Source organism: Alligator mississippiensis, chromosome 5, assembly GCF_030867095.1.
Source record: "Alligator mississippiensis isolate rAllMis1 chromosome 5, rAllMis1, whole genome shotgun sequence".
NCBI lineage: Eukaryota > Metazoa > Chordata > Crocodylia > Alligatoridae > Alligator > Alligator mississippiensis.
The window spans coordinates 186,555,485-186,699,663 of NC_081828.1; the positions used below are offsets into that span (position 1 = coordinate 186,555,485).

The following is a 144,179-nucleotide window of genomic DNA, read 5'->3' on the forward strand; positions in this document are numbered from 1 at the left end:
GGCACCCCCCGGCTCCCCGCCCCAGGCAGCACCGCCGGGCACCGCGCTGGACTCAGCCCCGTCCCCCGATGCCTGCGCGCGGGCCCGGGCAGCGCAGGTCCCGCGTAGCCCGCGCTGCGGGGCCGCTCCTCGCCTCGCCCTGCCGCCGGACGCTGCACAAGGGCCCGCTCGGGGCCGCAGCCGGCACTTGCGCGGGGACGCGGGGCTGCAGCCGCTGCGCCCAGGCGGATTCAGGTTCAGCGGCACGAGCGCCGGGACACAAGAGGGAGCAGCGGCTGCGCCGGGCGCGCACATCCCCGCGCCTCGGCCCGGCGCTCACCTCCGCGAGCGGCTGCTCCTCGCACCCCTCGGCGCGGGCAGGCCCAGGTCCCAGGCAAGACTCGGCCCCGCCGGGTCCAGTCCAAAGCCGCTAGGTTTCGTGGCCTTGGCAGGGGCAGCAAATCCGGGCTACCAGGGGAAGGCGGGCTTGGGGGAGACCGGCTTTCCTCGGGCCAGGGCCCGGAGCCTGCTTTCCAAGGGCTGCGCTGCGCTGCGCCTCCCCCCGCGGCGCTCTGTGCTGCCCCGGGCCGGCTGGGCCGCGCGGGGCCGAGGTGGGTGCTGCCAGCCGCGGGCGCGGGGACCAAGGGGGTTGCGGTATCCGGGCCGGGAAGGGGCTCTGGCCGCGCTGCTGCCTTCCAGCGCCGTGCGGAGATCCTCAGCCCCCTCCACACTTCACCCCCGGGTCCTGCACGAGGGATAACGCCAGCTACCCCGCGTGTGAGGGCGCGGGCAGGTCCGGCACTACACGCGTGCCCTGGCTAGCGGCCTTACGGCAGGGATCCGGCTGGGGCAGTGCTGGCGGCAGCTCCTGTCGGCCCCCCGGGGACACCCCGGGGTGCGGCTCACGAGAGGTGCGGACAGCTGCACTGCGGGGCGGCGTGGGGAGGGCAGACGGCCGGCAGCTGTCCGCTCCTCGCACTTGACTGCAGGGTTCAGCCAAGAAAGAGCAAGTTCACTCCACACGCCCCGGCCCCGCAGAGCTTCTCGCCGGGCGCTGTGTGTAGGAAGGAAGGGCCGGGGAAGAAACACAAAATAAGCAAACATGACATGTCTCCCAAGCGCTCAAGAATGTACTAATACATCGGTAAGGCCCAGTCTTAAGGAGGCCGAGCATCTCCAAGGGGCCCCGATCCCATACCCGCTGAAGTCAACGGGAGAGGTTTGACTGAAGTCGGTGAAGGATCAAACCCTTGGATTTCAAGGGCCTGGAGCACTCGGAAAACTTTTCAGAGGGTGCTAAAGCACCTCGCAGGATCTGCCCCCTAGTGTATGTGTGTGTGCGCGGATGTGATTGTTGTAGGGCTTAGGGCACAGCCCCATGGCTAGCAGAAATTCCCAGCAGCCCCGAGCTTCTAGTTAGGCACAAGATAACCAGGGTTGAGGGGGGTGGGGTGGTGAGCCCCCCATAAGAGACTAGAGCCCCCTCCCCCCCCAAGATCTGAAAATCATAAGGGGGGGGCGGGTTTCCTCCGATGTGACTGCTCCTTCCAATAAACTGGTTTAATTGTTTTTGCAGACCCCCACTCTCCTCCAAGAGTCAAAGTATAATTAATTCCAACCCTGAAGATGGCCATACTTTCCTCCTGTGCTTGGGCATTTACAAGTACATTAACCTACTCAGATTCCAATTTTGAAAGGTCCTCTTCCTTACATCTGTTTCCCCAAGTCTACATAGTTTTCAATGTTTCTCCCTGTCCCCCCAAGAGGAAAACAAGCAAACCTTTACAGTGAAAGCTTAAAAAATAATAAATTCCAGGAATGTAACAGTCATCAGAAACATCCAACAGCAAACTTGCCTACTTGGTTTTAGTTCAACATGCAAGGATCCTACTCCTATAAACATTAATAGAGATATTGAACTGGTGTTAACAGAAACAGGATAAGTCTTTTATTCGGACAGGGAAACAGTGGTTTTATGTATCTAAAATACTTTTACAAATATAGATTTGAAATTTATGAAAAATTCCTTGCCCTTTCAACCACTTTTTAAACTGACCTCTTAACCCCTTCATCCTGGATTGACAGAGTAATTTGAAACAGAAACAAACAATGTAATCTAGCAGAATAATTTGTGTTGCTTCTGTAAATCAGATATTTATGTTTGCGCTTTCTCTTGCTGACAAGTCCTAAAGAATCACTGTTATTCTGAGTTTTTATCTTTGAGATTCATGTCTTTTCTACTCATTAAGAATGTGTCCAGAGATTACAAAGTCAATAGTATCCAAATACCAGACTGTGAGAAAAGTCTTCTTGAGTACATAAAATCAACTCCAGTACATGTCATACAATGGAAGGTAAAGATGTTCTTAGCTACCCAATTTTATCACTGTTAAACAAGACATAGAAAAAATATCCTTGCAAATTTTACTTATGAATGTCTTATCCCTGCTTATGCAAACTTTTAAATGCTGACAAATATTCTCTTTCACTATACTTACTACTGCAAATTTATCTAATGATCTAGTTTATTTAAATATAATGTCCATAATGCAGAGCTTTAATGCTTTTGAAATCAAAAAATCTTCTCATATATCTATTCCTTTGGTGTATTCTTGTTCAATATAGATATTTACTATCTTATTGTTAGATTAAAGCATAATTGTTAGAACATTATTGCTTCTTCATTTTCCAAATATCAAAATATTAGTCTCTGAGAGCAGTTACATTATTCATCTGACTGAAGTCCAAGCTGCCAAACCAATGCAGCACTGGTCACACTGACTTTACAGTTATCTTAATGCGGTAGTGCCCAAGCAGTTCTTTTGGCCCCATTGGCCAGATGAGTGGTGTGGGATTGGCTTATCGGCCAGATCCATTCTGTGGGCCCAATCCTGCACACTATATTGCAGATGTGGCCCCAGCCCCAGCACTATGCTGGATCAGGCCTGCCACCCCAGTCCCAGCCCTGGCATGCCACATTAGGGCCCTCTGCTCCAGCCTTGTCCCTATGTGTACCTAATTGGATCCCTACTGCCCTAGCCCCAACCCTGTGCATGCAGGATCAGTCCTGCATCTCCAGTCCTAGCCTCAGATCCAGCCCCATGTGCATTGGACTGGGCCCTGCTGTCTTGGTCCCAACTCCCTGTATGCTAGTGGAATCTAGTTATCTGGCCTGTGGGGCTTGGAAATCTAGCAGTGGGGGAATGGTAGCAGCATTAATTGCCAACACTCCCCTCACCAAATTTCCAGACCTATGGGAAGCCCTGAGGGCTGGATCACATGACTCTGTGGGCTGGGGGTTGAGCACCCCTGTCTTCATGGGTCATTCTCTAGAAAAAATTACTTAGTGACGACAATTAATTTAAATTTCTGGATATGGCCCTATGGATCTTACTCACGCAGAATAGTCCTATAAAAGAGAGAGATCCCTGAAACATGAATGAAAGTCCATCACTAATTATGAATGATGTGGAATACTGGCTTTTGAAGCCTGGATAGGTTGTTACCAAGTACCATTCTTGCTAGGAGGGTCTACTTTGCTGACAGAATGCATGAACTATGTGCAGTGTTTATGGTGCTGAAAGGTAACAAGTGGGTGGAGATCAATACAAAAGGACTGAATCGTGCACCACCAAAACCAATAGAAACTTTGTAGTGGCTGTGGAATCAGGCACACAGAGCATGGCTCCACAGATAGAAAAGGGTGAACTAGTGATAAAAAAAGAATAAATATGTGATTGTCTATGTGTGTGTCTGCCTAAAATTACCTGTCTTTTCTCTTGAAGAGTCAACCCGAATTGGAAATCATCCTAATTTTAGAACTATTAATTTGCAGAAAAATGTGCAGAACATTCTAAAATATACATTTTAATGAAAAACATGTTTCATGCTGTAGATCATGATGATTTTAATTTTGCATCTGTACAATAGGAATGCTTCCAATTACATATGATGAAATTATAGTTAAGCTTTAGATACTATTGAAGTCAACAGTTTTTTCACGGTAATTCCTTGGTGCAACATCTTTTTTTGTTTTGATGTATCAATTTACTTTCATAACAGAAACAAGAGATTTCAAATAGGCTATTTCTTGGTAATAGCTGTCTTTCTGGCATAGTTATATTTCCTTTTTTTGTGATTGATGCTTTGTAGCTGAGATAATTTAATAGTTCTGAAATTTCTCCTTAAATTGTTTAATGTTGTTATTCACTATACTGTACATTCAATTATGCAGTGCTCTTCATCTTACTGTACAATAGTTAAGAGATAAATTAGTCATTACTCTAAAAACTGGAATACAGTCACTGGTGGGGCAGAACTTTTAAGCTGTAACCAAGCACAGCAACACTGCAAAATGAGTGTTTATTAATTATTTGATTGCATTATACAAGAGGTCAGACTCCACTGTAATAATTATAATAATTTTTCCTGATTTTTCAACGCCTAAATTTTAAACCAGTCTTTATAGTCAAATAAAGCACTTGTGCTTATTTATGAAAGGCAGTGCTTAATTACATTGAAAACCACTTGTATTTTTAATTAGACTTCAACTGTAAAATTGGGGGATTGAAATGACTTTTGCTCCCTGAACTTTAGGGACTGCAATAGTAAATAAAAGAAAAATGCATTTGAGACAGAGGCTTTTTTATCTAATTTTGCTAAAAGTTACCAAATTTAGTCAGGGCAAAAATGTACTTGTTAAAGAACTACTTTTTAAAACCTGAAGAGTTAGTTTTTCAGATCTCAGAAAGTTACAAATCACGTTCTTCGCTTTGGATGTCTTACTGTGAATTCTTCCAAATATGTCAGCCGTCAGTAATCAGTTTTGCTCTTGTGTTCTTATAAAATCCTACACATGATTTTTCCATTGTGCATTAAAGCCATGTATAATTACAACTACTCTCACGTACAGCAATGGCTGTCAGTGCCACCAAAGTAGTTGTTATCAATTTCATCACTTTGGAGAACATCTGACATTCAGTTTGGCTGAGTGAAGAGAAGTATTTATGAACGGGCTTCAAACATTCTTTCTATTAAGATGACACTTTACTTGCAATTAATAAAGGTTAATAATCAGTTGGTCATGAATGAAATTGAAACCATAAACCCAAGACGTATCTTGAAATTACATTTCTATTATGTCTGCAGTTGTTATGGACGTGTAAAGATTTTTGGGAAGTTTTGGAGTCTCTTCAAATTTTGGCTGAATATTGGCCACCATAAATCAATTCCTTCCAGTAGATGTACTTATGCAACTCCTTTGATGAATCTAGGTGTCCCCTATTTACATTTTCTTGGGAACTTTTTCATCCTTGGAAGCTCAGGCTTTTTGACATTCTCCAATTTTAAACTTTTCTAGTAGATTAGCTACCAGAATAAAGTAGAAGTTTTCATTGTATTGGATAGACTAAATTGTCTTTATTATAAGAGATGTTTGCTGAAAAAGTTACTGTTACTGAAATATCCACCTCCTACAGACAGGCTGTGGTTAACACTTTAGCTTCCTGCAGTACCAAAGAGAAAGTTAAACTTTTCATCTGAGCTGCTATATCCCAATTCAGCTGATCTATATCAAGATCTTCTGCTGCATCATTTACAACCTCGCAAGTTTCCCAGTGCACAAGTAAGCTCTCAGAAATGGATGCCAATGCATCTGCATTGAGGGTCCATCTTGTTGGACAGATACAGGTGCCTAGTAATGTACTTAAAACCCCATATTTTATGCCCAGAAATATGGCATTTTGTTAATCTGATTTTCAAATTAATGTTGCCTTTTTGTAAGCAAAAGCAGGAGTATCTGTTAGTACCTTTTCATAAGGTACTGTGAAATGTAAAGTATGTTCATAGCAAAATGTAGTTGCTGTTGGTGGTTACTTTCGCTACAGATTGACTGCTGTGCCTGGCCATGTCAACACCACATGTTTACTGTGCAGTACCTCATTACTGCTGTGCAATAGCTCATTCATACTGCACAGTAGCATTGTAGGGTATGAACTGTGATGTGATGCTACAGCGCAGTCGTAACAAGCTACTGCGCAGATAGCGTCTCCTCGAAGCCATGCAGGGATGCTACTGCCGGTTACTGCGCAGTTATTTAGTACTTGGTTATGCAAGTACTAAATGACTGCACAGTAACAACTGTGCAGTCAGTATCTCATGTAAACACAGCCCCTGATACTAACCTTTACCTATTAGTGATCTTCATAGTATATCTGCAATAGCTGTCAATGCTTACATTTCAATGTTCTATTATAGCTCCACTTATTGATATGATTACGTCTGGTAAGTAAAAGCTACATTGCATAATCCAACGTGTAATTTATGAATATCCATGTCACCAAGATATCATGGTCACAAAAACACTTACTCTATTTTTGGAGAAGCTGTTTTTTTCATTTATCATAATTATCATAATATTTCAATTATCATCATTATCCAAAATTTTACTCAGAAATATTTTTCACAATTTTAAGAGGTATATTTTCCATTATTTCATTTTATATAGCTGGATTTGTGATTTTTTTTCTATGTAAGGGCACATTTTCAATGTGTTCATGGCAGTGGCCTTGAAGTATAGTGTTGTCCGGCAAAACAACATTTTCTTCTATCTTGCTTTTGAATGTCACCATGGTTCTTGTAGTTTTTGAAGCACATCAAATGTTCTGTGGTGATAAGCAGCAACTTTGTGACTTTCAAAATTTGTCTGAAGCCTTTTCCCAAGTAAACAATAATAATCTTGTGGAAGTTTCACTTGCTGAGTAAAAATACTTTGTTCCTTGAAGCAGTACAGCAACAGAAGCAAAGTGTCTACATATGCTATCACTAGCTCCATCATAATGGGACCGCTGAAAAGCATCAAAGCAGCATGAGTAGAACAGCTTTGGAAGACTAGCCTTGTTTTTCAGTTATACTTAGGGAAAAACTTAGTCATGGTTGATGATGTGCCTTAGAAATGCTGGTAGAATCAAAATTGACATTTGGATCCTGTACAAGGTAATGGTGGACACCACTCAGTATTACAACCAGCAGACTGTAGTTCCTCAATTATTAAATAGCCACATTTAAATTATTTAATTTTAGTACCTTGAAAAATGTCCATTTTGTTTTTGTACCTCATTCAGTCACTACTCAGTAAGAATGGCTTCTGACTGAAGAATTCAATACATACACATATATTCTATGGGAAACTGAAATATGTAGCTTGCCTTTTGGTTTTACATATTCTTGGTATTAGTATTAGTATTGGTATTCTTTGTAGAACAATGTAGATTGTGGAAGAATGAAGAAAGGGAACAGCCTGCATCTGATTTGTTGATTACACTTGGGAATGACTATTTTTATGTTTTGCTTATGTAACTCTTTGACTTCTCTCTTACTTAGACAAAGAAAAGGCTAAAAAGTAAGATGGCAGTGGGAGGCCTGCTAGCCCCCAAGCATGATGGAACGGTGTCAGAGATTGAAAAGAGATGGCCAAAGAATCATGGCTCTGTGCTATCTATCTCCCCAATCCTCACACCCCCCGCCCCTTTGTAATAACAGCGCATAGAATTTGTGTATGAATGGAGGAAGAAAGAAGAAAAGACCAGTCATAAGGCTTTGGGAGTCAGTCCCAGGTGAGAAGCAGCAGGAGAGACCTGTCATTGGTCCCATGAGATAGAGGGGATCAGAAGTCCTTCTGTAGAGGTAGAGGAGGAGGCTCCATAGTCTCTCAAAATGTCCTATGCCTCTTTTTTAAATTCCATTTAGTTGTGTCTCACTGAGGTTCACAATTATTTCTTTGCATTTAAACATTATCTGTTGAGTGTGCTAAGTGGACTCAAATGTCACTTCATGCACGTTTAACAGTTTTACAAATAGCATCCAGGCCCACTATTCAGAAAGTTTTGCCTCTAATGTGATATGTAAGGCATTATGCTTGTTTCTCAGTGAGGAAATTCCCTCTTTGGCAAAAGCAATTTCTAAAGTTGGCAGAGTTGCATAGAAAAATGGGTGTTTACTAATAAATAATGTTACTAACTGATCAATAATGTTACCGATGCTATGGAGACCATCAGTTTCCTGCTTCATCAGTATCTAAGAAATGTCTGTACTTGCTAGACAGTCTGTGATCAAGTTCAAACAGACATGAAACTAATTCTCTTTTCTGAGTGAAATTTTTGGACTCCTTGCTGGTGCATGCTGTTTCAGTTTGCTCTAACCGGCATTTCATCTCTGTCGTATGTAGCACACAGAGAATTACTTGCAACTACAGAGGAATGCACACCCACATACACGCACATGCACCTACCAACTTACCCCATTACCCAGTGCAAAATGTCTGTACACAAGGATTCCTCAAAGGTTCTTGATCTTATGCTCAGGGATAATTGACTTCATTCCCTCTGGGATAATGATTTCTGAATTTAAGAACTAGGGATATTGAGCTCAGTTCCTCCAGGAGGAAGAGAAATTGTTCTCTGGGTCAAACCTGATTGAGAGTCACCACCAAAAAGGAAGCCAGATTCAAGCCTGCACAGATTCAAGTCCTCTTGAATACAGCAGTTCTTAGTTTCAGTCTGGCACTTACTTTACCCTCAGTCATGAGGAAAATCCTTATGGATAGTGATACTGCAAATCATGCTATAGAGATCATTAGCCATGAAGAAAGAAGTTAGTTATTTGACTGTTTAGCATCAGTTCATAGGCCTAATACATGGTAGTATGTGAAATGGGAAGCGACAGTTTTGAGTTACTACCTCCAGGGTACATAGTAATAACTTGCTCAATGGTATTACTTCAGTAAATAACACAGAATAGCTAATGCCAACCCAAACGACAAAGGAGACAGGAGGTTTTCAGTGACAGGACTAGAAGGCTCTGAGAACAATGAGCACGCTCATGTAAGTACTTTGCAGATCCTATAAAGTAATGTTCCCCAGGCAAGTTGGCAACATTACTGACTTGGAAGACTATAAAAGACTTGCAATGCCACTTCTACACAATTGACCTGACAAGATTAACTTCCAAAAACATATGTAGGTTTTCTCTGCACTTATGAGCATCAAAGATGGAAATGGTGTGGAGTTATGAAAACATAATGAAAAAGCAGAACATTGCCAAATGTAAATGTTTTAATCAGTTTTTTTGTTTGTCTACTATAACCCAAACAAACAAATGACTGATTTATCTTCACAAAAGGTAAGGGTGGTATCTAGTTTCAGTTTCCATATTATCAATGAGATATATGCATACTGTGGCTTTGGTCCAACAAAGCATTTAAACATGTGCTTAAGTTTAGACAAGTGAAGTTTCTGGATTTCAGTGGTGTTACCATATTTACCCAAATCCAAGATGACTTCTAATTTAAGATGACCCCTCCAAATAGTTAGATTCTAGACAATGGAAAATAATATTATATCTGTGATTTATAATTTTCCATGTTTAGAATCCAATTTTTGGAAAACTGTCTTAAATTCATCCCACCTCAACCAGTGTAGCAGGGAAAGCAGAAGCAAGGGGGGTGGGTGGTGGTGGCGCAGGTGGCAAGGGAGTCAAGTGACCTGATCCGTCCCGTTTCTCCCTAGCACCTTGGCCCCAGCACTTGTCCCTTCTGCCACCTCCCCCCCCGGCTCCAGCTCTGGCCTATGCCCACCCAGACAGCAGTGGTTGTGGTGGTGACAGCTCCAACCACTGCTGCCTGCCTGGTCAGGGCCTGGAGCCACACTGTGTTCCTTGTCCCCAGCTGCAGTGGACTAGAGCAAGAGCCACAAGAGTGATGGGGGGAGGAGGGGGAGGGCAGGAGTTGGGAAGGTGGTGTGGGGGCAGAAGCAGCTGCAAGGGGCAAAGAAGTGGTGGAGTTTGGCAGTGGCTGTGGCTCCAACTCCTATCCTGAGCCTAGGGTTGGGGTCAGAGCTGGAACCACAGCAGCTGCCTGCCACCCTGCTTTTTACTGAAATCCAAGACAAGGGGCTTTCTCTCCTATGTTGACTGGGGTAAAAACTTTGTCTTAGATTTGATAAAATACAGTACTGACTTGTATACCATTAGGCACATACTTAAGTGCTTTACTAGATAAAGGACCCTGAGATTTCATTAAACAAACTGTTAAATTAGATAATAAATATAATTCATAATTCTCCTAATGCTTATAAAAGAATTAATGAATAGTGTTTTGCCTTTCATCAGACTGTTGCATTACTTTTAAAATATCACATATTCACACTTGTCTGATAAAAAAGTGTGCTCATAAAAACTCTATGTAAGCCTTTCAGGTATATCTTTTCAGAAAAGTATGGATGGAATTAAATACAGGGTTCTTACATATTAAGAATCCTGTACTCATAAATGTTACTGAAAATGTACCACTGACTATTGGATAATGGGATAAACTGGATTTCAGATTCATGCCATATCAAAGATAGAATATAGAGATAAAAAGGATCACACTGAACCATAAGCTATGCAGCTAGAAATACATAACGAAATAACAAAGTACATTATTTCCCCCCCCAAATTTTGTACTCACCATCTTCATACAAATTGTACATTTCTGTTCCAATTGTAATCTGAACATCTGTAACCCCTCCTTTCTTTTCTTTTCTCTCTGTAGATGATTGGGAAGGTATCTGTGGCTAGTAGGGGAACATTTTCTGGTTAAGGCTGGGCATAAGCTGATTAAGTTGATTCGATCCAATTCAATTTATTAAGGATTCTGGCTGAAAGCCATGCTCCCAAAAACAACATAACATAGCAACATAACAGACATATAGGCATAATATAAATTTAAACAAAATTAACAGAAATGCAAATATAATAATAAAACAGGGCCAATCATTATAAAAGCATTATTCCTACTCCTAGAATTAACATAACCAATACAAATATGGTGATAAATCAGATCATGAATCTATAAAAATGTTATGCATAGTCCACAATTAACACAGTAAAAAACAAATATAGTGATAAAGTTTATCGGTCATATCAACAATAAAGGTTGTTTAGCTCTGATTGCTTCAGCCTTGTAAGCAAAAACTGCAAGACAGTTTACTAAATATGGATCTGTTTGCTCGAGGAACCATATTAATTTCTCTCTATTTGAAAAGTATGCCAATTTCTGCAAGAATGGTGATAAATACTTTCTCCTTCATTCGTTATATAGAGGGCATTCTAAAACATAATGAATAGTATCTTCCAAAACTCCTAGACAGACTGGGTAACATCTTTTAGCCCTTGGAATAGAAAGTCTACGACCAGCCAAAACAGCTGTGGGCATCTGCTTGGTCCTAAGTCTAGTCAAAGAGGTTTGCCATTTATTGTTGAGATGCAGCTGTAAATACCTTTCGCCACTCCCCTCCCTCCCCCCCCCATCTAATTTCCAAAGAATATATAGAGAGGCAATGCGAGTAGTCCTAGCCACTGCAAAATCATTCTCTCTGGCAACATCTCTGGACCTCTGGAAAACCCGGACCTTTTCTATGGGGGAGAAGAGTCTTTCATTGTCTTTGACATAGTGTCCCATCCTGGAAAATGCAAAAGTGCGGGGAGAAAAGCTAGCCAGGGAGATTGAAGAGAAGGGGGATTACTGATGTCTTCTATATAGCATAATTTGAGCAAGCAAGACGGTAGAAGAGGCAGGATTTTAAACCAAAATCCTGCCATTCTAATAACAATATTAGTTAAAATGGAATCTAATCCCGTCTCTAATCTCAAGAAGGACGCGGGAGTTGAAGACCTAGAAGAGCCCTAAGAAACTTATTCTGAGGTATGTCTACATCATTACTGGTGGCATAGCCCCATACATAAGCGTCATACAGGTTCTGGGACGCAACTTTGGCTTTATATGTTAATATGAGAGCTTGGACTGATTGTCCTGCTGTGGTCTCATAACATTTCTTTATAGCCACTGCTGATTGGGCTGCCTTAGTTTTAACCAACTGAATGTGGTGTTTCCATGATGGAAAAGCTGTAAACATCACACCCAGGTACCTACAGGTTTTAACAACTTTGAATTTGATTCTCTCCATATTCCATGGGTATTTCATCAAATGGCTTCCCCAAAAAATTATTTTGGATTTAGCATAATTTAACTTTAAGTTATTTTGTACACAAAGCTGCTCAAAAGTTGTAATTGATCTATGTAATCCGATGGGAGTTCTTGACAGTATGATGGTGTCATCTGTGTACCTTAAAATAGGGATCGGAGTTGCTAGTAATTTTGGGGAATGAAAATGAGAATCCTGCATGTTTCCAATAATGTCATTCATATAAAGTTTAAATAGCAAGGGGGCCAAAATATATCCTTGTCTAGCTCCTTTTTGTATCTGAAATTTCTGTGTAAGTGTGCCCTCTCAGGCCCCACCTAACTTGGGGCCATGTATCTTTATGATATTCTATCAGCATATGTAAAAGAGAAGGGTCAACCCCATAATTTAACAATTTTTCCCGAAGTTTACTTCTATCTATACCATCAAAAGCTCTTGATAGATCAAGAAATGCAACGTACAATGCTGATTTGTGCATTTGCATATATTTGCATCTGAAAAACCAAAGGATAAATATGATACCAATAGTGGAATATCCATCCCTAAATCCAGTCTGATGTTCATATAATATGTTTTCACCTTTTACCCATGCTATGAGATGGTATAACAAGTGGTGCCCAAAGATTTTAGCTGAGACATCTATTACATTTATTATATTATTTGATTTGGTAGAATAGATATAATTCTATGGAAGAACAGATCGTTCACAATCTCTGTATGAATGTGATTAAGGTGTTTATATTTTCATATACAGCTTTCTGAGAGAAAGCTATGTGATAGATGGATAACATTCAGACTTTTTTTTTTTACTTATTGCTAATCTTTTCTTTTTCTTTTAAAAAATTGTGTAAGTAAATTGAATGTTTAGATGGAGGGCTAGAGTTGTTCTTATAACCTTGATGTGTATTTCTTGAATTCCATATAACAACTCTAACAAAATGTTTGGTATTACTTTTTCATTTTTTTTAAAAGGCATCAACAAAGTTTTATTTTCATTACACTTCAATACTATGCTGGTCCCAGGCTCTTAATATATTCCATTTCACTCTGTTTAACTACATCTATTTTACTGTCATCTTAAATTGTAATGTCTAAATATCTGTCATCCAGAAGTCTAATCAACAAACCCATGGAACTGACAAAAACATTTGCCAAAAAATAGTTACTGTGGTCCCAAATTAAGTGCGTGATTCCTATCTAGTTTAGTCAGAGCTGACCCTTATCAGGCTCATACAGTTCTTATTTCATACTGTTTATGACAGTTATATCAATTCATACTCAGAAGGCAATATCTCCAATCATAAAAGCTTAGAATTGTTTGTAAATAATACCTTATAGTTAAAACAGAATCTTGTATTTATTATCAAATGCATACAACAACAATGCAATATAAGAGTAACCCTATTACACAGTCACTATTTAACACTGAAAATTGTAAAAATCCCTGCATTCATGTAAAAGTAAACAGCACTTGTAAAGGACTATTAGCATGCAAATCAGTACAGAGAATTTTCAGATATGTACAATAAAGCATTGGCAGCTATTAAAAAAAATCAGCAGCTCAATCTTTCATTGTACAAATCATAGCTTTTGATTCTTACATAAAATCTGATTCCATACTTCTCAAAACTGTCAAAAATTGTACTATGCACATTAATCACAGAAACATTTAGAACATAATTTACATTTAGTGAAAAATTAGGTTGCATACCAAACGTGAGGGCACATATAAACCACCTCTATCCATCTTCATTTCGCTTGAACCAGTTTCAGTACACAGAGGAACAGCAACCTGCAAGTAACATATCAACTACGAATTAAACATGTTTAAAACAGTCTTTGCTCAAGACCCTATATACTGGCATATAAGTAAGTAACATTAATACAATACTGAAATGGTGTATGTCTTATTCATCTGATTACATAGGGATTACATAGAATAATGACACAGACAACAGATATATTTAAAAAATATGTAGTTTCATATATGGTTGAATTAAAACAACTCTTTTATAACTAGGAGAATGGAATATATCCAGAGCTGGATTTGGTGTGACCTTACTCAATAAAAAGTATGGATTAATACAAAAATATGTAAATGCAACATTAATATTTTAATTTAATTTAATCATTATCAAGACATTCTAAATTTGTTTCTGTAGCGAATGGACATTTTCTGCAGCAAATATTCTGCTTTTATGCATTAAAAGTCTGTTCTGCAAGGCACTCAAATACATGCTTAAATTTAAGCAAAGGGGTAGTTCCCTTGATGATAGTTTTCCTTTGCAGGTATAATCAGAATTAGAATAATAAAATCATAGAACATTAGGATTAGAAGGGACCTCAGGAGGTCATCTAGTGCAACCCTTTGTTCAAAGCAGGACCATCCCCAACCATATCATCACAGCCAGGCCTTTGTCTCCCCAGGTCTTAAATTGTCTATCTATCTGGGTCTTAAAATGCTATATCACTTCTTGCCTGACCTCTCAATCTGGACTGATTTTACTGACTTTCCTTTTGAACTATAAGTTAGGGGAATGTATGGGTATTTTATGACTTCACTCATTTCCTTGGAGCCAACTGAGTGTGGATGTGTATCTTTATTCCTTAGGATAGGCATCTGCAGTTAAAATAAGTTAGATCCAACAGAAGTACTCTTTGACACAGTCTTTGAATTGGAAGCATTCAACTGCAGGTTTTATAGACTTCTTTTGTTATGTCAAGTTCTATTGTGCAGGTGATAAAAGTCTAGTAGATAGGAGAACTGTGGCCCACTACAGCTGTGACCAACCTGAAGCAAAAAGCCATCAAAACACTGCCCTGACATCAAAATGCAAGCACCTCTGCTAATAAAAGTTGTTTTTTTCCTGGATAAACTCAACTGCCAAGTAATAAATATGTTTAATAAACTCTCAAGTTCTATTTTACCAAAATTTCCACCTTAGATGCTTTTCCAAATAGAATGTATCTATTCAATTAGAGTTACATTGTAAGAATACAATTTGTCTTGAATATAGGGCAGTAAGTATTTGTGCCAGGGCAGGAGTGGACCCAGGATTGAACTGTGACTCTTCTGAAATTTAGAGAATTAAGATTTAATTTAAGACTCAAAGGACTCATAAGATTTAACCTCTCAGTCCTTCTTTGATCCAGAGGCGAAATTATCTGTGCCACTACCTAACTTAGATTATTTCCTTCTTAAGACATCTCAGCTGTGATGGCAGCTGTTTTGGAGGAGAAGGAAAGGCCAGAATTAAAACTTTTCTCACTCTGTCATCCCACCCACTTCTGTAAGAAGTTAATGGAGACTTAATGGCTCCTTGAAGACTGCTGCTCCTTAACGTGTTGTGACACAATGCAAATAACTCACTGAGCAAAGAAGCTCCTTACCACCCCGTTCTTTCCTATATGGGTACATTGGGCAAACTACAGTCATGCTCTTAGTTCTCAGATTAATTGAAGATTTTAAAATGGCATTATTTGTGGTGCACAAGACACTATGATCTTTGCCTAACCTTGCTTCCCAACAAGAGCACCCATCCCTGAATTTCACCTACAGTTATGTATATAATTAGTGTAAGCAACACAGGATTGTGAACGTGCAGATAAATATACACTATATTTCAAGCACTGCCTCATAAATTTTATACTGCTTACTTTCAAATTCGTTTGATGTTATGCTGTATTTAAAAAGTTGAAAGAATTTCCAACCCTCCCATCCTCTCCCAAACCACTAAAAGGAACAAAACAATTGCCTAGTTGTCTTTACATACTGTTTGACTGAAGGTTGCATGGTTAAATGATGCTGACTGACGCTGTAGAGATTGCCTAAGAAACATCTCATTCTTAATGGCATGGAGGCTAAAAAAAAAGGGACAATGTGTTAATTCAAAACATAAATATGCAGAGATTATAAAATGTAGTGATTTAATATATTTTTGAATAATTACAATGAATTAATTTAAAAATATTGTTATTGATTTTCAAAATATTAACTAGGAAAAATTTGAAGTAAAGTAACCTTTTTCTGACATAAGAAACTGGTTGCTACTTAATCTAGAGTTAAGCTGTACACAAAACAAAGACCTTACGAGAGCCTGAACTTCTGGATTGTTTAAAAACATGGATTATAATTCCATGGCCACTGACTGGTTACTTGAATTATATATTTTGTAGGACTATTAAGATTAAAGCTTGAGTTTTAAGACATGTTCTTTAAAATCCCACTTAAATCGGTGAGCACTCAGCACAACTCAGGTCTTCAGTTCAACTCTTTTCTTTTAAATTACATATTAAAACTCTATTCTTTTAAATTTTGACCAGGAGTTCAAAAATACTGCAGCTAAGCTTCTCTCATTTAAGAGAACTGAGCAATCCCCTGTATTTGTTGTCCTTCAGTGACTTCCTCCTCATCTCTGGACTCAGTTCAAAACTATTATTTCTCCTTTTCAAAAGTTGCTTGTCCTCTCTAATCTCATATCCATTGACTTTTTAGCTAATTTACTCAAATTACAAACAGATATTTCATTTGTCCTGGGAGGGAAATATTTTATGCTGGGACAAAGTTCAATCTTTCAGACATATGTCTGTTATTCAAGGACAACCCCCCAAAAGCATTCTTGGAATAAGAAGTGCTAACAGCATGTACCACAACATTGTGAAGTGTGTCTGAACAGTTGTCCTGGGATTGCATAATTAAATCAAAGGCAAAAAAGCAGCAGCGTATGTAGCTGCTCACTAAACCCTGATTGGAAGGGCGATGTGTATATGTGCCAATCCTGGGACAAACACAGGCACAACTTAACCCAAGACAAATACAACATCTAGTTCCTCTAATTTTTTCTCTCTTGACCTTCTTTCTCAAATCATTATGTAACCACTTCTCAGTGGTTCTGCATTCCAAAATTTCCATTTTGTTTTAGACTACAAATGACAGACTAAGAATGGTTTTGTGTTTTATATTAAAGGTATAATGATGAATAAAAGTATAAATATAGTAACTCTTTTTTCTAGTATCTTAAGTTTTTTTCTTTTATGAGACAAGACAACAATTAAAAAAGAACATTTGATGATGAAATACATCTTATTTTACTGATATGGCCTATTATAGACTTTAAGGAACACAAATGAAAACAATAGAGAAAGGAAAGAAAAAAAACTAGGCTGAAAGCAGCAACAAAAAGCTTCTGTGCATCCTATATTATTGAAGAAATAAACTACCGCATTTACTTGAATCTAAGACTACAATGAATTTATGATGACTCCCCAGTAATTAGACTGTATACATGGAAAAAGTATACATTTCTTATAATTTTCTGTGTATAAATCTAATTATTGGAGAGTCATCTTTAATTTATCTCCCCATTGCTGCAGTGGGGTAGGCAGTGAGGGGCGGGGAGGTGTCAAGCATCTTGTCCCCTCCTTATGCCTCCCCCCGCTTTACACTTCTGCCTCCTGCCTGCCCTCCCAGTTTCAGGCCCCTCCTTCCCTCATTGCTCCCCCTCCATACCCCTTCCCACCTAGCCTCTGCCTCCCCTCTCTTCTCTTTCCCTGCAGTCTCTGCTTCCCACACCCCCTGCTCCTTCTCCCAGCCTGGCTGGAACCCAAGGGGCCTCTTACATTTGTTTCTACTCAATTAAGTGAGTCTGCTGGAGTGTTCTAATCAGAACGCTCCAACATGCTGTGGCATCTCATGTATTCAATGTCTCTACATTTCAAAATGGCTTGTTGAACAAGTTTTAGTTAAAGCACCCCTGCTGTGATTTTGAAATTTGGGATGCAGAATACATGAGATGCTGCAGGTGTTTTAATTAGAGAGACTTCTGAGAGCTGCTCTAATTAAAATGTCCCTCCTCCCCACTCTAGAGCCCTCCTCCCCACCCCAGAGCACATGTACAGATGCCCCAAGAGTTTCCCTAACCTCTTGGTTAGGGCACTTTCTTGGGAAGTGGGTTTTAATACTCTTAAAATGAGGAGGGCCTAGACCCCACGTCTCCTACTTCCCAAATTAGTACACTAGCTATTAGGATATCAGACAAAAGGCAGACACTTCCACTTCCTGCTCCTCCTCTGCTACTGAGTGGCAGGCATGGTCCCAGTGACTTTAGGTACCTCCCCAACTGATTCAGGTTACAAAAGCACTTAGGCAGGAATTAGTCCCATTGCCAACTGATCTGGATCACTTCTGAGTATGTGCAGTTGCCCAAGTATAGGCACTTAGGGTTGTTTCCAGGACAAAATGGAGTCAATAATTAATCTAGGCACATGGGCAGTTTTGCAGCTGCTGGAGTGGGGTTGATCTTAATCATTTTTGTGGCTTGTTCATCAATATTCTGTTTAAATCCTACTTATGTGCCCACAAGGCCAATCTGGTCTGGCATCCATGGCACTGATACTGTAATCTAGTAGAACTGAAAAATCTTTGAGGAATGGAACACTTTCACAGCTTTGTAATACAGCTCTTCACCTGTTTGAAATCTATTGAATTTTAACTTCAGTGTTCTAACACTCTATCTTAGCAGTGAAAACTGCCAGCTAATTTCTCAAAGTCCAGCTCAGTGCTGTACTTCAAACAGCTGTAAGGATTTTCTGTTTTTTTTGCAAGGACTGTGTGCTACAGAAAAACAATCTTTTGAGATCTAAACATCCTAAAACGGTTCAAATTTTAGAGTAAAAGAGGAGAACTTTATAATATTTTTCATTCTTCCTTCTGCATTTTCCTTCCTTCCTTCTGGTATTTATCAGTTTCTCCCTTTGATTGTAAACTCTTGGGACTTGGGATTGTATCCTTAAATCAAAGGGATAAATGCTATTTATATTTAGACACATCTATTCCACTACTTAAGAACTAGTGTGTTAAGGTGATTGGAAAGGAGTACTAATTTGGTTGGAATCTTAGGAAACAAGCTTCAGCCAAACTGTTAGTCTGAGGGAGGGCTGTTCAAATGGTGGCTTGTGAGTTGCATGTAACTCATGAGGGTTTACATTGCAGCAGATAACTTTAGAATTATGAACTTTAAAAAAAAAATGAAAACTTTGGAGATCTTCAGGCAGAATCTCAGAAGTGCTAAAATATTTTAACTATTTTAGAAATCAGGCCTAATCAGCTCTGGGCTATTGCAACCGGCCAGTTCTGAAGTCTGATTAGATTATTAGTAGCAGGAGAAATGTAAATAACCTTTCATCTATTGTGAAAACTGGATTAAGTGGAGAGATCTATAAGAACAGCTTTGTTAAATGAGGAAATTAAACAAGATATGTAGGGCTAATTTGACGACCTTTTGCTAATACCCATAAAACCACAAACAGAATTCTGAATGGGGATGGAGTAGAAAGAATCAAGTAAGCAATATACTACAGTCTGACTGTCTCAGTAGTCTTAACCTTTTCTGAATGTACACCAACTGATTTTTAATGAATGTTAAGAATTATATATTTAGATGGGTTTTTAATTGGCTTTTATTACTCGCAAAAAGTTTTGCTTCAAGTTTTTTTTCCCCTTTCCTTCTCAGGATATAGAGTCTTCAGTCCCAAAATCACCAGTCAGAATCTTGCCCCAAGTCACTAGTGTCTGAAAAAACCATTCTCTCTGATAACTATTTGGTGGCTTAATCAAAATAAAGTGTTGATCCAATGATAGTTTCTAATGATGTAAAATTGTCCTCATCTCAAAAACCAGCATCACACTTAATGCTATCTGGCTTCTTGCATGGCATTCCTAGCAAATGGGTAAGGAAGTCTGTATTGCTATGTTGCTTGTGTCTGTAAATTAAACAGGTTTTCAGTTTCTAGTATTACGCTGGCACTTTTCATAAGCATGAAAGTCACAAAATTGAAAAAGAATAAGAAAACTGATAAGACTTAATATACCATTTATTTGATGGAAAAAAGTTAAAAAGCAACTACAAGTACAAATATGATAGATATTAATATTCCCCAAATACTTGCAGATACTTCATCCATTATAGGAATTAATTTGGCCACAAGAGGGCTCCCATATTTTACAGTTAAATGCAACAGAAACAGAAGCATTATAAAGAATAATTATAATTTATAAAATTAGCAACATTGTGAAACTAAAACAAAACGTGCTTTCCAGGAAGTCACATTTCCATGGGAAACAAAATAACGTAAGGTTTCACTGTGTGCAATACCTCAGTAAACTCAGAAGAAACTGAGGCAAAACAAGACGTGTCCTATAATCTGGCTATACAGGTGTCCATAAACAGAACATTTAATCAAACCAAAATTGTCTTTACAGTCTGAAAATAATTAGATTTAGATTAAAAGAAAACACATTTACTTTCAACACATTTAGATGCAATTTACTTGACTTTAATTGCCTCTGGTAGTTAGCTATATTATCCAGGCAGTAAGTGAAATTCGTCTTCAAGTCAAATTTAAGATAGCACTCTTCTCTCTTTAACATGGCTTGCGTTATTAAAGAAAGACTTTAAAATGTTGGTAATACTGCCTTTATATCACCATTCTCGCAGGATTTGTGACTTTGGGGCAATGCCCCTATACAGACTGCCCGTGCTGGGGAAGCTAGAATTTTTCAACTCCCAGGGCCAGGCCAGGGAGTTCCCAGCTCTTGGTTCAAGGCTCTAAATTGTGGCTCCACAGCAGGGAGCTTGGACATCTAAGAGCCCTGGTTAGTTGGATTCCCAGGCTACGTAATCCACAACCAAGACATTCTGGTGTGGCTGGCTGCCTAAGAATTGCAAATATGGAAGAATCCCTGGTCCTGGGGCAGCGCACACTGTGGGGCTACAATTGAGTCAAAGACTTTTGGATCCTGTCCCTGGACTTCCAATTTCTAAATCCCAGCTCCATAGGAGGAATCCTAGAGGCCTTGAGAGCCCAGTTAAAGGGTTCCTGGTTCCCAGGTTCCCTGCTGGAGACTGAGAATCTAGTTTTGATTTCCGGTGTGACTCTCTGGGCGTTCAGATTCCTGGCTTCATGGCAGTGGGTCTGTTGAAAGTTTCTGGGTTAAGGTTAGAGGGGAGAGCAACAAGGGTGATGTCATAGTGGGTATCTGCCATAGATCAACAGACCAGTAGGATGAGGTAGATAAGGCTTTCTTCAGACAACTAGCAAAAGTTTCTAGATTATAGGCCCTGCTTCTCATGCGGGACTTCAATTACCCTGACATCTTCTGGGAGGGCAATGCAGCAGTGGGCAGGCAATCTAGAAAGTTTTTGGAGAGTGTTGGAGACAACTTCCTGGTGCAAGTGTTGGAGAGACCAGCTAGGGGCCATGTTCTTCTTGACCTGCTGCTCACAAACAGGGAAAAAATGGTGGGGTATGTAGAAGCAGATGACAAGTTGGGAAGCAGTGGCCACGAGATGACTGAGTTCAGGATCCTGACTAAAGGAAAAAAGGAGAGCAGCATAGTATGGACCCTGGAATTCAGAAAAGTTGACTTTGACTCCCTCATGGAACTGATGGGTAAGATCCTCTGGGAGACCAGTCTGAGGGGGAAAGGAGTCCAGGTGAGCTGGCTGTAGTTTAAAGCAACCTTACTGAGGGTGCAGGAACAAACCAGCCCAATGTGCAGGAAGAAGAGCAACTATGGCAGGTGGCCAGCTTGGCTTAGCAGAGAACTCTTCTGTGAGCTGAACCACAAAAGGGAAGCTTACAAGAAGTGGAAACCTGGACAGATGACTAGGGAGGAGTATAAGAATATTGCTTGGGCATGCTGGGATAAAATCAGGGAGTGTTTATACTCATAATAAGGAGGAGGTGCTTTAATTAGAGTGGCTCTAAGAGCTGCCATAATTAAAATGCGCAGAGTGTCACATATACCAGCGTCCCCACACTGAAAAATGGCAGCAGGGTGCTTTAACTAAAGCTCATCAAATGAGAAGAATGAACCAAGTCTGCTTCAATGTGCTGTAATTACAGCGCATCAGAGCAGCCTCACTGCACGTGTATAGGTGCCCAGAAAGACCAAAGCGGAACTGGAGTTACAAGGGACATGAAAGGTAACAAGAAGGGTTTCTATAAGTATATCAGCAACAAGAGGAAGATTATGGAAAGTGTGGGTCCCTTACTGAATGGGGGAGGCAGTCTAGTGACAGATGATGAGGAAAAGGCTGAAGTACTCAATGCCTTTTTTACCTCTGTCTTCACAGGCAAGGTCAGCTCCCAGACTATTGCACGGGGCAGCACAGTTTTGGGTGGAGGTGAGCAGCCCTCAGTGGTGAAATAACAGGTTCAGGACTATTTAGAAAATCTGAATGTGTACAAGTCCATGGGGCTGGATGCAATGCTCCCAAGGGTGCTGGGGAAATTGGCTGATGTCACTGTAGGGATGCTGGCCATTGTCTTTGAAAACTCGTGGCGATTGGGGGAAGTCCTGGACAATGGGTAAATATAGTACCCATCTTGAAGAAAGGGAAGAAGGAGGATCCAGTGAACTAGTCAGCCTCAGCTCAGTCCCTGGAAAAATCATGGAGCAGGTTCTTAAGGAATCCATTTTTAAGCAACTGGAGGAGAAGAAAGTGATCAGGAACAGTCAACATGAATTCACCGCAGCAAGTCATGCCTGACCAACCTGATTGCCTTCCATGATGAGAAGACTGGCTCTGGGGAAAGCAGTGGATGTGATATACTTCGACTTTAGCAAGGTTTCTGATACCATCTCCCACAGCATTCTTGCAAGCAAGTTAAGGAAATATGGGTTGGATGAATGGACTGTAAGGTGGATAAAAAACTGGCAGATTGTCAGGCTCAACAGGTAGTGGTTAATGGCTCAAGGTGTATTTGGCAGCCTAGTGGAGTGCCCCAGGGGCCAGCCCTGGGGCCAGTTTTACTCAATATCTACATTAATGATCTGGAAGATGGGATGGAGTACACCCTCAGCAAGTTCACATATGACACCAAGCTGTGGGGGAGTAGTAAATATGCTGGAGGGTAGGGCTAGGATTCAGAGTGACCTTGACAAATTGGAGGACTGGGTCAAAAGAAATCTCATGAGGTTCAGCAAGGACAAGTTCTAAGTCCTACATTTAGGATGGAATAATCCCATGTACTTTAAGAAGGCCTTTGACACGGTTTCTCACCACATTCTCTTAAAAAAACTTGGTGACTGTGGCATTGATGACTACATAGTCAGATGGGTGGCAAATTGGCTAGATGACTGCACCCAGAAAGCAGTGGTGGATGGGTCATTTTCGACCTGGAGGGATGTGGGCAGTGGAGTCCCCCAGGTCTCCGTCCTGGGGCCTGTACTGTTCAATATCTTTATCAGCGATCTGGATGTGGGTGTGGAATGCATGCTGTTCAAATTCACTGATGACACCAAGTTGTGGGGCGAAGTGGGCACGATGGAGGGGAGGGACAGAATCCAGCTAGATCTAGACAAATTACAGAGGTGGGCAGATGAGAATAGGATGGAATTCAGTGCAGACAAGTGCAAGGTGCTGCATCTAGGGAGAAGGAACCAGCAACACATCTATAGGCTGGGGAACACCTTCCTTGTCAACACAGTGGCAGAAAGGGATCTTGGAGTCATTGTTGACTCCAGGATGAACATAAGCCACCCATGCGAGGAAGTGGTCAGTAAGGCTAACCGCAACTTGTTATGCATCTACAGATGCATCACAAGCAGGTCCAGGGAGGTGATCCTTCCCCTCTATGCAGCATTGATCAGGACACAGTTGGAGTACTGTGTCCAGTTCTGGGTGCCGCACTTCAAGAGGGATGTAGCTAGCATTGAGAGGGTCCAGAGGAGGGCCACTCACATGGTCAAGGGGCAGCGGGGTAGGCCCTACAAAGAGAGACTAAAGGGCCTGAACCTATTCAGCCTCCACAAGAGAAGGCTGAGAGGGGATCTGGTGGCCATTTACAAACTCACCAGGGGGGACCAGCGAGAATTGGGGGAGGCTCTGTTCCCCCAGGCACCACCCAGGGTTACTAGGAATAACGTCCACAAATTGTTAGAGAGAAGGTTCATGCTGGACATCAGAAGACATTACTTTATAGTTAGGGCTGCCAGGCTCTGGAATGGGCTCCCAACCGAGGTGGTACTTTCTCCTACCTTGGGGTCTTTAAGAGGAGGCTGGACAGATATTTTGCTGGGGTAATATGACCCCGGTACCTGTTCCTGCCTGAGCAGGGGGTCGGACCTGATGATCTGTTTAGGTCCCTTCTGACCCTAAGTACTAAGATACTATGATGTATCCCTACAAGCTTGGGACTAACTGGTTAAGCAGCAGCTCTGCAGAAAAGGACCTGGGGGTTATAGTGGACAATAAGCTGAAGGTGAGTCAACAGTGTGCCCTTGTTACCAAGAAGGAAAACAGAATACTGGGCTTCATTAGTAGAAGTGTTGCCACCATAGGTGATGCATAGGAGGAGCATGGGGGGACATGTGTCCCCCCAAGACTGGCCCACAACGGCCAGTGCCCCCCCGAGATTGTGGGGGTGCCGAGAGAAGTGCCGGTGGGACTTCTGGGTTTGCCACTGGTACTTCCACTGGCAGTGGTGATCGGCTGCTGGGGGACCTCCCACCCCAGTTGGTGATCAGCCGCTGGTGCCCCCCAGTATCAGGAGGCACCAGTTGCCCATGGTTGCCAGCAGATCGAGAGAAGTAATTATTTCCCTCTATTCTGCACTGTTGAAGCCACATCTGGAGTACTGTGTCCAGTTTTGGGCCCCCCACTATAGAAAGGATGTGGACAAGTTGGAGAGAGTCTAGCAGAGGGCAATGAAATGGTTAGGGGGCAGGGGCACATGACTTATGAGAAGAGGCAGAAGGGACTGGGTTTATTTAGTCTTCAGAAGAGAAGACTGAGGGGGGATTTGATAGCAGCCTTTAACTACCTGAAGAGTGGTTTCAAAAAGGATGGAGATAGTCTGTTCACAGAAGTAGCAGATAACAGAACAAGGAGCAAAGGTCTCAGGTTTCATCAGGGGAAGTTTAAGTTGGATATTAGGAAAAGCCTTCTCAGCAGGAGGGTGGTAAAGCACTGGAACAGGTTATCTAGAGAGGTGGTAGAATCTCATTCCTTGGAGGTTTTTAAGACCCAGCTCGACAAAGCCCTGTCTGGAATGATCTAGTGGGGGATGGTCCTGCTTTGCGCAGGGGGTTGGACTAAATGACCACCTGAGGTCCCTTCCAACCCTAATTTTCTATGATATAATTAGAGATCAGATTAATCTTTTGAATGATATTTACATCCCTAGTCCATAAGTCATGAAAATATAGCCAGGCAAAAACCTTTAAGGTGTTAGATATCAGAGGAGGAGGCATTTTCCATGTTTAACCCCAATGCTGAGTGGATAGGGCATATGCTCAGGAAGTGGGAGACATGACTTTCCAGCACAGTGTTATAACCACCAAACCACATTAGACACTACCCAGTCTCTTCTCCAGCCCTTTTTTTGAAGCTGAGCCAACGCACCTTGCATTTAATAGTCATTGGCTAAAATGGATACAGAGCAATGCAGAGATGAAACTTCTACCATATTAGGAACCAGAAAGTCCCTGATTTACACATGTGCATCCACAATGGGTCCATATATACACCTTGCCAGTGTGTAACTTATTGTGCATGATCAGAGTATGTGGGCATGTTTACATACCAACATCACAGGGTTAACAGAATTTCAACTTGTGCATAGGTGCCAAAAACACTTGTGGCCAGAAAAATGCCATCTGGGCACCAAAGAGAAACAGAAATATAACCTAAGATCCTGTAATATCCTTAATAATGTAATATGGTAGACAGTGGTAAATAAAGCATATCTTAATGACAATGATTTTAGAAACAGATTATTATTATTATTATTATTATTATATCTCCATGTTTCCTCAACTGTCTTGATTAATATTAAACTCATCATAAAAATTTGCCTGCCTGTAAAGAGGGCTGGGAAATTACAACCAGGTCAGCATTATGCTATCCAAACAGTTACTTATTTCTTTTTATTCAGATTCTGTTCATTTCAAGACCACTCCATGCAAGGCAAATGTTTGGGTAAGCATATTAAATAATAATTTGCTATACTGAAATAGATATACCTTTATTTTTTAACTTACAGTGTAGGCAAAATTAAGAACTATTTTATTAATATGATCAATGCTGTAGTACTATACCTTTTCTTTAGAATTTCAAATTTCTTTGCCCAACTTCGGTTGACATGTTCAACTTCCTTTTTAAGACTGAAATGCAAAAGGAGAGAAAGAGAAAGAAAATAAAAGGAAAAAAAGTTAAAATATGTGCAGAATTCCTAAATGAGTATGTCTGAAAAGTTCTGACCAATACCTTTCTATGTGTTGCCTCTCTCGACCTTCAGACTTTCTCAGCTTCTCAATTTCAGCAAGCAATGCTCTCTTTTCATCTTCCTTTTCAACTATCTTTTCAATATATTACAAAAAATAAATGAAAGTATTATTCATTTTGTATGTATAATATGAAAAAAACAAGTATAAAATTTTGTTCTTGGTATCAGTTTTCCTATTTTTGGTTAGGCAGAAGGCAGGGCAGTGTGGCACCTTATAGACCCTAAATATCTACAGACACCTTACAGACTGTGTCTATAACCTTGGGCTCACGTAGATAACTACCTCTCTCTATTTTTGGTTGTTAGGGTCAGAAAATAAAGTGTTTCAGGAAATTAGTCGCAAGATACAAAATCTTCTAACTCTGTAAGTCAGTAGTTCAGAGTTATCCCTGGTCTGGAGTACCCAAGAATAATTAATGTTTGACAGCTGTTTGGTGGCCTGTACTGTATAATAGAGATCACAGAACAAACAAGAATATTTTAATCTTATCCTATATGTCATATTTATTGATCATCCTTGACTGTGAGGGATCCGCACCATCAATGTGTCATATTTGCCAGATTCTGATTCCACTGATATCAAAATGGTAAAGTACCTATTGCCTTGAAAGGAAGAAAGATCAAGACCCAAAATCTTAAATTCTTCAGGGGAAGGATGGTGTTGTCCAGTCACAAATGTATGGTCTAGTAATAGAGTACAGAACTGACTTAATGATTTTTAACTCTACTACTGATTCTGTGTGAGCTTGATTCTTAAATTCACTCTGTTTCATTTTTTCCATCTGTAAAATAGGGATCATAATACTTCTCTTAGAGGTATATTGTAGACTTTGGGTGCTTGTACATGCAACGAGGCTTAGTTCTTCCTAAGCTGAAACGATGGGTATTTAAAAGGTGAGTTCTTAATTGTGTTGTTTAAAAACCCACTGATTCAATTTAGGGACTTCCGTGATGTCACGTAGTGTCACAGGGTGTCACAGCTCCCCCATAAGCTCACTCACCTCCCCACTTTTGCCTCCCCCAGGCTCCACCAGAAAAAAAAAGAAATGGTGAGGGGCCAGATCCATTCCCCCCCCAGCCTATCTGTCTCTTCTGCAGTGGTGGGAGTGAGCTGCCAGTGGGCTGAGCGGTCCCTGAGCTGTGGGGGATCCTGGTCCTTCCCTCTGTGGCGGTGGTACCCCCCAGGTGGCACCAGTCCACTAGAACCCAGCCTAGGTGGTCCTGAAGGACGCTGCTACTGTGGAGGAGTGCACCGAGCCTCGCGCAGCGCAAGGGCTGTGTGACCTGGCAGCAGCTTGTGCAGGCAGGCTCCACTGAGGAATAAAAAAAAAGTGGTGAGGAGCCTGAGATATATATATATATATTTTTCCTCCCAAAGCCTGCCTGCCCGCCTGAGCTGTGCAGGGCCCGGTGCTTCACTCTGTGGCAGTGGCGCCCCCTGGGCACTACCCACCCACTAGCAGTCCACCCAGGTGGTCCTGGGGGATGCTGCAGCTATGGAGGGAAGCACCGGGCTCTGTGCAGCTCAGACAGGCAGGCAGGCTCTGGGAGAAAAAAAAAAGAAAAAAGATCAGGCCCCTTGCCACTCTCCCTCCCCCCCACAGTGAAGGCTGCGTGCACAAGATGCCACCGGGTCGCACAGCCCCTGAGCTGCACAGGGTTTGGTACCCTCCGGGGTAGTGGTACCCCCTGGGACCACCCGGGCTGGGTGCTAGCGAGTGAGTACTGTCTGGGGGGTGCCACTGCCATGGAGGGAAGGACCAGGTTCCTTGCAGCTCCAGGACCACTTGGCCCAACAGCAGCTTGTTGCCCCCACCACAAGAAAGGCAGGTAGGCTACAACACCATCCCCACCGCCTTCCTGCTGCTTGGGCCTGCCTGGGAACAAGCTGGCTTGCCCCTGGGGCAGAGCAGCAAGGTGGCAGAAAGGTGGCTTGTGTGCTAGCAGTGGGAGAAGGTGGCAGGGACAGTGCATGGGCACTGAAAGTCGGCTAAGCCTGAGCTTCCCTGAGCACGATGGCTTATAGTGCTCTGTGCACTGTTGCACTTTGTTACGTAGCAAACTAAAATACCTTGGATGGGTTTCTCCTTTCTACATAACAAAGTCATTTAAAGAGAAATACGCCACCAAACGTGTACATTGTTATAAAATTAAAGCGGAATATGCCACCAAACGTGTAAATAGCAATGCCATTAAAGCAGTGCAAAAGGGCAATTGAGGCGCTTTAAAGGCCAATTTTGTCGCATGTACAAGCACCCTTTGTATTTAAAGTATTGAAAGATCCTTGGATGAAAGTGGCCACCAAAACGCAAAATGTTATTATTATAGCAGCTGAAAGCTTAAATAGACAATCATTCTGTTTGGTCCGTAGACTGGTATCAAAGAACTGGACATGACAATCCAATGTTTACAGAGAATTTGTTGGATTACAATAATAAAAACTCTACCTTTTCACTAGGAGTCTTCTTTGGTTTCTTGCTTATGAGCCCCTTTTGAGATTCTCCTTTTTGTGGTTCTCTCTTTTGCAGTTCTTTTTTCTCAAGAGACATTATATTTTCACGTTCACTTCTCACTACTTCCTTCAGCTGTTTTGTGTCTTTTTCTTCTACTTGCAATGCTGCAGTCTGAGAAGTAAAGAATCTGACGTGAATATACACACTATAGAGACCAGCTTTACTTGCACGGTATCACAGCAACTGCTACAGCTACTGAATGACATACAAAAAGCTAGAACTCTTGGTTCCAAACTGGAAAATGGCAAGAAAACTGTCCTTTTCTGCAAGCTTTCAGGATCTACGTCCCTTCGTCAGGCTCTGGGAAGAGTGTAGATGGTACAAGATGGTAAAAAGTTCCCATAGGTAGGAAATAAACTTCATTTTTGCACAGAGGGAGCTGAAGATGGAAGTCTGTCCCTCTGGGTCCAGCTACTGAACGTGCATTCATATATTCATTGTACTCTATGCATTTATAGTATATTCTCAGGTAAACAAAACACTAGTTTTAAAATCATTAAATGATATACCTAAATTAAAATAACTCTAACCTGTTCTTCCCCACTTTTTGCAAAAATTTATCTATATTACAATATTTATGTCTGTAAATTAATATTATATTAATACAGTGACAGTCCAGCTTAACAAAGACCAAATGGTTTTATGAAAATGCATACATACAAATCCCAGGAGACAATTCATTTCTGTTATACCACTGCAAAAGTCTATATACCTATACAAGAGATGAATCTAGTCCACCAGGTGTATTATCTGACCTGTTTAAATTGAACTTTCAGCTACCATTTGCATATTATACTGATGTGGAGAGGGAACGTTTCCCTTTCAGCATCAGGCTATTATTTTGTTTTGTCAGCTGCTGATACATTCCACTTTCTCTGGAATACACATAGTGGTATCTATGTGGTTAGTTCACTGACAGATATAAACACTAGAAAGATAAAGAATAGATAGTGAAGATAAATTGCAATATCAGGTTCTTTTTAAATAAAGAAAAACAGTTTAATGAAAATATTGTAAAAAATTGCAAATGAAATTAACTGTAAAGATTAATTATAAAATGACTGATCAACAATTGTAGGCTCTGCCTGCATTGGCTTTTTACTTGCGCAAACCTCAGCCTCACTGCAGCTAAACTAAGAGTAAATGAAGAATCTGTAAAAGAAAAAGAAAAAGAATCAGGTCTGCTCTAATCAGAAACATACTGGACCAGGTCTTGAGCTTTGCTGTATTGGAGGAAAGTGGCTTTAAAGCCAAGGGATTTGGCCGCCAACAGATTTCTCTTATTTAGGTGAATTCTCTTGCACTAATCCTCTTTCTGTCAGCAACAACGAACATGGCTGGATAAAAAAGGAGATGGCTATAGACTCTCTACTTGATAAAGGAAACTGTTAGGACCTTAACTAGTGGAACGTTCCCTGTGGAGAAGCAGTGGACACCACACCCTGGCAGCCATAAAAATGGTTGAATGGCTATCGCTGTGCCACCTTATCTAATCTTGGGAGAGGAAAGTCAAGATTTTCATGCAAAGTCATGGAGTCTGTTTTTAAGAAACTTTTGATATTTTAAGTCACTTAGATTTCACACATTTCTTTTTTTTAAACTTCCTTTCTTAAATAAATCTATTCACTCCACTTCCATAATATAATTTACAACCACCTGCCCCAGGTGTTAATCTGTATTCCTTCTACCTTTGGTGCTTTCTTTCTCCTGATCTTATTGCTTCTACCAAAATCTCTTCACATCTATGCCTCACAGACACCCTTCTGGCCAAAGAGTGGAACAAACCTCTCTGAAGTGTGTGAAAGTCAATCGTAAACTGATTAAAAGTATAACTTTTGATTGATATGTGAAAATCCCTCCTTATCCGTAGTTAAGTTGATTAGGGAAGTAGTCATGGTCAATACACTTTGACCAGAAAGAATTAAGAAAAAATTTCACTAACACTAGATACATGATTGACAATTGTTCCAAGAAGCAGCCACCACTTGATGTAACCACACAATCCTATTGTCTTGTCTTTCTATTTTGTTCTTCTAAAATTCCCAAATGTATCATTTCTACTAATTACTTTTAGTCCCATATGTCATTAATGAAAAATTATGTACACAAACAAACAAACAGATAAATGTCATGACCTCCTTAGGTTAAAGTTAACAAAGAAGTTTCTGCCTCCTATTGATCTATTCAACTCAACCCTGGTCAGTAGCATAACTAGGAGTGGGCTAAAGGGCCACCCACCCTAGATGCTAAGCTAGGATGGGCACCTGAATTGCCTCCCACCCACCTGGAGTCCATGTCCTGGCAGCAAGAGCAGCCCCATGGCTCACCCATGCCAGGAACTCCAAAACAATTGCTGGTGGCTGCTGCTGCTTTAAGAGCAACAGCCAGGGTGGGCACAGCACATGGCAATGGCAGCTGCAGCTCAGTCAGGGACTGATTTGGAGCTCCCAGTATGTGTAAACCATGGGGCTGCTATTGTTGTCAGGGCACCCCCTGCCTCTCAGAACAAGTGCGTACCCCCTGCTCTCCCACAGGGTTTGCCTAGGGCTCCATCTCTACTTATTCTGACTCTAACACTGACTAGATGTTTGATAGCTTTTTTAATCACAGAATCATAATAGGGTTGGAAGGGATGTACAGGAGGAGGTCATCTATTTCAAACCCCAACTCAAGGCAGGAGCATGCCTGACTAAACCTTCTCAGTCAAGCGTTTGTCTAACCTGCACTCAAAAATGTCCAAGGATGGAGATTCCTCTCTGGGTAGTCTATTCAAATATTTAACCACCCTTGCAGTGAGAAAGTTCTTCCTAATATTCAACATACATTTCTCTTTCTGCAATTTAAAACTGTTGTTCTTCGTCTGGTACACTGCACCCTACCACTGAAAACAGTCTATCTCCATCCTCCATATAGCCGCCATTTAGGTATTTGAAGACAGTTATCAAATCCCCACTCAGTCATTTCTTCTCCAAACTAAATAATCTTATTTTTTTTCAGCTTGCTCTCAGAAGTCACATTTTCCAGGCCCATGATTATGCTTGTTCCTGTATATTGGACTTTGTCCACATTTTTCTTGAAGTGCTAAATACAGCAGGAAAATCACTTCTCTTTATTTACTAGTGATGATCCTGTTAACAGTGCCCAAAATGCTACTGGCCTTTTTTTGCAACACGAACACACTGTTGGCTCATATTCAGTTTATAGTCCATGATGACTACTGGGTTGTTTTCTGCAGGTCATCCAGACTGTATTTGTTCATAGATTCATAGATGTTAGGGTCGGAAGGGACCTCAATAGATCTTCGAGTCCGACCCCCTGCATAGGCAGGAAAGAGTGCTGGGTCTAGATGACCCCAGCTAGATGCATATCCAACCTCCTCTTGAAGATCCCCAGGGTAGGGGAGAGCACCACCTCCCTTGGGAGCCCGTTCCAGACCTTGGCCACTCTAATTGTGAAGTTCTTCCTAATGTCTAGTCTAAATCTGCTCTCTACTAGCTTGTGGCCATTATTTCTTGTAACCCCCAGGGGCGCCTTGGTGAATAAAACCTCACCAATTCCCTTCTGTGCCCCCGTGATGAACTTATAGGCAGCCACAAGGTCGCCTCTCAACCTTCTCTTGCGGAGGCTGAAAAGGTCCAGTTTCTCTAGTCTCTCCTCATTAGGCTTGGTCTGCAAGCCCTTAACCATATGAGTGGCCCTTCTCTGGACCCTCTCCAGGTTATCCACATCCCTCTTGAAGTGCGGTGCCCAGAATTGCACGCAGTACTCCAACTGCGGTCTGACCAGTGCCCGATAGAGGGGAAGTATCACCTCTTTGGATCTATTCGTCATGCATCTGCTGATGCATGATAAAATGCCATTAGCTTTTCTGATGGCTTCATCACACTGCCGACTCATGTTCATCTTGGAGTCCACTAGGACTCCAAGATCCCTTTCCACTTCCGTGCCACCCAGCAGGTCATTTCCTAGGCAGTAGGTATGCTGGACATTTTTCCTCCCTAGGTGCAGCACTTTGCATTTCTCCTTGTTGAATTGCATTCTGTTGTTTTCTGCCCATATGTCCAACCTGTGCAGGTCTGCTTGCAGCTGTTCCCTGCCCTCCGGCATGTCCACTTCTCCCCATAGCTTTGTGTCATCTGCAAACTTGGACAGAGTACACTTCACTCCCTCGTCCAAGTCACTGATGAAGACATTGAAGAGTATCGGTCCAAGGACCGAGCCCTGTGGGACCCCACTGCCCACACCCTTCCAGGTCGAAACCGACCCATCCACCACGACTCTCTGGGTACAACCCTCTAGCCAATTTGCCACCCACCGGACTGTGTAGTCATCCAAGTCACAGCCTCTTAACTTGTTCACCAGTATGGGGTGGGATACCGTATCGAAGGCCTTCCTGAAGTCTAAGTATATGACGTCAACCCCTACTCCTGCGTCCAGGCGTTTTGTAACCTGGTCATAAAAAGAGACTAGTCAGGCACGATCTGCCTGCTATGAACCCATGCTGGTTTCCCCTCAGTATCATTTTTCCTGCCGGGCTCTCGCAAATGTGAGCCTTGATAATTTTTTCAAAGACTTTGCCAAGGATGGAAGTGAGACTGACTGGCCTATAGTTGCCCGGGTCCTACTTCCTCCCCTTCTTGAAAATGGGGACCACATTGGCCTTTTCCAGTCCTCCGGGACTTGGCCCGTGTGCCACGAGCGTTCAAATATTCCTGCCAGTGGCTGTGTAATGATGTCGGCCAGTGCCTTCAGTACCCTTGGATGGAGTTAATCCGGGCCTGCCGACTTAAAGGCATCCAGTTCTTCCAAGTGACTCTGCACCATCTCAGGGTCTACGCATGGTAGTCTGTTGCCTTGCTGCTGCCTCTCTTATTATTTGTGTATGTGATCATTCTGTCCCAAGTGCAAGACTTTGTAATCCTCCATGCTGAATTCCATCCAGTCAATTTTGGACCATTCGTAATCCTCCAACTTGGTGCCATTTGCTAAGTAGGCACTCAATCTCATCATCCAAATCATTAATGAAGATATTAAACAATACCAGGACAGACCAACTTGCCTTCTTCTTTCTACCCAGTGTAAGTGAGGCAAAAGTCTTACGTGCCTACAATTTTGTTTTATATTAAATATTATTATATTAAATATTTTTCAAATGAGGGAACATCCCTTACTGAGGGAACATCCTTTAACCATAAGCTATTTGAAGGTTCTCTACTGAGAGCAATCAACAACAGTACTTGGTACAGGTGCATGGTCTCTAGACTGCCTAGACACACAACCATCTGTCATGATAGCATGGTGCCTCTTCGCAAATGGGTCGGATTCTTGCCTGAGGGCATCAGGTTCCAGACAGTGTTAGTTTAGATGAACAGTTTGGATAACACTACAAGGGCCATCTGTTCTACAGAAATCCTTTCTGTCTCAACAATGAAGTATTGGCAGCACATAACTCAATATATTTGTCTATTTATGAGTCTTTATGCAGTAGGATTTGTTAAGGGCATGTTACTTCACACTTGTATAGAAGAGTTAGCAGAAATACCATATTTTATTCAAATAATTTTATTTAACAGGCTATTGAATTATTACAGATAAAAATCAGTTCAGTATTTAGCAGAGGAAATAATTCATTGCAGATTAGATAAACATGGTCAAAAAAACTCTGCATCTCAGGCAATATATAAAGACATTGAATCTTCCTTTAAAGCTTTCTAAGGAAGTCTATCATCTCCTGGAAATGGAATTATTTATCCTACAGATCAAGATTACAAAATGTAACTACAGAGAGAGAATCTAGACTATCAAGAACCAAAAAAATCCCTCCTGTTCTTTACCACAATGCACACCAACTTCCTCCTTTGCAACAACAACGATCCTATTTTTAGGAAAGTGGATTTATACATTTTGGGCATGTCTACATGTGACACTACACTGCTACAGCAATGTGCTACGGCGACATAGCATCCACGGGTGTCTACATGTGACCAGTAGCTACTTCGCTGTACCGGTGCACTTTCCCATTGTGGCGCGCTCCTCCACTATAGTGTGCCACAATGGCAAAGTATCTGCTAAAAATAACCATGCACCAACCATGGTTACTACACCATGCTTTAGTACTTCCAAAAGAAAGTACTAAAGCACAGAGCAGTAATATTGCCATAGGGCAACATGTAGATGTGCCCTTCAATTATGTAACTACTAATAAAAACTTTTAACAACTAAAATATGGCCCATGGGCAGATCCAGGATGTTGAAATGGGGGGAATATGGAGGCAGTGACTGATAATGCAGGAGTGACTGCACCTTCAATCCTATCTTCCCCCTTCTTCGAATGAGCAGACCATGCCATAGGAGCAGCAGCTGGAGACTTTTTAAAGTTCTTGAGTCAGGTAAGAATCCCCCCTACCTCGCTGCCCACTCTTCACACCTCCTTATTTCCTCTCTGTTCAGCAGCACATCTCCTCTCTCTTCTCTCCTATTCGCCCCCTCACCTGCCCACCACTGCTGTGGTCCCTGCTATTTCCATCTGCCAAAGGGGCAGGACAGAGCTCCAGAGCCATTCTTGCCCTGCTGCATCCAGGCTATGTAAGAAGCTGGGCTCAACGACAGCAACAGGCAGCACAGGCACTGACTTCATGGGTGCTCTGAAGCTCAAGCACTCACTGAAAATTTAGCAGGTGCTCAGCACCCATGGAGCTGTTTGCAGATGTTTAAAAACAAAAAAAAGTGCTTTACTGGAAGAAGCAGTGCATGACTTCAACCAAGCTCTGCAGCACCTGTAAAGATCAGGCACTTCAGCAGGGCTTTTTGGCACTTTTAACTAAACCTTATTCAATCAGCTATTAGATAAAAGTGACAAAAAAAACTCCACTAAAACGCCTGATCTTTACAGATGCTGCAAAGCTGGGTAGCAGTAACTTGTTACCTCTTCTGGGAATGCACAGGGCTTGGCATGGGAACACACTGAGTTAAAAGTAAAGTGCTGTTTCATTATTTATTTATGTTTATGCCTGCAAGCACCCACCAGCAAGAAAAAAAAAGTTGGCGTCTATGGCAGGCAGGTTCTTCTTCCCTAGGCAGGGGGAACAGGCAGGGAGGAAGAATGTACCCACTGCCGCTGCTGTCCCCAGATGAGCCTGGCTCTTCATGCAGCCAAGCTGGAGTAGAAAACGAGTGGCTCTGGAGTGCCTATCCATCACCAGAGCAGACGGAGACAGTGGGGACAGTGACAGCAGTAGGTGTGGGAGGGGAAGAGATGTGCTGCTGAGCCTGGAAGGGAAGGAGGGGGAATTCTTTACCTGCCCAAGGGCCTTAAAAAGTCTCCAGCTTCTGTTTCTATGGCATGGTCTGAAAAGAGCATACAACCATGCCAATGTACTCTCTCTGGATATTCCTCTAGTGTGACCAAAGGTATTATATAGTTTTGTAGTTGACTGTGATTTCCCACAGAGACATATACACACACAACTATTCCTCTCTATAGCAGCAGTAAAACTAGCTTTTAGGCATTTGGTGTCATTACCAGAAAGAGAAAGGCAGTTAATTGAGTTAGAATGAAGTTGGGCAGAAGGCAGGGCAGGGTGACACCTTAGAGACTAACTGATTCAGGGAGACATAAACTTCCATAGGCAACAACTGACTTTGTCAGATGCATACTTCTGAATACTTCAGATGATGAACTAGGGTGTCACCGATGAATACTTAAACCTCTCTGAACCAGTTAGTCTCTAAGACGCCACTCTGTCTTGCCTCGTGCCTGAGTTACCTGAAAAGAGGTGGGAAAAAACAGAGAGAAGAAAGGCCATGCAGACATCCAAGTTTTTTTGTAGCCCAAAAAGAAGGAATTAAATACTTGGCTCCTTTTCCTCCATTCTGCCCTGAATGGACAAAATACCACAAAATATTCCATAAGATAAAATCTTTTATTGGCAAAAAAGACTAATGAAATTGGTCTTTCCATATACAATTAAATGTGCGCAATAATGCTACTCTTCTTTCATATATTTCTAATTGTCTTTGCTAGGACCTGATTTTGAGTAAAACTAATTTGCCTATACAGTATCACTGTAACACAGGAATCCTATTATTTTCAATATCTTCTTCCATAACAAAGCAGATTTTCTTGTGTAAATATTATTCCTATATATACACACATCTTTAGAAAATCTATTAAATGAACACAGGTGTCCAGAGCTTGTTCTCCCTAGAATAAATTACTCAACCAAATTTCAGCCATAGTGTTAACACTGGACAAAATATCAGCTAACATTTTGTGTGTGTTTAACACTGATAGTAGATTGTTTCCTTTAAGTTTACTGAATGTACTACAGTATATGCCCGTCATTTCACCTAAAAATTAATAGAAAATCCCAGCTACTGTTGTTTACTGTTTTTTAAACCATAGGCAGATTACATCTTGAGTAAACTTGAATTTTGCTTATCACAAATTGAACTACCCTCAATCAAGACTACCTGGCTGAGGGTAGTTCAACTTCTGAGAAGCATAATTCTTTCTTGAACTCCAGTGCTGGATGTATACTAATTTAGGAATGCACAAATAGGCACCTCTGATCTCTGATGGCAGTGAGTAGGGGACAGTGAGCTAGATTAGCCTTTTTTTCTGTCTGATGGGCTTGCTTAGTGAAATGAGGGGACTGTATTTATGCCTGGGTCTTGTGTTGGAGGTTAGGGAGATGAAGGTTCTTGTACTCTCCCCTCTTTTATATATGCAGATAGGATCAGGTAAAAATACAGCCCTAATAGCTTAAATTTTCAATTCAGTACATTAAATACTGATGTCCTTGCTCTGTTTTGAATCACAACAGAAAGAACGAGGGGCTACAAGCATTGGATTTTAAGTTATCACAAAGAGAACAGTGTGAAAGATAATAGAAACATTAAGGAATTATAAATATTATGGATGGGATCATAGGAAAGTAGAGCAGGAAGGGATCTCATAAGGTCATCTAGTTCAGCCCCCCACACTCAAGGCAGAATCATCTCTGACTAAACAATCCTGGCCATCCAACTAGAATTATCCATCCAACCTGATCTTGAAATTTTCTGGGGATGGAGATTCCACAATTTCTCTAAGTGGCCCGTTCTAGTGCTTGACCACCCTCACAGTCAGAAAGTTCCTCCTAGTCTTTGACCTAAATTTCATCTATGCTGATTGAGTTAATTTCTCCTAGTCCTGCACCCTATAGCCACACAGATAAGCCCATCTCCATTCTTTGTAACTGCCCTGCAGGTATTTGAAGACTGTTATCAAATCCCCCTCAGTCTTCTCCAGACTAAATTCTGGAATAATTCTGGAAATGCAGCAAATAGAAGAAAAGGTGGAATAGCAATACAATGTCAAAAACAGGATATAGTCAGGCACAATAGAACAGTAAAGCAATAAAGGTTGCAAGTAGAATGAATAAATAAGAGATTATTTCTAAAATCCATTGCAGACAGACAAATCTGAGCAAAGGAGGTGTGTTTAATGAAGAGAGGCCTCAGAGTACTAATGTGGTGACTACAATAATCAGACCTCCAATTATCCTGATATTGGCTGGATGTTCAGAGAGGATAGCAACTTGTCTATGATTCCAAAGTTAATACCTTTTTAATAGAAAAATTTTGAGCAACTAAACTTAGAGACCTGTGAGGAAATGCTAAAAGAAAGAAGGGAAAAGAAACAGTTCAGGGGAACAGTGACTACACAGAATTACATGAATGAAACTGAAATGCTTGTTTTTAAGGTTTCAATTTTAATAACATGTGCTGTTTTATAATCTCATCCTTCAACTCATTAGCATCACCTGTTACTTCATAAGTGAGGTTTATGATAAGTGGAATATGTAAATAGATAAAAAGAATTGAGTTAATTTTTAGTACCCCTCCCTTCCATAGCCACTGATCTTCTTTTTTAGAGCCTGAAGTTCTGCCCTTCCTCAGATACACCAGTTTTATACTAGAAAAGTTTTGCTAGCCTTCCATGAACAAATTTCCCAAATTAAATAAGCTGGACCATAAAAAGCACTTTTATACTGGTCATCTGCATCAACTCTTGAGCTTTTGCCAATATAGCAAATGTCACAGAAGTCATATCTCTAAATTATATTATTCTACTGGAAAAACATTTCCTGATGTAGACCTAGTTTCCAATGCTTTCATCATCATTATTATGTCACTATGGCATTATCTATTCAATGAAATCTTGGTCATTAGCGTAATTATGGCATTATCTATTTAGGCAGAAGATCTGTACTCCCCTCCTCAAAATACAACGTGGTGAGGTGCGCAAAACATCCTTCCCTGTTTACACAAAGAGGAGAGATATGTAGAGATATCCCCCTGTGGGAGGACTCATAGACTGTACTACACCTGATACTTTTAGTGTAGGTGCAAAGGGTTCAAAGGGTCTTACCCAAATTCACAGCAGAAACAAAGTTTTCACTGACATTTAACCCTCCATGATTTCAGTGGGAGTTTTGTCAGTCTAAAAAGGCTGCTCTTTAGATCTTTTTTTGGATTTTGTTTGGAGATTGGAAACTATGTTTTAAAACTGGTGTGAAGGACAGCCTATTATTACCTCCTGTGCTTTGCAATTAGGGCTCATACCTTCTGTTAGAGAAAGGGACCTTTTTAATAGTCCATCCTTAGAAATTAATGGAACAAGAAAGTTCTCAAAGAGCCATGTGGGAGACTCTCGATACACTATAGGACCATTTTCTTGATGATTTATCATTCTCTTTTGCTCTTCATTTCTGAAGAGGTGGATCCGCAGCATCATTTTCATTCTCCCAGGTCACCCTAGCTTGTGGATGACCAGTGGTAAATGAAGAGGAAAGATGGCTATAGCACCAATCCTAGGTAGCTTGTGGCCAAAGCATAAAGATTTTTTAGACCATTCTGCTAAGGCAGAGAAAAAACGTGATTTTCCTTCACTATCAAATCCACAAAATCTCAGACAGCAAGATAATTCTGTTAGTCTGGTAAATCTGATAGCTGATCAGAATATTTCCTGATGTGAGGAAATTGCCTGTTGTTTTGTGGACTGGCTCGATCATATTTAAGTAGGGTTGTCTGTTTCTGTTTTGACAGATCAAGGATGAGGGAACCCAACCTTGTTAAAGTAATGATATTCACTGATATACTGGAAATGTTGAGAGTTTATCCAATAAGTGATGTTTTGGATCAGTGTCCTTTTAGACTGATAAACACCATTGGAAAAAATAACCAGCCTTGTAGAGATTGTAAGGCATTGTGTAAAGCAGGTTGTCTATTACTTTGAAGGAAACATTAGTGCACCCTTTGCTGAAGAATTTGTTCTTTGCTAATATAACCTAAATATTATCTGTAAATATCATATCTTTCCTTCTTGGATGACACTGTGGAGAAAGTTGTGGCATAATACAACTCATAGGGCATGTCTACATGAGCACTTTAATGTGCATTAGCCTATTTTAATGTGCATTAAAGTGTCACTAAAAATGTGCAATTAATGCATGTTAAAGTCACCTAATGCGCATTAAACATCACTTAAAAACTATGCTCTTTAGTTAATGTGCTTTAAGACAGGCTAATGTGCCTTTTGCTAGTACCTCACAACAAAGAGTATTTTTACACATGCTCTGGGAGTTGGTAAGGTTGGGGAGGGCTTTAATTAGGACGGCTCCAAAAGCCACCCTAATTAAAGCCCCTGGAGCGTCTTGTATATCATCATCTCTGCACTTCAAAACAGTGGCAGGGGCACTTTATTTAAAGCTTGTTAAACAAGATTTAGTTAAAGCGCCCCTGCCACCATTTTGAAGCACTGGGACTCTGGTACACACAACATGGAGGCTGGCTGGAACGTGGTAATTACCACTTTTCAGCAGACTCGGTTAATCAAGTCTGCTCCAACGTGCAGCACATTGGAACAGCCCCCCAACTTGTGTATAGGCACCCGGAGGTACTAGATTTAATGTGCATTAACTAAAATGTATTAATGCACATGTAGACATGCCCACAAGTATCCAAATGATTTTGACCTCCCTTGCTTCTTAGTTTGGCTCGCAGACTTGGTTGTGGTAAGAAAACTGCTTTGGATAATGAGTTCCTAGAAACAGATAAAGATCACTTGTCTATGCTACTATTATTAATTATTTTTGATGCTGGTGATCCTGAGGCTTTTTTGACTATTCTGTATATCCTACCAGGAGTGGATAGGGCAAGACTTCAGTGGTTTCATTCTTTTCTTTTGGAAAGATCTGAACAGCTTGTCGTCTCTTTTCCTTAGGAATTCGCAAGTGTGGGGTCCTGTAGAATGACAGACTGTACCATTCAGGCTGTTGAGAGGAGCTGTTAAGGGACACTGGTTTAAATATTGTCAGCGTGTAGATTATACCCAGTGTCCAAGTTGTATGAGAGGGAAACTGCAGTTTAGTACTCCAGTCAATGTCTAGATGAAACTGGGACATGGACAAGAGTGATCTAGGTGAACAACCCAGACAAGATAGGAGCAATAATCAGAGAAGATGGCAAATGTAATATCAGGCCCTCTAACTAAAGGCACATGCCCCTCTTGACTTGCTTGAATTTGCAACTTTGTAGTGATTTTAGACCCTAAGATGTTGTTTGACAATTCTATTGCAGCAATAATCTGGCTAAGAGCTGTCACAATTACAGGGCTATCTGCATCTTCCACACAATTCAGGCCTCTCTCTGAGTTCACCTTCTCAGCTATTAGGCTTCATGCTTTTTTTTTTTCTTGGGTTATTTCCCCATTCTCAAACTAGAATTTTGGTTACAGTACACTGTGAATCCATTGTCAATACTTCACTAGGCCCAATTAAGATCTGCACAGTGAACAGAAAGCTTTCTTAAACCAGTGTAATTCTTCATTCTAACAACAGAATAAAAGCATGAGGCTAAAAACAAGATTTTAAATGTAAACAGTTTATATAGATGTCTATCATACATAATGGCTTATTAGCCCCTTATGCTGGAAACTTAGGCCTAACTCCTTCAGACTCTCTATTTGTGTATGTGTGTGTACCCATCTGTTATTTACTGTCTATTGGTCCATTGATGGAGTATAAGATAGTAATTATGACTTATTAAAAAACCAACAAATAAATTGTCTGGGACCAACCTATCTGGTGGGTCATATGTCAAATAGTCACAGATGTGGTCAGTAAGGGTACTTTGCCTTCCTTCTTGCATCTTCTTTAGTCTAAAATAGTCCAAATTTGGTGACCTTATGAGTACACTACAAAAGACATTTGTTTGATAGGATTTTTAAAGAGGGCTCAGAGTAGTCTTCTTGACTGACTGAAATGTGGAAAGGCAATTTTGTAGGTGGCAGGTTAACTGAATTCCTGTTGAAATTACCATTCTGATGCTGCTGCTGGTGTTTCAACATGTGAAATAGTGCACTATAGCAGCCGGAGGCATGGACAAGTGTCTTAATTAGTATTATCTTTCAAATGTAAACAGCAATACTTGAACAACAGTATTCTGCTACTGCAGCTCTTTTCTTATGTGTTATATAGTGCTGCCTATCATTTCTTTGAGTTATAATTAAGGACAGTAAACACCAAACTCCTAAGCAAACACCAAACTGCTAACAATATTCTGTATCACATATTTTAAAACAAACACATACTACTTTGAAACAGTTTATATATTTTAAATAACTGGTAGAATTTGTATCCTTCCTTTCAGACATGCTTCAGATTTAGTTTATCTCATCAGCATGTGTGCTGTTCCCACCACATGCCATGGATTGCCAAATGTAAGTATGATTAATAAGAAATGTCAAATAACTGTTGTAAGAAATACAAGTTCAAAAAGGCAGGGTGATTAATACATTGATTTAGATATTAACTTCTAAGTACTTGCTTGCCGTCTGATAATATTTGAAGCTTCAGGAAGATCAAGGATTAAAGCAACTTTTAGTTAAACAAAACGTCTGTCAATTCTAAACTCCGTCTTTCTTTAGAAAGGATACAACAAAAACAAACCCTGTATTCTAAAGTATTTTAAAGTATTTTCAGTATTGAACACAATGCTCTGAAAAAGTTAATGATTGTTTTATTAATTCAGCCATTTTTTCCTAAAAATAAATGTAAATAGAAATATTATTCACTTTTATTCCAAAAGCCAAACCTTTATTATACAGCAGAAACTGGTGACTGGTACAGAAGATGCACTAAAATCATATTTGCCTCTAATGCATTCAGAAATCTTGTATTACACTGTTTACCTATTTATAGTTAGGTTAAATAATTCAAATAAGTAATCTGTTCAAGTTACAGAGGCATAATTGCTAACTATTGAAACACTATATTTTAGAGCAACATTTACATATATGTAATTCAAAAATCATTCCTAGACTAGCATATAAAAGATATTTTTCACCTAATTTCCTCCTATTTATAGCTAGATGTAAAGAAAGCCTTAATGTCAGGCACAGCCTTGTGATAGTGGGCAAGACTTATGTAAGTGGCACCACACTTCCTTTCTCACTAATATCACGCAGCCATAAGTACTTAAGATGTATCTATATTTTTCACACTGCATGTCCCCCTATTATAGTTAGGGCTCTACCAAATTCACGACAGAAGTGGCATGAACTGCAGCTCCTTTAGTCTTGCAGGTTCCCCGAAGCATGCTCCCTGCCACTGACTGGTAGAGGGGCCCTGCTTGCAGCTCACTCCTGATCAGCAGGGAAGTGAAAACTGCAGTTTTAAACATGGCACTGTTTTTGCCTCCCCACTGGTCAGCAGCAAGCAGTGGGGCTGCCAGGGCCCCTCAGCCAATCAGCAGAGGGGAGGCAAAAGTGGTGCCAAATTTAAACCGTGGTTTTCGCTTCCCTGCTGATCAGGAGCAAACTGAAGGTGGGGCCCCTCCACCAATCAGCGGCAGGGGAGCACATGGGGGCACCTGCAAGATTAAAGGAGCTGCAGTGCACACCACTTTCACTGTGAATTCAGTAGAGCCCTAATTATAGAATTCAAATGCTACCTCATGAAAAGACTAAGAAAAACTAAGAAAGCTGGACTAAAACTAAATTCAGATCACCTATTCATTTCACACCCATAAGGCTGCTTTTGGTCTTAAAGTGTCTGGGTTCTGTATCATCCAGTAAGGGACATAATCTTCTTCACATTTTGTTTTACACTGTTTCTGTGTTAACCACTGCTATCTGTGGAGAAGTAAGCATGGGGTGGGGGATGAGGGTCTAGGACAGCAATGTTTTCATTGTTTATACGACTGATAATGTACAACATTTCAAAAAAAGGTAATCTGTGCCAACACGTAGACTGCTGCATTGAGGGCTGCCATATTTCACCTGGACAAAACTCAGCTATGCTTACTTGGTAGCTCCTCCTCCCAGTCTTTGACTCCTATAGTTCACTATACTCCTTCCAACCAGATGAAATGACAAAGAATGGTCAGCCTATACCAGGCTTGTCCAACATACAGCCTGTGGGCCACCATGCGGCCCGCCAAGCCGTTTTCTGTGGCCTGAGGTCCCTTGCTCAGGACAGGCGGGTGAGGGAGGGGAGGGGAGCTGCTCACCCCCATGGGGCTGGGCTCGTATGATCTCCCACATCACGTGAGCTGGGTCCCGCTGCCGCACCGAGGGCTGGGCAGTGTGGGGCTGCCCCGGCTGCACCGGACAGGACAAGCTGAGGACAGCACCCGCTTTTACTTGTCTCTGGCTTGGCCCCTTGCCCCTGGCGTCCCGCCTGCCTCCCAGGACCCACTGGGCTCATCGGCCATGGGGTGGGAATGGGGTGCAGTGCCTGGCACAGGCAGTTGGCAGGGCAGCCCCGGGGGGTCATAGATTCATAGATTGTAGAGTTGGAAGGGACCACAATGGATCATTGTGTCCGACCCCTTGCCCCGGCAGGAAAGAGGACCGAGGTCAGATGACCCCAGCCAGGTGACTATCCAGCCTCCTCTTGAAGACCTCCAAACTAGGTGATAGCACCATCTCTCTTGGAAGCCCATTCCAGATCCTGGCCACCCTTACTGTGAAAAATTTCTTCCTAATATCTAACTTAAATCCACTCGCAACTAGTTTACACCCATTATTCCTAGTCACGCCCTGGGGCACCTTAGTAAACAGCGCTTCCTCTATTCCCCATTGACCTCCCCTAATAAATTTACAGGCAGCCACAAGATCTCCCCTCAGCCGTCTCTTGTGAAGGCTGAAGAGATTCAGCTCTCTCAACCTCCCCCCGTAGGGTCTATCACGAAGGCCACTAATCATGTGAGTGGCCCTCCTCTGGACCCTCTCGAGATTCCCCGTGTCCCTCTTGAAGTGCGGCGCCCAAAACTGGACACAGTACTCCAACTGGCCTGACCAGTGCTGCATAGAGGGGGAGCATCACCTCCTTTGTTCTATGAGTCATGCACCTGCTAATGCACGACAAGGTGCGATTGGCCTTGTTGATGGCCTCATTACACTGCCGGCTCATGTTCATCTTGAAGTCAATTATAACTCCAAGATCCCTCTCTGCCTCCGAGCTGCTGAGGACACTCCCTAACCTATAGGTGTGCTGGGGGTTCCTCCTTCCCAGGTGGAGTACCTTACATTTATCTTTATTAAATTGCATCTTATTTCTCTCTGCCCATTGATCCAACCTGGCCAGGTCAGCCTGAATCTGCTCCCTGCCCTCCGGTGTACTAACTCTGCCCTCGACAGGCGGGGTTCTGGCGTGACCTCTGCGGGGTGAGGCAGTGGGAGCCGGTGTCCACCAGCCCCCGCACTCTGGGCTCGCAGCGCTGAGGCCACCGGGGCTGCATGTGCGGGCAGCCAGGCACCATGGTGAGAAGGGCCGTGTGGGTGGGCGAGCAAGGGGCTGCGGTACAGAAGCCACCTCGCTCCGGCCCGCCTCGGCCAGCGCTGGCTTGTGGGGCTGCGCTGCTCGGGGGCAGCCTGGGGTGGGGAGGGGTGATTGTTGCTCCCTGAGGCTGGGCCAGGCGATGCTCTCCTGCTGCGGTGGCTGCTTGTGCCCTCCCGGGGGCCATTTGCCTTCGCTGCAGGGAAGCGCGGAGGAGCAGAGTGGCCCACATTCCCTCGAGGCCTTCCCCCGCCAGGAGCTGCCCTGGGCAGACCAGGCCTGAGACCCTGAGAAGCTGGGAACTGGCTTTGCTCCCACAGTTCCGCCATCTCCCATTTCACACGTTGGCTGGGCCCCAGCCATGCCTGCCCGAGCATTGCCAAGACTTCAGGCAGTGGTGTTGCTGGTGTGGGCAAGGTCTGGGGAAGCAGTGGTATAGGTGGTCCCTTGGCCTGAGTGAGAGCACCGGCTACATCGGTTTGGTCACATATTTTAACACTGCTGTCAAATATCTTCTGGGGCTGCCTTCAAACAGTGGTTGTAGTAGGCAGAAGTGGGGCCCCAGCTGTTGGGATGGCTGGTCCAGGACATCATTTGCTGTAGTTTGTCACTAGCTGAGCACAGGTGGGGGTTTATGCCAGCTTTGCCTTATTTCAGGCTTGTCCAACATATGGCTCGCAGGGTGATAAAATATGAATATGGCTCGCCGGTCCACTGTGTGATAAAAAGTTCATGATCTGGCCCCATATTCAAAAAGGTTGGACACCCCTGGCCTATACAAAGGATTAGTGAATGGAAGATGAAGATTGTGCCATGTCATCTAGAAACACATGGATAAAAATCAGAAAATGACACTATCTTAGTTATTAGTGAAGATAGGGAAATTAACTGCTTACTAAATTAGAACCACATAGAATGAGGAGAGACCATCCACCATGTGGCAAGCAAATTACAGGTACTGTGTAAATAGCGCATTCATAATATAAGGTAATAACTTTTTACCTTACCTATGTAATAAAGATGAGTTACATACCTTTGTCTCTGTACTAGTTACTTTAATTTCCACTTCAGTTTCAATGTCTTCCTTTGCTTCTTTGAATTGCTAAAGTTAACAGCAAGAAAGTTGAACAAAAACTGCTATTTTTCCATGTATTTCCTACCCAACAAGCAAGAGTGGGAGACTGGAAATCAAATTTGTCTCCTTCCCAGTAGAGATGAACATTAGATTATGTCAATACTTTTATAATTTCCTATAACTTGTTGCAATGCTTTTTTGCATCATTTCCAAAACAAAAGAATTCTACTTTTGAGGTTACTTCATGTTACTAAGCTAAACAACAGTATTACTTATTTCTTTTGTATATTTCCTACCGGGTTGTATGGTATGGTGCTATGAGAAAAATATGGCTATAAAACAAGTCTATATTAATTTATAATAGAAGTTCCACCAGGTGCTACAGAACCACAGCACAAAGGCAATCAGAGTATGTATCCTTTTTATCGTTCCTTTAGGGACTAAAGGCCAAAGAGTCAGTTTTAGGCACCTATGAATCCTGTAAGTTTGGTATCAAATGTACTAAACTCAATGCTAAACTGAAGAGAAGTAAAGAAAGAGACTGAGATCAATTGTAAAAGCCTTTTGTCAAGGTTGAAGAGCTATACAATGATTCTGATTCCTGTTCACTACTATATATACTTTTCCATGGACTGAGACCTTGTAGCAGTGGAGAGGCTTGTGTGTCCCAATGATCCATAGAGCTATGTCACCTGGAGTCTCACACTCTTGGCAAGATCACCCATGGTGAACAGGCCTGAGGGGAGGTTCCAGACAAACCACAGGCTCAGCTCTGTGGGGCTGAGGAGCCTCCCACCACTGAGCTGTGCTTGCCAGGGCTGCATTCCGAGTGGCGCCACCACTGGCTCTCCCACTGCCTTCCGCTGCTAGGCTGAGCTCTGTGGGGCTGGCAGAGCCACTTGGAGTGCACCCCTGGCTCTCCCTCACCTCCATGGAGCTGAGTCTGGTGGCAGGAGGCAGGGGAGAGCCACTGACTGGCGTTGCACTCGGAGCCAGGGCTGCACTTGGAGCATCTCCACCACTGGCTTTCCCGCCACCTCTTGCCACTGGGCTGAGCTCCATTGGGCTGGAGCTACTCAAAGTGTGGAGCTACTCAAAGTGTCCCCCCGGGCTGCCCTGTGGCGCTATCCACTGCCCTGTGTTTGGGTGAGCTAAGCGCCGTTAGCCCTAAGATTCCGCCACCTGTGGCCCTCAGCTTATTTTAGCCTTATTTTAGCCCCCTTTCATTCCTTTTCAGAAGTTCACAGAATCCCAGTTTCAAATCACTGAGACATCTCAAATTCAGAAAAGATATGGAGGGAGGCTGTCAGGCTAAAAAAAGTTTAGAATTGTTGATCCAGTTGGTGCCATTTCACGATGGCAGGGGCAGGACCTCACCCTGCTATGCCCTGCTCTTTCCACTGTCTGCCCCTCTCAAACCTTCGTCTATGCTGCAGGGAACTAGGGCAGCCTCTGCTACTGAAGCTACTCCTGCAGGATTTCATATGCCCAGTGACCAGCCCCACAGCCCCTCCTGCCACTCCTGGAAGTGTGGGAGGAGTGCAGGGGATGAACCAGGTTAAAAAGTGCCATTCTGTCCGTACATCTGTCTGCCTGCTTGCAGCAGAGTGCATTGCTGGGAGCCTGGGGGTAATAAGGGGCAAGAACAGGGGCTGCCTGGAGTTGAGGAAGGGCTGGGGAAGGTGGCAGCAGTCTGTAGAGGAGCAGCCACAAGTAGCTCAGGCAGACTCAGGGTGCTGGACAGGGGAGGAGAGCATATACTCCCCCACCCAGGGGGATCATGCAGCACACCCTTCGGGAATTACTGCTCTAGGCTGTATCTTAGAGGCACAATTTAGTTCTTACTGGGTGTGTCTACACATGCACCTTAATGCATAGTACACTATTTTACTGTGTATTGAAGTGTCATGTAAAAAACCATGACATTATGCTAATGCACAGTAAAACAGTCTACTGTGCATGACGTGTCACTAAAAAAGCATGCAAATGTACTACTGCGCATTAATGCACATTAATTTAGTAGCTCACATTGGAGGGCATTCAAACATGTACCTCTGTCTGCTTGATCGAAACAGACTTGATTAATTGAGTCTGCAGAGCATGCGAGCTAATGCACCCAGTGCTGCTTTACATACATTTGTATAAATGGCAAAATGCACATCAGCATGCAGAAAATGGTGGTGGTGCGCTTTTGAACTAAAACACTTTCGATGTGTTTTAGTTTAAGAGCGTACCACCGCCATTTGCTGCACAATGACAAGTATTTCACCATTTTTCAAATGTACCTGATGCAGCATTGAGGACTTTTAAAAGCCCCCAGTGCTGCACTGCATGCATGTATACAAATGCCCAGAGGTACTAAATTTAATGCACATTAGAAAAGACACATAAATGCATGTGTAGACATTAATGCATGTTTAGATTCATACACTGGGTACATCTACACATGCAATTAATGCACCTAAAATTTCTTTGCAGAAAGTTCAGGCTTATTAAAGTGCTAGCATGTCTACACATGTGCAGCTGCTAGGAACAAACTGCACCTGACAGAAGCAGCCCAGTCTAGTGTCCCTGCCAAGTGGGGATGGCTCTCTTAGCCACATGGGGATCGAGTTCTGACCTGATCTCCACATGGCTGGGACACAAATTCCAGCTGCTGGGACAGCTCTCCCAGCCACATGGGGATCAAGATGGGTCCCAATTCCCACGTGGCAGGGAGACAGCTGACCTTGGAGCTGGCACAGGTCCCACCTCCCCACATCAGGGCTTAGCCAGGCAGCAGTGGATCCCTGCTGTCTGGGCTGACCAGAAGCAAATTGCTGCCAGTCAGTGCCTGCATGTATGCTACTGCACAGTAGCTAATGTGTCTTTAATCTAGTACCTCTTTTTCTTGGTACTAGCAAACAGTGCATTAACCTAATTTACTGTGCAGTAAGTCCCGTGCACATATAGGTGGTGATGATTTACTGCGTATTAAAATAATCTAATGTACAGTAAAGTATCTCATGTAGATGTGCCTACTGGGTGATTTTACATGAGACATTTACTGCAAAGTAAACTAATTAGCTCTGCAGTCAAATTTCAGCCTCTACACATGTGGCCCTATTAGGCCACAGTAAACTAATAAACGTTGCCATAGGTTAGTACTTGTCATCACAAGTACTATCCTGTGGTGGCGTTATTTAATGTGCTGTGATGCATGCATAAATGCTGACACAAGTGCCCGGGGCACAAGGATGCTTCAATGCATGGGCTGCCTGCTGACTAGCCCCACACTGGAGCAGCCTCATGCCCCAGCCAGCCCCTCCATAGCACATTGAGGTGGGTCAGAGCAGCCCCAGGCTGGTAGGCTGACACCTGTGCCCCTGCCAACTGGGCCTGCTCCAACCTGACTCAACATGTTGAGGTCCCAGGCACACATGTAAACACAGCACCCGGAAGCAATAAACTTCAAATTGTACTGGAGTTTACTGAACCATGCTAGTTGCATGGGTAGATGTGCCCACTGGGTGAATTAGTGCTACTTGCCCTATGTGCTTTCAAAAAAAAAAAATCAAATCCTGTAGTTTACTTTGGAACTTTATATAAACTTGAATTTTTCAATTCCCTCATGCTGCATCTTGTTTTAAATTACAGTAAATTCAAGAAAGATGAACTGCCTTTGACATGAAAGTGCCTATAAAAGAAGAGAGATAAGGCAGACAATGCTTCAAGTGCGGTTCTGCACTGAAAAGTGTCTTAGTAAAACTGATATCCTTAAACTTTGTGTTTACTTTCCCTGACAGATTTCTGTAGTCAATAAACTCAATTTACAAGTAAAAATCCTGTTCCAACTGCAGCCCACCTACCTAAACCTGACTGGAAAGTCAACCTGAGTTTTTCCTTGTCATACATCTTCTGTGATAAATTGTTTGATGGGGCCAAATCAGGCATTAATGACTCCTTCTGGGACTTCCAATCCTGTCTGTACAAATTCACCGGTTGGGATTTTTCAAAGCAAGTATGAATCTGCATTTTATGGCAACACAATTGCTTTTGAAAGATCAGACTCTATACACAGATGTAGAGACATAACTTTAAAATGTGGTTCCCTAACATTGGACTTAATATATTTATAATCCCTAACTCTCATATAATCTTATTTATGTTTTTAATCTTATTTATTAATCTTTTTTAATCTTATTTATAATTTTACAATCTTATTTATATTTTAAGTTAAAAAAGAGAAAAAAGAAATAAATGTAAAAAGCATTTTCAAGACAAAAGTTTTTGTTGACACTATAGGCCTTTAAGTTAATTTATTCTTTGTTTTCTTTATTTACAAACTGGTTTCAAGAAGACTTCCTGGATAATCTTGAAATTTTGTTTTTTTGTAGCTTTGTAAATACCCAATCCTGCAACACTTACTTAGGCAAAGGTCCTACTGAAGTCAAAGATTGAGTAAAAACCACAAGATTTGGCCCATTGTCAAGAGAGCCCAAGACACATGGGGCTGAGATTAACAAAACACAGTAACTAAAGCAGCTATGACTTGGCACAAAGTTTGACAAGCTGCAAAAAAGCAAATGTTTAAATAAGTGAAGTGGTACTGATTTTCTATTCACAACCTTTTCTCTTCTAAAACAGTATCATATTCTTTTCCGACACATTTAGATTGCAAGTCAAGCTGTGTTTTATTTTTTATTATAATAAACCCAGCCAGTTTACTGTAACAAAGACATACTAGTGGTGACCAGTGTGAAAGCAGTGCGAGATCAAGCTGGAAAAAAAGTCAAACGATAAAATAAAGGACCAGCCATCTGGAAAGTTCTTGAATCATGTAAAAAGAAAATAAAAGGCAGTGTTCTTATGAGACTAAGACAGAATACAAAAATATTTAAGAGAGGGCTCTCTCTATCCTAAGACACTTATAATCACTGGTACGAAATCTTTCCAAATAATCTTAAATTTGTTAAATGTTTTCTAAGTGCTTCCATTATATATACAAAATAATAAGTTCTTTAAAAAGGCTGTTAGCAGCATTTTTGTGTATATTTCTTCCATAAGATCTCCACAAGATACAGCAAAATTAAAAGACTTTTTTTTTTATTCTTTCTTTACTTCTGGACAAGAAACATCCTGAAGTTTTTTTCTTCTCTCCTCCCCTCAAAAAATCAGTACCTTCAGCTATATATACTCAACACTTGAATTATACATGCTTAAAACAGCAAATTGAATTTTAATCTATTTTTATGAAATTTGCAATACATTTTGATTTCTAAAAATAATAAAAGCACAAGAAGCTTACCAGACTCTTAACTAGTAATTTCTCATTTTGAAGTTCCTTCTTCATTTCTTCATGAGCTGTAATTAACTAAAAATGAACATATAAAAATGAACGTTGCATTTTAGATTAACAAACAGTCTTCTAACATTCTTTTGAAATAGTGGGCACCTATACATGAGAAGCAAAGCTGTTCCAATGTGTTGTAATTACAGCACATTGGAGCAGGCTCGATTAACCAAGTCTGGTGGAGCATGGTAATTACCGCACTCCAACTGACTCCACCATCTCACGTATCAGTGTCTGTGCACCTAAAGATGGCAGCGGGAGCACTTCAACTACAGCTCATCAAACAAGTTTTAGATAAAGTGACCTGCTGCCATTTTTTAGTATGGGGATGCTGATATACAAAATGCTCCGGGCACTTTAATTAGAGCAGCTCATGGAGGTGCTCTAATTAAAGTGCTCCCCCCACCACTCCCAGAGCATGTACCTAAACACCCGTAGTTTTTCTAAGAAAACACAGTATGTAAAATATAACGGATGATGGCTAGGCATCAGTCTCGAAGCATGTGTGGTAGGTGCAAAAGAGGTGACAAACACTGATTATACAACTTAGACAGCAAATGTACACTTCAGTTTTGTACTGAACACACAATGAATATGCATGCACAACACACACAACTGGGTCTCAGGATAGCTGTATGTAAAAATACAGCTGTCTCTGGACAACTGCATTCTTAAACAAATCCTGTGGTCGAAGAAAGAGATGCAGAACACAGTGCAACTAATCCTGCTTCATTGCTTGGTTTCAGGAATCTGTCCAGGAAAACTGTCACCTATGCAGGATACAGCACAACCATGTAAGAAACCCCTAGTGCAGAGGGAGTATTGGAAATGCAAACTACAGTCAAAACATAAAAAGAGAAATAAAGTGTTGGGAAATCAACCATAAGGGAACTATAAAAAGTTGTCAGGAGCAGTTCCATGGCCACTCTGTGGTGTTGTGGGGAGAACAGAATACATTTTCTTTCTTCTTTGACCTTTGAAGGCCTCTTCAGTATGCAACTTGTTTATTTAGGCTGTGTACTTTGAAGATATTTTCCCTCTATTATCTACAAAATCAACATGGGAAATTCAGTTTAATGTAAAATGTATGCCTCATTTGCAATCACCCCTAAAATAATAGTTGTAAAAGATAGATCTAAGATTATACTCTCAGGAAAGATCTGATCTCAAAATGGACAATGGAAAAGGCAACCAAGGGAAGCTGTGGAATCTTCTTCACTGGCAGTTTTCAAGAGGCTGGATAAGTATCTGTCATCTGTCTGGGATAATTTAGGGAACATGAATCCTGTGTCTGTACAGGGGATTGAGATAGATGACCACTGAAGTCCCTTTCAACCCTGTGATTTTATATTATAAACCATTTTGTCATACATGTCTACCTGAGGACCTGAGTCTAAACCCAAATCATTCTTGTAGGAACTTCCATTTAGGCAGTACACCACCTAATTTTCAGGTGCCTGGAGAGCAATCCAAACTGACAGGTTTAGATGTCTAGGATCGTCATACAGAGAACAGGGAGAACTGAGTACTTCCAAAGGAGAACTGCCCATAGGCAATGCTAGGCATAGCATTTGTCTGTACTCCCCATTCTCTTGAGTTATTTAATGCCTCCACCTATTTGGGATCTAGAGAAGCAGGGTCTCACACCCCCAGCATCACTGACTCAATGTGAAGCATGGTACCCACAGCGAGTGGTGGTGGTATGGCAACGGGTACCTTTGCATAATGTCCTAATGGTTAAAAGACTTGCCTAGGAAGCAGGAGAGGACTCAAACCTCCCAGGAAAGTACATTAACCACTAGTCCAGTGGTTTTCAAACACTTCGGGTTGCATATCCCTTTACCTGGAAAATAATGCCATTCATACCCCCAATACCCAACACATATCTGCATGTTCATTTCTCAGGAAAAACATTAACATGGACACCAACACACAGTACTCCTATTACTGCATGTTGACCAATCAGAAGCTCCACTTTCATTATTAAAATCTAGTGGCATACACATTGGAAAAATGCTACATACTCCCAGGGGAATGTGCATCCCAGCTAGAAAACCACTGCACCAGGCTATAGGATACCCATCCTGTTGAAGGCCAGTGGGCATCTAGGAATGCAAGATTCATAACTTCTGAAAGAGAGAAAAGAAGAGAGCCTGACTGTACCCCAGTGATGAGTAGATCCTGCCAGAGGGAGGAGTCCTGAGTAGTGTTCCTTGCTCACTGGACCATTTATGTATTTCACATTAGACAGCCATTGCTTTTTTTTTTTTTTTTTAAACCGAAATAACCTCAGGAATAACCCTAACAGTAGGAACTTAACCCTAGGATTCAACTTTCTCGGAGAAGTTCCCTCATCACTGTGATTTGCCTTTCTGGCCCCCTGAATTCTACACTCATGACTGTCCAGCTGCCCCGCTTCTGCTTGCAGTCAGGGCATTTTTCTGAGAGGTGGGAGATATGCATTTGAATCCCCTTAAGCAGAGGAGGAATCTCTGACTTCCTGTGGAAATCTTCTAACTCTGGGCTACTTTGCAAAAGGTATATCTCTATCCCTACTGTCCTGCTTTCCTCATCAAAATTCTTCTGTGAGAGGGCATCTCACAGACTGGAGACCTAGACAGACTTATATGACTCCTAGCTTCAATCTGGATAAGCATGAAATTTAGGCAGGAATTAGGTACCTAGTTGCTTGAGCTGGATTGTTTATAAAGATGCTCAGAAGCTAAAGTTTAGGCACCTAAGAAACTTTTAAGGCACAACTAGGGGCACCCAGCAATCCTAATTAGTGTGCAACTGCTAGAATAGCATTGATCTGGATCGTGTTTTGCATTAGGCACCTAGGGCATTTGTACACAACACGGGGGTTTAATTCTCTCTAAATTGAAGTGGTAGTTTTTTAAAATCACTGCTTCAATTTAGGGCGAAGTAAACCCTCGTGTCATGTGTAACCATGTCCACCCAATCCTCACCTGCCTCTCCAGTGAAAAGGAGAGGAGAGCAAGCTGCTGGCGGGCAGAATGGTCCCTGAGCTGCAAGGGGTAGTTGGGAGAATGGTGCTTCACTTCGCAGCAGTGGTGGGTCACTCCCAGGCAGCACCCGCCCACAGGCACCCGACTCGGGCAGTCCTGGAGGGCACTGCAGCCACAGAGGGAAGCACCAAGCCCCTGTGCAGCTCAGGCAGGCAGGCAGGCTCCTGGGCGGGGGAGGGGAAAGATCAGTCTCACTCCATTTTTTTTTTTCCCCTTCTGTGGAGCCTGCCTTCCCAGGCTGCTGCCAGGCTGCCTGCATGGGCTGTCTGCATAGCCTGAGCCACACAGAGTCCGGTGCTTCCCTCCATGACTGTAGGGTAGGAAACTAAAAACTCTTTGGAGGTGTTTTACTTTGCAGTGCCCCAAAGTCATTTGCTGCATCCCAAAGTCATTTAAGATACATTATGCCACTGAACGTGCTACAGTGGCTGGAATTAACTTGTAATACATTGCCGAATGTGCAAACAGCAATGCCATTAAAGTGGTGCAAAGGGCATTTAACCTGCTTTAAACCCGCTTTAAAATGTCATCTCAAATGCCCCTAGGGGCAAGTCCTCCGGGGGGAAGGGAAAGCAAAGGTTTAATTAGAGTGGCACCAAGAGCTTCTCTAATTAAGCACCACTGCATCTCCTGTATCAGCATCCCCACACTTAAAAATGGCAGCAGGGCTGCTTGAACTAAAGCTTGTTCAACGAACTTTAGTTCATGTGCCCCTGCTGCTATTTTTAAGCATGGGGACTCTGATAGATGAGACACAGGAGGCTGCTGAAGCGCTGGTGTAAAGATACCCCTAAATTCCAACTGCACCACATTTAAGTACTTATGGGAATGATTTGAATCTGGCCTCAGTCCATGCGAACCTGAATTTAAAAATCAACTCATTTTAAGTTATCCTAGCAGAAAATTATTCTAACTGGGCACCAAACAGAAGCAATTTTCTCAATGGAATAGTTTTTTAAAAGTTCCCTGAGGAAGCTACCAATCAATGTTTCTTTAAAAGCATACAAGTGTTTTTCCTACTAAAGGGAAATTTTTGATATAAATCCTAACGATTTGATAAACAAGTTAAACAACCTCAGCACCATTTCAGTCCTGAAGTTAGGCTGAGAAAAGATTAAGGAAGAACCTGTAATCTATTATGTTTACATGGATCTGGGCTGGAATGCTACTTTCCTCTGAGCATCTAAATGGCAGTTTTCTAGCCATGTAAGTGGCATTTTTGCCAAGGTCATACAGGTTGCAATTCTATTTCCCCTACACTGAGGATGCATGGACAGACACATATATAGACTGAGCATGCAGAGCTGGCTACACGCTTTCCAAATAACTGTGTAGTCAGTGTGTAGCATGCATATTTGAGTGTAAATCCCAGGAAAGGCCTGGGGGACTACTCACCCATGTTTTAGCCTGAACAGCTGAGTGGCTAGGGCACTAGTTCAGGAAGCTGGAGGATCTAATTCTCCCTTTATCAAGATAAGATTTGAACGTGCATCACTCCAATATTTCGGCACAATTCCAATTACCACATTATCCAGTACCCCAGAAGCTGACCCCCTGGGCAGCCAAGAGAGAGACATAAATGAAAGGAAGAAAACAAAGTAAGCAGTGTATGGTTCAGTGAGATAGATGCTGGCTTAGAAGAGCAAAGGCCTGGGTTCTAGCCTGGGCCTATGCTCACAAAGGGGCAAAAACTGCCCTATTGCACTGATCTCCATTCATTTTATTCATTGACTAGTAAATGCAAGAAGCAGTGATCCAGCTTCCAATGGAACACTGGAAAAGGGGCTAGATAATATCTAATCTATGGTTCCAGGAGAAGCACCCTAACCATTCAGCTATTGGGGCTAAAACACAGGAGGATCACCCTCCTTTATCCTAAGTCTAACACCTGCTAATCCCAGGTTGCTGGCCAGCTATATTTCCATGACTTAGATACAGGTGCATATCGAGAATGGCCATGTGTACATAACTACATAGCTGTGTGGCCAGTGTGCAGAGTATTGAAAATGCTCATTCTACATGTACACACTTAAGTATCCACGCTGCATGTGTATTAGAATTGTGTTCTATGAGCACATGGCAAAAATGTCACTTGCGCAGCAAAAAGCACCGTCTAGATACACAAAGAGAATTATACCCACAGTCCCCAAACCATAAATTAAGTAATGTGTGTGAGGGGGTGCAAGGTGGGCAGTAGGATGGGAGGCTGCAGTCTGCAAGTTACTGCTACTGTCTTTAAGTTGAGCTAGTAGCCGTGGGAGGGGCTGCAATGCCAGGAATAAGCTACAGAAAGGGAAAAATTAGAATGAATGTCAGAAAAAATATTATTTTCAATCAGGGACATTAGGCCAGGGGCAGGCAATTATTTTGGGCGGAGGGCCACTTACTGAGTTCTGGCAAGCTGTCGAGGGCCGCATGGGTAGCCTCAGCCCTTGACAGGTGCCCTGCCCTTGGTAGCCATCTTGGGAAGTCCCGTCCCTAAACTCTGACCTTTGCTACCGAAAGTCCCTCCCCTTGCCCCTGGAAGTACTCCTTTGGGGAAGACGGTTTCCCATCTTAGGGGGAAAAAAAACAAATTACATACTAAAAATCAAACACCCATAATAATATATTTTAATTTAATTAAATTTTTTTTTTCCCCTGATTTGTTTGAGTTTGTGCTGTATATGCAGAAGTGATTGCATATGGGGGTCTGTGGTGATGTGTGTGTGTGAGTATGGATGTGGGTATGGGAGCCACGTAGTGCAGAGTGGCTGACTGGCGGGCTGGCAGGAATGTGGGGAAAGTGGCGAGGGGGAGAGGAGGGAAGGGGAGTGGAAGAGAGTGCGAGTGCGGGGCCTGCATCAATGTCCCAGGGCCAGTGCCAGCAGGGCCCAGAGTGGGGCAGTAGGAGCGTGGGGTGTGGGCTGGCAGGGGTCTGTAGAGCCAGGCTGGGCTGAACCAGCAGGGAGAAGGGGGAGCTGACCCAGCTCCATAGAGCCCCTGCTGGCCAGGACCCCGTGCTCCTGTTGCCTGCTCTGGGCCCCACCAGCACTGGCCCCAGGACACCAGCGAAGACCCTGCGCTCCCACCTGGCTGCCGCTGGCTCCCATGTGCCTGCTCACTCCCAGTGCCCCTGCCCCAGGCCCATGGTACACATGGGGACAGGTGCGCAGCCCCGACCCCGCACACTGCCTGTCTAGACTGAGCAGCAGTGGTGGGGATGATGCTCAGCATGGGGGCAAAAGCGGTCCCCTCCTCCATGTGGCTGGTGCCGTACACTGCAGCCACTCACAGCTCGCATGGGGCTGTTCTGTCTCTCTGCCACATTACCGCCGCCCCGTGGCGCAGTGGTGGCAATGAAGAGCAGGGACAGGCAGCCCCATGCAGGCTCCAAGTGGCCACAGCAGGGGGTGCTGGCCATGGGGAGGGGGGGAAACCATTTTTTCCCCACGCTGAGCACCAGTCCGTTCCCCATGGCTGCCACTAGCCTGGGCACCATCTCAGCTCTGGGTTTGCCTGTTGGGTCTGAGCTGCAGCAGCAGCAGCTGGGCACAAACTGCTGCTCAGTGCTAAGGAAAGTGGCCCCTCTGCTTGCTGCCGCTGGGCAGTGCTTTCTGTGGCTGCCAGTCTGCAGCTTGCGCCTCGCTAGGCTGCAGCACAGCTGCTTCACCACCGCCTCTGTTGCCCTGTGACTGTTCCACATGGCCACTCCTGCCACGCTGGGCACCACAGAGGTGGTGGTGAAGCAGCTGTGTTGCAGCCTACCACGGTGCAAGCTCCAGGCAGGCAGCTGCAGCAAACACTGCCTGGCAGCGGTGAGCAGGGGAGTTGCTTTCCTTCCTGTTGAGCAGCAGTTTGTGCCCAGCTGCTGTTGCCACGACTCAGCACCAAAGGGCGAGCCTGGAGCTGGCGCGGGGCCTAGGCTAGCAGTGGTGGTGGGGAACAAATTGGTCCTCAGTGTTGGGGAGAAGTGGCTGCGCCTGCACCCCATGGCCAGCTCCCCGTGATGTAGCCGATTGGAACCCACGTGGGACTGCCTGTTTCTGCTCTCCATAGCCACCACTACCCCACGGGGTGGCAGTGACGCGGCAGAGGCAGGACAGCCCTGGAAGGGCTAAGCAGGGTGGGGCTGGGCAGGCCCTGCTGTTGCAGGAGCTGGCTGTGGCTTCCCCTGGGTCCTACTGCCCCTGCCTCCTGTCATCTTTGACAGGAGCCAGCAGATAAATATTAATTTTCTAAATTTTCTAGGGGCCCCACACACTGGATAGAATGGCCTGGTGGGCCAGATCTGGCCACTGGGCCGTATTTTGCCCCTGCGTTAGGCTATGGAATATATGCAAAGAGATGTGACAAAGGCCATATTGCTCAGGACTTTTGAAAATTAAAACTAGACTGACGATAGAGTGTAAGTTTCTTAGGACAGGGATTGTGTTTTCTATGTCACTTAGTACAACAGAGCACCAATCTCAATTTGGCCTTTGCATAGTTCTACTACTGAAGTATGCTAGAAAATTTACTATAGGAAACAACTCTCCTTTGTGACATTGATGCAATGGATAGACTGATTCAAGTTTTCCATTTCTAATTTCAGATTAATTTATAGGATTTCAATAGTTTGCTAATATTTTTAATACTTAGCTTTCCAATACCTCTCTCTTCCAATGCCTTTCTTTCCCCTTTACAAAGGGGAGGCACAGAAAATAATTACCCTGAAGTTGCAAGGAAAGTTCACAAAAGGGATGGTTTTAGAATCCAAGTCTCACAGTTCCCATTCCTGTGCTTCAGTCAGAACAATAAACCTTTTTCATATGTGGTGAAAACAAATTGTTAATAGGAAAATCTTTATTGTGAAAAGGATGACTACTTTCTACAGATTTCACTACAAATATGAAAATACTGCAGTGAGGGCAATACTTACTATACTTATGTTCTTAAAGATTATATATGAGACACAGTATTCTTTCTATAGTGAAAGACTAGGCAAATAACTTCTTATTTTAGAAAGAGAATAATGAAACAAGTAAAAGAAAATATAGCTATTTGAGCCAATAAGTATGCTATCTAGACCAGTGGCGGGCAAAATACTTTTTATCTGCCCCTTAGTGCCTGTCAAAGATGACAAGCAGCCAGTGGCAGCAGGACCTAGCATGAGCCTGTGGCTGAGCCGCAAGGCCAGCCTGGCTCCACCCTGCCGCCATCCTCCTCCCACCCTCAACCCCAAACCAGAAGCCTCTGTGGCTTCTGGCCTCGCCTCCCTGGAGCAGCTGCTTCCTCCCCCCTCCATCTGAGTGAAAAGTAAGGTAAGATTGAACAGAGGGAGGCGGGGGGAATTGCTGGAACAGCCCAGTGGCCGGGAGCCCTGTGGTGCTTTCTGGGTCAGGCTGGAATCGGGGGATGGGGGGGAAGGAAGCTGCTGCAGTGGGGGGGGGTGGGCACAGGGAGCAGCGTGGGCAGGGGCAGGGGCTGCGGGAAGTGGTGGGGGCCATGGGAAGCAGTGCTGCAAGCGGCAGGGGCCACAGGGAGTGGTGAGAGCATGTGCCACTCAGCTGCTTCTCCTCATTGGTGCTGACCCAGCTGGGCCCATCTTGTCCGGAGCAGCATGCAGTGAAGCAGAGGCTGGGCCAACTTTGCTGCATGCCGCTCGGGACAGAATGGGATAGGCCCAGCCGGGTCAGCACCGGCGAGGAGAAGAGGAGGCTCAGCCAACTGAATTGAGTGCCGCTCAGGACCAGCCTGGCCCTTACCTCCGCCACCTGTCCCAGCCAGTCCCAAGTGGCAGACAGCTCAACCACCGCTTCTTCTCACGGGTGCCCTCGTGGCTGGACCCAGTGTGTCCTGAGTGGCATACGGGGAAGCAGCAGGTAGGCTGGCTTTGCTGCGTGCAGGTCTGGTCAGGATGAGCCCGGCCGAGTCAGCACCAGCGAAGAGAAGTGGTTGCTGAGCCTCATGCTGCTTAGGACCAGCTCAGTCACGGCTTCCCTTCTAAGGTGCTGGCCTGGTCTGGCCTGAGAGGTACGAGGCAAAGCCGTGGCTCCCACTTACCTCTGCTGGCCTGTCCTGGCCAATCCCAAGTGTCACACGGCTCAGCCACTGCTTCTCCTTGCCAGGGGCAACTCGGCTGGGCCTGTCGCATCCTTTGCTGTGTGCCGCTTGGGACAGGACGGCCTGGCTGGGTTGGCATTGGTGACGAGAAGCAGTGGCTGAGCCAGTTGAGCCACGTGCCGCTTCCTCGCACCGCTCGGGACAGGATGGGACGGGCCCAGCTGGGTTGGCACCAGAGAGGCAAAGCTGTGTCTGAGCCTGTGCTGAGCAGCATGTGAGGAAGTGGCACATGGCTCAGCTGGCTCAGCCGCTGCTTCTCCTCACCGGTGCTGACTTGACTGGGCCCATCCCATCCCGAGTGGCATGCAGCAAAGCCAGACCAGCTGCTGCTTCCCTGAGTGCCGCTCAGGATGCAACGGCCCTGGCCAAGTCGGCATCGAGAAGCGGCAGCTGAGCCATGTGCTGCTTGGATCCGGCTGGGACAGGCCGGCAGAGGTAAGTGTGCAGTTTTGCGCAGCTGTTCCCAGAGCCCCGGGGGCTCCTGCCACAGCCTGGGGGACTCCATCCCACTCGCTCTCTGCCCAGCATGCACAGAGGCCAAGCTGGGAGCCCCCTAAGCCCGGTGGCCTGCCCCTGCCAGGCAGCATCCTCTCACAGGCAGGGCAGCTGTGCCCCATCCCTTGGAGCTGTGTGGACCAGGCCAGGCTCCACCTTGGGTGCTGCTGGGGGCCCAGCTGCAGCCCAAGTCTGCAGAGCTCTGGGGCAGTCCCCACCCACCTCTGGGTCCCCCTCTCTTCTGGCTGCCACCTTCCCAAGGGCCTGGCCGGGCCAGCCTACCTACGGTGCCTCCCCCTGTGCCTGCTTCTCCCCATGCTTCTCTCCCTCTCTCCCTCTTTCCTTCTCCCTCTGCCTCTCTCTCCTTCCTTCACTCTCTCTTCTTTCTTCCCTCTCTCTTCCCTCACTCTTCCCTCTCTCTTCTTTCATCTCTCTCTCATCCCTCTCTCCTCTCTTCCCTCTCTCTTCCCTCTCCTAATCTCTCTTCTCCCTCTACAAAGTTTTATTTATTCTCACTAGGTTTAGAATTTTTAGAAAACCTGGTATTTACCATAAAAAGAAACATTTATGATTATTAACTATATTAATATGCAGTGCATCCTGCCATATACCCTCTGCCCCAGTTTTGGTTTTTTGGCATGTCAGCACTCCAGCACCTTACAAGGTAGACATTGTAGTTTTTTCGGCACTCCAGCCAAAAACTGTTGCCTACCCCTGACATAGACCATGTGTCAGAGTGTAACTTCCAGTTCCAAGGCCATACTACCCCCTCCCAAAAGGAGTACTTCTGGGGGCAAAAGGCAGGGTTTCGGGGGCGGGACTTCCAACCACAAGATGGCAACCAGGGGGTGGGGCAACTGTCAAGGGGTGGGCCTACCCATGCAGCCCTTGACAACTCACCAAAATTCGTGAAGCAGTCCTCCAGCCAAAATAATTGCCCACCCTGATTTAGACAAGTCTCACTATTTTCCCACCTGCTACTGAGGTAGGTTTTTTAGCATACCTTCCTAATGTTGAAAAGTACAAACTTGCTATAGTTTTGTTGAACTATTGTCTTGTATTGATATACCAAGAATAACACTACCAAAAGTACAACAGCTATATAAATAAAACATGGGTTATCAAGAATAGGATTTTTCTTCTCTTTAGTTGCATCCAAATTTGACTCTTCCTACTCACTCTCTAAACATTTACTGACACCCTTCTTTTTAATGAAAACAGCTCACTTCACTCCAATATAATATGTTGGGGTTCAGCAGTGAGAAAGCTTTCAACTCATTTGTATTAAAATGCAACAAGAATACTGGTGATAGAACACGATAAAGTTAAACTGATTCATTATATTCTAAGGAAAGAACGAATACTAGCTCATTGATAAGCAATAATGAGTTCCATAAACCTGCAAACAACTCAAGTGGTATAGTCTACTTTTTCAGTTTTCTAACATTACTTGGATGACACTCTGTCAAAAACCAAAGCCTATGCTTAGAGAGTTATTCATCAATATTAAAAAGTACAGTACCTTTATAACAGTTTTCTCATCATTTTCCATTTTTAATTGCATATCTCGAACTTTCGTATCTGAAAGTAAAGGGGGAGAAAGGCAGACCATGAAATTACATGCCTAGGTCGATGTATTCATATCGTGTGCTTCAGGTCAGTCTATGAGCCCACTGGAATGCACACTAGATGAAAATCCTGGCAGAACTGTGACCTTCACAACCGCCCTTGACATTCACAGCCTTCTTCCTGCTGTTCAGCCGGCTGGTCAGATAGAGATTAAGAAGTAAGTTCAAGAGCCAAGTGTGACTGAGTGCCCACAGCTTTTCATTAATACTAATTCTAGACATCCTTGCTGTTAGTCACAGCCAGTACAAAGTACTTTAGCAGGTGGTTCTTTATTTCTCAAACAAAACTATCAGAAGATAAGAAGCACCATTTGATCAGATAATAAGCAGAAATAAGGAATATTGTTTATGTTAAATTCATCATTCTACCACAAAAGGTACCACTGTGCTTAATCTCTTTGGACATACAGAAGTCAGAAGCCAACTTTACTGCACTAATTCTGTTGTAATGTCATAGATTTTTAGTTTTCCACAAGAATGGTCTAGCACTGGTGCTACGCAAGAACTAACTTAAAAGTAAAGATTATAGTTATACTCTGTATTGATTATCTGAACTTGTTAGTGTGCACATAACCACATTTCCACACACATTTCAGAGCAGTCAAAACAAATTTATTAGTTTTAATAATATATGTATTATTAAAACTAAAAATATATGCGCTGGAAACAATGGTAGTAACTTAAAAAGAAACTGCTTCTTCTAAGAGACTTTTACACAAAAATAAAACTACTATTTTTCAAGAAAGCATATGTTAACACAGGTACATGCAAAACTATTCTATGCAGAGTACATTTTCCTCATGTTAAGACAATTAGATTGAGACTAGCAGTAAGTTACACCATTTACAAATGTTTAGATACATATTTTCAAATTTCAGTAAGTTTACAAACTACAGTATATTAGTATTATGATTGATAATCTCCAGGTATATTACTAACCCACATTAAAAGTCTCAAAATCCATTAAGAAACATCCCTTTATATTTAAAGTATGTAAATATATGTATTAATTTAAGAATAAATATATACACATTTCCCTGTAAATATATAAAAGTTTAGAACCATTAAAAATATAAAGCAAGCAAATGGAGAGTCAAAGAATAGCTTGCCAGGACATTTTACCAATTGGCTTTGCATTTCAATGTTAACAAAATTTAATACATATCATACTTTAATTTGTCTAATAACTCATAAGTTTACCTAATTTTTTATTTTCTTTTTCACTCAGTTTCAGAGAATTTTCAAGATGCAAAATCATATCATACAGTCTAGAAACCTCTTGCTTGAAATCCTCATTTTCTTTTTCAAGCATTTTTTTTTCCTGGTCATCATCTTCAAAGATAATCTGAAAGATTAAGAAGCTCTGTGTTTCTAAACAAGCAATTAAGGATTTAAATATGCTTCACAAGTATAATATTATATAAACACAGTATCATATAAATTCTGAATTCTATTACAAAGTTATGAATACCAAAAAGTCAAGAGACTAAATAGGATCCTGCTAGAAAAAAAGAATGCAGTACATTATACACAAAGACCATAACACATGGGGACATTTTATTGACAGGAATAATGCATATCATACTGTTTGTGTGCCCTCATCATTCAGGTCAATTTATTATGGAGGCTGTGTCCAGGAAGGCAGCTGGGGCCTATCCACCCACACTTCCCTCTGTGTTTATGAAGCGCTGTCCGTAACTAGGCAGGCAGGAGAGACTGTGGACAGGCAACACCAGGGGGTTGCAAAGTGCATGGCTAAGGAGGGGGGCTTGTTGCCTTTGTGCCATTTCTCAGTGACAGTGCTGCCAGTGTCATGAGGAGCACATCACATGTCAAAGTGGTGAAGTTTTCAGGCTGGGAGCCGCATGGAGTCCATCAGGCCTTCTGATATCAACACAGTTGGTTTTCTACTTGGTGTCGGAGCCACCCAGAGGCAATTCATATTCTGAACATTAACATGGCTTTGCATGCCTGTCACACATAGACCGTGCAGGGGTTTAATGCTATTGAAGACTACGGTTTAAATCTCTATGCAAACAGTGATTACCTTGTAAGAAGGTTCCAGGATAACATACAACAAAAGACTTTAAAGTTATAGTTTTAGTAAAGCAAACTCATTTACATTTTTATTATGCGTGTCCTTTGTTTAAATCTTGCCACGTCCATTATGGAAAAGACTTCTTATGCAACTGAAGCTTATTGGGACAGCTACTCTTTTTTTCTTGTCTGCTTCAAAGCTATTGAAAACATTTGAATATATTGTCTTATGGCTGTCTAGATTTTACTGCCACATATTTCTTTTAAAATTATAGAAAAGCTTTCAGAAATGTTATAGAAATACCAGAATATGAAACTAAATTCTGAAAGCTTTTAAACTATATGTATAAAAAAACCCAAAAAACAAAAAATCCCAAAGCACAGGATAATAAGTTCTTTATTTATTGAAGGAAATGTAAGTTATTATATTTCTGTTATTCAGAAACAATCATCTAAAAGAGGAAGTTCTTTGTCATTTACCTGATGATGATAAGCAAAAATCTGGTGTCAAAAACTTTTGAAATAAAACTCTTGTGCTTTTTTAAGACATGTCTACCAGAAATGAGAACTAGATTTGTGACTAATATTTAGTCCTTTCCTCATAAAACACACAGTCTCTTTGGCGCTCAAAATTTTAGGAATAAACGATCAAAGTTCTAGCCAGAAAATTCTGAATGATTCTATGGGAAAATCATGTAGTTAGATTGTATAGAGTTTTAAAAATTCACCCCGGTATTAATTTGTGACCCCACTTTGTTTTCTATTAAAAAGTGGCTATTTATATAAGAGTTGAACATTATAAATAAAATTATGTTAAATTTGTCTGATAGATTTTCAAGATGTATATATATCCTGAATGACTGGTATTTCACAGCAAATTATTTTTAAAAAGGTTTTGTTCTAACTAATGATATTGAATTATTCTTACCAGTTAATAAGTACACTGGAATTAATTCAGTACTATTACCAAAACACTGGAAATTGTATTGGAAGTCTCTAACAAACTGCAGGGGGGTTGTTCATAAAACAGCAAATCCAATATTTGAGTGATTAGTTAGCATTCTCCTCTGACACTGCCCAACTCTAAACCATTACAAAACAAATTTACAATTTCAAAAGACCTTTTAAATAACTGTTACGGACCTTAATAGGCTTAGGCATTAGTCCTTTGCCCTGGCAGAATTTGAGCATCAACAGCTGATTACATGAGGAGCTGCCATTATCATAAAGAAAAAAACCCTAGAAACTGTTTAATTAATCATGTGAATTGAAGTTAAAATATTTTAAGGTGATGGCTTATGATCTATGTACAGTCTTTTTTCATTCATTGTTTTAGATAAGTAATTTGGAAAAATATAGGAGAATTATTATTTTACTCAAAGATCAATTTATAGTTTGTGCTGGTTAGGTGGCTAACCTTTAGCTCTAGCTCCACCATCTGTTAAAAACAAGAACTGCAAATAATTATCTATTCAGTCTCCTGCTGCAATGAGGACACTCATTAGCAAAATGAACAAAGGGACAGTTTTCTGCAGCTACAGTCATCTGTTACACTTTGAGTGGCAGGTTTTGTGGCAGTGTTCTCTCTACCATCTGCCCACTGCAATAGTGTTTGGCTGGCTTAAACTTTAAACTGAATCACGCAAGCAAAAAGAGCAAGAAAGTGGAAGGCAATTATAACATGATTAAATATTGCTTAAACTCTCTATATATACAATTTCTGTTCTGTTTCATCCAGTCAATGATTTCCCTAATAATAAAATAAGTTTTAAGAAAACAACGCATAGAACTTTTTCTTTATTTTAAAGACTATAAATATACTGTTGCTAAAGGATCTGAACTGCAGACCCCTTTGAGTAAATTTCTAATGGAATTGAAGAAACAAACAGACCACATCATTTTGGACTATGACATACAATTAGGTTAGACTCACTCACCCTTAATCAAACTGAATAGTGCCCTAGTCTGAATAGTTCTTCTGAGTAAGGGTAGAAGAATATATATTCCTGTAGCTGAATATATAAAGCTATATTCTTTTTATAGATATACCAGTGTGAGAAACAATTAAAGTGCATTTTTAAGATCAGTTGTAATTATTTATGTAGACATACTGCAATTAAATGTCATGTAAAATAAAAACAACATCAATCATAGTACCAAAGGCTAACATTTTAAAATCTTGTAACTATATAATATAAAGATGGGCAAGTTTGTTCCCTTTTGTGTATATTGCATGGTTAACCTGAGAGGAAAAATCATTTTTTGAAAGCTGCCATTCAAATTATTATGCACCTTTCCCCGTTCAAGCTATAATTCAGGTACTTGACTCTTATTTATACCACAAGAGGGTGCACTTGTACAAGATGTAATCTTGGAAAGCAAACACTTATTTAAAAACATAAACTTGAGTTAGCATTGATTACGAGAAAAAGACCCTTTCACTTGTAATCATACTTTCAGCCTTTTGACACTCCAGTGGTGTGTTTACAATTTTAGTTTTTACAATTACTATATTTAGATACTTAATGTATTTATAGAGTTTAAAGCCAGAAGGAACCATAAGGACATACATGACCTCCTGCATATCACAGACCATTACATTTCACTCAGTTTCCATAATACAGAGCCAAATAATGTTTGTTTGACTTTCCTAATTCTTTTCCTTTTTCATTCTTTTTGTCTTCTCGAAACCCTAAAATGGGTAAAAGCTCCAGAGGATCCCAGCAGGAAGGCTGAACTTACACTCTAACTGGAGGGGGGCACCTGTCCTGAATTGGATGACAGGAACTGCATGCTTGCAGAATGATAAGAACTGAATAAACAGAGGTGGGCCCAGTATACCTGAGGAAAGTGTTTTATAGAGCACACAATGTATTTGTTTTTGCTTTAGAAAGAGTGAAGAAAGGGATTTGGGGAGGGGCCCATAGAGCTGGGCCAGCTTCGTGTCCAGCTGCACGTGTCCTCACCAGCCCCGTGTCCAGACCCCTCACAGGCTGATTTGCCCCAGGCCCCACAATCTGAAACGGTCGTCTCTATAGACATGCAATCATTTTTTTGACAAACTAAATTCAACTCATCCTGACACTCTTCTGTTATGAGATTGCACTTTTAAAATCTGTTACCATGAGACATTTTTACAGCCAGCAAGTCACTTTGTGGCTCTTTTCTGTGCCCTCTCCAAATTTTCAACATCCTATTTTAGGTGCTAACACCAGGATTTGATGCAGCATTCCACTCTCACCAGTGTTGTGTATGGACATAGAGCGAGTTTACAAATCCCCATTCTCTTCTGCTCATTCATTCAAGGATTGCACTCTGAATTCATGCTGAGTTTCTTGTCCACTCAACCCCATAATCTCTGTCAGTCACTGCTTTCCTGGTCCCATCTAGAAGGTATAGGGTGAGTTAACCAAGCAATTCAAAATGTTCTGTAAGACTACTGTGTCTTGGAGATAGTGCCCTTTGCATCATTTACAAATGTTATCTGCTAGATCAGCAGTTCTCAACCCAAAAGTGGGTCATAAGAATACATGAAAGTGTTGAGAACAATCTTTAAAAATGGATTGTCCTTTAAAGGAGAAACCGTGGCTTTTCCCTTGAAGGCTGGCAGAGTTTCAGCCTGGAAGAGGCTGCTTGGGGCCCCCATGCCTCCCTCTCCAGCCCCACACACTGTGGGGCTGGGGCCTGGGGCTGGGGCACAGTGGGTCAGGAGTGAGGGGCACTGGGTTGGGACTGGCCATCGATGTTTACCAGTGGGTCCTGGTACAAAAAAGGTTGAGAACCACTGTGCTAGATTACTGATTAAAATATTGAATAGTGTTTGACTTTGCATCAATCTCTGCAGAATCCCTGAAAAACAGCTATATTTAATGAAGATTCATGATTGCTGATTACTTTTTGAGATCTGTCACTCTGCCAGTTTTGAAATCATTTAATTTTTGACTTATTGATATTGTAAATATCAGGCCCAGGAAGGAATAGGACCCCTGCTAAATGGGCAGAAACAATTGGTGACAGACAGGGGGGGACAAGGCTGAACTCCTCAATGAGTTCTTTGCCTCAGTGTTCCTAAGTGAGGGGCACGACAAGTCTCTCACTGGGGTTGTAGAGAGGCAGCAGCAAGGCGCCAGACTTCCATGTGTAGACCCTGAAATGGTGCAGAGTCATTTGGAAGAACTGGATGCCTTTAAGTCGGCAGGCCCGGATGAGCTCCATCCAAGGGTGCTGAAGGCACTGGCCGACATCATTGCAGAGCCACTGGCGGGAATATTTGAAAGCTCGTGGTGCACAGGCCAAGTCCCGGAGGACTGGAAAAGGGCCAACGCGGTCCCCATTTTCAAAACGGGGAGGAAGGAGGATCCGGGCAACTATAAACCTGTCAATCTCACCTCCATCCTTGGCAAAGTCTTTGAAAAAATTATCAAGACTCAAATTTGTGAGAGCCCGGCAGGACAAATTATGCTGAAGGGAAATCAGCACGGGTTCGTGGCAGGCAGATCATGCCTGACCAATCTAGTTTCTTTTTATGACCAGGTTATGAAACGCCTGGACACAGGAGGAGGGGTGGATGTTGTATACTTAGACTTCAGGAAGGCCTTCGATACAGTATCCCACCCCATACTGGTGAACAAGTTAAGAGGCTGTGACTTGGATGACTACACAGTCCGGTGGGTGGCGAATTGGCTGGAGGGTCGCACCCAGAGAGTCGTGGTGGATGGATCGGTTTCGACCTGGAAGGATGTGGGCAGTGGGGTCCCGCAGGGCTCGGTCCTTGGACCGATACTCTTTAATGTCTTCATCAGTGACTTGGACGAGGGAGTGAAATGTACTCTGTCCAAGTTTGCAGATGACACAAAGCTATGGGGAGATGTGGACACGCCGGAGGGCAGGGAACAGCTGTAAGCAGATCTGGACAGTTTGGACAAGTGGGCAGAAAACAACAGAATGCAGTTCAACAAGGAGAAATGCAAAGTGCTGCACCTAGGGAGGAAGAATGTCCAGCACACCTACAGCCTAGGGAATGACCTGCTGGGTGTCACGGAAGTGGAAAGGGATCTTGGAGTCCTAGTGGACTCCAAGATGAACATGAGTCAGCAGTGTGACGAAGCCATCAAAAAAGCCAATGGCACTTTATCGTGCATCAGCAGATGCATGACGAATAGGTCCAAGCAGGTGATACTTCCCCTCTATCGGGCGCTGGTCAGACCTCAGTTGGAGTACTGCGTGCAATTCTGGGCGCCGCAATTCAAGAGGGATGCGGATAACCTGGAGAGGGTTCAGAGAAGGGCCACTTGTATGGTTAAGGGCCTGCAGACCAAGCCCTACGAGGAGAGACTAGAGAAACTGGATCTTTTCAGCCTCCGCAAGAGAAGGTTGAGAGGCGACCTTGTGGCTGCCTATAAGTTCATCACGGGGGCACAGAAGGGAATTGGTGAGTATTTATTCACCAAGGCGCCCCCAGGGGTTACAAGAAATAATGGCCACAAGCTAGCAGAGAGCAGATTTAGATTGGACATTAGGAGGAACTTCTTCACAGTTCGAGTGGCCAAGGTCTGGAACGGGCTCCCAAGGGAGGTGGTGCTCTCCCCTACCCTGGGGGTCTTCAAGAGGAGGTTAGATGAGCATCTAGCTGTGGTCATCTAGACCCAGCACTCTTTCCTGCTTATGCAGGGGGTCGGACTCGATGATCTATTGAGGTCCCTTCCGACCCTAACATCTATGAATGAATCTATGAATAAAATATTACATTTTTTAATGAGACCACCAGAAAATACTATGGAAAACACCTTACACAAATATAATGCAGATGCATTTATAAACCAACGTATCTCCTCGAAGAATGAAAGTAGATTTGTTGCATAATATTTTTTTGCTTATCGCATGTGGACTGGCATCAATTTTATTTTTACCCCAGTTAAATTATCAATTTTTCAATTATTTGGCCTGTTATTGATGTTAGACTATTTGGCCTGTTGTTACCCAAGTCATCTTGCTGCTTCTTTTTGAATACTGGCATAATCACCCAGTATTCTGGAATTTCCTTCCTTGTCTAATACTTATTACCAAGGCAGAGCTTTGCTCAGCTAGCCCTTTAGGACTCCTGAGCCCAATATATTTGAGTCTCCTAATTTAAAATTGTTCATCTCTAGCAGATGTTTAATATTCTTGGTTTCTAAAGGACTGGATAGTACTTCATGCGGGTGATATAAGCACATGATGCAGCCTGATTATATCATAGAGGTTGATGATCCTTCTGGTTCTTTCCAGCTTTGTGATTCTATCATAAATCCTGCTTAATACCAGGTACAGAATAGAAATTTTGATAGATCACTTCACTTTTTCCTACATCATTTTACTATCTTCACTAGCAATGGGTCTTTACTTGTGTTAGGAATTCTTTTGCTCCCAGTACACTTTAAATCTCTTCGTATTGTCCTTGACCCTGACTGCTATAGATTTTCTCTGATGTCATTAACTTTACTTTTCAGTTTTTGACAATTTATAACTTCCGATGTATAGTGGCTGCTATCTATTTAATTATTGTATTTCTATTTCCAGTTTTCACACGATCTTTTAACTATGTGGGCTTTTAGCCAAAGTTGCCTTCTTTCTTGGATGTAGGCCCACGTTATTTTGCTGAAGAGCTTGCCTTTTTTCCACATTTTTTGAAATTTTCCTTCACAATCAAGCTTGCTCAGTTTTCCGCAACTTTGTGAATTTAGCTCTTTTAAGGTATTATGTACCTTTATTCAGGTGGAAATTGTTCTTTGTTTGCTCTGTAATCAGACTACAATCACTGCTCCATAGGCAATCACTACTTTCCAGCCCCACGATGAATTATGAGGTGCAAAATAGTGTTACTACATGTTGGGTTCAATACCTTGTGAGTTAGAAAACGATCATCTGAATTTTTTAGAAATTCTAATGATAATTTATGACTGATTGCATGAAACATCCAATGTGTACCTCACAAGTTCAAGTTTTACTTAACACTACAGTCTATCTTTCCCTATATTTCAAAAAAGTGCATAAGAAGCAACTCATCATGTTTGCCAGTTTGATAGAGTTGATAACAGACCCCACCACAGTGCTTGGCAAGGGCCGGGTGAGGTGGAACCAGGAGAGCCCCAGGGGGCAGAGGGGAAACCTGGAAAAGGATGGGTGGAATTTTTACCTTTCAGTCCTCCAGGTCCCTGCTGGCCTAAAGTATGACTGCTCCAAAGTTAGCTAGCACTAACACTGATCAACATTTGTACATCTCAGTGTAACGTGTAACAAAGCCCTTTGGTACACCTGAATAACTGGGCAGGACTTATTTGGTCAATGGCAGTTCCAGGCTTAGGAGACAGGCTGTATACACATACCTTTTGTGTCCCTTTCCCTGAATTCTTTTCCTTTTTGTCTACATATGGCATTGTCACTGACAACTGCTTACCTAATTAGGATGGTTGAAGAACCTTGTTTAGCATGCATTATCAGGTTCTAAAAGACATTAATCTAGCCATCTGATTTAATCTAAGATTTCTAATACTGGTTTTACGATAACTATAGAATTTTGCAACCTGAATCAAATAGCAATGATTCATCTGAGGCATCTCTTGAGGATAATTCACTAAGCAGAATTTCTAAGCATGCAAATCACTGTCTGCTGTCAATTGATGTTGAATGTGTGCCTGAATTCACAGGAACAAATAGAACCCACATTCACAGAATTTTTTCTAAAAGGTCTCCTAAATTTACTAAGCAGCGTAACATATGAATTCTCACAATAACAAGCTTATATTGGTTATAACTTTAGTATTAAACTCAGAGGGTGTGTCCAGACAAGCACGGTTTTGCGGTATATGGTGCCACAAGCATGTTTGCAGCACCACATGCTACACAGTCCAATGTTCTCCATGCTGCAAGGGCACACTGCCCAAGCATGCGCTGCACTGGGTTTTTTTCTGTGGGTTTTTTTGACCTGTGGATATCCAGGGGTCAAAAAAAAAAAAATTGGAAAAAAACCCAGAGCAACACATGCTCAGCCAGAGTACACTGCTGCAAAGCAGAGTCTGGCCATCTGGAGTCACACTCTGCTGCCAGCCAAGATCTGCGTGGCAGAATTGCTGTGACTGCAGCCCCAGGAGGCCCCTAGGACCCCAGGTAAGGCTGCAGGGGCCAGCCTAGTGCCGGCCCTAGCCTCCCTTACCCCACCCGGGGCAACTTGCTATGTGCCGAAGTATGGGGGTTCCCCAGGACAAGGAGTGGCTGCACAAGGCGTGCCGCCACTACTTGCCCCCAGGGTACCAAATGTCCACGCACATCTGGATGTGTCTAGAGGGTTTTTATGTAAATTAGTCTGAGATTGGCAGATATATTCTTCAGATTTATTTAAACCTTTTATTGTACCTCCCAGCAAGTATATTTTATGAAGCATCACAAAATGTAAATAGGATAGGTATTGCATTTGTTCACATATGAGGTTCTATATGACCCTCCTTTGGAGTATTTAGGACAGGTCGGCAACCCCCAGCCTGCATGCCAGAGCATGGCACATGAGGCCATTTTGCTCAGCATGCCACAGCCGGCCAGGGCTCCTGGCAGCTGTCGCTAGCCACAGAGCCTCGGTTGCTTACAGCAGGTGGCCAGGAAGCTGCAAGCCCTATGACAAGCAGTTCAGGCTCCGTGGCAGGCAGCAGCTGCCCATAGCCCAGGACAGTGGTGGCAGACAGTTGGGAGGTTGGAAACAGTTACACTGGATTCCAAAGCCCAGGCCAGGCACTGTGGCGGCAGTGGCTGCAAGCATGTCTCCGGCCCCTTCCCCACTGTCCACCTGGAGGAGCCCATGCAGCCACCACTAACACCACAGAGCCAGTGCCAGGGCTCCAGACACTGGTGCAGCTGTTTGCACCCTTCCAACTGCTACTCCCATGCCCTGGCATGTCTGCATGCCCTAGCAGGGACCGCTACATGGGTGGGCTGCACTGTGCTCCTCTCCACTTCTTAGAGCCAGCTCTCCATCCCATCCCAAAGGGGTGTGGGTTGGGGGTGGAGTTTAGATTTGAATGCAGGGCACGGTGGGGGGGGTGGTAGCCGCTGAGGTTCTAACCCTGCCTGCTGCTTGCACTGGTCACTGCTGCTGCTGCCCAGCCTCTCTGGCTCGTCCTGGCTCGTCCTGCAGGGGCTGTAAGGGGAGCAGCTAGGCTGGGTCGCACTATAATTAGACTGGGGGGTGGGGGGTCAGGTCCATAGGGTGCCAACTGGCACTGTGGTGGCTGGGCTGGGTGGAAAGCTGCCCTCTCCCCCAACCCCATCCTCCTTGGGAGGCACGTGTAGTTGCTGCTGTCATGGAGCCGGTGCTCCGGACAATGGTGCAGCTGTTTGCATCCTGCACACTGCCTGCTGCAGCTGCCCAGAGCCCAGCTGTGGCAGGCAGCCAGAAAGCTGCAAACAGCTGCACCAGGGTCAGGAGCCCTGGCCAGGCTATGTGACAGCAGCTGCACACACACCTCTAGGTGGACAGCTGGGGCACTGGACACTGGCGTAAGTTTGCAGCCTGAATACTTCCTACAGCAAGCAGCTCAGGCTCTGTAGCTGGCAGCAGCTGCACACATACCTCGGGACACACGGCAGGGAAAGGTCTGGGGCAGCGCAACCCTGGTTGCTCCCACACCGTGTGCCCAGAGGTGTATTTGCACCCACTACCAGCAATGAGGAATGGGCCCCTTGCAGCTCTCCTTCTGTTTGCTCCTGGTACGTCAAGATGAAGTGTGGGTCAAGGTTGGGGTGTTTTTGGCACTCCAGCCAAAAACATTGCTGACCCCTGATTTAGGAACTCCCCAACCACTTAAAAAGTGGGACTAGTAGCTAAAGTGTACTGACAAGCATTTTCATACAAAATTACCTTTTCTCCTTTGTTAGGGCAAATCTTCTCCAGAACTTACTGCATTTTATATGGTAAATTCTTTAAACTTGTGCACTAAACAAATAAATGACTTAAATTGATGCATAGGACTGTCTTTCTCCAAACTCCATCTCCAGACCCATTCTGTCACAACTCTGACATCAAGTCATCAAATGTAAGATGATTAGGGCACAAGGGCAATTAGGGAAAGATAACACTTCACTATTTGAGTAAAAAAGGCACAAATATGCCTGCCAAGGTCCTACACAAATGTTCTGTTTCTTCACCCACTCTACCCGTTGTATGTTGTTCATCTTTTACAAGATCTATTGAACAAAAACAATGTTTTCCTATCTTGTTGTACAAGGCCTAGCAAAATGAAAGTCCCACTCCTGACTGGAATTTACTTTTACATTATAAATATTGTAATTTCTTAGTGGTCTTTTTTGTAGTTTTCAACATAGTACAATTGTTCCTTAACAATTGTAACTAGTTAATTTACATTTGCAATAAATACATTTTAATGCTGAAAATGGCTTTCCTTTTCTTCTGATGACTTTGCCCAAATAATGATTACACTATTTATTTATTTTTAATACAGAAGTTAATGAATACAAATTCAAAGGATGCACCTCAAGTTTAATGTCAGACTTGCATTACTGAAGAGTTGGTTTTAATCATTGTTATAATTGTGAAGCAGAGTCTATTTCGGTTGCTGTTACTTAACAGGACCATCAGACCAAGCAGACAAGTTAGAAGAAGAGTAGGTACTCACAAAAGGTAGGTTAATTTCTCTCTCGGGTGAATTAACATTTAGAATAAACAAGCAAAATTGACAAACTTGCATTACAGTTTTAAAAAGGCTACACAGAAAAGAATAGGGTATAATTGTCAATTTTTGGCTGAATCCTCAGCTGGTATCAAATGGTGTAGCTTCAGATACACGTGGACATTGAAATACACTGATTTATACTAGCTAAGATTCTAGCACTCTGAATGCAAGGATAGCTTTGAATTTTTCCATGTTCCTGTCAAACTTCGTTTACCCTTATATGGACAATACTACAAGAAGTGATGTAATCAAGTAATATTTTTAAAAAACCTACCATTTTTACACATTCATGTTCTTGATATTCTTGTAATTCTGCTTCTAAATATTGAATTTTAGAGTCTCGTTCCAAGAGTTTATTCATTAAAACCTGCATGTGTTCTGCTATTGAGGAGTCTGCATCTTCATTTATGAAGTAATGTTTCTGTTAGAAGAAAAGATATTTAATGAGACTCATTTAAAGATACAACAGTTTTTCTTAAATTTTTGTAGTCTTGAGTTTATGTAACTCAAGACACTATAATTTTTCATAAAATTACATTTATTTTCATTAGAACATTTAACTACACTTCAAATAACAGAACAAAATTAAAATTTAGAAAATACTATACAGTATTACATGATGTTGAAACATAACATAAAGCAAAAAAATCCCCGAATATGGACAACTGTACGTTTGATGTATACTAAGTGTATATTTATCAAGAAACACTCATGAAATGGGAAGTGCTATATATGCAAAACATAGACTATTAACATTGCTGAAAGAATTTTAACTTGCATTCCTGACCTTTATTTTGCTTTTACAACTTTTTGATTGCATTAGTAGAGTTTTTTCCCCATTAAATTAAGGAAGTGGAAAGAGATAGAAATCTTCCTCGTAGCTTGTTTTAGGAGTAAAATACAACAAAAAATGTATTTAAACAAATGGTTATGAAAAACAAACAGGACATTGTTATTAAAAAGGAAACTATTTGTACATTATCAGATTTTGGTTCGTATTATAGACAGAGGGATAATCCACTTTTGTTTCCTGAAGCAGTTTAAAATATGTAGCAACTAATTAAAAGTTTTTTCCTCATTTAATACAGATTATTTGTTCTAAAAGATATTATATTTTAGTTCTAAGTATGGCTCAAGTGTAAGAGTCAGCGTTCAGATTTCAATAGTTCAGAAAAGGAGTGGTCTGTCTCTTTATGTGGCATGTGGTAAATGGGGAAAGGAGCAGGGAGAACAGTGCAGATACAGTAGCAAGCAGAAAGTGGAGCAGCAGATATGTCAGGGAGCACAGGGCAGGGAGCAGAAAGCAGGGCAGATTAGACAGGGAAAAAGGATTGGAGTGGCACTCAGGGAGAATGCAGGGCTTAGCTTGTGGCATACCTGCCAAAAAGATTGGCTCCCACTGGTTTAGAATACCATTTTAAGTCAATACAAAGTTTAAATGCTTCTAAGGTTTCTCAGTGAAGTTATAACAGAGTTTATTTCTGACAGGCAAGTTTTGGATCCAGAGAAAGTTTCAAAGATCAGGCTTTTTCTCCACATATCCCTCCAGAAGATGCAGATGAAAGGACAAAGCTAAGCTTCGGAAGTTTTAAGAATGTCCATAATTACTTGGGGGAGGGGTTAAAACCACACAGGCTAGGTACAAACATTCAGGGAGGTTAGATTGTGTTAAAAATGGCCACCCAATCTAATTTAGTACTGTCGGGTAGTCACTGGGTACGGGCGTGTGCCTCTATGTCCTGCTGACATCCACTGGTCCCCTCAGGGTGGCTGCAACCCTTTTGGTCAGTCTAGGTGCGGTCCTACGCTCTTTCTTCCCGCCTCCTACAACTTTGATGATAAAGAGATGTTAATGAAAGGGAGGTGGTGACTACCCACCTCCACCTGGACCGACCGCCGGGTTTCGCCCCAGTTCCTGAAGCCTCCGGAAAAGGGATGACTAAATGAGCAGTCCGAAGCAATTCCTTTCTTTCCTTTTTTATTTTTATTTTTTTCTCCTTTTAGAAAGCCGTAGAAGTTTGGTCCAGGGTAACTGGGGTTCTAGGCACCCCCTCGAGGCTCATTGGTGGTTTCCCCTCTGCTCGGGGCTTTCCCTGTGCTTTCTTGCTAATTGCGGCCGCGCTTGGCTTAACTGAGGGTGCGTGACCGCTTAATGAGGAGGGAATCCCTAATGAAAGTAAGCAGCGGGAGGGATGGTCTTCCCTGTCCTTCTTTTCCTGGCCTGTCTTGGCTTCCCCGCTCCTGGATCCGGCCGTGGAGCCACCCAGGGAACCCGATCCTCTTCCCTCCATTCGGGAAGCTCCTGCTCTTGGTCAGAGTATTCTCACTGCTGCCACCTCCGGCTTACTTTGCATCCCGTGGCAACTGGTCCGCGGTTTCAAACAAATGGAAGAGCGAAAAAAAGAAAAAAAAAAAAAAAGGAGCTGACAGCTCGGGAGCATCTGCCTCTCCGTCTTCTCCTGGGTCTTTCCTGTCCTTATCTTCCTCCTTCCACCCTCCTCTTCACTCCCACAGCAAGGGTGTCACTGCCTCTTCAGAGCCCGACCAGATGCTTACCCTGCCCTCAGAGCATTCTCCTTGTGTCTCTGGCTCCCAGGCTTCCTTTTCCTTTACCGTCTTCTTCTCTGTTCCCCTGGCTCTGTTCCCAGTCCCCGGATATTGACCTGGTTGCGGATTTGCACCAATCCGCTTCACCTGCCGAGGTGGTAAAGCTGGGCAGGGGCGGATGGGGTGCTCCCACCGCAGTGTGGATGCCCTGATCCTGTGAGGTCCGTGCCCCTGGTTGGGGATGAGTTCCAGGTGAGTATCCTTTGGATCCTCACAAGTGCACCCAGGTGCAGACCTTGCACTGTTAGGTAGATAGATCTAAGTGCGAACTGTACAGAAGTTCAGGACAGCTATATCAGTCAAAAAATGGCTGAACAGATCTGCACTTCAGGAGGGATGTGGACAACTTGGAGCGGGTCCAGAGGAGCACCACTCGTATGATCAGGGGCCAGCAGGGCAGGCCCTACGAGGAGAGGCTAAGGGACCTGAACCTGTTCAGCCTCCACAACAGAAGGCTGAGGGAGGATCTAGTGGCCTGTTACAAACTAATCAGAGGGGACCAGCAGGCATTGGGGGAGTCCCTGTTCCCCTGAGCACTACCAGGAGTGACTAGAAATAACGGTCACAAGTTGGCAGAGGGTAGATTCAGACTAGACATCAGGAGGCGCTACTTCACAGTCAGGGCAGCTAGGATCTGGAACCAACTTCCAAGTGAAGCAGTGCTGGCTCATACCCTAGGGGTCTTTAAGAGGAGGTTAGACGAACACCTTGTTGGGGTCGTTTGACTCCAGTACTTTTTCCTGCCATGGCAGGGGGTCGGACTTGATGATCTGCTCAGGTCCCTTCCAACCGTACCAACTATGAAACTATAAGTAACCCTATCCCCAAGGCAGACTAACATGAATGGCACGTGCTCCCGATGGCTGTGGAGGCATGGCTGCACTGGTGGTGGCAGGAGCGCGGTGGTGGCAGTGGAAGCCCAGTGGCAGGGAACTCCCGCAGATGCCGCCGGCACTGTCGGCAGCGAGGGCGGGGTGAGCACTGACCATGGGTCAGCGACCACCCACAGGAACCACTGGCAGTGTCAGCAGAAGCCAGGGGCAATCATGAACCGCCCACAGACTGGTGGCAGGGTGGCAATCTGCAAGAGCCCCGCAGGCACTGCTGACAGTGTTGGCAGCACCTTTTTGCAGGGGGTGCACCAGCATGCGCAGGGGGTGCACGTGTCCCCGCATACACCCCCTACGCATCATCCCTGCAGACTAATATAGATTGGGTTGGCCATTTTTAGACTGATCCTGAATTCCTGAACAGTTCCAGTAGAGCCCCAGACCTGAGAAAGCCCATCCACTGGCCCCAGCTCTGAGGCTGCACTTTTCTTTCTTCCTGACTGGCACTGGGTTAATTTTAGCCCCTCTTCCACCCCCAGATGGACAATGCCCCCTGCTCCTGTGGGCCAGCCAGCCTCCCTTGAGCCCTGCAAACCCCCCCATCCTGCTAGCTGCTCCTGGTGCTGGTTTTACTGGTGTTCATCAGTGCCAGGAGCCCAGCAAGTAAGTCGAGGTGGGGCAGGCAGGATGGTGGCGTTGGTTCAGTGGGGGTGCGAGTGTGGTCAGGGGGCAGGGGAGAAATCAGGGGCATAAAAGTAGTCCCCGGTTTTGTGGGGTAGGGAAGAGAACCCCCATCCTTTCAAGACTCGCTGCAGACTCTGTGAGCTCCCTTGTTTCATAGATTTCATAGACATTAGGGCTGGAAGGGACCTCGGAAGATCATTGAGTCCAGCCCCCTACCCAAGGGGCAGGAAGTCAGCTGGGGTCACAGGATCCCAGCAAGATAAATGTCCAACTGACTCTTAAAGGAGTCCAGAGTAGGTGCTTGCACCACCTCTGGCGGCAGTCTGTTCCAGGCCTTGGGGGCTTGGACAGTAAAGAAGTTCTTCCTTATGTCCAGCCTGAATGGTCTTGGAAGAGTTTCTGACCGTTTGACCTTGTCATTCCATGGGGCACTCTGGTGAACAGGTGTTCCCCCAGATCCTGATGTACACCCCTTATATACTTATAGGCAGCCACCAGGTCCCCCCTGAGCCTGCGCTTTTTCAGTCTGAAGAGTCCCATAGGTCTCAGCCTCTCATCATAAAGCCTGTTTTCCTGCTCTCTGATCATGCGTGGGGCTCTCCTCTGGACTCTCTCAAGCTTCTCCACATCCTTTTTAAATTGTGGAGCCCAGAGTTGGATGCAGTACTCCAGCTGCGGCCTCACCAAGGCCGAGTACAGCGGGAGGATGACATCCTGAGATTTGCTAGTAAAGCATCTATGGATGCAAGCCAGTTTTGCTCGCTTTGCTGGCTGCAATGTCACATTGGTGGCTCATATTCATCTTGTGGTCAATCATGACCCCCAAGTCCCTTTGGTGTGTGATCCCACCGAAACATCCCAGACCTCATCAACGCACACACAAATGATGTGTACCTTCCCCCTGATCCATCCCACAGACTCCGCTAGCCCCCCCCAAACCCCAAATGCCTCCTCCAACCTCCCCACAGATGTCACTTGCCCCACCAATTCCACCCTCGGGGTGCTGCCTGTCCCCCTCCGATTCCCCTGATCCCTCCCATGGACCTCACTTGCCACCCTGATCCTCCCAGTAGTCCCAGCCTGCCCCCCAATCCCTTCTGAAGATTCTGCCTGCCCCACCAATTCTCCCGATTCTCCCCACAGATGCCATTTTTTCCCTGATCTCCACTGTAGTCCCTGTCTGCCCCAATTCCCTTGACCCCCAGACGCTGCTTGCCCCCCCATCCCACTTGCTCCCACAATCACCCCAACCCCCTCCTCCCCCCACACACTAGCTGTCCCCATCCTGACTTAATTTAGATGGGGTGGCCATTTTTAACTTGGTCTAACCTCCCCCTAACCTACCAGAATGTCTGTTCACACCAAGAATAAATATATGCAAACACATATCTAACTGAGTAAATCAAAAGTATATTTTGTATTTAAAAAATAATGTCAATGTAAAACATTAAAAACCAACACAAGAAGATAAGTGAAACCTCTGTCTAGCTTGTAAAATAAAAGACTGAATTTCTACAGAAAAGTTAATTAGGTCAAGGAAGGAGTTCAGAGTATTTGAACTATTGGAGAGAACAAGAACAATAGGATGTCCTAAACTTTGCTACAAAGACACATGCAAGAGAGATATGAAGGTATTTGGAATCAATCCTGACCAATGGAAAGCCTTGAAGCAACAAGTGGCATCGTCTCCACCACAGCATCAAAGTCCATGACAGAAACTGGCTCCAACAGCTGGAAGAGAAAAGAGCCCACAGGAAGCAAGCAGCTCTCGAACTACACAACCATGACATATGCATTTGTAACCACTGCCACAGATTATGCCAATCTTGGATTGGACTATTCAGTCACATGAGAGATTGGATTGCAAACCATCTACGTCATAGGTTGCAATATCCACTATCTCCCATAGATGAAACAATGTAAAAAAAAGATTTGCACCTTATAGACTAACGCAGTGGTTCTCCAAAAAAGCCCCACTAAAGTGTTCAATCTATACAGATCATGGCAGGGCACTGTTTGTGCCTGCCACTTTAAGGGCCTGAAGCCAGCAGCCAGCAGGCGCCTGATTAGGGCAGCCATTTTGGATTCAAGGCTGCCCATATAAACAGGACATTTTGCTGCTGGAGGGCCAGGCAACAACATCACCAGGCTGTGAGGCTTCATAGAACACTCTGGAGGTAAGGGAGGAGCTGTAGGGGATGGTCAGGAGGCTCCTGGTCCTGGGTATGACCTAAAATTGCACCCTGGCAGGAGTGGGCAGCCTGGTGGGGTTCTCAGTGGCGTGGGAGCCCCTAGGAAATGCCAGGCCAGTTACCACCCTGGTGAAAGGCGGGTTGGGGTGCCTTAACCCCAGCTCCCACCTTTTGGGTGGGTCAGGTGACACTGGAGGTAGTGGGGCCAGGCATAGCTATGGCCACCAGAGCCCACCCAAGGAGGGAAGCCCCAAGACCCTGAGTAGAGGGGGTGTTGTGGAGCCCCAAGTTGAGGGGGAGAAGAAATAGAGGGCTGAGGGCCCAGTACACATACAGACCCTGCGTGTTACCCCTGAAGGGGCCCAAGTATGCTTAGACCCAGTCGGGTAATCGGTTGGCCACTAGCCCAGCAAGGGTCACCACAACACTCCAGACTTCAGCTCTTGCTCTATCATACTTATCAGCAGAGTATTGTGCACCTGTCTGGCAAAGATCATCACATACACATTTTGCTGACACAGCTGAATGCAACCATGAGTATCATAACTGAAACCCTCCACTCAACTCCCCTTCCTTGGCTTCCTGTCCTTGCAATCTCACTCCTCCACACATTTGTCGACTGATGATGACTCAAAAGTTGGTAAAACCATCCATGCTGCACCTTACCTACCACACTCCAATGACCTATTTAACCCACCCAAGGCCCACCTTCTTTCACAACACCCTTTATAGAGCAACCTCCCTGACCAGAATCTGTTTGGAGAAGCCCTCTGGATCAAGGAGTGGGAATCACAGGAGGTCACAAACAAGTTCCTTTTGACAAACCTCACTTGTCAACGTACTGGCCTTGAACTATCACAATGAGAGTGATCCCTGCTAAACAGGATCAGGACAGGCTAAGGCCCCTGCATAGCCAACCTTTGTCACTGGGGCCTCAGTGCTAACCCACCGTACACTTGTGGAGAGACGCAAACAATGCCGCATATCACCAAGGAGTGTCTCCTCTACAAAATAAGAGGTGGATTAATAACTTTGAACTCAGTTAACAAGAAGGCTATTGTTGGCTTTGTGGAATTGTATTTGCTAAATAAATAACCTGGGTTAACTTTGGTGCCACCTCCTTTCTCCACCCACCCATGTCTTTTGTATTCTAATTTTCCTCTCACACTCTGCTTTCTGTATGTCCTTTCACAGCATCTGATAAAGTGAGCTTGGATTAAAGAACATCTGAGCAGTTAGTCAGCAAAGCGATCTCTCTTTATATCTCCTTTTCTACAGGAAAAATCCTAATTGATATTTTGCAAACCAAAAGGTGGCAACCAGACAGTGTACACTGCACAAATAATAAACATCTGCAGCATTGGACTGATTAGAGATTAGCAGAAAACAAAAATTATGAGACAATTCTGTGGACAAGCCAACTACTAGAAATGCACAAGGCTTCATAACAAATAATATTCCACTAGTTTGAACATTATTTAGAATGCTCAGAAATGGGATTTTATTTGCTTTAGAATATAAATATTGAAAGGACTACTACTAATTACTTCAAAACAATGTTAAATATAATCATCAGCCCTGGACACAGAGCAGACATTCTTTTTGTATAGTGCCAGAAACCTACATAGAAAAGTTTTAAAGGCACTGACCATAGGTTGTGGCAAATATATGTGGGACAAAAAGGAAATTCAAGCTCTTCATAGAGTTTTAAAAGAAATCAGCAGGGTGATGGCAGCAACCTAAAAATGACAACAACAATGGCAAAATACTGCTTCTTGATAACTGTTTAACTTAAAACTTCCATATGTAAAAAGAAATACATTTATTGAGTTGCTAGAATTAAAAATCATTCTATGAAAAAGGCAGAAGATGATGACTAGAAACTAACGTTTTAGGCAAATCACTTTAACTTGCCTTAGCTGTGCATTTATTCATTTTAGCCCAATTTTACAATGAAGACTTCCTTGGATAACTTTGTGGATGATAAAATAATATTTACCAGAGTAATAACTCTTTATGCTACTGTTTTTACATGCTGGATTGTCACACAGTAACTTGAAAGATAACTGCACACATTCCCTAAAATGGCAGTTAAATATAACTTATTTTTCTTTGCCATAGGATCTCAATTGGCAATCTACAAAGAAAAACAATACTTTTTCTCAATTAATTAGATACTGCCACTTATAAAAGGGGGTGAGCCAGTTTTTTTGCATTACAAAAATATTTATGGCAACCATTTTTTATTCACTCTTTCAGAGTGCAATCACTGTTACCTTATATCAAGGTTGGGGGCGGATTTTTTATTTTTTAATATTTAAGTACTGTAAGGAGTGACCTAGAAACCACTACTCGGAGACGAAGCAAAACAGAATGTTATGTGACGAATGCCTATCTGCAATGATAAGGAGGAGACAGTCTGAGATAAAGGGGGCTTGAAAACAAAAGCAGAAGCCAGGGTACTGGGTTAAAGAGCTCATTAAAATACGAAAAATCACGCCCCTAGGTGGGGAAAAAGTATGCTAATGAAACATACATGTATGTAAATGAGATACATAGCTAAAACACAGGTATAGAGACACGCTCAGTAAAGAACTTCTTGCGTCACTCCTTACAACCAATCAGCAAACAAATATGCTGGTGAGAACTTGAAAACTCCTTTTTAAAAGATGCTTAGAAATAGTGATCTGTGTGCTTGTTACGTGAAATAATTCTGCTCGCACCTTTTATTGCTAGCAATAAACTTTCTTTGTACTTTCACCCCTGGTATCTTTATTGGCCTTTGCATACCGGTCATGATCCCAGACTTGAGCTGGGGCTCAACAGTTTTTGGCACCCCAGATGGGACTGCCTTAGATAAGCTTTGCCCGGACTAACTGATGACCAGACAGCCACTCCTCCGAAGCGAATGTCAGGCGCGCTCCGGGATCTCTTTTCCCGGTGAGACTTTTGCTTCAGGGGGAGCTGGATCGCTGGGGCGGCAGTAGCCTAACAGTGCAACGCCATAGAGTGAAAGTACCAGTAACAGGCACCTGGGTGAGAGGGTAGAAAGGGCATAAGGCCTACCGTCAGTATGCCTGCCTGGGATTATCTCTGTAAGTATTCTGTCTGGCCCGAGTCCAAGACCAGTGATTTTTCCCCTGTGAAGATGAGGACTAAGAACAGATCCCTGGATCCCAGGTAAGTCGGACGGTCAGAACCGGGAAGGCAGCCCTGAGATGGGTACTATTAAATGTACCCCCCTCTCTTGTGTATTGGGACATTGGGCAGAGTTCGGTGGGGATCCTATGACTAAGAAGAAAGCTAAATTCTTCTGTGAAACTGCATGGCCACGCTATAAGCTAGATGATCAAGAACATTGGCCTCCAGAGGGAAGTGTTAATTATAATACCATCTTACAATTGATTTTGTTCTGCCGGCAGAATGGTAAATGGGAGGAATTGATGTATGCACAAGCGTTTATGTCTCTTTGTAGAGATAGAAAGGTTTTGGAGGAGTGTGGATTGGGGGAGGGGGTTGGGATCTGTGAGATGGCCGTGGCTCGACCAACTGCAAATCCTGTCCTGGAATGTCCGGAGCCAGAGGCTCCCCTCCCTTTGCTGCCTCTACCTTATTCTCTTCCTCTTCCCCCTCCTCCTCCTCATTCGTCTGATTCCTCGTTGGCATCCGTTCTTCCTGCTTCTCCCCCCCCCCCCCGAGGCAGAGGTTGAGAACACTCCCCGACCCAGGGATCTGGAACAGCACCGACCATGGCTGTCAGGCGCTTGGCAATCTCCAGAATCCCCGACTTCTCCTGATATAACCCCGGGAGGTGGGTGGAGAGTACAGTTAGGAGCAGACTCCGGGGTTAAGGGAAAACATCGCAGGGAATCTGATCCTGGCTGTGGGAAGGGAAATGGGGTATTTCCCCTAAGAGAACAAGTGGTACCCGGGTCTCTCGAAGATGACGGTGAGCCAACCTACCATCAAACCTTTGTGCACATTCCTTTCACTACCTCAGATTTGTATAACTGGAGGAACAATACCCCCAGCTTGAGAGAGAATCCTGAAAAGGTACGAAACCTGTTTGAAACGATTTTCAAAACCCATAACCCAACCTGGGCAGATGTTCAGTCTCTTTTAGATATCCTGTTGACACCAGAGGAAAGGAGGATGGTAGTGAACAAAGCCTGTGAGTACGTGGAAAAGGAAATTACCGCAGGGAACCTGCAAGGAAATAGGGACGATCATGTCCCCACCCAGGAGTCAGATTGGAAACCAGACCAAGATATCACCTCCATCCGTGCCTATCGAGACTATATCCTCTGAGGATTGAGAGATGCTGTGAAAAAACCTCAGAATCTCAGTAAGGTGTATGAGGCTCGACAGGAGACGAATGAGACCCCGAGTGCTTTCTTGGAAAGAATTTACACTACTTTCAGACAATACACTCGCGAGGACCCGGAGGATGCATCGAACGCTCGCATGGTAAATATGATCTTTATAGGTCAAAGTGCACCGGACATTAGAAAGAAATTGCAGAAGACAGACGGAGCAGCAGGTATGCCTATTTCCCAACTAGTAGACATTGTTTACCAAGTATTTACTAACCGAGAAAGTGTTCAGGAAAAGCAACAGGACAAGAAAGAGGACAGAAAGATGAAAATGCAGGCAGCCCTAGTGGCAGCTGCAATCACAAGAAAACCCAGAAATGAGGGATCCCGGAGACAGCCTCAGAGGCGGGTCCATTAGAGAAAGATCAGTGTGCCTATTGCAAACAAAAGGGACACTGGAAGCGGGAATGCCCCTATTGGAAAGTTGGTGAAGGTGAAAAGAAAAGAGAGGAGAGCAGTGGACTGTTTGCTTTTGGAAGGGATTCAGATTGAAGGGGACTGGAGGCCCGGGAGGGAAAGATAACCCAGATCCCGGTGTCCCCTGACGAGCCTCTGGTTAAAATGCAACTAGGGGACAGAGATGAATTGGTAGAATTTCTCGTCGATACAGGTGCTGCCCATTCCGTCTTAACTCAAAAACTGAAACCTTTAAGTAAAAAGACTGTGCTGGTGGTAGGGGTCACAGGGAAGGCAGTAACACGACCCTTCCTACAGCCAATGACCTGTAATCTTGGGCAGGCCGAAGTCACCCATAAATTCTTGTACATGCCAGACTGCCCCGTTCCCCTTTTAGGGAGAGACCTCCTCTGTAAACTGCAAGCTACGTTGTCGTTTCAGGATGGGCAAATGTTTTTAACAGTGCCTCCTGAAAAGGGGTGGCATTTGCAGGCTTGCCTTCTTGGCCTTCTCCGAGAGGAAAGTACACCGGATATTCCTCAAACCCTGCTCGATGCTGTTGTTCCATGGGTATGGGCAGGTCACCGACCCTGGAAGGCTAAAAATGCTGATCCTGTAAAGATTCAACTTTTGCCAGGGACCCAGCCTCCATGTGTGAAACAATATCCAATGCGGATGGAAGCCAGGAAAGGACTGAAGAGTGTGAGCAAGCATTCTGCCAGTTAAAGCAGGCTCTCATTGAAGCACCTGCCTTAGGACTACCGGACATGAGTAAGCCTTTTTCCCTTTTTGTGCATGACCGAAGGTGGGTAGCCGTGGGAGTATTAACACAGAAATTGGGTAGCTGGCAACGACCAGGGGCATATTTTTCTAAACAATTAGACTTTGTGTCATCCGGATGGCCTGCTTGTCTCCGGGCTGTTGCTGCCACCTGTCTGCTAATACAAGAAGCTGAAAAGTTAACCCTAGGCCATGAAATGACTGTATATGTGCCTCACGCAGTGCTTACAGTCCTGGAGCAGAAAGGAGGGAACTGGTTAACCCCGGGATGAATGGTTCGATATCAGGCCATCCTCCTAGATAAGCCTGAAATAAAATTGGCCATTTCTCGCACTGTAAATCCAGCAACACTGTTGCCACCTATGGCTGACACACCAGATCTTGTACATGATTGCCTGCAAACATTGGAAGCTGTTTACTCCTCAAGACCAAACCTGAGAGACAGACCTCTTGAAGAGGCTGACCTGGAGTTCTACACCGATGGCAGCTCGAGTATGGAGAATGGAATTCGAAAATCCAGATACGCTATCGTGACTACACAGAATGTGATAGAAGCAGGACCTTTAAACCCATCTGTTTCAGCTCAAAAGGCTGAACTCATTGCTATGACTCGGGCTTTGCAATTGGTGGCCAACAAAACTGTTAATATTTATACTGACTCTAAATATGTTTTCCTTGTTTTACATGCTCACGGAGCGCTGTGGAAAGAGCAGGGTCTACTTGATGCTAAAGGAGCAGGCATTAAGCATAGCAAGCAAATAAAAGCTCTCCTCAAGGCAGTCTAGGAACCGAAGGAGGTAGCGGTAATGCATTGTAAGGCACATCAGAAAGGGAACGACCCCTCCACAAAAGGTAATTGATTTGCTGACGCTACAGCAAAGAGAGCAGCTAAAAGACCTCAGACAGACTTGCCACCCAAAGTAAGTAATCTGTTACCTCTCCTCCCAGACCTATACCAGCCTGTGACACCACAGTATGGGGAAAGAGACAAACAATTGATAAATGAGTTTCAAGCAAAGAAGGGGGAGCACGGGTCTTTAGTAGCAAAGGATGGCCGCATTATCATCCCAGCTGCCTGGGTTCATGTGGTAGTAAAGAGCGCTCATCATGGCACCCACTATGGACCCAGGGTCCTGGTAAGATGGATCAGTCACTATGTAACTGGAGTGGGATTAAGAGAGGCTGCCAAGAAGGTATCAGAGACATGTGAGGTCTGCCAGAGAAATAACCCAAAAGGAAGGAAAAAAGAAACTTCAGGACATCAGAGAATAGGCAATGGGCCAGGAGAAGAATGGCAGGTGGATTTTACCGAGTTGCCCTGGCAACAAGGGATGAGATATCTCCTTGTCTTTGTGGACACTTTCTCTAATTGGGTTGAGTGCTTCCCATGTCGGACTGCCCAAGCCCGAGAGGTGGTCAAGGCACTCCTACGAGAAATCATACTTCGTTTCGGACTTCCAAAAGGAATAGGGTCAGACAATGGCCCACATTTCATTGCACAAATTACTCAGAAGGTTTCTGAGTTCCTGGGAATCAGCTGGCATTTACACACCCCTTGGAGACCCCAGTCCAGTGGAAAGGTGGAAAGTATGAATCAGACCTTAAAAAGACACCTTGCAAAGCTTTGCCAAGAAGCTTGACTCAAATGGCCAGAGGCCCTACCCTTGGCCCTGTTACGAGTAAGGGTCGCACCACATTCTAAATTGGGATTAAGCCCGTTTGAGATAATGTATGGTAAGCCTTACCCTCTGAGTCTGCCCATGGGTACTGAACAACAGTTACATGTTTTAGGAGAGGGAATGATTAGAGGATATGTATGGTCTTTGGTTTCTGTTTTGTCTTCCATCCATCAGCAGGTACAGGACGTGCTGCAGACACAGGATCAGTCTCCTGCCCCGGAAAACTGACTATTACCTGTGAGTTACGCCTTTGTGAAAGACTGGAACGAGGAACCACTTCGAGCCAGATGGAAGGGCCCATATAGGGTGCTTTTGACAACCCCGACGGCAGCAAAGCTCGAGGGAATCAAGACTTGGATACATTCTAGTCGCCTAAAGCCGGTGGCTGGACCAGAACAAGAAGGAACCCCTGCAGACTCCGGGACTGGAGGCAGAGAACAGTGGAAGGTGGAGCCAATAAGAGACTTAAAATTCCTATTCAGAAGAAAGGAACTTTAAATAATTTGTCAATTTTTGATCAAGTTTTACAGCCCTTATCATGAAATTGGTCAAGGTTTTATTGTGGGACATCCTGATCTGTCCACTCCTTCTCATGAGAAGGGAAAACCTTTTACAACAAAAATTTGACCCTCAGGAAAATGTCTGGATTTATCTGGCCTGGGAAATTTTAAATAGAACGGATTTCTGCTTAGCGGGAGGGATCAATGCTCACCTGGTTTTTACCTCATGCTTAATCGCAGTACCAACCCCTTTGAAAATTTTACAGAATTATATTACGCTGAAAGATTTGTGTTAAGCCAAATTGAATGGAGCAATCATAATAATAATAATTAAAAATGCTCCAGAGGGGGGAATGTAAGGAGTGACCTAGAAACCACTACTCAGAGACGAAGCAAAACAGAATGTTATGTGACGAATGTCTATCTGCAATGATAAGGAGGAGACAGTCTGAGATAAAGGGGGCTTGAAAACAAAAGCAGAAGCCAGGGTACTGGGTTAAAGAGCTCATTAAAATACAAAAAATCACGCCCCTAGGTGGGGAAAAAGTATGCTAATGAAACATACATGTATGTAAATGAGATACATAGCTAAAACACAGGTATAGAGACACGCTCAGTAAAGAACTTCTTGTGTCACTCCTTACAACCAATCAGCAAACAAATACGCTGGTGAGAACTTGAAAACTCCTTTTTAAAAGATGCTTAGAAATAGTGATCTGTGTGCTTGTTACTTGAAATTATTCTGCTCGCACCTTTTATTGCTAGCAATAAACTTTCTTTGTACTTTCACCCCTGGTATCTTTATTGGCCTATGCATACCGGGCACAATCCCAGACTTGAGCTGGGGCTCAACAGTACCAGACAAGGATGATTAAGCAGTTTTCAGTCTAAAAAATAAGTTAGCACTACTATAGATGCTGGATGAGATTTAGAGAAGCACTTCTCTAGGTGTCTCCAACCTAGGTACTACAATGGCTAAACATCAGGTATTTGCATTGGGAGGGAGATCAAAAGGAAGTGTAGGTACCTAACCTCCCTCTGCAGTCTAAGCACAGGGTTATAGCTGAACTTCTACCCCTTAGTGGAGCTTAGATGCTTGATTTAGTGATCACTGCTCATGTACAGCCTTATGATATTGGTGGGGATGCCCACCTTTTGCCAAATACTTAAATGGTTACAACACTTCTCTGCATGTGCAGATCCAGGGGTGGTGGCCACACTCTCCTTTAGTTGTATGGCACATGCACAGCAAGCTCTCTGTCCACACTGGCTTGGCAGGGTGGCTCCTGGCTAGAACCACCACTCTGGTGCAGCTCTGGAATCCAGGGATAAATGTCACTGCTGTTCCCCTACCTCCCCAACCCATTTTCTCCTGCTGCCAAATTCAACAGAACCATGCAAAAGGGGTGGCTACAGCCAGGAGTCACTCTGACAAACCAGTGAGCTCAGAGAGGTCACTGCACATGCCACACAGCTGAAGGGGCATGTAACAACACCCCTATGCCTCCCTACATCCCCCAGGAAATAGGAAACATGGATTCAGACTGACCTCAGCAACAGGGCTTATAAACCCACATCTCTCGCCTGCCATAAGCGTGCTCTAAGCAACAGACAACTGGGGCACCCTTCACTCCTCCTGCTGAAGCTGGGCCATTAAAAAGCAAAGAGGGTATGAGTCATGGGACTAGGAGGGCAAGAAAAAGGGGACCAGATTGTGTAGCCTATTCCTTAGGGTACTCAGATGTGGGTGGGAGCAGGCATAGAATCATAGTAAAGTAGAGCTGAAAGAGACCCCATGAACAGGGATCTGGGTTTTTTGCTTGCCACAGAAAAATGCAGCTTTTCTCCTTTAAAGGAGAAAAATGTGGGAAACTAGGGGTTTCCCCTTGCAGGCTGGCAGAATTCCAGGGAGTGGGCTGCAGGGGGTGCCAAGCACATGTGAGGCCAGCAATACAGCCAGGCAGCAGTGGTGAGCAGCTCCCCCAGCAGCCTGCAGGTAAGTCTACAGGGGTGAGCATAGGCAACACTGGAGGTAGGGGTTGAGGTTGCCACAGTGAGGGAATGAGACAGGGTCAGTGGCTGGGCCTGGAGATACTGCACAGCCAGGGAGGTTCCTGGGGCCTGGGCAGGAATGCGTAGCTGCAGGGCCTGTCCATAGGTGGGCAGGACCCGGTGTGGGAGGGCAGAGCAGGATGGGGAGGCTCAATGCAGTCGCCACCGGTGTTGGCTACTAATGTCCAACTCAGGATCCTTAAAATTCTGGTTTATTAGGCGGATTCAAACACTGTAATGAAGTTAAATCATAAACCTTGGGGCTGGTCCACACGCACACACACACACACGCACACACACACACACAGTAGCGAGCTACAAGAGTCAGGTATACCTATCCCACAGGTGCTGGAGTCTGCCGTTGAGGCTTCTTTCAGCGTGGTGTTATCTTCCAGAAGGGGGTCGCCGGCTGGTCCTTCTGGCTGGACAGGTCGGGTGCTGGTCAAGTTGGAGATCAAGAGGGTGCCCCCGAGGGTCACTTTTCACTGCTTTTTATCTGTCCTTGACAGACTTTGGCAACTCCCCAGTTTTCAGGTTTGCCCAATCCAGGGGTCATTGACTCTCATGGGACTTCCCCCTCGGTGGCTACTGGATGGCATCTGTCAGCTCCAGGGGTCATCTGCATGTACGTGCAGGTTTGGGAGTCCGTTGGTGAATTTTGAATAGGGCTCTGGGAGCGGCCGATCTGGAGATATTCATCCCAAAAGTTGGTCCCCGGTGTCGAATAACTCAGACCAGGGCTTCTAGCCCTTGAACAGTGACGTGTAGAGATTTCCTGGTTGCTACATTGTCTTCTATTGATTTCTTTCATTGGTTGATCTGCGGTTTTCCTAGGTGTTAATCGCTGTCTGCTACTGTGTTACGCATTCAATCACTGATTCACTCGCTCTTTCAGGGGCCTGCCTGATATAGGGAGTTTGACTCCTGCCCTTGTTAGCATTGTTACAATGTATAACTTACTTCTGAAACTAAACACATTTAGTTGAAAGGTGAGGAGTATAAAATATAAGCTACAAAAGTAATGCCATGGCACACAAATAGATAAAAATACCAAAATACAAGAGGAGATATAAAATGCACACATACAAATTTTAAAACACAATTCCTTAGCTTAAAGTGAAAGAAAGAGGAAGGAAGAAAAGGTAGAAGAGGAAAAACATATCCAAGGAGGGGAGAGCAACTGCAAGCAAGAGGAAAAGGGGGCTTTCTGCTATACCGGGAGCTCAGTGCCAGTGCTGCCACCTAAGGTAGGTACTCCCCTGCCCACCGCTGCAGTGGGGGGGGGGGGGGCACAACTCCACACTGCCACCACCCCCACTGCTGCTGGGTGAGCAGCCTCACCTTGCCATGGCTTCTCCCTGAGCTTATCCACCCTCCTGCAAGAGATCTGGCCCACTGGGCCACAGAGGCCTCCGGGGGAAGGGCAGCAGGGCAGGAAGCCATGAATCCCACAGCAGGCGGCCTACATCCTCTCCCACCCCCATGGGCTCCACTCAGCTCCACTCCATACATGCCACCCATGGGGGTAGAGTGAACCAGACTCAGGTGCTGCTGGCTGGCTGCAGCTGGCACCCACAGGTCAGGGAGCAGGCAGGTTGCAGCCACTGTGTCCTGTAGCTTTGGCAGTTGGGAGCCCCCTTTGTTACGGCTAGGGGGAGGTAGGGGCTGCGGATTGGGAGTGAGGGGAACTGGCAGGGCCAGGAGGCTGCAGGTCTGGACTGAAGGGCACCAGCAGGGCTGGGGGGGTTGTGGCTTGGAAGCAAGGGGCAATGGCATGGACAAGGGAAGGGCACTGGCAGATCAGGGCTGCTCAGCACCACAAAGCAGCGGAGGAGGACAGCTGCAGTTGGACCTGCATCTTGGTGATGGAAGGGGGCAGCAGGAGCTCAAATAAAAAAACCATAATCAAATGCTAAAATATACAGGTATTTAGAATTTATTATATTATAATGACTGAGGCACTGGTAGGCTTCCAAATTGCTTTAAAATTGTAAATATATCAATAAAGCATTGAGTTCAGCTGATATATGTGTGTGTGTGTGTGTGTGTGTGTGTGTGTGTGTGTGTGTGTGTGTGTGTGTGTGTGTGTATATATAGATATATATATATAAAATGAAATGCCTGTATACACACACATACATATACACACACACATATACACATAGACATTTAATTTTAATCACAGAAAAATGCGGATGTTGGGGTTTTTCAACCAGAGAATTGTGGGGGGGAGGGGAGAAATTAACCAGAGAATCTGATTTTTAAACAGAGAAAACCAGGATCCCCGGTCATGAGGTCATCTAGTTCAGCCCCTTGCTCAAGGCTGGATTATGCCTGACTAAACTATGCTATGTTCCCAAGTTCTGGTTCCTGCTCTCAGAACTGGCCTTTTCATACTGGAGTAGATCAATGACATCCAATTCTAGGATGTTAACACAATTAATTTGCATCCTCTAGACTCTTACCCACTACCACTCTCCTCATTGCTCCACCTGCTACAGCAGCTGCAGTCTCCAGGCTCCCCCTCCCTGCTCTGCTTCCTGACCCCGCCCCAAGAGCAGAAAGGTGCAGAGGCCAGTGCAGCAGAGTGCAGTGGGGGAGCACATGGAAAAAACCACATGGAGTGATGAAGAGAGATGCAGATCATTTTCCTGCTTATTGCTAAAGCCTTCTACAACATCATTTCTGTTTTCCAGAATCCTCAACCCTCTCCTTACTTCTCTTTAGAGCAGGCTGTACAACTTCTCAGTGGCCAGGGGCCACATACCACATGGGCTGCACCAGCAGGAGCTAAACAAGGAGAAGCCACTGGCCTCCTGCCACACAACATGCGCAGGTAGCCTCCCCTTCACACCATGTGTGCAGGTAGGCCCCTACACCCCTGTTGCACTGCATACCTGGTTATCCCCCTACTGCACTGTGCACCGAGGGCCTCACCACTGCACATATATGCAGACCCCTCCATCCCCCGCACCACTGCATTGTGCATGCAGGTAACTCCTTCCCTGTACTGTGTGTGCCAGAGGTCTCCAACTCAGTTCCCCAGCCACAGGCTTCCCTGCCGCACCAAGAGATGGGCTCTCTTGGTGCCACAGGCTGTTCTGCCCTACCCTGTGGGGTGCAGACAGGAAGTGAATGCTGGTGGGAGAAGGGGGAAACCTTGGAGCCCCAGTTGTGCTGCCACAGGAATTATTGGGAGGAGTAGTGGCTGTGTGGGAGCCCCGGGGGGGCGCTGTTTAACCCGTTACAAGTCACATGTAGCCCATGGGCCATCAGTTGGACAGCCCTGCTTTAGAATACATTTTCTCCTCCTGCCACTTGAATCATGCCAAGTTCTGGTCTCCCGTCCTATCACAGTCAAACTCTGAATGCTCACAGTTCTCCATTTTACTTTAACTTTCCTCTCCTTTACTTTACTTTCTTCTGTCCAACTCTGCAAACTTTGCTAAATGATAATTGGTCCCAATCAAAGCTACAGATTTGCGTGTCCTTACTTACAACTGGATGAGTCTTCATTCTCTAACGACCTTCTCTTCTCCAGCTTGCTGCCTATTACAATTATTTTCTACTCAGGCTTTCACTGATATTGTACTGTACACCTGAATACTTCTATATCCATATTACCATGTTAACCATGAGCAGATCCAGGATTGCAGTGATGGGGTGTGACCCCCCCCCAAGAATTTGGTGCATGAACAGTGAAGGGAGTGTATGTGTGTCTCACAACTAAAGGGGATGTGGCCACAACCCCTTGCTGTGATCCTGGATGCTGGGAACTCTGCATGTGCTGTAAGCTGTGAGCTCATTGGCATTGGGTCTGCCTTGAGTCCCTGCTTTGAAGCAGCTCTGGAGCCTGCTGCCATTTTGAGAATGCACTGTACATGCAGTGCACAGCCAAAGGGACGTGTGACTGCAACACTCCTGGATCTACCCCTGCATAATATACTGTGGACTACAACAATTATAGTTAAATACTGTTCCCTTTCTTATCTATATCAGTAACAGAGAAATCTCAAAGAAAGGTAAAAATGCTGAGACTGTTTTCTCCCAGGGTGTAGAATCACCTTTCTAGAATGTTGTCTTTTTTCCTGTTCTTTCAAAGGTAAATTCAAGAACCTGATGGCAAGAATAGCTGTTACTAGTAAATTAATATCAGAAATCTGCTTAAATGAAAAGGTGTGGGATATATCAGATCTTTAAGCACAGTCTCTAGAGGGCAGTAGAATGTCATTTAAATTCATGATGATCAGTCATCACTCTGTCTTCAATGATTTGAGAGCAGAATGCCAAATGCACTGAGACACTTTCCTTTCATATGCTGCACTCAAACAGTATTTTCTCTGCTTATTACATTTCCCTATCTAAAAGCTAGTCACATATGCACAGATTTTTCTTTTCAGATCTGCAGTTATTATACCAATTTAATAAGATATATAAATGAAAAAGATCTGAACTTTCTTTATTGGAATATTAGAACAATTTCAATCATTCCCTTAAGATCTATTCAGTTTTCCAAATATTCTATCCTTTAAAGGGGCTACTGATTTGCCTGGACTTCTTTATTTTGCCTTTTGCAGCCTGCAAGAACAAGTTTTACCCACACCCTGTCCTGCATTTGAAATCAGTGGGTTTTCACAATGCAAGAAATGAAAGATAAAGCCCTTCCTTTATCTTTATTATTAATGTCTGCAGGAGTACTCAATGGTGCTGTACTGTACCCTTGCTCCTATATCTGCACCCAACCCAGCTGTACCGTATACATCAGCAGAAAAGGAAACAACTGCTTATGAAAGAAAGAAACAAATTAAAGAACTTTTTTCTACGTAGTGTATTTTTAAATACTTTATCCTTATGACAGATTTAAAACATTTTTTAGCATATATAGTGCACTGTCACGCTGACTATTAAAAATTCTGTGGCTTGTAGAAAGCATAATACAGCATCTTACTCGTGAGATAACTGATCTCCTAACAAAGCAGTCATAATTAAAACCCACCTCAAAGTCCACTCTGGGAACAGCAAGTGCATCAGAGAGCTGCTGCTGATAGCTTTGTCGAATTTGGGCTTCTCTCTGAAATTTAAAATTTTTAACTGATTACTGAAATTGTTTTACTGGTTGCTTAAAAAGTCCAGACTATTAAAAACCATCATTACTATTATTTCTTCTTTTTCCACTGAGGAAAATCTAAAAGATGTCCAAATTCTCAAATTAAAAATATATACATACATAAAGTTACTAGATTAGTGTCCCTAGGATATTTTGTCATCTTTTTGCTTATAACATTGAAGTGCAAGAAACTCTTTTCCATGTTTAGCTAAATAATACTACACACACCCATGTGCATGCACATGCATATACACTTTAGAGACCTGTATGCAAAACCTATTACATTTTCCCTAACAAAAAAACTAACAATTCCCAACAAATTTAGATATGCACAAAGCTTATACATATGAAAATGGCTTATTTACAAAGATCTTACTATTTCAATTACTGGATGTGTCAAGTGTTTGAAAACTGGAACTTCTTATCATTTAAAATGTTAGTCATGTAATTTATTTATTAGATTTATATGCCACTCTTCCCAAAAAAGCCTGAGTCTGGCTTACAATAAAATACAAAAATAATTTATAAAAGAAGCTTAAAAATTAAATAATAGATTGAGGTATATAAAACACTTTCCCAAACAATATCCCAACTTAATCTTGCTCGCTGAATGGCTATCCAAATGAAAGCATATTGAAGCACATTTTGAAGACGTCCAGGTTCACACTTTGAGGAGCCACACAGGGGAGAGAGTTCCAGAGCTGAAGAGATACTACCAAAAATGAAATCCCACATTTTCATCAAGAGAATGTGGTAAACAGATTGTATTTGCAGGAGATTGATCTTGGCTGAACCTAGGGATCAAGGCAGAACATAAGAGAGGTAGTCTCCTTGGTACATAGGACCCAGACTGTTCAGAGCAGTGATTCTCAACCAGGGTGCCGCAGCATCTTGGAGTGCCTTGAGAGCTCTTCAATGTTAGCACTGTTTGGCTTGCAAACATAATTCACAAGATAAACCCAGAAGATAAAATCACAAGAGATTTCAAATAGAAACCCATAGTTGTGGGTTGAGTTGTGGTTTGCAACAGAAAAACTGTGCTATTATTTTCCTGTAGTCAAAAAAACCCCTGTCATAAGGTGGGATAACTTGGAAACTTGAAACTGGCCATCATTACTTTACAGATGGTTTTGCTCTGATTGTTCCTGTGGGCTTGTATGCAAATACTAGGATATAGGCTATAATTTTCTTTGTTAACTAATAGATATTATAGCATTTGCTTTGGAAGATAATCCATTGCTTAAATAACTATAAAGATTTTGTAAACACATAAGAAAAAAAGGTAGGTTAAAATTTAGGTCTATCAATTTCACTGTCCTTTTACTTTAAAATCCTCATTATTACAGTACGTTTTTAGTATCAAAAGTTATTCTGTTATTTAGGAGGTTTCTGTAGACAGCTTCCTAGATGTTTATATGTAGAGGACAGTGTGGCCTGCTATTCGCCTGACAACAAATTTATGGATATCCATTTTATATATTTGCAGTAGAAGTTTCCTTCATTTATTTATTGTCAACACCTTTGAGAAATAATAATACAAGATAAAATTAGTTCACAATCTAAACAGAGAATAAATTAATGAAAATATGTATCTTATAAATGTTATGCATATAACTGATTAATGAAGTTACTTTGTACCTTTTTATGAAAATCTTCAATGTCTTTCAGCCTGTCATTTATGTGTCTACAAAGATTTGAAGCATGCTCTTGTATTTTTTCTTCATATTGTGAACAAAGGACATTTTTGTAGATCAAAAAATCTTGCTGGAGGGAGTCAATCAGCTAAAAATTTAAAGACTGATGTTACATATACAACAAAGAATATTTTTCTGCAATTCTTTCTACTGGTAATAAATAAGATAGCCTGAAAGCAACGTGCACCAGTTCTCATGATTTGTTCAAACATGGCAATAATTGGCCAAATTTGTTGACTTTTAAACCAAATTAAGTACTTGCACATCTTTCTGAAAAGGAGGATTTTGGAAGAACTTCTTGCCAAAAAACAAGTTTTGTTTATACAAGGCAAAATGTCATCAACTTTGCAGGACAAAACAAATCATAAAAAGAAATTACGTGATGTATTCTCAATGTCACACTTGACATCTCTGTAATATGTTCTTTTTGAGCATGGCACGATCATTCCTGATGGATGATAAAAAGCTAAGATTGGCATTCACAGCAATAGGGTGTAGGCGTGAAAAGGCACTCACCTGTTCAGCTCTACCAAAATAGTAGTCCTTCTTGGTATGGCCAAAAGCAAAAATGTAGGCCCCACACCATTAGGAAGCAACTAATCTGGGGATTTGAGGGTAACTTTGTTTCACAGGGGGAGCAAGTGTTGAAAGCTGAGGTGTTGCCAGATTTGTAGGCACCCACACCATTAGGAAGCAGCTAGTCTTGGGATTTGAGGGTCACAATTTTGGATGTAGCAGGATTTCGATATCTAAATGCCATGTTAGATACTTAAATAATTTTGTGGATCTGGGACTTAATCTCTCTGGAATTGTTTTTTTATGCCACTAAGAGAATGTTGGATGAGGCAAGTTATGCCCAATGCAGTGCCTATACCTCCACACCAAATATAATATTATATAAATGAAAAGATAAAAAAGAAAGAGAGAGAGAGAGCGAAGGAAAAGCCTACTATTAAAGACAAGCCTAGTCAAGAGTTCTTAAGATATAGGCTCCTCTAAAGTCATACAATACTTTCCTTTTCTGAGGTAAACTGTTACCTTCTGTTTTCAAACTAGGAGAAGGAAGTAATCAACTGTCATATCACTTTTATTTTCATACATAATATTGTGCGAGTAAGGCTTCTGTCCTATTTTACAGTCCCCTTTCCCGTGTGTATTATGTACACATTGTCAAATTCACAACAGGTGTTAATTGAGTTGGGCCAATCCCTTCCAGCGATAAATCATTACATTCATTGCTAGAGTCCTAGGAGAAAAAAAATAAGACTTAGGGTCTGATGCTATTTCACCTGTTTGGCATCTGAGGAGCACCAAGCAACATTTAAGCATGTAGGTATGATCCTATTTTGGTCTGAGAAACTGTTAGTGCATCTATTTTGTAATTTCAGTTTAGACTTAAGCACCTAAATCACAAAAAATGGAGAAGAAGGACCTATCTATCTTTTGCCCAATAGCTTAGTAATTGGCCAGGATTTGAGAATATGAGTTGCAGACTCTCTTCAGCCCGAGGGCATTTCCCACGTCCCAGAAAAGTGCCCTTACTTCCACACAATGGGTAGGCAAGGTCTGATGGCATCCTATATTTCTTCAGACATTCTCCTGTTAGATGTCTTGTAGGTGGAATGGGATCTGGGCCTTAGACTATTTACTTACATACTTGTTGTTCGCCATGTTTAAACTTCTACGATTCTTTATATACTTGTTCAGAGTTTGTTTTTCCTTTTGTTGTTGGGGGTTTTTTGTTTTGTTTTTTACATAGGCATAACATTCTCTGATTAGGATAACAGGTTTTTCCAGCCTCTTACACAACTACTTCTTTTAATGGGAGTTATTAGCATATTCTATTAGAAGAACAAAGATTTGTGTAAAGTAAATGGTAGTGTTAGAGTGGTGCTGTAATTTTAATGAAACATGCATGAGGGCAGAAGAAAAGTTAGATTAGATTTCCTAAATAGTTTAAAGAGTGCAAATTACTTTGACAGAGAATATATTCTCCAACAAAACAGAGAATACCTTGACAGATACCTGAGAAACTATCTAACCTGTACTAGAGTTTGCGTAGTATTAGTCAGCTCCTTTAGTTCAGCTACTTCTGTGATATCTGTTTGAGTAGCATGGTCTGTGACAAAATAGCCTATTTTTAAGTCATCTGAAATGGAAGGCCTGAAAAAAAAAAAACCAAAAATTATTGAAGATGGATTATTAATTAACTTATGTTCTTAATTAACAAGCTGCCCTTAAGACCTGAATAGCTAACCAGCAATGATTAGCCAAAATATATTTCTTATTGCTTCTCTTAATGTACTTCTTTTAGAGAGATGAGTAGTATTTGATAGAGCAGAATAGGAAGTGTGCTTACAGTCTCCATTGCCTATGTTTGTTTCCACAAAGGGAAGTTTTCTAGTCATATATGCAAACTAGAATATTAGGTTTGTTCTTAAATGTAAGCCCTTGAAAGAGTACACACAACAGGAAAGACTGTATTATGTGACTAATTATACTTGTATATATACACCATTTCTTTAAAATAATTATCAGTCCAAGAGATACTAAATTTTAGAGCTGGGCATACTGGATTTTCTATTGATCAGTCACTGGGATAACAAACTTAAAACACCTCAATGTATTGCATCTCAGAAAAGCCAAAAACCCAGCATCAAGGCACATGGCATGTAACTGCTGCCTTCTATACAAACTGCTAACTACCATTTTAAAAAATCCCTAGGTGCAAACTAATTTCCATGTCTAAATTGAGACTGAAAACTAGTATCTCATTTCATTTTCTTTTGAAATGCTATACAAATATAACAATAGACTATGCTTTCCTGTCCCATTCTTGGCCAAATCCCTCCTTTGACCTCACTCAGTCAGCTGACTCAAACCTCTCAGAAATAGTGCATCTGGCTAGTTAAATTAATCTTGAGGGGGAAAAATACAAAGTTTTGACAACACCCCCCTTAAAATATTAAGAGAGTATGGAGGGAAGATCAAGCTGAGATTTCACTTGCCACAGGGCAGACGTGTCAGCTTAAACTCAAAGTTAAGGCATCTACTCTTAACTGTAAAGCAGTTGGCAAAATGTGATTTAAACTGAGCTCTCCCCTGCCAGCCCCTTTGTTAGGTGAAACAATGCTAGTGGACTAGAATGCTTCCAGAAGCTGCTCCACCATGAGACCCTCTGAAATACTCTGAATGGCAAGTGTTATCATATCAAGAACTTTGATCTGTGATCTACGGATTACTGATAGATCACCAGGGATCTATGTGGCTAGTTCATTCCTAGCACTATTTTCATGTTTGATAGCCAGAAACTCTATGTCTAATCCCGGGTCTGTTACTGACTCATTTGACCTCTTGCAATTATAGTTTTCTCAGTCCCCACATGATAGGAAGTTAAAACTCTGCTTCTGAACAAGGCTCTGCCACTGACTCAGTGTCTACTCTGAAGCAAGTCAATTAACCTTTCTGGCTGCGTCCATACAAGTGTGGATATAGTTTGCGATGCCTACATATGCAAAGTGTGGCATTCTCCGCATTGCTACCTTACAGCATGGGGGGTTGGGAGGGTTGACCCCAGGAAATCCTGGGGTCAACAAAACCCACACCTTAAAAAAGCGGAGTGGTACATGTGGTGGTAGCGCACACTGCCCAAAACCAGAGCCTGGCCTGCCAGAGCCATGTTCTGGCTGCTGGCCAGGCTCCCAACTGCAGGAGTGCCATGGCTGCAGCTCCCTGAGCTTATCTGCAGGGAAATAAACAGGGGGACACAGCCTCTGTGTACTTTTTCATATCTGTAAAATGGGGCTACTTAACTACCTGGGATGATGGAATTTAAGGACTAAGTGTACTGATTAAATATACCTTTGGAATAAATTTGATTCATCTGGTTAAGAACTCATTTCAAAACAAAACACTTCAAAAATATTTGTTCACTTTTACTCATTCAAAATGGGTGCCTGTTGAAATAGATATTCTTGCATTAAGCAGCAAGAGAGTCTTCAAAGTAGTATAAAATCTTGTTTTTATTCATACACTAATTCTTCAGGCTCAGCCATGACACTTCATGACTACAGGAATTAGAAGAGTAACAACGGGTGGGCAAGTGAGGCATGAGTCCCAGGCACTACCTAAGAAGGGCAGCAGAATGGAACTAGAGGGGCACTTCATCCTCCTGTTCCCAGCCCCCCCCCCCCCCCCCCCCCCCCCCGCACCCTTCATTTTCCCTTCAGTTGCTCCAGATTCAAGTTCAGCAGCGGAGAGGGCAGAGCAGCAATGGCAGAGCAGCAATAGCAGCGTATAGCGTGGGCGCAGTAGCAGCCAGAGGTTTGCTGCTGTTGAGGATGGGGTGAATGTAATCTATTTTTGCTTCCAAAAACTGGTGTTTAAATGGCTGTTCATCATGCATATCAGTGGCAAAAAAGGAAGCAACATCTGCCAATTTCAGCAGTGAACCCCTGGCCTCCTTTCCCACACCATGAGCTGCCACCACCCAGGGTAAAGTAGGCCAGTTCCGCCTCTGACAAGAAAACACATTAGCCCTTAGCGTGTGCTGATAGAACGGAAGGCTTTGAATTGTATTTTCAAAGATTAACTAAATAGCTTATATGCAGAACTCCCTTTGATTTCAGGGTAAATTAGATGTCTAGTGGCTAAGAACCAGTACAAGACTTAGGGATCCATTAGGCATTACAGCACCTAACTTTACATTCCTGGCCACGAGTGAAACCCAAAACCCTGTGTTAGGCACTTGAGCTCTCTATACCAGTGATTCTCAGCCAAGACAGTGTGGCAGCCTGGGGTGCCTTGAAACCCTGTCAAGGGTGCCACACAATGTTAGCACCAGTGTGTGTGCGCAATGATTCACAAGATAAACCCAGAGATTTCAAATACGAGTCCATAGTATTAAATGTATTCTGACCTACTGTGTCTTTCTGAGGTCTCTGCAATAAAAAAAATTGCTCATTTATTTTTATTATAGAAAAATTGTAGAGTGAAAAGTAAGAGCTGGCATTTTCTAAGGGGTATCCTGAGTCTAAAATGTTGAGGACCACTGCTCTATACACAGTGGGCAGAATTAAGTATCTTAGAAAGCATTTGTTTAGAACAGTAATTCTCAGTCAAGGTGCTCAGAGATCCTTTCAAGGGTACCATGGGGTGCCATGCAATGTTAGCACTATGAGATGTAAAAATGGGATTTACAAGATAAACCCAGAGATTTCAAATAGGAATCCATAGTCATAAAAGCATTCTGACCTACTGTGGCCTTTCTAAGTTCTTTGCAACAGAAGAATTGTTGTATTATTTTTCTGTAGTCAACAAACAAGTACAAAATAAAAGCTAGCATTTTGCTAGGAGATTCTTCAGCATAAAAAGGTCAAGAACCACTGGTGCAGAACCACTCTTACTCTTCAAACTGACCTTGTTTACATACACAAAAGACCTATCAAGGCTCAATCTAACATGATCAGTTTGCAAAGCCAGAAAAATGAATGATTTGAATAAGTTAATTTTACTCACCCAGTTCCTTTCTATTTTTGTACTATGTCAATAAACCTAGATCAACAACTTAGATTCCACTACTACATAAGTCCCCTCATCAAGAACTTTAAACTAACAGGCTGGTTTGGTTTCTGGTACTGGCCCAGCCCTGTCCACTACTGTGCTCGCCTACCAGAAAAGCAGAGTTGCTGCCCCAGAGTTTGCCGAATGCAAAATAAGCAAGCGGACGCAGCTGCCATATCAGAAGAATGCTATTTATTTTAACTAAACGGTATCAAAGAAGATGGCAGGGGAACAGAAAGAGAGCAGCACACACCTTTAAAGGCAGACATCTGAGAAGAACAGGAAGAGAGAGGCAGAGGCAGAGAGACTGACAGCTCTTAGAGAGATGCTCCTGAGGACCCCTGGAGGGTTCAGGACACAGCTTCCCAAACTCTTCCTCAGCATGACCCCTCGTCTGGCCCCATCTCCCCACCCACAGCCCCTCCCCATGTTGCAGCTGCATTTGGGGTTGCGACCCACAGCCTGGGAACCGCTGATTTAGGAACAGGCACAACCCCACGCCTCGAGGGCCTCTCCCACTGCTCAGCACAGCTAGGCCCGCGGGACGAGGGGTGCGGGCGCGAGGGACCCGCCTGCGGGCGGCGCCGCCCTGCCTGCACCAGCCGCGGCGGGAGGCGGGACTCGCGGGGGGGCAAGTGGGCTCGGTACCGGGCCGCGGCCTCCAGCTCCTCCAGGCAGCAGGGCAGCGCCAGGAGCTCCAGGGTCTGCTCGGACGGGCGGAGCCCCGGCCCCGGCCCCGGCCAGGTCTCGCGGCCGAGGGACAGGGCGCTCATGGCCGGCGCGCGGCGGGCACGGCTGTTGCCATGGCAACCAGCGCCGCCACGGCTCCGCAGAGCGCAGCGGAGCGGAAATGACGTTGTGCAGCGACCCGCCTCCTGATCCCGGCGCCTGGTTGTGGCCCCGCCCCCAGGAGCTGAGGCGGCTCGTGGCGCGCGTCCGGACTGCTCGCAGGGGTGCTCCGCGGCACACGCCACAGCGATAGCGGAGCAGCCCGGTCCCCTGCCACGCACCAACCGCATGAGCGCCCTCAGCCCGCTCCCAGCCGCCGCCCTGCCCGCCCCAGCAACCCGCCACCGCTCCCGGGAGCCCTCCAGACTTTGCAGCCGAACCACCTCTCGGCAGTGCCGACCTCGAGCGCGTCCTAAACTCTTCCACTTCCGCGGGCAGCACCAGCCCGGCCATGGGCGCACGCAGCTCCGTGCGGGGGGGTGTGCGGGATGAGCAGGCCCCAAGGCTGGCGATACAGGCAGCGCGCGGGCCAGAGAGTGGGAGCTGGGAGCAGTAACCCACCAGTCTTGCTCTTCTCCAGCCTTGGAAAATCAGGGCTAAGAGAGAGAATTGCAGCGAACAAGCAGGAACGGAAGAATCCGGGGGAAATATGGAAGGGGAAGAAAAAACGATGGGTTGCTGCAAGTGTTAGAGGAAAGAGCCCAGCAGGTCTGCCAGGGTAAGCAGCAGCCAAACCTAGGAACAGCAAACTGGGAGGAGCAGGTGTAGGATATGCTGAGCAGAGCGGCTGGTCTGGGTGCCTTTTTACACTGCGTGAGCCAGTCACACTGGGGGCCTTGTAACAATTCTCAAATTGTCTGATAAAAATGGCAAATTAAAACCCCCCAAATCCTTGTTTTTCTGTGATTAAAATGAAATGCTACTATACACATAGGTATCAGTTAAACACAATGTTTTATTGATATACTTACATTTTTTTAAGCATTTTGGAAGCCTACCAGTGCCTCAATCGCTGTAACGAAATAAATACTTAATACCTACAAAATTTGGCATTTGTTTTTAGGTTTTTCATCATGGAAAATCAGAGTTCCCCTGCCCCCATTTGCTCACCAAGACGCAGGTGTGGCTGCCCTCCCCTCTCCTCCCTTCCCAGCCCTGTTGGATGGGGCTCCCACCTGCCAGGGCTACAGGGCCAAGGACCTGGGTCTGCAGGCTTCTGCTCCCCGCAGCAGTGCCTGAGGCCTGGCTGCCATCCCTGGGAGGTGGCAGCTGCTGCGGCAGCATGGACCGCAGAGCCCATACCCCCCTCCCCTATGAGCAACATAGCTGGTGTGGAGCCCGTGGAGGAGGCGTGTGCAGGCTGCCCGCTGTGGGCTTGGGCAGCAGGTAGGCTGGCTGCCTGCCTGCTGCTGTGTGCACTCCTGGTTTGGGGTATGGGGAACACATGCCCCACAGATTTGTGCATGGGGTAGGGGTGGGTTGTGGGTTTGAGGCTCCCTGCCCTGCTGCCCTCCCCTGGGGCCTCTACAGCCCAGCAGGCAGGACCCGGTGCAGCAGGGCAGAGCGGGGCTGAATGCTGCCGCCATGAGCCCTGCACCTTCACAGTGAGGTGCCCTTGACGCCACCACACCTGCTGATTTCAGGCAGGCAGGGGGCACCTTACTGTGGTAGTGTAGGGCTTGTGGCAGTGGCACTGAGCTTCCCTGCCCCACCCCACTCTGCCCTGGTGCACTGGGTCCTGCTCCCTGAGACACAGAGGCCCCGGGGGGAAGGGCAGCAGGGTAGGGAGCCAGAGGCTGCAGCGGGAAGTCCACCCCTCCCCCACTCTGTGCACAAATCTTGGGATCATATGCACTTCCCTGGGAGTGTGCGCATTGGTGGGGAGCCAGCCCTCACCCCCTTGCTCAGATGAGCCACCCACAGCTCCATTCTGCTCCCAGCCCGGGCTCTGCAGCTGCACATTCCAGTCCCCAGCTCCAAGCCCCACGCATCACCCAGGCTGGGCAGCAGCCCCAGTCCTAGTCCTATCCAGCTCCCTCCCTCCTTCCCTCCCTGCCTATGGGGTCCTCAATTCCACCACCGTGCCAGACTTACCTGTGGGACCCACTGCAGGCTGCCTAGTATCTACGGGCATGTTCACATGCATATGGTGCCCCCTGCCTGACTACTGTACTTCTGCTCCCCACCATGCCTTGCAGGCTGGAACTATGTATACAATGGCATTTAATTTTAATTGCAGAAAAATGTGGATTTTGAGTTACTTTTTTAAATCTGAAAATTGGGGATTTTTTTAAATCAGAGAAAAGTAGGATCCCTGCTGATGACTTGCATTCAGGTTAAGAGCTTACGTGACTGGGATGATAAAAGCATTGTTACCCCTTATGGTAATGCAATTGATTTAATTATTTTAATAAGTATTTAATTTTCATAAGGTTTTATAGTCTGGATTTTAAGCACTAGGTGAACTGAATTTAGGAAGAAAATAACCATGCATTGTTTTCTTGTTTTTCCGTTTTCATTTATTAGGCTGCATAAAATTGCATTCTGTTAGTCTAAAAGTTAATGAAATCAGGGATTCAGCATGAAATGTGTTGATGTACTGTCACTGTATTCCACAGTTAAACAAGGTGGGTTTGTATCCTTACAACATTAATTTCTGTTTGTCACAACTCTACAGGAGAAGTTTAATTCTGATCTTTGTACAGACACTCGGGGAGTATGGCCTTTTACTGGGAGGTCTTGGGCTACTAGTTTTGTGACGGGGAGCCCCGTGTCTATACTGCTTCTTGGCCAGCACTTTTTCTCACTGTGAGTCCTTCAGCAAGTACAAATTAACTTAAACTGCTATTGGAAACTAGCCTTTTGGTAGACATGCAGTCAGCAACACAGGAGATCTCAGGGGATTGAGATTCTTTCTAATTTCATACCTACTACTGTCTGTGACACTGACGAGAACATAGATTTAGCTGAGCAGCCTGCAAGGTCTGGAGATCTTCCAGTTCAGTAGAAATAAAAAAAAAATCCATGAATGGCAAATCCTATTTTTCAGCTTACTCCGTTTATTTGATGTTCTTGATTAACACTTTGCTTGTCATTCTAAATACATTATTACTGATATGAAATATCTGTTCCCTTCTCTGGCTAACTTTAATATTTATTCATAGAGACATAGGACTGGTAGAGGGTCTCCCAGGTCATCAAATCCAGTCTTCCACTACAGGAGGCTATATGTTATATAATCCCTTTCAGAAACCAATCACGTTCCATTTTAAAACTAACTAGGATTCTCGTCCCCAGTCCTCCCATTACAAGGCTGTTCCAGAACCTGACTGCTCTGTTAATTAGAAACCTCTTTCTAATTTCCAGTTTAATTTATTCATGCCCATTTCTTCTTGTGCCAGTGTTGTTACTGAGTTCTTTAATTTATCTCCCTCGCTGGTGTTTACCTACAATATATTTATAGGCCGTGCCTACATAGTAAACGTACCATGTTCCACAGCAACATTCTTAAGTGTGCTGTGCTGCTCCAAGCAGTCTGCTTCCTAATGCAGAAGCTTTAGTAACTCTTATCTGAACTTGTTCCAGTTTTAATTCTTATTAGTGCTGGGCAAGGAAGTTTGGTGCCCAAGGCAAAGCCTGCAGCAGCAGTCTACCCTTGCCCCACGCACAGATCTGGGGGGGCACATGCCCCCCTCCCCATGCTTGCCTGGGAGTTCATGCAGCAGTGGGAAACACACTGCTGGGAGTATGGGTTGCAGTTGTTTGAGGATTTTCCATATAGGTTCGAGGGAGGAGTGATATGTCATAACCAGTGATGTGCAATTCATGGGGGTTTTCCTTCTGTACTGTAGCAATTCTTCATGTGGTATCTGGGTAGCTCTTTCAAATGTGGGATCAGTCTCTCTGGAGGAGTGTCCTTGTTGAGTGAAAGCCTTTTTAAGATATGTGAGGTGGCAGTCCTAGGTGTTCTCAGTGGATATTCAGTGGTATCTGAGGACTTTGCTGTATATCACATCTTTCTTGGTGTGTTTAGGGTGATTGCTGGTTCTGTGCAGATATGTAAGTTGGTATGGATCCAGACCATGGATCCAGACCATGCCATGACAAGAAATGCAAAACCTGCCAACATATCTCCACCACCCCGACAATTACTACACCCCACAACAGAGCCATCAACATTCCTTACAACTGCACCTCCAGAAATGTAATATACCTCATCCAATGCATCAAATGCTCTGATGGAAAATACATAGGAGAGACCAAACAACTGCGCACCAGAATGAATGGACACCGGAAATCTATTAAAGACAAAAGAATATCCAATTACTGGTGGGGGCCCATTTCTTACAAGAAAACCACTCTCTCTTCAATCTCTCAGTTCTAATCCTCAAGGGGAATTTACAAAACACTTTGCACAGATGAGCCTATGAACTTCACTTCAACTTCCTGGATACAAACAAATCATGGACTAAATTTAAATATGGGATTTATGACACACTATAACCTGCCTGACATCTGACTCCCCAGGTACCTCTCCACTATTTACCTGCTGCATTCATCCCCCTCCCCCCCAGCCTTTCTCTCACCCACTGACTCCTCAATTTACATCTTCACCAACTGGCTTTCTTACATGCATACTGTTGCCCTGTGGAGCCAGGCCAACCCTCAGGATTTCAATATTGCGCTGTTAGACAGGAGGGCGTTGTGCACAATTGCACATGCACACACTCAAAAATTGTTTGGATGCACACCCACCCACACACACCTACACCCCCCCCAATTCAGGAACATACACATCCAAACTAGCCTAGGCACATGCATACCTATCTTCAAGAATTCAAGCACATACACTATACATCCCAAAAGTTAGATGAAAATCAATTGCCCATACCCGCACACAGTACACATACACAGATCACTAATTCATATATCATACACACAATTACATGTATGCACACACACACACACTCACCAGTTCACACACATACAACCCACCTAGTTTCATAGTTTCATAGTAGTTTGGGGTCAGAAGGAACATAAATAGATCATCTAGTCTAACCCCCCGCCACTGGCTGGAGCACACGCTGGGATCACACGACCCCAGACAGGTGTTCATCCAACCTCTTTTTTAATTTACCCAAGGTAGGAGCAAGGACCACTTCCCTAGGAAGTTGGTTCCTGCTCCTAGCCACCCTAACAGTGAAATAGTGCCTCCTAATTTCTAACCTGAACCTATTCTCCAGGAGCTTCTGGCCATTGTTCCTCATCACCCCAGGTGCTGCTGGGGAGGAATAGGACCCTTCCTATTTGCTGCTGATCTCCCCTAACAAATTTGTAGGCAGCCACCAAGTCCCCCCTCAGCCTCTGTTTGCTGAGGCTGAACAGGTTCAGGTCCCTCAGCCTCTCCTCACAGGGCCTGCCCTGTTGCCCTCCAACCAAGCAGGTGACCCTCCTCTGGGCCCTCTCAAGGCAGGCCACATCCTTCTTAAAGTGCGGTGCCCAGAACTGGACGCAGTACTCCAATTGAGGCTGGACCAATGTCTCGTAGAGGGGGAGTATCACCTCTCTGGACCAGCTTGAGATGCAACTTTGGATGCACGACAAGGCGCAGTTGGCTTTGCTGGCTGCGGTCTGGCATTGGCGGCTCATGTTCATCTTGGAGTCAATAATGACTCCAAGATCCCTTTCCGCCTCTGTGCTCTCAAAGGGGGAGCTCCCCAGCTTGTATGTATAGTGTGGATTCCTTCTCCCCAGGTGCAGCACCCTGCATTTATCTACATTGAAGCCCATCCTATTACCATCCGCCCACTTCTGTAGTCTGTCTAAATCTAATTGCAGCCTCTCTCTCCCTTCGAGTGTGCCTACCTCTCCCCACACCTTGGTGTCATCAGCAAACTTGGACACCTACGCATAAGTAAGTTCCTAACTTGGATGGCACAGTATATATGTGTGTGCTTGGGGTACTTGGGATACTTGGGGGAAGGTTAAGGTGAGAGAGAGTTAAAGTGTAGGGAGTGAAAATTGCCAGAACTGAGATCAGAACCAGTGGACTAGAGAGAAGCTGGCTGAGGAACTGAGGTGTGGGGTTACTTAAGGTAGATTGGAGCTGGAAGAAGAGGCAGACAGCTGAGATATTGCGGGGGGGTGGGGGGCAGATAAGTGGTGGAAAGGAAGAGACAGCCAGGAAAGAGAGAGAGAGAGAGAGGCAGAAAACTGGTTGCTCAGGGGAAAAGGAAAAGGCAGCAGGGATAAGACAGTGGCAAAGAAACAGGGGGTTTGGAGGCAGAGAGGAGCTCAGGACAGGTGGTGGAGGTGGCAGTGGGCCAGAAGCAGGAGAGGGAGAAATGAGACAGAAGTTAGAGGGGTGAGGAGCAGAGACTGGAGCAGGACCAAACCATAGTAAAGCAAAACCCAACTTAGGGATCCAAATAACAGTTTTATTAAATAGGCAACACACTAGACAGCCCCAAGAAGTTATTGGTTCACACACACACACACACGCACGCACGCACGCACGCACTCACAATGGCAGCAGGAAAAAGAGACTCAGTGGAAGGGTTGGAGTTCTGGTAGGGAAGAGAAGCAGAGTCCAAGTCCTTGGTTGAGGAGGGGGTGAGGGGTGATAGCTACGTATCGAGGCTGAAAAGGGGTCCTTGTCCAGTAGGTGTTGTCCAGAGGGGGGTCACCGGCAGGGCCTCTGGATGGATAGGTTGTGTGGCATGGTGCTAATCCAGATGGAGAGGGTGTCCCAAGGAGTCAGTCTTCACTACCCCTTTTATGGGGCAGACTACCTCTGATCTCCTATGGGGAGGGCCTGTCTCAGAGGGCTCCAGGTGTTCTTACTGAGCATGTGCAGCCTTGGCACAATGGTGGGTTGTCTCATCTTTTGTTTCTTGAATGCTGAGGGTGGTTCCAAGGGCTGGGTCCTTGGTCCAGGTATTGGTCTTGATGGTTCCGTCATTCAGAGGGAGCTATTTTTAGACCTACTGCCATTGTCTCTCAAGCACCCTCATTCATCCCCATTCATTCAGGACCCAAGTTACATAGGAGGGGTAGGTGTGAGTCATGGGTTAGACAACCGGGCCTGCGGACAGGATGGAGACTTGACAAACAAAAGGGAAACTTGACATGACTTATGCTAACTTACATATGTAGGCCTAAATCATATAGTATCAGTAAAACAGTCATATAGAACAGTAAAAATTAAGATAAACATAATAATTATATAATATAAGGAAGGAGAAAAAACAAAACAAATACAGCTTGCTACCAAAATAAAATGCTGAAGCTTATCCTATGTCTTAGCTCACATATACTTATCTATAGGGAACAGAGAGGGAAAGAAAAAGTCAGAAATGGTTGGGTATGGGGAGGGAATGCATTTTAAAAGAAAAAACAAACAAACTGGGGGTTTTGCTACAATACCAGCCTCTGGCTTCTTTACTATTCATTACATCCAGGAAGAGCACACACCAACTGCAGATGCTTTCTCAGCCTGATGAAGGGTTTTTAAACTTGAAAGCTCACTAAGACATTTTTTTCCAGCTACTCAGTTGGTCTAATAAAAGATATCAGATTTAACCAAAGAACCTTGTCTACCAAGGGCAGTTATATACCTTCCTTGACTTCTCAGGCCAGAGCATGATTTACTGATCTGGTTATATGATGATACTGACTATCCATGCAGGTGAGACTAAACAAGAGTAAAGGTGCCACTCTACCCTTCCTTCTGCCTGACTTGAGTCTAGCATGGCTAACCACCTGTGTCTCTACAGAACGATTGTGATTAATATAGTGCTCTGTGTTTATATATCTGGAAATATTAAAGAAAGAGATTCTAGGCAGCATATTTTTTATGTGCAGTGGTGAGAACGTCTGCTTTGCTTGTTGGTTAAGGAAAATATAAGGATTTGGTACCAGGATTTCCCAAGTTAATAATGGACAAAATATTCCTATGTCAGTTCAGCATTTAATGCAATTCTCATCAAATGTCATGTTACCAGAAACTTTGGATGTATACAGTGTTGCATTTTTACTTCTGCAGCAGCTACTGTAGCTTCTGGGTATTTATTAGGGGTGTCCAAAATGGGCCGTATTCAATTCAGATTCGGCCCAAATTGGGGACAATGATTCAATTCGTTGATTTGGATCACTGCCCCCGATTTCATTCAGCTGAACCTGAAGATTCGATGCTGATTCAGAGAATCAGCTATTTGGCATAGATACAGCTTTAAATGTTTTTTCTACATACCTCAAGGTACTAGGCATGGCTCATGAACGCTGGGATGGTGGGGTGGATGGAGCATCCCACAGGAGTGTGGGGGGACCCTGTGCATGCTCGGCAGTGAACCCAGAAGTGGACCGGATATACTTCTGGTCCACTCCCGCGTCTGTCAGGGGGTGTGCTGGGGGGCCTCCTGGCTCTGTGATCAGCCATGGGGGTGCCCCCCCCCCCCGACCAAGGAGAATGGCACTGGTCACTTGCCAGCAGGGAGGGGCACAGGAGGGGCCCTCCTACGCGCTCCCTGGTGAACCCAGAAGTGGACTGGAAGTGCTTCTGGTCCACTTCCACATCTGCTGCCGAGCGCACTGGTGAGTCCCCTGCGCTCGTGTAGGATACTCCATCTGCCCCAGCATCACAGCATTCACAAGCTGCCTGGTACCTCAAGGTATGTAGAAAAAACATTTAAAGCTGTGTCTAGGTCCAGATCTCCAAATCTCTCTGAATTGATTTGGAGGGTTCCAATTTGATTCAGAGAGATTAAAGGGTCTCCTGATTTGATTTGGATTTGGAGATTTGGCCGCCGATTAGAGATGAATCTCTGCCAAATCGAATCAGGGACCAAAGCTTCGCACGACCCTAGTATTTATTTCCCCCTATTTTCCTTCAATGTATAGCTAGACAATGGTCTACTAATGGAATTGTATTTCTGACTGTATATCTATTGAATTTTTTTTCAATCCCTGGAACTCTGTCCTCTCTTTCCCTCCCAATCTCTCTCTGATTCAATGTAGGTGTCGGTCACAACAGTTTTAGCCTTTCATTTATCATACCCAGCCAACAAACATAAAAAGAAGGAATGGCTACCTTTCCATCTTCCATAACTCTGATTCTAGATTCAACTTGGCTATTTCATATATTTGTACAGTCTGTAAGGACATTTAAATTGTTGCTTGTTAAATGTAAAGTACTGTAGTTCATGGATCTCACGGCATTTATTTACAGCTGCATTTATATCTTTACTTCCCCTAAAAAAGAAGTATTGTAATGAATTAGGGGCTGTTCTGATAGCCCTTTATGGTTCTATTTATGATAGAGGTATTCTTCTTTTTGTGTGGAACTGGAGTGGACAGGAGGGAATACTTGACTTATATTGTGATTTATGTTTGGATGTTCACTTAACAAGAGTTGGAACCTCTGACTGATGAGCAAACCTCTATATTTATCACCATGTACTCTCCTTTCTGTAAGACCAGGCCAAATGTTTGACGTAGCTACCGGCACTCGGGAACCAGCAGCAGGGAGGAGAGGATCCAGGCACACACATGTCCCGCACACACGTGTGCCCCCTTACTAACTTACTGACCCAAGGCGGAGGCAGAAGCAGCAGCAGCAGAGGAATCAGCAGCGGGGGCAGCAACAGCTGATCCCCCGGAAGGTAAGTGGGGCGGAGGGACCCGGCCCAGCTGAGCCGGATCCAGAGGGGAAGCTCCCCGGGTCCCTTATAGCTAATGGAATGATCCAGGCCATGATTCAGCCCACCGATTACTACCCCATGGTCCTAGTCCATGTCGGCACTAGTGATGCGGCCAGGAGAAGCCCCGATCACCTGATGACGGACTACCATGCTCTGGGCGGCGTGCTGAGGGAAAGAGGTGCACAGGTGGTATTCTCTTCTGTCCTACCAGTGAGTGGACATGGAAGATGACACAGGACCTGCATTAGAGAGACCAACTGGCAGCTTCGACAATGGTGTCTCGAGGCAGGCTTCGGCTTCCTTGACAATGACCCGCACATCACGACGAGAGACATGCTCAGTTGGGATGGGCTTCACCTGTCCCCCAAAGGTAAGCGTGTGTTCTCTTTTAGGTTGGCGGATCTCCTCCGGCGGGCTTTAAACTAGGCTCGTCGGGGGGAGGGGAAGATGAGGGCAGGGGAAGCCGTGGACCACCAAACCATATGGCACCCACAAGGACAGTCCAGCCTGAAGAAGGAGAACGTCGGGAACCTGCAATCCATGGGGCGGCCAGCAGTACACCACAGGTAAGCAATAAGCAGGTAAGCAATAAAGGGCCCTTTGGGCATCAGAGCCAGGGGGCAACAAAGGTGCCAGTCACAGGGCTCAAGTGCCTATACACTAACGCTAGGAGCATGGGGAGCAAGCAGGATGAACTAGCACTCCAGCTTGCAGAAAACACCTACGACTTAGTAGGGCTAACAGAAACCTGGTGGGATCCTTCCCACGACTGGGCAGTACACATTGAGGGTTATAAGCTGTACAGAAAGGATAGAGTGGGAAAGAGAGGGGGAGGGGTGGCGCTCTATGTCAATGAGCGATATACATTGACCCTTATCAAAATGGAATCGGAGGAGGAGAAAGTAGAAGGATTGTGGGTTAGGTTACATGGAGGTCAAGGAGAAAGTGATTTGGTGGTAGGGGTCTGCTACAGACCCCCACACCAAGGGGAAGAACTAGATTTGGGGCTCCTGAGGCAGCTCTCAGAGACCATAAAAACTAAGGAGGCGGTAGTCATGGGAGACCTAAACTACCCAGACATCTGCCGGGAGATACAGACAGCAAAGTCCCACCGTTCACGCAGGTTCCTATCCTGTGTTCAGGACCTCCATCTGACGCAGGAGGTATGTGGTCTCACTAGGGGGAATGCCTTACTGGATCTGGTATTGGCAACGGGGGATGACATGGTAGGGGACTTACAGATCGGTGGTCACCTGGGGGACAGTGATCACCAAATAGAATTCACCATAAGACGTCGAGTGGGTAAGGTAACTAGTAGGATGAAAGTGCTAGACTTTAGGAAAGCTGATTTCAACGAGCTCAGGCGATTAGTCAAGGATGCACTGCAGAGTAAGAGTTTTAAAGAGTTGGGAGCCCAGGAAGGGTGGCTATGCCTTAAGGAAATGATCCTTCAGGCACAGAGGGAGACAATCCTGATGCGGGGAAAAAGGGGGAAAGGGGCCAAGAGGCTTCCTTGGCTGACCAGAGAAATCCAGAGCAGCCTATGGGCTAAAAGGGGGGCATATAAAAAGTGGAAACGGGGAGAGATTACTGAAGAGGAGTATACCTCTTCTGCTCATGCTTGTAGGGAGGCAGTTAGACAGGCCAAAGCTACCATGGAGCTGAGGATGGCATCCCAAGTTAAGGATAACAAAAAATTGTTCTTTCGATATATAGGGAGTAAAAGGAAGGCCCAGGGAGGAATAGGACCCCTGCTAAATGGGCAGAAGCAATTGGTGATGGACAGGGGGGACAAGGCTGAACTCCTCAATGAGTTCTTTGCCTCAGTGTTCCTAAGCGAGGGGCAAGACAAGTCTCTCACTGGGATTGTGGAGAGGCAGCAGCAGGACACCAGACTACCAAGCGTAGACTCTGAGATGGTGCAGAGGCACTTGGAGGAACTGGATGCGTTTAAGTCAGCAGGCCTGGATGAGCTCCACCCGAGGGTACTGAAGGCACTGGCTGATGTCATTGCGCAGCCACTGGCGGGAGTATTTGAACACTTGTGGCACACGGGCCAGGTCCCGGAGGACTGGAAAAGGGCCAGTATGGTCCCCATTTTCAAGAAGGGGAGGAAGGAGGACCCAGGCAACTATAGGCCAGTCAGTCTCACCTCCATCCTTGGCAAAGTCTTTGAATATATTGTCAAGGCTCACATTTGCGAGAGCTCGGCAGGAAAAATTATGCTGAGGGGAAACCAGCACGGGTTCGTAGCAGGTAGATCATGCCTGACTAAGCTAGTCTCTTTTTATGACCAGGTTACAAAACACCTGGATGCAGGAGTAGGGGTTGACGTCGTTTACTTAGACTTCAGGAAGGCCTTTGATATGGTATCCCACCCCATACTGGTGAACAAATTAAGAGGCTGTGACTTGGATGACTACACAGTCTGGTGGGTGGCGAATTGGCTAGAGGGTTGTACCCAGAGAGTCGTAGTGGATGGGTTGGTATCAACCTGGAAGGGTGTGGGCAGTGGGGTCCCGCAGGGCTCGGTCCTTGGACCGATACTCTTCAATGTCTTCATCAGCGACTTGGATGAGGGAGTGAAGTGTACTCTGTCCAAGTTTGCAGATGACACAAAACTGTGGGGAGAAGCGGACATGCCGGAGGGCAGGGAACAACTACAAGCAGACCTGGACAGGTTGGACCTATGGGCAGAAAACAACAGAATGCAGTTCAACAAGGAGAAATGCAAAGTGCTACACCTAGGGAGGAAAAATGTCCAGCATACCTACAGTTTGCCTAGGAAATGACCTGCTTGGAGGCACGGAAGCGGAAAGGGATCTTGGAGTCCTAGTGGACTCCAAGATGAACATGAGTCATCAGTGTGACAAAGCCATCAGAAAAGCTAATGGCACTTTATCGTGCAACAGCAGATGCATGACGAACAGATCCAAGGAGGTGATACTTCCCCTCTATCGGGCGCTGGTCAGACCGCAGTTGGAATACTGCGTGCAGTTTTGGGCGCCGCACTTCAAGAGGGATGTTGGATAACCTGGAGAGGGTCCAGAGAAGGGCCACATGTATGGTTAAGGGCTTGCAGGTCAAGCCCTATGAAGAGAGACTAGGGCACCTTCAGCCTCCGCAAGAGAAGGTTGAGAGGCGACCTTGTGGCTGCCTATAAGTTCATCATGGGGGCACAGAAGGGAATTGGTGAGGTTTTACTCACCAAGGCGCCTCCGGGGGTTACAAGAAATAATGGGCATAAGCTAGCAGAGAGCAGATTTAGACTGGACATTAGGAAGAGCTTCTTCACAGTTAGAGTGGCCAAGGTCTAGAATGGGCTCCCAAGGGAGGTGGTGCTCTCCCCTACCCTGGGGGTCTTCAAGAGGAGGTTAGATAGGGATCTAGCTGGGGTCATCTAGACCCAGCACTCTTTCCTGGCTATGGAGGGGGTCAGACTCGATGATCTATTGAGGTCCCTTCCGACCCTAACATCTATGAATCTATGTTGTCATAGTGTGGATTACATCTGTGATGACTAATTCAGGCATACAGTAAATACTATTTTGACATTAACACTGTAGTAGAAGTGAAGCAGGGAGGGCCTTTCGGGGTGCCAGCAGCCTGTCCCACCAAGCTCCCCGCCCCCAGTCTCCACCAGCAGCTCAGGGAGCCTGGGCCAGTGCCTGTCCCGACAGCTCTGCAGCCTCAACCCCAGCCACAAGGCACAGCTGGCCATGTCACCTCCAGCCGCCAGATATGCCAGCTCCTCCCCAGCAGGGGCTTCTACCCAGTCAGCTGCATGCCATGTCCAGCTGCCTGACGAGTCCACCAGGAACAGCATGCCATCACTACCTGTTACCTGTCAGCTCTGTGTTCTTGAGAAACCCTGGCACAGTACACAGCCTGTCTGACACACAAAAGGGTCAACAACTCCCCCCCTCCTCCCCCACACACACATCCCTGAACAAGAACTGATTAGAGGAAGGACTTACAAAAGAGAATGAAGATGCAGTGGGAGATGCACCTAAAGCCCTCCAGACAAAGGTGATAGGAGTGAAGCAACTCCCCTGGTCTCATTTACATTGGAGATGGAACCGGGTGGCAACTCATTTACATGGGAGATAGGACAGGAAAGCTCCTTCATTAGCATTCAGGATGGAGAACAGAGATTCCAAATCAAGGACTGCACTGAAATCTGGGACCAGAGAAGCAGGAGAGCACTGCATGATGGGGAATCCCTGCTCCAAATGCTAATAACCCACATCTGCACACACCTAGATCAGCTTCCATCAGACCAATTCTAGTAATGACTCCTTTATTGGTATCCAAAACACTGAATCTGCTTGTCTGTATTGTGAGCTTCCTCAGAGTAATGCCACCCATAGCCAGGAGTGATCAGTTCCTATTATCCAGCATATGAGCCATCGTTTACCCATAAAGAAACCTAGCATTCTCCCTTGAGCCATTGTTAGTTCTCTACAAAAACCCCTACCCAAGCTCAAGTTTCTGTCCTGGTGCTTGGATCCAAAAGCTGCACCAGTTCCACTCCTTTTCTGCCTGGAATCCCTTCATTGATCCTGCTGCGAGCTCTGCCTGTCTGCCAGCTCCAACAAACACCTGGGAACCGCGACTGGTCCAAACTTCACTGAGTGGTAAGACCCCAGCTCTTTTTCTCTCTCTCTGACTCCAGGCACAGCTTTCTAAACTGGACTTTTGCTGATCACTCTCTCTCTCTCTCTGACTCCAGGAACCTGTCTTTTACTCTCTTAATCCAGGCACAGCTTTCTAAATCTGACTTTTGCTGATCAAACTTGAGATAGACTTCCCCGAATACCTAACTGAAACCTTGTAATATTGTAACTGTTGTATTTGTCTCTCTTGTATGGCTATTACTATTGGTATCATCATAAGTTCATATACCTGGCAATAAATAATTTTTATGGTCAAGCTGGTTGCTATACTCTCTCTCTTTGAACCCCATTTAGTCTTCCTTCCCCTTGACCTCCCCATTTGCTCTGCAGCAACACTTCTTTTACCTAAGCCAAAGATTCCTCTAATGCCCAAAACTATGGCGGAATCTGCTCATCAAGGGAGTTACTACTAGGACCATTGTGACAAGAGATTGGGATGTGATGAGTTTTGAGGCACATGAGGGTATCAGTTGGATGCTGGCTGATCAACCCAGCCTGTTCAGATGTACTTTGTTAGCCTGTGTGTATGTGTGTCTAACTGCATTTATTATTGTCCTACTGAAATAAGGGATGAACTGAGTTCAAGGCACATGAGGGTGTCAAGCTCGTCAATGCTGAATAACTCAGCATGACTCAAATGTGTTGTTAACCCATGTGCTTGTGTCTGACTGCATTTTATTGTTGCCCTGATTAACTCAGTTCAAGGCATATGAGGGTGTTAGCCTGTCAATGCTGAATAACTCAGCCTGGCTCAGGCATGCTCTGTTGATCTGTGTGTGTATGTGCATATATGTGTTTGATTGATTCGGTGGTTCGAGGAACCCAGCCCCATTGAAACGGAGTCCTGCAAGATAGCTCCACTGGGGGTGAGGATTTGCAGAAGGGAGAGATACAGCTCTGTATAGAAACACAAGTAACACAAGCAGCACACTGATAGAATTACAGAGACCCCAGAAACGTACGCCTTGTAAGTGAGCACACCACAAGGTAATGGACAAATCTGGTAACACGCCAGCTGGGACTGACTGGAGCCTCCAGGGTGTAGTGGGTCGTGCATGCTCGGTCAATGCAAACAGCTCCTCATGCAGCACCCAGGACGCACGCAATAGGGGCATACTCAGGGTGCAGTGCTGGCATGGGAGGGGGGACTGGCCCTGGGGCACCTGCCTGGAAAGGCCTCCTGTGGGGTGGGTGGGGGCACAGGCAGCTCCTCATCCCAGTCATCTGGGAGCCCCACGCCCCCTGAGCCTGGGCACTGTGGTCTTGGTGGCAGCACAGGAGACTGGCTGGCCTGCAGGAGGAGAAGGGAGGGCAGTGGGGTTTGAAGCCATGGAAACAGGTGCCTGGCCTGTCCCCACCGGAAGTGGAGTGGAGGAGGCAGGTTGCCTGTGGCCAGCACCCACCGGCCCCTAGGGAGTGAGCAAAGATGGTGGGGGTGCTTGGCCGTTGGCCACCTGGGCCCAGGCCTACCTAACTGACTCACCATGATCCGTGGGTACCTGTGCACTCCCAACCCCTGATCTGAGGCCAGGCAGTGTATGGCTTCTGGTACAGAGCATCTTATCTCAAAGATGTTGCAAACTCTCACAAGCAGCTTCTTTCTCATAGCTCTGCAGGGCCTGCAGCTGCACATGGGGTAAAGGTCACATGGAGGCTGTGCAGGAGCAGAGTATAGTCATGGCCAGGGCAGTGCAGGCCACAAACCGCAGGGTGCTAGACACCATCTTGGCCCTGGTGGTCACCTTTGTGCTAGCCCTGCTTGCCCCCTGGCAGCCACCCACTGCCCAGCAGCAGGCCCCCTCGTGGGCCTTGGTGGAGGTCCAGCACGCCCTCCACCAGCCAGGAGCCCCTGCCCCAGTCCCCTTCCAGATCCCCTGCTACCCACTGCACTGCCTGGGTCCAGTGTTCCACATGGGCATGGAGCCATAGCTGTTTGCAATGGGGCCAGGACCATGCACCAGCTCTGCTGGCCCTGGCCACTGGCTGCCAGAGGGGGAGCCACCCATGCCAAGGGACCAGCAGCCACCATCGCCTCTAGCCAAGTCCCCCACCCACTGGGTTTGCCATTGCATGCACACCTGTGGGGGATGAGCTAGAGGCTTGGATGCTGGCTGCCTGTCCCCAGACTCTGCCTCCTAGGTTCCCCCACCCCATGGCCTCCCAGGAAGGCACACACACAAGCCACATTGTAAATAGTTTGCACCAGGAAGTGGGTGTTTTATTGTTAGTGGGTGGTGTGGGTGGTGGAGGAGCTTTGTTGTTGGGGAGGGAGGGGGGACAGGTTCTCTTGTGGGGAAGGGTGGGGGGAGGAGGGTCTGTTTGTTGTGAGGGCATTAAAGTGTTTTTCTGAGAAATGTCTGCAGCGAGTGTGGCGCTGGGGATGCGGTGTGGGGTAGGGGGTCTGTAAGCGGTTGTCCAAGTGGACTACAGTGGGGAGTGCAAAAGGAGGTGGTCGCACCCTGTACCCTGGCCCCCGCTGGCAGTTGTGCATCTCAGCTGGGCCTTCAGCGGGACAAGGGGTTTGCTGCTATTGCTGCTGCCTCTGAAGTTGGTGCTTGGAGTTGGTGCCTGCCAGCTGGTGATCCAAAGCTGGTGCCAAGCTGGTGCCAAAGCTGGTGTTCCCGCTTCCAGGCATCCTTCATCTGCTGCGCCTCCTCCACCCAGGCCTCGCAGATGTTATACAGCATGCAGGCTGCGATGATGACCCAGAGGATGTTGTCCTTGGTGAACTCAAGGAAGGCGGTGAGGGTGCACCAGTGTCCCTTGAGGAGGCCAAAGGTGCACTCCATCAGGGTGTGGGTCTGGCCCAGGCATCTGTTGAAGTGGGTCTGGTGGGGGTTCAGCTGGCTGGTGTAGGTCTGCTTGAGCCAAGGGAGGAGCAGGTAGGTGGGGTCCCTGATGAGGAGGGGTGGGACCACAATGGTGCCCAGCTGGGGGTCTGGCACCCCCAGCTCAAAGTGACCTCTCTGTACCAGAGTTGAAAAGATCAAGTTCTGGAAGATGTGGGTGCCATGGGCACTGCCCACTCAGCTGGCACTCAAGTTGGTGGAGATGCCACTGTGGTTGACAACAGCTTGAAGCCCAACACAGTGAAAGCCCCTCCGGCTGTAGTAGGGGTGGTCCCCATAGGACAGGCAAGTGATGGGGATGTGGGCCCTGTCCAGGGCCCTGGCACACTGGGGGAATCCCAGGGTATGGAACCCCACTACCACCACCAGGGGGTAATGCACGTGGAGCATGCTGCGCCCCAGTACATCCTGGAGGGCACCACACACCTCCAGGATGGCCTCCCTCATGATGGCATTGCCCATGCCAAAGAGGTGGCCCACATAGGGAAGGCTGGCGGGTGTCGGGGGGCCGGCCAAGTGTCAGGGGGAGGGTGGGCTGCTGCATGGTGATGTCCTGCTGCTCCAGGTGCAGGCGGAGCTGCTCCAGGAGGTCCAGAAAGGTGGCCCAGGTCATGCAGAACACCTCCAGCCACTTGTTATCCCAGGTGGCCTGGACAGCGTTCAGCCACCAGTCCTGGCTGGCTCAGCAGGCCCAGAGGCTCCCACATCCCTGTGCACTTAGATGCTTGCCTAAGATCATTTGCCCGTGTATAGTTTACTCATGAGTAAACTGGTCCCACATCAAATGCACATGTTGACACACCCACTGGGTGCATCTACACGTGTGCTTTACTGTAGAGTTGACTGATTCGCTCTGCAGTAAAGTGTCTTTGTCTACAACCTACACCTTTGTCTACATGTGCACCAGTATTAGGGCACAGTAAATTAATTGGCTCAGCCATAAGATAGTACTGTTGGGGACAATACTATCTTACAGTGGAGTAATTAGCCACGATGAAACGCACATTTGGATGGTGACCACAGGCATAAATTGCGGTCCTGCCTGCCACCTAGCCACATGGCTCTGCACTTTCAGCACTCTAATACCCCAGCCAGCACCTCCGCTGCCCAGGGCCACCATCTGGAGCCTGGGGCTGACCCCTGGATCCTGCTACCAGCCTGGACCTGCTCTGTCTCAACTCAAATTGCTGCTCTTCTGGGTGCACACACAGATGCTGTGCCTGGGAGCAGTGTACTCTGGCTCAAACAGCTGGAACACTATAATATTAATTGCATGTGTAGATGCACCCACTGGGAACATCTACACAAGACATTTAGTTTGGAGTTGACTAATTAGTTCCACAGTAAAACGTCGCTGTGTATATGTACAGTGCTATTAGGATAGGGTGAACTAATTAAGTCTATCATAGGATAGTACTGCCAGACACAAATACCATCCTATGGCAGAATTATTTATTCCACCCCAATGCATGTATAGATGCTGATGGGCTTGCTGGGGCACAAAGGTGCTTCAGTGCAGGGACTGCCTACACTGATCCACAGCCCAATACTGAAGCACCCTTGTGCCCCCGCCAGCCCATCTGCAGCATGTTGAGCTGAGCCGGAGCAGCCCTGAGCTGGCAGGTGGACCCCCAGAGTCCCCTGGTAGCTGGGACTGTTCTGCCCTGGCTCAACTTGCTGTGGTTTCAGGTGCACATGCAAACACAGTGCCCAGGAGCAATAAACTCCAGTGCAAACTGTGCTGGACTTTATTCAACCACATTAATTGTACATGTAGATGTGCCCACTGAATATGTAATCCCACTCCTCTGCTTTCTTTAAACTAAAAAGTAAATTCTTAAACAGTATGGGCTGGAGGGAACAACTTAAAGAGAAGACTCGACTAACAGTGGGCCTCTCTCTGTCTGTCTGTCTAAGAAAATGTTTGGACTAATGAAAGATCCGCTTTTTCTGCAGGATCATTTTCTTACTTAGAAGCAACTAAAAAAACAATGCTTGGAAGGAGTTGGGTACATACTATGATTTTACTGGCATTCTGTCAGCAGTCAGTCAGACTGCATGCGTTTTTCCCTTCTGTTTCCACAGTATAAAAGTGAAGGGTACTGTCATAAAATTGTCATATCTCAGACAAAAATTTTAATGAAAAAATATTTTGCTGAGGCCAATAATTTCCTATCTTAATGCACCCATGGCAGACCTCTATCTTTTGCACTGTATGAGCAAATCCATTGAGGCTTGCGCAGTCTAGCACTAAAGATGCAGAAGAAGAGGGAAGAAGAAATGCCTGCTGTACTCGGCTGATTTTCCTGGAGGCTTGAAATCTCAAACACAGCAAATCCCCTGCGGAAGACTTGATAGTCCTCTCCATGAGTCTTGAAAACAGAGACATGGTAAAAATATTTTAATGACTTCTAATGCACCCTTCTCCCTTTTTTAAGTTTTAGTTATTTTCTAACTTTCTTCCTGGCTTTGTGACATGACCTACTGCTGCTCATTCCCTCAAGGCTGAATAAGCTTTTTAGACAGAGGTCAGTTGCAGGAATAGTGTCCATACATTTTACTGCCTTTCTTCTTTGATCTCTTTATTCATTTTCCAGGTTTCTCTTATTTGTGTTTCTTTACCCCTGCAAAAGCCATAGATCTTTGTTCCCTGTCTATAGCAGACTTGTCTACTGGTTGTCAAGTACTTGGGTATATAGTAAACCTCAGCTGAACAGTAACTGCTACATGATGAATGGAAGACTCCAGGAATCTGTAACATGCCCCATTTCTTAGCTTCAGGTATATTTGCCATTCTGAAGGAATAGGCCCTTCCTCTGTGACTGCTGCTGTTAAGGTTGCCATACATTATGCTCCATAGCTGCTATTTGGTTTCTCCCAAATACCCAGATACCCAGAGGTACTCTCATGAGTGTCACTTACTACCAACCTCTCTCCCCCGCCCCCAAAAACCCCCATGTTTGCAGCCTGCCCTGGGCAGCACCCTGGACAGCCTCCTGCATGCACAGCCATGCCAGGGCCTGCAAGTGGCAGGCGGGTGCTGTGCTGGGAAAGTGGCTGGGGGCAGGACGAGCAAGTGCACTCCTGGCCAGGGGGCACAGAGAAAGGCACAGGATATGCCCAGGGGTTGCAGGGGCTGCCAGTGGCACATACAGAGTGCAGAGGCCATTGGACTGGAGCCAGAGGTGGCTTTGGCTCCAAGTAAGCAGAAGGTGTGCCCAAGCCCCCAGACCATGTCTAGTAACTCAAGGCAGGTGCACCCAGTGCTGGGCCTGGCCGCAGGGTACTGAGCTGCCTGCTAGTGTCCTGGAGCCCATGGCAGTATAGTCGGACAGTACAGCCCGGTGCTGGCCGAGAGGGTGGGAGCCTCCAGTCTCCTTGGATGCGATTGGCCTCGCCTCAGCCCTAGGTCTAACCCCTTCCCCATGTTCCTGCCTCCCCAGCATCGGTTGAGCGTGGACCAGATCCAAGCTTGAGAGGCCCTGCGCTGCTGTCGGGAGCCTCCAAGAAGAAGAAGTGACAGATGCTGTTCTCCAAGACGCAGATACTGGAGCTGGAGTGGTGGTACCAGCAGCAGTGGTACGTATTGGTGTGCTGACCAGCTCCAGCGTATGCACCTTGGAGAACAGCACTTGCTACCACTTCTTCTTGGAGGCACCCAGAGGCAGTGCGGGGCCCCACAGGCTCAGCTTCGGCCTGCTCAGTCAACATACGCAGTGTTGAGGTGCCTTAAGGCATCTACACGTTCCTTAAGGCACCTTAAGTATTCGTGCCTAAATTTGATGGCTGCTATATGTAGGTATCAAATATAGGTGCAATTAGCCTGAAACTAGACTTACTAGACCCATGCCCTTAATGCACCTTAAAAATGGCTAAAGCACCTTAAATCAGCATGTGCATACATGCCTAGTAAGAGGGAAATGTATTTTGTCCATATCTTCAAGCACCTTAGAACTTAGCCTTTCCACCCCTTCTCTGCATCAGTCTGTGACCACCCTGCACCCTTGCCACTGGCACTTCTACTAGTATTTTTACACCTTTTTCCATATTATTTCTTGTGTGTAACATGGTCACCCCAAACTTTTATGCAAAGTCATTATTGCAAGTATACCCTCTAGACCATTATCCCCATGGTACAGGCCTATAGTAAACTCAACTGATAATGGCTGAGCAAGTAGATAGCTGGGATAACATACCTTTAAAAATACCCTGCCATAGTACGTCTATGCAATCACGTTCTCATATTGTTACTCTTGCTCTTCCTTTGTCTATTTATTCCTGTGCACGCTGTTGTTTTGTTTTAATCCAGACCGCACAGTTTTTCAGGAGGGGGCCAGTCTCTTATGCAACATGACAGTCTTTACAATAATGGGACTTTACCCCCATTTGTACATTAGGGCCATAACCACACTATAAGTAACAAATGTATTGTTATCTTTAGGACAACATGCTTTCATAAAAATACTTACACATAATGACTCAGCACAAAAAACCCTCAGCAATAGTAAATATATATCATATACCTGTCAGGGGAAACAACAGCAAATATACCCAGTGAGTTCATTAAGAATGAAACCCTGTCAAGCAGCTGTGTGTAGCAAAATGAAAGCTGAGAATGGACACAATTGCTCTCCATAAATAAGTCAGGAAGGTAAACACAAGGGAGAAAGAGGAGCTGTTTAAGCTAGAGCACTATGTTGGCACAAGAACAAATAGATACAAGCTATCCATGAATACATTCAGCAGAAGTTTTATAACTATAAGAGTGATGAGGTTCTGAAACAGCTTTCCAGTAGGAATAGTGGGAGCAAGAAATGCTACTGGTTTCAAGATGGAATTGTCTTATTTATTAAGGGTATTTTAGGACATGATTGCCTATGTTAGCAGAGGACTGGATTTGATCAAGCAAAAAGACCCTCCTAGTCTTCATTCCTATGTTCTTCTTAAGTACAGGCTATGGTGCATATAAAAGCATCTTGGTTTAGGGGATTTTTAATGATTCCACTGGCTTTTAAGTGTTGGCCTTTGGCAGGTTGGTTTTTAATTTGTCACTGCTTAATTCAAGTAGTTTTTGGTATGTCGAATATGTCAAACATAAATAGCAATTCTTCAGCCAAAGGTTATATAGAGATTTATATAAATATAAGATTTACAGGTTGCAGCAGTACTAATTCACATGGACATTTGCTTTGCCTCCCTTTTTCACTTGTAAATGTTTCAGCTAGCATGTTTCATTTTGTTCCTGTATCATTCATATAGCAAGTACCTTTTAAAGTTAAAAGGAACTTGTATATCAGCATCCAAGCTATCGTCAGTGAATATCAGTGGTATGCTGCAGTTGCCTCTATGACTAGTTTGCCTTCTAAACAATCTGAAAACTCTCTACAATGTGCAGCGTCATTGATAAGATACGTTGGGGGAACTTTAACTGTAGGAGAACATTACTCTTTTTGCTACAGATATATCTTTAATATATATTTTTACAATAACAAAGGGCTGAATGCTTCACTGGACTGAATAAAGCAGAAGGGAATCCATCTATGCAAATCCTGTGAAAGATTGGTAAGGGCAGTTGAGTAACAGTATGTACTCCTCACTTCGTAGATCCTCTTAGTCCTTGTATGACCACAACATGGAGGCTGAGCAATATGTAAGGGTAGAGAAGGGAGAGAGTACATGGAAGGCCAGATGTAGGAAGATCCAGGAGAAATTAATTTAGATGTCCTGTTCTCTCTCCAGGACTTGTAAGTTACAGTGGGTGCATCTATACCAGCCATCTCCAACCTTTTTAAGCAGGAGATCACTTTTGGAATTTTAAAAGCAACTCAAGATGTACTGTGCCCCACCACCACCGCCCCCTGCCCCCCTCCTCTCCCAGCCCAGCAGGTAAGTCTGTGGGGGAAGGGGCAATGGGAGGGAAAAGGGCCATGGGGGGGAGAAGATTCAAGTCCAAGCCTTAGCCCCACTCTCTCCCTCACCACTGGGGCCTTGATTTGCCCCCCCCCCCAACAGTGGTGAGGGAGGAAGTGGGGTTGGGGCAGGATGGAGCCACAGGCGGCTTGTCCCGGGGACACGGGGAGGCAGGGGGCATGCACCCCGGGAGGGCACAGGGGGGTACATGCCCCCAGATCTGCATGCAGGGTGGGACAGGGTAGACTGCAGCTGCTGGCTGGGGCCAAGCCATTCCCAGCAGAGGTTAGGCTGTGCTGTGCTCGGGCTGGGTGGCAGCATTGGTACTGGGAGGGGGGCCACCGTGGGGGGTGGGGCTGCAGCCAGCTGAAAATTTGCTGTAGCCCCCGCCCCCCCAAACCCCACTCCCAGTGCCACCACCACCCAGCCCGAGTGTAGCCCAGCCAAGGCTCCACCCCCCCCAGCCCAGGATTGACTAAAAGAGGTTCCCTGATCAACTGGTTGATCGGGATCAACCAGTTAGGGACCACTGGTCTACACAAAATGCTATATCGCCGTAGTAACAAGCTATGGCAGTATAGCCCATTGCTACAGCAACATAGTGTTGGAGGGCACTAAACATGACGCTGCTGCTACTATGCAGTAACAATGAGCTACTACGCAGTTGTTCATTGCTACTGTGCAGTAGGGTCAAAAACAACCTGTGCACCACCAGGATTGTGCAATACTGGCAGGTACTGTGCAGTCATTTAGTACTTGCTAGTACCAACTGCACAGTTAGGGGCACGTGTAGACACACGCTGAATGCTATAAGAAAACCTACTCTGCTCCAGGATTCAGTAACTCTTCCCTCTACAGTTTCTAAACATCACAGAGAGGGTATGTTTGGCAAAGGGCTACAGTCAGTTAGAACTTGTGGGCCACTGATTTGTGACAGACCATGCATAGTAGGAACTCATGCATAGGGAAGGTTATAATAAAACTTTAGGTATTTTTTTACAATAAATGCTTAAAGTTGGTAACAAAAATCCTGGCCTGAGCTTAGAATCACTGTGCCCCTAGAATTTCCATTATTGGCACTAAAACTGACGTGGAATTTTGTCTCCCCAGAACTTAGTGGGACTTTTGCCATTCCTTTTTTTTGGAAACAAGATTTCTCCCTTGGACACTTTTGTATTACACTTAACTTTAGGCACTAATGAGTTGGGAAATGTTGGCCTTACTGTATTGTCTGGTCTTAATAACAAAAGTGACAATATCAAGGTTGGGGGAGTTGATTGTAGCCATGTTGGTCTAAGGATATAGGCAGACAAGGTTCTTTGGGTAAACATGATATCTTTTATTAGACCAACTACATTTGGGAAATGTTGGGTAAATGAAAAATATAGTAATACAAAAAGACTGATATAAATGGTTCTGTGAAATAACAAAATAACTCTCTACTGTAGCCTAACTTTATTAGCAGATTACAATTTGGATTTTATAAAAATGACCATGTGGATAAATTGGCAAGAAGTCATAGACTTATGAGAGGAAAGAGCAAAGGAATGCTCAGAACTTGAACTTAAATTGTAACAATTATAACTAAACAGCTTACTATACCATCTTCCAAATGACTGGTGGTTACTGGGAACAGAATAGTTCTTGAGACCAGAAGGCTTTTAGTAGCTAGGAGATTAAGAGAAGGACTCCAGAGCTGAGGAGTATTTATAAAAGAGGAGTTTCTGCTCTTGCTACAATAGCAAGTGGATGTATGACACCTCTCTTCCTCTCTTAAGTACAGAACCATTTAAAACTTTAAGAGATTAATATTAGCACCTGAAATGGTATCAGTAACTGATGGCAAGTGCACCTCACTGGGCACTTGAAATCATAGGTCTTTATGTTAGTAGATAAGCTAATCATTGAGGATTGGGGGTTGGGGGATCGGGGTTGTATTTTATCTGCAAGAAAACAAGGCAAGGAGGTAGTAGATATAAGTTTTCATCATATAGTCAGTTGTATTATGGCTTGCTCCAGTAGAATAATAATTAACAAAAACAGAATGAAAAATGTTCTAAGGTTACTCCTAGTGATTTTGTATACTAAATAATTACTTAATCACTAGGGGCGGAAATCCAAGTTTTTCAAGAACATGGATGCTCTAACTTTGCTTGAAGTATTAATATACAGTATATGAGTTTGACAATGTGGTACTGGAGTGTTTGCTGGTGAAAGCAATTGAAATGCTAATTTTCAGAGGTTTGAAGTATTGACTCCAATTATATTATAGCTCAGAAGTAAAACAGTATTTCTTCACTTGTAATTTGGACAAGTAAAGTAACAATATAATCATGTAAGGGAGGACTTCAAACTTGGAAATTCCTTGAGTAAAGTTTTAATGTAAAGTAGCATAGTGTAGAAGACATTTAAGGGCGGTTCTTTCTTGCAGGGAAGAGAGCTGTACACTCTCTGTGAGGAAAAATGAATTTTAGAGTGCTGAAAGAAGAAATTCTAATGTGCTTCATATCACTAGAAGACTAGGTCTTTATTGTTCTTCGACTGGAATTTTTTTCAGGCATCATCACTGATTTATCCACGTATAAAGAGCCTCAGCTGCTAGTGTCACTAGCTATATTTAAAGGGGAGCTCAGAACATTCTGAAATACAGAAGTCATTCTGTAACTTTCAGTGTGATACTCTCTGCCCCAGTAGGCAGTTGCCAGCAGTGCTCCTAGCTTATTGCGCATCATTCTAAAACTATCAAGTTTCCAGATATGCCAGGTCAATCAAGATATTTGGACAAGATCCATGTCTTATATTCCCATTATATTTCAACTTCTGAGGCAGTAATTGTGGGAAGATACTGACTCACTGTTCACTGAAAATATCCCCACTGAAACACACAATTTCCTAAAACATTGTAGGGCTGGAGTGTTGTAGGAATGATGGTTCAGGGAAATATGTGAGAAGCAAGGGTGGTTGTTTTTGTAATTTAGTTTTTATGGACCAACTGCATAATTGGGAGAGATATTAGACAGACTTTCAGGAACAATGTGCCCTTCCTCAGCTCTGGATGTGTGCTAAGTTTCCTCCAAATGAAAGATTCTGATGTACACAGAACAACTTATTTTAAATACCCACTATTGTTTTTAATCAGGATGGTTTTTAACATTCCTCCTTCAACTAGGTTCTTATCTTTGTACAAGACAGTTAAGAAGTGCAAAATATAGTTTCAAAATTTATCTTTGTCTAAAATTACCCCATGAAATGCTATGTTGGATGATTCTAGTAGCTCTAACGTTGATTACAGATCACTGGGATACAGAAAGTGGCTCCATGGAAATTGATATAAGGGGCAGTTGAAGAAGAAAGTTCTTTAAGACAAAGTGGTAATTGAAGTCGCTTAGCTTCATGGTTTGTTTTTAAATAGGTTTATTTAAATAGAATAAAAAGGAAAGGGTAAGTCCTAGTAGGCTTTACATTCCAGTGTTGCAAAGTTTTTGTTTTGTTTTGTTTTTTTAAGGCCTTTGCAACCTAATCAGATTATTGAAACTTTTCAAGAGACATTTCAGACTTGTGGAATGAATTCCAGAGAAAGTTTCAGAATGTAGGAAATCAGTGTGTCTATCCAAGATAACTGACATATACCCAATATTCATTCAGTAGTTCGTTAGGATCAAAAGTGTCAACAATTTGATTTTACTGTAGACAGATGAACCTTTGTCAGTATATCTGTCAGAACAGAATCAGAGGTCAATGTAGTGTGTCACCATCTGTGGATAGAGAACTACATATGTGTCTATTAATAACAAAGGTAAGGTTAACTGATGCAACTTGAGTCCAGGACATAATCCAGGACATCACAGACATAAATTAAACCTGCCATGAATCATCTTTTAGAGATGTAGTTATTCAAATCATGTTTTAACTGTTGTTATTTGATGATTTGCAGCCCAGCTTTTTCAAAGAGGGAGTAAAGAAAGCCTGTACAGAGCTGTGTATACAACTAACGGTTGGACTAGCAGCTGCATGAACAGAACATGTAGAAAACTAATTAGTTCTCTGTGTGCATTCTATTTTGAATCTCCAGGTTTGACTCAAGTAGATCATAAACCTAAAAAGCTGTTAATGTTTGGTTAGAAAAAAATGCTCCAAAATGAGGCATATAAAAGATAGATGGATTAAGTAAAGCAGACTAGACAAAAGAATAGCAGGAAAAAAATAGGATGACAGTTAAAACAGATTTTAATGTATAAATTAAAAGCATTGATTGGAGATGGGGGTTCAATTTTAAGAGATGGAACAGTATGTAGTAATGTAGCAAAACCCCCATATTTCTTTTTTTATTTATTTTTTAATGCATTCCCTCCCCTTCCCCAACCATTTCTGACTCTTTCTCTCCTTCTCTATTCCCTATAGATAAGTATAAGTAAGCTAAGATGTAGGATAAGTTTTAACATTTTATTTTAGGTAGTAAGTTTTATTTTTCTCTCCCCTCTTTGAAAATAAGTGCCCTGCTATTTTGATATAGATATCCACTATTTTTGTATTGATTTCTTTTTTTTACTGCTTTTATATTGTGTGATTAGTGTTTTAGGCCTCTATATGTAAGTTAGCATAAGTCATGTCAAGTTTCCATTTTATCCCCAGGCCTGGCTGTGTAACCCATAACTCACACCTACCCCTCCTATGTAACTTGGTTCCTGAATGAATGGGGATGAATGAGGGTGCTTGAGAGACAATGGCAGTGGGTCTAAAAATAGCTCCCTCTGAATGACCGAACTATCAAGACCAATACCTGGACCAAGGACCCAGCCCTTGGAGCCACCCTCAGCATTCAAGAAACAAAAGATGAGGCAACCTACCACTGTGCCAAGGCTGCACATGCTCAGTAAGAACACCTGGAGCCCTCTGGAACAGAACTGACCTTGCCTGGACAGGCCCTCCCCAAAGGAAATCAGAGGTAGTCTGCCCCATAAAAAAGGGGCGTTCTTGGGACACCCTCTCCATCTGGATCAGCATTATGCCACACCACCTATCCACCCAGAGGCCCTGCCGGTGACTGGACAAGGACCCCTTCCCAGCTTGGATAGGTAGCTATCACCCCGCACCCCCTCTTCAACCAAGGATTTAGACTCTGCTTCTGTTCCCTACCTGGACTCCAGCCCTTCCACTGAGTTTCTTTCTCCTGCTGCCATTGTGAGTGCCTGTGTGTATGTGTAGGTGGGTTGTATGTGTGAGAACTGGTGAGTGTGTGTGTGTGATTGTGTGCATGATATACGAATTAGTGATCTGTGTATATGTACTGATTGTGCGGGTATGGACCATTGATTTTTGTCTAACTTTTGGAGTGTATAGTGTATGTGCTTGAATTGGTGATAGGTATGCATGTGCCTAGGCTGGTTTGGATGTGTATGTGCCTGAGTTGGTAGTGTGTGTGTGTATGCACCTAATTGATTTATGTGTTTGTATATGTGCAAGTGTGTCACACCCTCCTAACAGTGCAATATTGAGATCCTGAGAGTGGGCCTAACCTCACAGGGCAACAATAAGAGCTTTTTTGTGTTGGTTTAGCTACTGAGATCTGTTAATAAAAGAGAGAAATACATGGATAAATGCCTACTGCATGGAAATGAGAGTTACATTGGGTACGGTTTGTTCATAGACCAGGACTGAATAATGACATTAACTAAGGAAAAGATATTGAGCAGAGGAACTGATTTAGAGCTGAAAGTAAAGTCAGAGGAATCATGGAACTAGAAAATCATCAGGGCAACAGCAATAAGCTGGAATAAGTAGAAGTGGGGGAGTCAGGAGGAGCCAAGACGATCATAGATGACAACCAAATTTGGGTGCGAGAGAGAGAAGGAAGTGACAAGTTGTCTAAACACAGTAGTTAAACAACACTTATTTCAGATGAAGAGTGTGAGTTATTCTAGTTTATCTTAACTAGCTTTGAATGTAATTTTAAAATAATTTAAATACAGTGGGTTTAGTTGCAACCAGGACATGGCTAGTCAGGCCTAATGTCAGAAAGTTGGAATTAGAACTAGAACCAGGAGTCAGAACAAGGACACATGCAGGATCTGGAGCCAGCGATCAAGCCAGAGTCTAGATGTCAAAGAATGGTCAGGGCCCAGGAGTGGTTCAGCAACAAGCCAATGTCAAGGACCCAGAAACAGGAAGCTGAAAGTTAAGCCAGGGTTGGGAAGCTAAGAGTCGTAATCAAATGCAAGCCAAAGGTCAGGAGCCAGACACAAATACCAGGAATAAGGGAAGAGGGACAAGAGTCACTACCCTGATCACAGCCCCTTGTTTTGAGCAAGCTCCCCAGCTGCCTTGTGCAGACAACTCACCACCACCTGCCCTGCTGGTGCCAGGATGCTAAGGGTAGGGTCTGCCTCCTGCCAGCACACCAGCCACTGAATGGCTACCAGAAGGATGTCCTGGAGCATCTTTTGCAGACCTTGAATTGGATGGGCTGAGGCAGGTGTGCTTTGGGGTCTGCCGCAGGCTCAGGGGCCTTCCAGCTACAGAAGAGGGTGGGCAGATCTAAACTAGTGGTAGCGCTGGATTGGGACGGGTTTCATCTCCCCTTCCCCTGTACCCCCAAGCTAGAAAGCCTCCCTGATGCCAGGGAAGTGCCACAGCATTATGAGTCCAGGCCCAGTAGCGCTTGGTGGCACAACAGTAAAAGAGGAGGGGAAGAGGGTGGCGGTCCCTCCCAGGCTTGCAATGGGGGGACGCAGAGTGGGGTCTGGGTGCAGCTCAGGCTGTGCAGCGGGTCCCCTGGCCACGTCTTTCAAAGCACGTCACTCCGCCAAGACATCCCAAGCAGTGTTGCTAGGTCTTAAATACGAAATGATTCTATTAGAAGCTCAAAACGATCATATTTGCTGAAAACCTATCGTACACTGAAAAATTATGTGAATTAATATTCAAATAAGCATGCAAACAAATCTTATTTACTTTTATTGCTTACTATAAGTTGCCACTGAGCGAGAACTGGGTTATCAAAGTTGAAGCAGTTTATTTTGATGCAAGCAGTCCTAAGAAAGTGCTGACAGCAGGCCCGAAAGCCAGTTAAGACTCCCTGAAAGTGACTTGGGTTTTGCATATGCTGCAACAAGGAGTTGCCTCAAAATTATCCTACATTTCGCACACTTTTACTATTATTGATTTCTTGCCCATGGTACAAGGGTTGAAGTTATGGTACAATCTTATTTATTTATTTATTTAATTGGTATAACAGAAAAGAAACGATCGGAGAAATACGATAATTATCGGGCACCCGACAACACCGACCCCAAGCCACCTTAGCGCACCCCGACAGCCCTGTTCGGGGGGGCAGAAGCAGGGTCCGCATCCCCAGCACTGACGGGTCGGGGGCGGAGCTTACGCGCCGCTGCGTCACAGAGGCGCCGCGTCCCCTGCCCCGGCCCTAGCAGCAGCCGGGGCAAAGCAGTTGGACCCAGATCTCCCAGCCGCTGACGGGCCGGGGGCCGAGCCCGCGCGCTGCGACGTCACGGCCGGCGCGTCACTCGGCCCCGCCCCCACATTCCAACGTGCCGAGCGGGTGAGGTAAACAAGGTCCGGCGCCGCCCGCCCCCCCCTCGCCCCGCCCCCTCCGGCAGCTTCCAGAAAGGCCGCGCGGGCCGCGCTGTGGCGCAGCAGGGATTGGCGCTTCCCGCCAGCCCGGGGCCGGGGCACGAGCTGGTCGGCGGGGGCGGGGCGGTGATGCCCTGGTTTATTTTTACTCGGGCGGCTCATCCGGTGCGGCTGCCCGAGCGCCGCCGCCCCCCACCCCGGCCCCGGCCCCGCCTATAAAGCGCCGCCCGCGGGGAGGCGAGGATGCAGCTGTATAGCTCCGTGGTCACTCATTATCCGGCGGCCGGGGCGGCGGCGGCGGGTGGCGGCGGCGCCGCGGGCGTCTTCAAGGTCTCGGTGCCGGCGGCGGACGCGGCGAGCCCGAGCGCGGCGGCGGCCGAGAGCGGCGGGCAGGAGGGCGCGGCGGGCGGGAGCAGCGGCGCCGCGGCCATGACCGCCTTCTCCAGCTGCCTGGAGGCCATGCCTGGCGGCCCCACCAAGGCGGCGGCGGCCCCGCACTACAGCTCCAGCGCGCACATCGCGCTGAGCCGCCGCCGCCCGCTGGAGCGCGTCGTCCCCGTGCGCCTGGAGCTGGAGCTGGCGCCCGCTGTGCCGCCCGGCTGCGCCTGGCTCGGAGACGTGATGGGCGGCAGCGTGCGGCCCGCGGCCGGGGAGGTGGAGGCCGGCCCGCGCCCTTCGCCCGAGCCCAGCAACCGCGGCCTGCGCCTCAGCGAGCACTGCCAGGCCTTGCAGGCGGCCGCCGCTCAGGCCCTGCCCGGCGCGGCGGGGGGCGAGGTGGTGGCGGCTGGGGGTACAGGGCCGGTGGGGGGCGCGGAGCGCGGGGAGAAGCTGGCGCTGTACCTGGCCGAGGTGGAGAAGCAGGACAAGTACCTGCGGCAGAAAGGCCGCTTCCGCTTCCACATCATCCCCGACGGCAACTGCCTGTACCGTGCCGTGTGCAGGGCTGTGTATGGTGAGCAGCGGCTGCACGGTGAGCTGCGCGAGGAGACCGTGCACTACATTGCCGACCACCTGGACCAATTCAGCCCCATCATTGAGGGTGATGTGGGCGAGTTCCTCATCGGCGCTGCACAGGATGGGGCCTGGGCTGGCTACCCAGAGCTGTTGGCCATGGGGCAGATGCTGAACGTCAACATCCACCTCACCACAGGCGGGCGGCCCGAGAGCCCCACTGTCTCCACCATGGTGCATTACCTGGGCCCCGAGGACCCCATGCGGCCCAGCATCTGGCTGAGCTGGCTCAGCAATGGGCACTATGACGCTGTGCTGGACCGCGCCTGCCCCAACCCCGAGTACGAGGCCTGGTGCCGGCAGACTCAGATGCAGCGCAGGCGGGATGAGGAGTTGGCCAAGTCCATGGCTGTGTCCCTGTCCAAGATGTATATTGAGCAGAACGCCTGCTCCTGAGCCTGCCTGGGCCCCGCGCTAGAGACATACTGTGCACCAGTGCCCCGGTGGCAATGCCTTAATGCTTCAGGAAGTCGCCGTGGTGCCCCTGGCTGAGGAGCCCCTACAGTACTGAACTGTTGGCACGGGCACTACTTAAGCCCAAGCTGGTATTTGTAATACTCCCTTAGTATAAAATGACCCCTGGATTACTTGCGAGTGGATTCTCCATGTATATTTGTGTTGGGTTTTTCCAGTTCTCTTTTTTCTATAAGAATGTATTTTTTGCACAGTATTTTTAAACTGTTACCTCCTTCTCTAACATCTCATCTTAGCATTTGGTTTTCAGCTGTACAGCCAAAAAAGAGTTTGTAAACAGTTTGTTTTGTAAATAAGGCTTATGAATGATGTAACAGCTTTTGCTGTGATTTTTACTAGTACACCTCTATATTTCTACCAAATGAAATTGATGTCAGGCTCATCTTCCCTGACTGATGAAGGTAAACTTTTTTCAGTTAAAACCTTGTTATCATAAGTACAGCAAACTTCATAATGGCTACTTTTCAAAGAAGCCGCTTTCCCATTTGTTTCAAATGTAGAACAGGTTCTCTGAGCCAGTTGGAAGGCATCTACTTATGAATGGTACAGGGAGTGATTGTGACTCTTCTGTATTTAATTACTGTTTTAGAGTAAACTGGCCTTTTGTTGCCTGGTTGGCTTGTCCTTTGTTCTGTTAATAACTTGTTCAGTTGTAATAGCAGAAATTTAATTTACAATACAATGTTGTGACAAGATAATAGTCTGCTGCTTCAGCAAAAAAAAAAAAAAATCTTGGCTGGACCTTGCTGTTTGCCGCCTTGTTTCTGGGGTTTGTTTCTTATATGTAAATGCCCCTGTTTTGTTTCTTGGCACTTTGCATTGCAGCAGTAAGCCATTATCTTTCCAGAAAGTTTTATTCCTTTTGATATTATTTTTTTTTTTTTCTTTCTAATAAAGTAGGATTCCTCTGCATTATGTTAAACAAGGAAGTATTTAAGCTAAGACTTTGTATGGTTTGCTGGGTCAAACATTCACCGTTTCCAACCTGAAAGCTTTCTCTCTAATTTCTGGTTAACTTTAACTTGTTAGATATATTTATTAAGTAATGCAGTTTGTACTTTTTTTTTATTTTGTAATATTTTGTGATTTTTTTTTTTTTTAATCTATACTGTATTTGTATAATAGGAATATTCTCAGCTAAAATGGAATGAATAAAAAAGTATAATTTTACGTGGATTTTTTTTTTCTTGCATTCCTCTTTGTATAGTGTAGTATACAGTAGGGGCTCCCCCCCCCCCCCCCCAAGAATAATTGCACAGTGCTGTCTAAGCAGCTGTAAAAGAATGGCTTTCATTTTTTTAGGTAGTCATTATTTGAGAAAACAAAGTAAAGACGGATTTTAACCCCCTAGGGATGTGTAAAATGGGAATATAAGAATTTTCAAGTTTTACATAAATACTTGTGGCTCTCTTCTTAAAATATCAAAAAGTTCTGCACATGCATTAATGCTGTAAGTGGAGCTTCAGTAAGTTTGTAGTAAATTTAAAAGTTGAGATCTTAAGTATTTGAAGTCCTAAGCAATGGCATCCTTTAAACTTTCCATTTAGGTTCCTTGAAAATAGAAGTTGCCATTCTCAGGCCTGCTTTGGTGGTTGTAGCAGTTGCAGCGAACTTGGACTGTCGAAAGTGGAGTAGACAAACCAAGACACAGTGAACATTCTAGAGTGTGGATTTTTTAAGTATAATTCCTATTAAGGTATAAAGCACACATGAATAGTAGGAATGGTATCCCTGTGGCCTAATTACAGCTGGGTTCCTTGGTATTTTTAATATCCCATCCTGATGCATGCTGCAATCAATGCCTGTAGCTTTTGAGACCTGGAGTAGGAAAGGTCACTTTCAGACTGTTGGATATTCAGCACATGGTTGCTTATTTTTGTAGTTCATTAATTGCCTGCTAATTCCTGCCTATAGAACCCCACTGAGGATGTCAGTGGGGTTGGGGGAAACAGAGGAGGGTGAGTGATGACTGTATTGAGCCTTGGGTTGCTCCTGTATACCTTGCCAGTGCCACTGCATCTGCATCTGGCCTGTGAAGCTCTTGTTCCAGATCCAGCTTGCAGGGGGTCCTTCCATCTCGACCTAGCACTGGGGCTGTGCATAAGTTTGACACCCCAGGCCAATGCTAAAAGCAACTGCGAAAAAAGCATTGTGGGGGCCCATCATCAAACCAAATAGAATTGACAAGGTACAGGAAAGTAACTTGTTACCTCCTGTATTAGATGTGTATAGTATATACTTGTTGTTTTTTATATATATAAAACCATTTAAATTAATCTTGTGTACAGAATAAATTAATGAAAATATCATCTCACTTGAGCTGAACTTCTCTCTTCCTTTTCTGCTGTCTGTTGGCTCTGATATGTCTAATGTATCCAAAATTCATAAGCTGTCCTCTCTTGTTTTGAGGTGTCTGGCACCTACATAATAGTAGGCTATTTCAAATAGGCAAAGGTTGGATAATGCCAAAGATCAGCATGTTCATTCTAGAGTGTACACTTTCTCATTCCCTCACCCTTTCTAGCAGGATTTGCTTGAAGTTGTTTATTTCCTGGTGCAGCAAGAGGGGACTTGCCCTTGCTGACCTAGAGGCAGGTGAAGTCCCAGGGCTGCTCCTGTCCCAGGGGCTTCTGTGATCAGCAGTAGAGGGTGCTAGGCTTGGCTGGGGACAGCAGCAGCAGTAGCTGGGTCCCTTGCTTCAGGCATTTCTGCTATCTGATCAGTCCCCTGGGTGTACTTTGCTGACTGGGAGCAGGTGCTGGAAGGGGGAACTGCCTGGTGCTGGTGCCATCCCTGGTCCAGCCCAGCATGAGACACAGCTTGTCCCTGTAGCTGGAGCCCCCAGGGAATGTGGAGAGATAAGGAGCAGGGACTCATCCATTGCTGCCAAGCCTTGCACCCTGTACTGCAGCCAAGGGCTGGAACACATGGGGATAGCGGCAGCAGCAGTCGGGTCTTCCATTCCTCGCCTTCTCCCTGCTTTCTCTGCCAGGTGTTATATGCCACACTGGGGCTTCAGCCTTGCCTCAGACTCTGCAGGGGACCCAGGCATTGGGGTTGTGGAGAACTCGGTCCACAGTTATGTGCCTTACGTTGCAGATGGGGCATGTGACTGTGACATTGCACCCCCTTCCCCACCCCTGTTAGTGCATATGTGTACATAGGCATGCATCCCTAAAGATGGATTTTTGAGAACAAAATTTCAGTACCTTAATTTGGAGTAGAATCATTTATTAATGGGTAAAAAAACCCCCAAACAACTTAAGGTAAGATTTTCAAAGCAACTGTGATTTAGGAGCATAAATCCATGTGATAATCTATTTACCAGGGGTAGCATCTTCAAGTGAGTTGTGGAGGCCTGGGGCACAGTAAAAGTATTTAAGTGTTGAAGCATGTTTTTTTTAGTTACATGATTTAAACATTGATTTAAAAAATATATGTAGTTCAGACTAAAAATGCCACAAAACTGTTGCAGTTGAATGGAACACTACCAGTTTTTAAACCATGTTTCATTTCAGCTCATTCAGGGCTGTCTGACTCTTATGCAGATATTTTATTATCTGGCTCATGTTTTTTCTGCTATGCTTTTCTTGAGCATATCTTTGAGGCTTTCTCTGCTGCATACGAGTCTATTCACTTTCAGCTGGATATCTAACCAATAATTATGGACAGTGAAATGCCTAGTTTCAGATCTATGCCCCGGGTGGGATTTAGAGCTTTAGTATACTTGGCCAATAATACAGCCAAGAGCAGCCTTTTCTTTTCCCATAGCTGATGTGTGCATTCTTTCAGTTAAATGTCTTTAGAACTAATGCAGAATAATTTCTGGCACTCCAACAAAACTCACTTTTTATTTTTAAAATCAAAACTTAATAATTTTTATAAATAATACACTAGACTTGAAATCTGAAATGTATTATGTCGTATATGATTTGAAGATTGACCTTTGAATGTAAGCAGATAATTGGTTTACATGCATTATGCTCCACCAAGGGAAACTTTTAGGTACATTGAATTAGGTTGTGCTTGCATTTTGGTTCCAACTAGAAATGGTGGACAAGCTTTGTGAGACTGGCAATTATTTAAAATACCATATGATGCTTAGTTAACTTAAAGTAGTTTACTTCTTAACTTAGTAGTTGATAAGGCTGTTGTGCTACTTACAGTAATATCTCTGTTATCTGGCATTTTACTAACCAGAATACTCTATTAACCAGAATTCTGGCTGGACGCAGGGGGAGGTGGAGGGAAAGCTTGCACATGGCAGCCATCGTGCCATGCTAGCACTGCTCTGCATCTGGCCGAAACGTCCACACTGTGCTGCCTCCACCCTGGCCAGCCCCTGCTCCCCCTTTCTGTGTCTGGCTGAAAACAGCTGGCCTTAGGTAAGTGGAATTTTTAGATACCCGGCACCCCCATCCCCCACTTGTGCCAAATAACAGGGCTTTTACTGTATATCATTAGAAAGGAAGGTGGTGCATGCCCAGTGGGAAAACAGATGCATTAACATTAGTGTCCTCTCTTAAGCAAACACCACAAACCTCGAGGCGATGATCATCTGACATCAACTTTATTGGGCTTGTCACATCACCCAGATGTCCAACTCCAGACTCACGAAGCAAGTTTTATTCTCCCAGCATCAACATCAATTCATGGGAAACTGTCTCCCAGGACCGCCCCAAATGAGGGAAGAGTTTGCTGCAAGGATCTTATGAGCACAGTAGGAGATGGAAAAGCAAGAGTGCCAGAAACTGTGTGGCTGACCAAATCAAGAACAGAGCCACCCACACCACACAGAAACACATGCCCGAGTTGCAGTAGAACCTGTTGGCCTTGTCAGCCAACTTCAGACCTACAGATAAGGCAATCTTGGAAGACAATCATCCTTGACTGCACAGGATTGCCAATGAAGATGGTGCCCAAAATAAAACTATTATCAAACAACTTGTTTAGATTTGGAAGAGAATTACCTCACTGAAGTTCCCTCTTACAGCTCTTATAAGAATGTTACCTCGTAACTCTTACAACACCAGAACTGCCAATTTCAAGACCTTAATGGAAGTTTTCTGTTTATTGTTAACACGTGCAAGAATAGTTTTATTTTTTATGAGACATTGTTTTTATTGTAAAAAAATTGGTCATAGTGACTTATGCTGGTGAATTAGTGAAGAATAAAAAAGTTGCTATTGAGTTCTGGGACTGAATTGCTTTTTCACTTTACCTCTCTTGTACCTTACCTTACTTTGTAGAATACTACAAGCAAAAATCACTTTCAAAAAATTGAATGCAGATAAGGGATGTCTGTGGACTTAGCCTGGATTTATACTGGGCTAACTGTAATTCCCTTCTGTGTGGCGTAAGTACATTTTACTACAAAGTCATAACCAACCAACCACTGAATGAAGAGTTCCTTGGGGCATGTCTGTATAGCATCTAGTACAATGAAGCCTCAATTTTGACTGGGGCTTCTACACAAAATACAAATATTGAAATAAATACAATACTCTTGTCTGAAACTTTTATATAACTGGTTGCTCATCATGGGCCACATCTACATGAGACGTTGTCTGCGCAGTAGCCCGAGACTATTGCGTAGTAGCATCGTGTGGCAGGAACCGTGATGCGACACTACTGTGCAGTAGTCTCCCAAAACAGCCGTTCAGTGGCCCTACTGCGCAGTAACTTAGGTTACAGCGCAGTCATTTAGTACTTGTTTATACAATTACTAAATGACTGCATAATAATGACTGCACAGTCAGTGTCTTGCATAGATGAAGCCACAATGTTAGAAGTAAAATATTATGCTTGCTTTTCCAGGTGACAGACCATCAAGGCTGATTCTTCTGTAAAATTCATAGTAACTTATTTTGGGAATAATCACATTAGCATGATATTTAGTGGTCTTCTGCTTTAAAAGGTAATCATTAAGAAATAAAGTTTTGAAGGACTTATTAATAGACATATCCAATAACTGAAGCTATGATATGAGACTCCTAGATATGGCCATTTGCGGGGGGGGTGGCTTTTGGAGGGGGGATTTTTTCTTGATTGTTGTCGCATGCACAGTAAACTGAACACAAATCAATAATAGTTTTTTCATAAAGGATCCAATATGGTGACATCATAATTTGTCGAACCACGATCCCATTTTATTTTTCATGGACATGGACAAAGCATCACAAGGACTTTTATCTTTTGGCATCATTTTCTATATGTGAATCATCCTCATCTGCAATTTTGTACCACTTGGCTGGCTGCCCACACACAGCTTCCTTTTTGTCTTGAATTTTGAGCAAATGTTTATTTTTTTGATAATTGGATAATTTTTTTTTTGTAGGTGGAGGACAACCATGTCTGTCCTCTATGCATTTTACTTTCTTTAATTTGAAACCTGCTTTATAAGAACTTCCTGTTTCTAGTCCATGTTGGTTACTTATGTACTGTTGACACACTACAGTATCTTCTAAGTTATCAATATTTGTGATAATACAACTTTCTGTGTTCATCTCTCAATCACGTGATCTCTTATACTCTAGTGTATTGAGAGTGCCAAGACAAGACTATGGTTTTGTCTTCAAGTTACTAGTATCTAATTTCAATTATTTTTTCTGTTGTATCGCTTTGGTGCACGAAGCACACCTTACTTAGAGTTCCCCCATTTTGTGGGGGAGGGGACTCACCATATCTTATACATCAGAAAATATGGTAGATTTCAAGTTAATTTTGTATCTTAAATTGTCCTCTCTGACAACCGAATG

The 144,179-nt window shown here is 44.4% G+C and overlaps 2 protein-coding genes and 1 long non-coding RNA gene across 6 annotated transcripts; 2 read left to right on the forward strand and 1 right to left on the reverse strand.

Annotated features, from left to right (window-relative positions):
- Positions 1–1,910: 1,910 nt before the first annotated feature.
- Positions 1,911–105,303, reverse strand: C5H10orf67 (chromosome 5 C10orf67 homolog). 4 transcript variants are annotated; one of them, XM_019497764.2, is made up of 16 exons: positions 105,133–105,303; positions 100,965–101,085; positions 98,867–99,010; positions 97,118–97,192; positions 76,303–76,449; positions 64,474–64,618; positions 63,168–63,226; positions 51,993–52,058; positions 46,664–46,732; positions 28,739–28,915; positions 26,273–26,364; positions 26,104–26,169; positions 15,773–15,860; positions 13,711–13,791; positions 10,484–10,589; positions 1,911–6,824 (listed from the first exon to the last, which is right to left on the reverse strand). In XM_019497764.2, exons 1-16 carry the CDS (start codon positions 105,255–105,257, stop codon positions 6,811–6,813), a joined length of 1,575 nt encoding a protein of 524 aa, XP_019353309.1. In that variant the 5' UTR covers positions 105,258–105,303; the 3' UTR covers positions 1,911–6,810. The 4 variants fall into 4 exon arrangements, with proteins under 4 accessions (XP_019353309.1, XP_019353305.1, XP_059585062.1 ...); XM_019497760.2 differs by having other exon boundaries at positions 1,911–6,963; XM_059729079.1 differs by lacking the exon at positions 46,664–46,732 and having other exon boundaries at positions 1,911–6,963.
- A 30,477-nt stretch (positions 105,304–135,780) lies between these two features.
- On the forward strand, positions 135,781–138,597 carry OTUD1 (OTU deubiquitinase 1). The gene has a single exon (XM_019497769.2). It carries the CDS (start codon positions 136,180–136,182, stop codon positions 137,341–137,343), a length of 1,164 nt encoding a protein of 387 aa, XP_019353314.2. The 5' UTR covers positions 135,781–136,179; the 3' UTR covers positions 137,344–138,597.
- A 57-nt stretch (positions 138,598–138,654) lies between these two features.
- LOC109285769 (uncharacterized) lies at positions 138,655–142,611 on the forward strand. Its single transcript, XR_002093596.2, has 2 exons — positions 138,655–141,806; positions 141,949–142,611. It is a non-coding gene; the product is annotated as an uncharacterized LOC109285769 (long non-coding RNA).
- The last annotated feature ends 1,568 nt before the right edge of the window (positions 142,612–144,179 follow it).

Excerpts from the sequence above, each read along its gene's own strand:
- C5H10orf67 (XM_019497760.2), bottom strand. The coding sequence starts at position 105,257 with ATGAGCGCCCTGTCCCTCGGCCGCGAGACCTGGCCGGGGCCGGGGCCG. Across the intron at positions 28,916-46,663 it reads TAACTAGTACAGAGACAAAG|ACTGCAGCATTGCAAGTAGA; the intron begins GTATGTAACTCA and ends TTTACTTCTCAG. Across the intron at positions 10,590-13,710 it reads TATATGTGCCCTCACGTTTG|CCACAGATACCTTCCCAATC; the intron begins GTATGCAACCTA and ends TTCCCCTACTAG.
- OTUD1 (XM_019497769.2), top strand. The coding sequence starts at position 136,180 with ATGCAGCTGTATAGCTCCGTGGTCACTCATTATCCGGCGGCCGGGGCG.